At 42.3% G+C, this 144,179-nt stretch overlaps 1 protein-coding gene and 2 long non-coding RNA genes across 4 annotated transcripts; 2 read left to right on the plus strand and 1 right to left on the minus strand.

Annotated features, from left to right (window-relative positions):
- Nucleotides 1-35,863: 35,863 nt before the first annotated feature.
- Nucleotides 35,864-114,391, minus strand: LOC128076027 (uncharacterized). 2 transcript variants are annotated; one of them, XR_008204220.1, is made up of 4 exons: nucleotides 113,904-114,391; nucleotides 90,437-90,575; nucleotides 37,740-37,885; nucleotides 35,864-36,865 (listed from the first exon to the last, which is right to left on the minus strand). It is a non-coding gene; the product is annotated as an uncharacterized LOC128076027 (long non-coding RNA). The 2 variants fall into 2 exon arrangements; XR_008204221.1 differs by lacking the exons at nucleotides 35,864-36,865; nucleotides 37,740-37,885 and adding an exon at nucleotides 88,330-90,060.
- A 364-nt stretch (nucleotides 114,392-114,755) lies between these two features.
- POU3F4 (POU class 3 homeobox 4) lies at nucleotides 114,756-115,956 on the plus strand. Its single transcript, XM_052672966.1, has one exon. The coding sequence runs from the start codon at nucleotides 114,796-114,798 to the stop codon at nucleotides 115,885-115,887; it is 1,092 nt and encodes a 363-aa protein (XP_052528926.1). The 5' UTR covers nucleotides 114,756-114,795; the 3' UTR covers nucleotides 115,888-115,956.
- A 12-nt stretch (nucleotides 115,957-115,968) lies between these two features.
- LOC128075854 (uncharacterized) lies at nucleotides 115,969-117,571 on the plus strand. The gene is made up of 2 exons (XR_008204132.1): nucleotides 115,969-116,215; nucleotides 117,062-117,571. It is a non-coding gene; the product is annotated as an uncharacterized LOC128075854 (long non-coding RNA).
- Nucleotides 117,572-144,179: the final 26,608 nt, after the last annotated feature.

Consider the following 144,179-nt stretch of genomic DNA (forward strand, 5'->3'; position numbering starts at 1 on the left):
AAAAATTAAAAAAGATCTGATTCTGATTCATTAAGAGCAGAGGCTAAAGCAGCAGATGGACTGTGGCTGCACTACTTCAATATATTCATTATTTAGGCCATTAATTTCCTTTTCACTGAAAACATCTGGCATCTGATGCTCAGGGGGAAAAACAACTTGAGCCAAAACCAGTTTTAACTACAGGTTCATCTTCTGTGAGCACAGGTTAAATTCACAGACGAGCAGAAAGAAGGGCAGAAGTTTACTTACTGCTATAGCGGATAAAATGAGATTACACTAAAATACATACGAGCTCTTTTTCTTCCCCCTCCCCCCCATCCTGTAGCAAGAACAGAGCTATCCGTGTATTTTTGGGAACCCCAAGCACAGGCTCAGAGCATCACTGGGCCCAGTGAACCTTCCCCACAGGCTGCAGCCCTGACAGAGATCTCCAAAGGCCCCTGCTTTCCTCGTGCTGCTCTCCACAACGCCAAATGTGTTTCTTGTTAAAGTACTGCTGCCTGCTCAAACATAGGCTTTGAAAAACAAACTTCCATAAAGATTACAGCTAAGAGGATGGTGGCAGGAAGAGGTATTTCACACATCAGGGGAGACAAATCCCACCTAATGAGACAGTGAGGTACAGCACAATAGCCTGGAAATTATACGTATTTTCCCAATAACTAATCTCAAATGGAATGCCATTAGAAGTCAGTAAAACCCGCTCTGACACAAGGTCCTTATAAGCAACTAGCTTATGGAAGTGAACCATCCCATGTAACAGGGAATTAAAGTTTTAATTGTTAAAAATGCCAGCAGCCCCAGGATTTTGCCCTGACAAGATTTCTAAGGTTAGATTTTTCTCTTCATAAGAAAATCTTACAGCAAAGCTGTTCCACAGCTGCAGCACTGCCCCCACCAGCACTGGCCTAACCAAGAACCAACATCTCTGTTAGCTTCCTGCCCAGATGTATTTTGCCTTTAAGTAAATAGCAATTAAATTGTTAACAGAAAGAACATGAAGCAGCTCATGGTGTCCTTCTGATAGAAAAAAATTGATGAGAGAGGACTTTAAGAGTATGTTACTTCAGAAGTGGCAGCCTGAAAATCCCTCAGAAAGATTTGTAATACAAGAGTTACCAGCTGCCAGCTACCAAAACCGGATGTAATCAGAATTCCACAGTAATTGGGACAAAGACAACTTTCCAACCCAATACTATACAGCAGTAAAATGGACAACAATGCTGTGCTAATAAAACTGGGAAGCAGCACTCATTAGATGATTATCTCTTCATGAATAATACCTATTCACAAGTTTAGGTTTAATTAAATGTAATAAATAAAATTTTCTTGTAACAAATATGTATCCATATGCCTCTATTCATATTTTTTTTCACATCCACTTATTTGGATTATTTATTATATTGGCAGATTACCAACAAAAGTCATCTATGGAGAAAGTTTTTGATGGTAATTTGCAGGCTGACTAGGATTATACTGCTGCCACCATCGATACTCACTGCTTTGGTGAACTGGTATCAAATGCAGCAGTTCTGAATGGACAGCCACACCGAGAAAGACAAAAGACATCGTGTCATGATGGAAGGACTGTAAGGTTCTTTAGCCTGGAATTCTCTTATTTCTTATATCATTCAGATCACACTGCTTAACCAAAAGGCTACCACTTTTCTTCCACCTTTCCTCCAGAAATGTTTTGTTCCTTCTATTTATATTTGCGGTGCACAGCCCATGTTGATTCATTCCACACATTTTCTGTCTCTGGGCATTTTGGAGACAGATGCCCATGGGGTTGGAAAATCATTTGGAAACTTGAGCCTGAACTCCCCAAATGAGTATTTTTTGTTCATTTGTTGGTGGTTTTTCTTTTTTTATTATTTTTTTTTATTGTCATTGTTTCTTGGGGGTTTGTTTTCAGGAGGGTTGAGTGTTGTTTTTTGTATGTTGTTGATTTTTTTTGTTGTTGTTGTTTTCTGCTGCTGTTGATATTTTGCTTTTACTTATACTCCTGTCCTCATCACATTCTGTAACTCACTCACCTCCTTGTTCCATCATTCCCCTGCAGAAATCAGCCCAACCCACCGCACCCGCTCACCCGACCGGCCTGCTGCAAACCAGAACCTCGCTTTTGTACTCCTGCACCTCATGGCAGCATTTGCAGACCTGCTTTCTCTCTGTAAATAAATTATATCCAATATTTATAAAAAGATTAAGCTAATCTGACATTTAATTAATGGAAACAGCAATGTTTGACTTTTTATTTTAATAAGCAACACTCTTTGTACCCACAGAAGTAGTGGTATGGTAAAAATAAAAGAGAGAGAGAGGGAGAGAGAAAAGCCAGAAAGACTTAACAAAAGGTTCCGTTAAATTAGAGAGCAATAAACAAACACAGGCAATTTATGCATCAGAGTCATTAAGTGTGTATTCTCTCCAACACTTTCTTCACAGATAGCACTTAGGTCTGATCCAATTGATCTGCCGGGAGCAGTTACCTTAATTATAAAATGAAACACCTCTGCTCAAGCCGTCTTGGAGCCTTGTTAGTTTACACCCCAGACATGTGGCTCCGAATGGGCTCCAAATGCTAATGCCAGCAAAGGCGTTGGCGGTCTCTGCTGTGCCGTGCTTGGCAGCCCATGACTGCGCCAGGCAGCCCTGCTCCTTTCTCCCTCTTGCCCTTGGGGTGGAGATAAAATGCAACAACCCTTTGGTCCAGCTCAGCGTGTACTTCTGAATAGTCCATTCATGGGCAGCCATTTGTACAAGGAGTCTTTTTATCTGATGATCTGCCCTCATTGTTGGGGCTTGTGCCTAGATGTGATGAGCCTTGCAGGAAAAATTAAAGAAGATGTAAACAGTAAATGCAGACATTTTGCAACATAGCTAAAAATAAATTGCACTACAGGCAATTATGCAAGTTTTACTGGATACATTAAAAAGACATTAAATGCACAGCTGTTTTAAGTGTCTTTTAAGCTGATAAATTAACTGTCTAATAAATTGTAAGATTTGTCAGCTAATAATGCTATTTTATCTGCTTTAACATATGCCTTCCTAGTTCATGAAGCATTATTGTAAGTGCCAAAAGGAGATAATGTGCATTTTACAGTGTTATGTCTTAAGTGGAATGGATCATTGGCCATGAAGAAGTGTGTTAATAAATCTCCTAGGCTTTGTTAATTGCACTCAATGAAGTGTCACTGTTAAAACACAAAAGATGTGATAGAGAAAGCTGAACATAATGTCTTTCAGTTTTACAATTAACAGTTCACTAGGCAAATCGACCAAAAAGACCATAATTTGTTGAAGCCTTATTAACTTACATTTTCCTAGTCAAGGTCATAATTGTGAATGGCTTAAAGCTATCTTTTAATGCTCATCAAGAAGAGTAACCTTGCTGGAGAGAATGAACTTTCCAGTCTCTCAGTAGCAGTCATCACTTGCTTTGCAGGTAGAAGATAAATAAAGCTGAACTTTGTTACACAGAGGTCTCTTACAGTTTCTTATCACCAGTAAACCTTAATCCAAAGGTGGGAGAAAAGACTTTCAACACCCTTTCTCAATAGTAAATAAGTGCAAAAAATAGAAACAAAATTTTGGAAGAACTGTCTCAGCCTACCATCACTAAGATAGCACAGATAGACAACCATGTTGATTTGATGAGAGTATATTCAGTCAGGCTGGAAGTTCTGATTTCCTTCACTGTCCCTAGAAACTGAACTCCATGCAGAAGAGAAAATATAATCCATCAGACTCAGTAAACAATTATCAAAATCAAATACAGTCACTAAATACTCATCCTGAAGAATAGCTATTTCCATAATTCTTATTAAATATTGATTATTGACTATATTAGCACTTCACAACATCTCATCAGATTAGCACCACTGTGCTTTGTTGCAAAACATTTCCACTTAAGACCATTTTTTGATAATGTAAAGTATTTTCTTCAGCAGAGTAATCAGAGTAAATACCAATAATGTTGGATTGGCACACATGAATACAGATACGTGATCGCCATCTCACTAATCCTCATGAAGTAATGAGAGCACATGATAGGAGAATAATGAACAACTGTTATTTTAAGTCTGCAATTTCTTCCTAAAAAAGCTTCAAAGTGCAGAACACAATGATTTCTTAGAAACTGTCATATATTTAACTCTCTCAGACTACAAATGCTACCGCTCGTCATTAATGTGACCAACGCATCGTGCTGTACTACTTTAAATGCTCTCAGCACTTACTGCTTGATTTGCCTGATAACAGTTGAAATACTGTTGATTCACATGATTCACAGGAGTCAGAATACCTATTAATAAACAATTCCACAAGCATTAAAAAAAATAATAAAATGAACTCAGCTTTTTTGTCTCTAGGTTGTGGAATGCTACCCACAAACAACAAACACATCAGAGCATGTTTCATGAAGACTGAGAGAGCTGACTGTTCCACCCGTGGCTGCATAGGGGAGGCTCCCAGCACCAGGACAGCATTTGCCTAGAGATGTAGGAAAAAGGTAGAAGCCAGAGGAATGTGATGGGTGACACTGGAGACCAGAGCATGAGGAAAATGGTGAGTGCTGGCTGTTGCTTCCCCATTTCCACCAGCATCCACAGAGCAGGAGGTGCCCCAAGACGGTCTGTAGGGATTGAGAAGATGTGTGAGGGGCTCAGGGCTTGTTTTCCATTCAGCCTGACATGCTGCTGAATATCACACCTATGTGTGTTATGCCTCTACCTGACCAGTTCAAATCTAAACACAGTATTATTATTTACCTTTTATGCTGAGACACAATGAAGTTTTGCATTACTATCTTGCAGCAACTCTGAGATTCCTGGGTACCAGATACTATCCAAAACACAAAGCTTTAGTGCTAACAGACAGAAGCATTCAGTAACACCTGCCATCAGCCAGCCAATATTTCTTCACATATCTAATGTAGCTGCTTCTCTTTATTCAAGCTCTTAAACTCTTTTGTTAATTCAGAACCGGAAGGGTCACTGTTCTCAGGTCTAGTCCACAGGTGTGATGGACTAAAGGAAAACAAAGATTATGTGGAATAATTGTGAAAGAATGCACACAGCAAAAACTTTACAGGAAAACAAGTTACTATGAAAAAGTGAAAAGGAAAACTTCATTTCCAGCGAGGCTGCCTATTAGCCACCAGACTGCTTCAGCAACCAGAAGAGTTCAGGTGCAAATTGCAGAATAGCTACAGAAAATGACTATTTCCAACTAATATCTGTGAATACATACACTATAAACTTCTCTGAAGGGATAAACTCAACTGCACAGAGAAGGGAAAATGAATATGTCATTCATGCTCAAGAAAAGCAACCCTTGCTTTACCTTATATAGCTGAAATACTTAAAAAGTGTGCCACTGATAATTATAATATTTATGTGCATGTGTCTGTGTGCATGCATGTGTAAAGTGAAATATAAAGGTGTAGATACAAAATAGGCATACATTTCCCCAGCAGCGTTACTCCATAGCTGACAAAAGCAATTTCAAGAGATCATATTGAAACCACTGACACCACAATAACACAAAATAGCTGAAACACCGTGTTTTCTAAATAAAAAGATTTATGTTTGCACTGGAATAATTCAGCTATATAAAGAGTAACAGGTGAAGAGAGCTATCCTGGGAAGCCCTCACAACCTTGCACATCACACCATTGCAGCTGCTTCACTTCCTTCTTCATGCATTCAAGGGCTGCTCAAGCACACAGCCTGCAAAAGAAGAGATGTATGCATCCATATGCCTCCCCTCATACAGGACATGATGTCCAGGCTCCATCTTGCTGCGAGGGTTCCTGGCTGTTTGCTGCCCAGCTGTAGCTTGTGTTTGACCAAGCAGGGACAACCAGCGAGCTGCTGTCCTACCAGCTGGGTTCACATCATTCCCACAGCTCTTACAAATTCCTTCCTCATGATTGTAAAGGTCATAAGGTAAAGTCTGGCATTTGTGTGCTATTTCTAGACCCAGAGACCCAGAGTATTAAGTCATCTGTATTTCACGCATACACGTATCTATCATACAGAGCCCAAGGAAATGCAAACATTGCTCGATCTGAGATTTCCCGCTCTCTTTGTTTTAAGCAATCTAATTGGGCTGCACAGGCAGATTAAATATCTTCAGAGTGAAATTGAGTCTTGTTTTGAGATAACGTATTTATACTTTATGATGATTCAATTCAATGAAGAAGAGTTCATTACTATTCATAGACTGTTAGCATGACACTCAATGAATGCAGCTGCTTCTTGCACTGGTAAATTGAGACTCCTTGAAACCTCAAATACAAACGAAAGCTTTGAGCATTGCAACTAGAAGTCCTCATCCCCCTTATATTGATCCAAGCCCCACAAATGGGCTTTCAAAAGAGGTACAGCACAAGTTTTGCAGAATTCAGCTAGGACATTCGTAATAATTCACTCCTCTTACCCTCAAACATCTATCTTAAGTAACATGATTTCCTGGGTTCATAATAAATTACTATTCTTTAGGTCAAAAGAAGATCGCATGAGTAGAAATGCTTTCTGGTAGCACAGTGCAGTGATGAAGATGTTGAATGGGAATTTGGATGGGATACATCCAATACATTTGGATGGGAACATCCCTGTGAATACCCAGGAGGAAGCTTCTAACCTTCAGAGACACCTGGACAGGAGCACACAGCAAGCTGCAAGGTGCTCTGCATAGATTTTTATTTTTTCTTTAAGTTGGTTTCAAAAGTTCTTCAGTAGCTCTTAAATCACCTTGGATTTAATTTCTCCAAGCCACGTTTAAAGAGAATTACCGTTTGTCACAGTTGGTTAATCAGAAACAGTGTACTACAACTCATTCTGTTTTCATTAAAGAAAATAACCCTTCAGTTACTAAATTCTCTGGGATCCCTCCAGTGAAGGCACAATCCACGCTTACCCTGCACCGCTCAAAGTTAACTGACCTATAAACAAGCACGTGGATGTGGGTTTATGTTATATTGCCACCACTATCTCTCATCAATTTTATTACTGTGCACCTATACTTGTGGTTAGGCTTTTATTTATTTGGTCTTTTGAAAGGCTCAGAAAACATTAACATGCTATTCTGGTAAACGTACCCCCAAGAAGGACAGGGAACTTTTAGAATGGAGCTACCATACAAATATTGACTGGAAAAATAAATGCTGTGATAGCATCGGATCAAAAAACAAAAGATTCAGAAAAATCAGTAAAAAGAAAAAAAAAATTGCATTCTACTGATGCACAGGAATCCAGAGAAACCTGAGTGCTGACTTAACCAAGCATGGCTAAACCTGGAACAGTAGCAAGAAAAGAGATGGCAATTTTCTCCAAACTGTGAACAAAAGGTCTGAATGCCAGCAAAAAGCAATGAATCCTCGCCATTCACCGAAACCAACTAAGTGGTAACAAATTGTGAGTTTCCACTTGGAGACAATTGGCCAGGAATAATTATGCAAGATGCTAAAGGCTGATTTAACTCTTTCTTCCACCCATTTTGCAAGGTGTCAGAAGGGAGAGCTGTAATAAGCGTTGCATGCTGGGACCTACGCCGCATTACAACCAATTTACTTTCTCGCAGAGAAGTTCATCCTGCTGAGAGAGCAGGTTTCCTTAGATAAAAGATGAGATCTCAAAACAAATTAAGGCTATGTGAAGCATGCCTGCATTTCACTGCAGTAAATTCTGCAGAGCTTGCCTGTTGGCAGGGGTAAGATGTTATGACTTAACCAGATACCAATCTGAGATATATTAAATAAATGAAAAAGCTGAAGTTACTTAACCAAGCTCAGTATATTGGAAGTAACAATAGCAGATGTAGCCTTTTCTCTCTCTAACATTTCAATCCTTCATTATTTAATTTAATAACAGCTTTGCAGACGATTTAGTCTTGGGTAGAAGAATGGATAAGAAAAAAAAGAAAAACGCTATTTTTCTTTTCCATGACAAAAAGTTGTTTCTAAAACGCTTTGTTACAGATCATTATATGAGAGCACTGGGGGGTATTCTACAAGTGTTTTGAAATACTACTGGATTTCACATTTAAAAGGTAACGTTATCAGTTTCTAATAAACATTGCAAAAGGAGAACAGATAAGAATTTTGTAAAGCAGCGTATTTTCTGAGCCACTTTATTTGGGAGCAGATTGTTTCGCATGCAGCAGTTTGAAAGCAATTTTTGTTTTGATCCATCCTACCCAGCCTTGCCGATAGGGAGAAATGCTGAAATTATTCGCAAATGAGAATCATCTCCTCCACACACACATAGACCACAGAGCAGGCAGAAAGAAATTGCTAATTCTGACAGAAATTGCTCAACACAGTCATGTAATTAAATTTCTCACTGAAAGGAAAAGTATTATATTACTATTTGAAACATGATGTACCTGAAGTTAAAACTTAGGCCAAAAGCTACATTAAATCAGACCTCTAAATTAATTTCTGTTTCATAGCATTAACATGAATTTAGGACTGCAATATTTCTAAAGACATTGATTTATCTTTTCTTTCTTTCTCTTCCAGGAGAGCAGTCATTGCCCTCAACACGAGCTAAGATGTCTGGATGGACAAAACCACTGAAGCATCAGCCTGCAGCCCCCACAACTGAAAGCCCTCATCCCCCAAACCACACTTCTCAAAACATTACTTTCTTATCACACCGTAGCACATAAGCAGGTTTTGTTCACACCTTCAATTCATGCAGGTGATTTATAAGGAGATATCCTGAAAGGTACTTGCCAAGGGAGGCCAGTGAGTAGACTTTTTCCTGATTGTGTCCCATTCTTCAACAGCTCAGTAAAGATTTTCCTCATTCCTTTAATACACATTTGAAGGATAAACAACCCAAAGGAGAGAAATCAGTAAGATGAAAAAGGGCCATGCAGGTTTCCATCAGATTAAGCGTAAATTTTTGTAGCAAATAAAACAGACTGCAAGAATCACCCAAAGAAGAATGCACGTATTTTGGGGGAGATTTGGTTATTGATCAGCTCACAGCACAGGGCAAGTGATCAGGAGGCAGCCTCCTCAGTTCGCTCTGGAATGTGCAGTTTCACATTCTGCACCATTATAAAAAAAATAATGGATTTGATATTATTTTAGGTAAAATAAAGTGGAACCAATCCAAGGTATTTATATAGTCTCATGGCAGGTTAGCCCTTAACATCTTTTTTCTGAGTACTGCTGTAAATCACAGTTTCATCACACCACTCAAGCTTTCTGTATTTCAGGAATGTTATTAATGGACATTAGAAAAAGTAAAGAAAGTTCTAGGCTCAACCATTGGATGGGCTCATACATAGACCCATCCTATGATTGAGCCTAACCAGGCCTGACTACTTCCTCCAAATTGATTTTCCCCACACCTCCAACCACAAAAGCCAAACTTGCTTGAAGAAGGCTACCCCAACTGGATCTGCTCACCTATCCTAAGCGTGCATCCTGGTATAATGCCTTTTGAAACCAACAGCATTTTGATCTAGGAAGTGAAGAACTGTGAATATTAGCATCATCTTTCCTTTTTTACTAATTAAACATAATAACCAAGTGGTACCTGCACACAGACTGCTCAAAAACTGCAAAGAGGGTTTCGTGGGGGACTTTTGATGCCTTTTTCACTCCATCAAAGGCAGAAGATTTCTGGTACAACTCCAGAAGCAAAGATCTGTGCCAAATCATCTACTTAATTGCAACCTCCATCAAAACTTTATGGTCTCAGTGTAAAAGCATTTTTATAACATCACAAAGCCTCACGTATGTACGCTAGGTCTTAGCACAGCCCTGGCAAACTTGCATCAAGCTCCACAAGTAGTGGCAGAATGCTTAAAAATGAGAGCTCAGATGTAAGCCAGCTCCATCCACCCCTTTCCTCCACCTGCCTGAGATAATTCCCCTTAAGCAGCCCATGATGGGGAGCTAACATTGCTCTTGTTACCTTCTGCAGGAATTTCAGCCCCAAAATGCTTATAAGCTTAAAAAACAGAAGGCAAACAAGCCCAACATTCAGAGCAGAGCTTGCAGCAGAGAATAAGATGTACTATGGGCACTGAGAAGCTCCTGCCATTGTCACATCATGGAACGAGTGCAGTGCTTCTGGAAATGTCTCCATTTTTTCCCCTTTGCAAGTGTTGTAATTTAGTTTTAATAAACAAGCAAAAAAAAAAAAAAAAAAAAAGCATTTTTGCAGATTATGCAAAACTGTCAGTGCTTAGCTTCAGAGGAATGTCACAGCTCACCCTGGTACCCTGTCACCCCAATCTCAAACACACAACAGGAAGGGCCTGAACTGCTCCAGTAGTGTTTTGTAGGCACACAGCACAAGACAACACAAAGATGAAGAAGGTTTAACAGCAACCCACTGAGATCAATCCCAGCTCTACCAGCCATCAGTGATTCACCAGAAGCTTCTAGAGGGGCAGCTAGCACACAAAACTCATCTTGGCTGTTATATTAAGTGCTCACACCAGATTTTCTTCTTGATGAACTATATAAAAAACACCAGTATAAATGCCAAGCAGGTTTACTTAATTCACATGTGCAAAGCAACATGCAAAAGACCAAGGAGTCTTTTGACCACCAATCCATGGAAAAGACTAGTAGGAGGGAAAACACAGAAAAGCACATTTTAAGTGATATTTTGATATTAAAAGAGGTGGAAACACTGCATTTCATAATGCACAAAGTATTGTAATGCTCCAGTCATCCACAGCCTGGGAAATCTTTACTTCATCCCATACAAAGCCTACAGGCCCTCCCAGGTAGAGAGTGAAAAGAGTCCAAGTGCAATACTGAAAGAAGAAATTCATATAGAACTTATAGATAGAATTCAAGTCATAGGCTCAGTTTGTTAAATCATTGCCATTATCAGTTCACATAAATTGACACTCAGGTCTCAAGAGGCATAGCAAGAAAAGATGCTTTTTCCTGACACAAGTGTGATACCTTGGTTTATCTTTTTCCTGAAATAGGGGATCTAAAGAAAGCTATGGTACTTGTCTATCATAGGTAGACATGGAAATCGTATTGCAAATTTTGTGGCACTGAATTTTCCATCACAAAATTGTAATTAACCTGATTTATATTTTTGGTTATCTGCATTAGATCATGTATTAGTACCATGCCTAAGGTTCACTTAGCAATACAAGTGATAGAGCTCTATCTATTCACACATTTCATTGCGTGACAAATTATCAAAACCCATTCAGCAGAGTTTGCATTGGCTACAAACATCACAAATGTAATGGGGAAGTTAAACTGCAGCTCTCCGGAGGTGCTCAAAGAGTGCAGACGCTGCAGCTGCAAAAGGAAGGAATGCACAGGAGGAAGGGGGGGAGTCAGCACAAATTTCACAGGATTACTGATGTTCACATCTTGTGTACCCAAGGCAGAGTGTTGCCAACAGCTGTATTGGATGGGCAAGGGAAATAATGAATTTTCTGTCACAGAAAGACATTACTTCTTAGATCTAATCTTCACTGATATTGGCAAAGAATTTTCATGGCCTCTATTCATGTTGAAGTCAGAGTTTTAAAATAATAAAGAAAGATTTATTTTATTAGAAGCTGCAAGGCAGGTTGTTGGCTCCAGTTGGCCCAGTGACAGACACCAGGGAAGGCGGAGCAACCACGCTCCATCCAGTCAGCAGCCAACACCTCCAGTGAGGCAGGGAAATGCACAAGACAAGAATCTTGCACTAGGCAAACTTGTCATCTCAACAGCACTGAGCCTGAGGGATGACAAACAGCAAGGTGTGGAAGAGGCCTTGGTACAGCAATTTTCAAAGCACTGCATAGAGCTGATAGCAAGTGTGACAGAATGAAAAAAATATCTTTGTTTTGGTCCAAAACATAACCTGGATTGAACCTCCCTGCATGAGAACAGAAAGGGTTAAATACTGGCTTCTGCTCAAATGTGTTACAAAAGCATCTGAAGCAACTGTTGCATGAAAGGAATTGAGGTGGTCTTTTTTTTTTTTTATTTTATTGAGAGTTGTTAAAACTAAAAATTCCCATATACTCTCACTTCCCTTTAGAGGTCTGCTGGGGTTGGCTTGTTCCTCTGCTTTGATATGCAGATGGGCAGCTCGCTTTCCTGCGGGGGACACTGGCGGGCGGCCAAGGGACACAGCGGAGATGTCCCGTCAGGGGCTGCCTCCGCTCTTCGGCAGCGCTGGGAGCCAACTTTGTGCGTTGGCTTCAAAATAAAATACCTTTGTTAATAGTTTTTCCTTCCAATATAAATGTTTATATATTTACCCTGCTAGTCATCTCTGCTAGCCAATAGCAGGAAAACAACAGTTTGTCTGTTCCTTTTTGGGCAGCGCGTTACTAAACTTATATTCCTCTTCTGAGGATACTATTTACGCTGCCCTCAATTTGTTTCATAGAACATCAGTTTTGCAGCATTTAAACTTACTCAGCTGCAATGGAACCCACATATTTAAGAAATGATACATCTCTAATGTGTAGTTCTAATGAATTTTGTATCTTCCCCTCATAATGGGCCAGGTACAAACCAAAGAACATGTGGGTTTTCATTTCCTTGTCCCTTTCAGCTCCACTCTTTCTTACTTTGTTTTTTTTCTGCCTTTTCTTTTCATTGACATAATGAAGTACCCATAAAAAAAGATTAAATGGTGCCATAAAGTTTTATTAATGCCTTACATCATTGATATCTTCTCTGTATTGATAGTTCCACTTCCATTATTGCTACTTAGGCATTTAATTAGTGATTCATACAGTATGTTGTAAACTACAGTATTAGCGTTAACCATCTATATAAAAGCCCCCATTATGTAAAAACTCTTCCCAATATCATAATTGGAGTATAGTTATCCACTTTAACTGACTTGAATTAGATTATTATAGATTCATTTATAAAAAGTTACTTGTAAAGGACATTGAAGATCATGGAATATTAAGAGTGGAACTTCATTACAATAAAATGGACTTCAAGAACAATGCCACAGTCTGAGTTTTATATAAATCCATTACAATCTTTTCGTAATATGAACAATAACTGTTTTATCTGCCAATTCAGAGATACTTAAGGAAGGAAAGACAGAGTTGGAAGGGTACAGAATTCAAGGAAGAATGCACTCTTAAATCTTACATTAAGTAACGGCGAGAAAATTCACTTTTAGAAGGGGGAGCTTGGATAAGAGCATAAATATAACAGGTGTCCAAAGACAAAGAAGTGCACAGAAAGCCCTATTATTCAGAGGATGAAGTCAAAATGTAACAATCACTTAAGATTAATGCTTATTGTCCAAGGAAACCACCAACCCCAAGAAGAGCTGTTCCATATTTTTACCACTGTGAAGGACAGAATTTAGGGCAGCTCCTCAAAAAGCTGTTTTATCTTTCTCTCCTATACCATGCTCAAGCTCTGTACTCTGCAGTCCTTTGCATCCTACCAAACCACCCTTTGCCCCAGCCAAAAGGAGGTGCACAGTTCATCTTGCAGCCAGGAGACACAGAAGTCACTTCTTGGAGTCTATCAAACAGACTCCCCCGCTCTGCTACCACCTGCCAGGTGCTATTTCAGAGCTGATGTCACTAGGAATAGCACAATAGCAGCAAGGCTAATGGTGGTTAGAAACAGCACAAGGCTGGAAAATATCCGAGCTGGAGGGTGATGAACTGCTCAGCTTTGGGAGCCTCTCATATTTCTTAGAATTTTACATGTGCATACATATTCCTTCAGGATTTTTGGGTTCTTTATCCACTACTTGCTTCAGATATTTTAGATTCTCTCTGAAGAGTCCAACCCAGACCATTTGAATTAAACCCTCTACATCTTTTTTGCTTTCTGATCACCATCCTGTACAGCCAGGGTGAAGCTGTGGGTCAGTACAAAAGGTGTACAGTACAGCACACCACTTGCCCCAAATGCACTATGAGGCCTCTGCATTCTGCCTCCCCTCTTCTCCCATGTAATACTCCATGACACTGCTGTTTTTAACCTGGTGTTGGACCACCATACCTTTCAGAAGATTAACACAGAAAGGATGCACAGTGATGACTCCATTCCCTGGCATGGAGAGACTATCCATTTTAAGGCAAAGTCTCTATGGGAACAACAACTTTGGAAGCCACTTGAGGATGGTGGGTCATAGACAAAAGCAACAAAAACCAAAATACAGAACCCAACACTTTGTAGTGAAGTACCAGATACATTTCTTTTTCAGCATGAACCTGTATCACCCTTAGAGCTGGAATGGGACCAAACAGTGCTAAAAAGGACAGCAAAGGGAAGGCACTGATTGGGCTGAGGCAGTCCTTTCATGCTACTCCAGAGCCAGGCACTAGTGTTTGTTGATCCATCACTCATGCCCAACAGCCTGCTCTCCCTTCCTACCTGGGCTAGCTGAAGGTGCTTTCATGGTATCTCACTGTTAAGACCACTTACCTTAAGCTGTTTCAAGCCACATTTATTTTTCTAACAAAGTTCAGAAAACCAAAGTTTCATTTTTATGAAATCAATCTCAAATCTGTTTTCATTTCCATTTCCCTCTTTGCTCTGCATATCCCTTTGACTGTTTTGAAATAGACTTAAAAAATATCTGTATAGTACACAGATTACAGAGAATACAAACCAGCTTTGCCCACACTGGTTCTACGGTTTCTCCCTGGCCATAAATTTTATGGGAAAGCAATAGAATGCAAAACACATTAGCAGTAATGTTCCAAAATCCCTGTGCTACAGGGTAAATAGGAAACAACAGCACATTTACAATTTTGGCCAGCAAAGTACCAGCACTATTCATTGATCTCATTAAAGACCAATCTACATTCAGGGAAGAGCGAGATTGATGAGATTTTAGACTCTTCAAGCACAAAAATGTTGCCAACTACACTACACATGTTTGAACAGCCCAAAGACAACTCTGAGAGTTCCTCTGTTCCTTTAACCCAACACTAATAATTACTGCATAATGCAGCCACAGCCTCCTCCCATTGCAAAAACTGGATACAAATCTGCCCTGTTATTCAAAATAACCGGAGCACGTACACCAGCAATATTCTTAAATTTGATTTACCCTAGAAAAGGAGGGGCTGGCATGAAGAAGAAAAGCAGTCAGAAGGAAGCAGAAAGCTCATTCAATTCTTACTTTACCAGAAAATGAAAAGTAGGAAAAATACTTTTGCTCAGTTTACTTTCTCTTTCAATAAGCTTAAGCTATATAGGCCTGAATTACAGCATTTTCACCCCCAGAGATTCCCAGTATTAAGGATCTGAACTTGTGTCCTGGACCTGTCACAGCTGCCACCTCCTTTGGAAAGTGGCTTTATTTCTCTATTTTTGAGTTTCTATACCTGAAAAATGGGAGTAGGAATACTTGCACAGCTTTGGAGAGCAGAAATGTAATGCACTCCATTGGTGCAAGGTATTACTGTGTTGATGATGATGAAATAAGCTTTCATACATTGCTAAATTATTCAAGAACATCTACTATGGTTTCACCTCTGGCAATCCCAGAATGCATCTCATTGCCATTACTCTGCAGGGAACAGAAGTGTTGAGTAAATGGCTATGAAACTCATATATTAACTTCACTTGGTGGCTGGAATATTCATTTTTTTTGAGTCGTTTTGAGCCAGAAAAGAAAATCTTCAATATTTGAAATCATCTTTAGCTGACACATTAAGGAGCAGAGCTGAACAAATAATTTCCAGTGAATAACGTGATGAATTTATTTTCCTTTTCTCTGTCCCCAAGCAGACTGGGGTTTCCTCAAATGTATTTGTCATTCAAATATATTCAACAACTATCTTTCCCAGTGTTTTTCTTTTGTGTTTGCTGTGCCTGAACGTGCACAATATCCTTCCCTCTGGCTTTCCATTGTGGTGTTTGGTTTGGGGTCTTTTGGGGGCAGAGGTCTGGGGATTTCTTTTCTTACTCATCCGGATGTACTTAAGGGATGAGAAAATATCAGCTTTGCAACGTCTTTATAACAGATACAGTCACGATGCATGATGGATACGTGTGCAAGCACCCTGCCCAGACCTAACTGCTGCATCAGCACTAGTGTGTCCCACGATTGTGCAGTGCCCTCAGAGGCTGGCACATAAACAAGCAGGTAGAAGCAACACAGGCTACATACTACCCCTTATCTGTAACTCCAGCATGACCTAACAGGCTGCATTCAGCTGAATCTGCAGCTCCAGCCACCAAAGCACAAACTGTGACAGAAGGAGAGGAACTGCTGAGCAGTTTTTTGCAGATTGGACAGCCTCTCGATGTGTTAAAAGAGATGTCTTGTCAAGGATATTTTCAGTTTTCTCCTTTCCTTCATTCCAAGCTATGGGGTTGGCACACTGTGGAGCCATCCTCTGCTATTAGAAAAACATGGCCTTGGCTGTTGTTCTTAAGTGCTGCAAGCCTGGCACTGGCTGCTTCCTAAGTTTGCCTTGATACAAAGTGGATTGCATCACTGTAAGAGATCTGACAAGACCCACACAACCCTGGAACCACAGTCATCGCTAGAAACAAACCTGTCTGAAGGAGAGCCTGGAAATGCATTCCTTTAGGTCAGAGTTAATCAAAGCTGTACGCTTATGCTTAAAACAAAGTCTAAGCATGCACTGTGCACTTCAGCCTATTTTGTACCATGTGGCTACTCCCACAGTGTTTCTCTTATCAAGAGATCTGTAGCGGTTTTATGCCTTATTATTTCATTATTTTACTGTGGGCCTGCTACTGCAGAAACAGCCTATACAAAGAAATCCAACAGCTAATGAACTGGGATTGTCAACAATCTGTAGTATATTAGCAGGCATCTTCACTCACTACCAGAAATTCACCCATTATCAAATTAATAAGCAACTGGAAAAAATACACTGCTTGACAGGCAGTGCTTTTTTCCTACAGTCTCATTCAAAATAAGGCAGTCAATTTCAGCACAAACTCAGAAAGTTGCTTCTGTATTAATTAAGCCAGCAGAGCAGATCCAGGCCGGTGTCCTCCAGCCTCTGCCCAGGGTTGAGCAACACAGACCCCCAGGAAAGGACTCTGCAGTGCCAGAACCACGCCTGGGCAATCAAAACTGAGAGATTTCCATTATTTGAATGCAGTAACAAAACGATATTTCAAGTGGATGCTGGCCTGCTCTCCAGAGCTGCAAGGAAGGCCAACACAAGGACACACAACAGCCACGATGGGTGCCAGGTCTAGGTCTGAACATGCATTTCAAAAAGGCTGTTTATGTCAGCACTTTGTCTTTCTAACCCTTTCATTTCTTTAAACTTGCTTACCATCGGTCACATTTGCCCGCACAGCTTTGGCTTCAATCAGCCTCTTTGTACTGGAGAAGCCATCCAGAAATACCTGGGGGTCAGAAATAATGTGGCCATCATGCCCATCCTTCACCTACACACGTGAGTAGCATTATCAAACAGTTTCCACATTAACTTCTCACAGACTTTTCCCTGCTGAAATACGCAGCCACACGAAGCAGAGCCTTCCCACCCCTTCCCAGCCTCCACATCCCAAGGCCCGGGGAGGAAGCGGGGCTTTCAGTGAGATCCTTGTGTTTCCCTTTGCCTTTCAGTTTTTAAAAGGGGAATATTGTTTCATTTTCCCCCAGATCTGCACTCCATCCCCTGCTCTCACCTTACCTTCTCTTCCTCCCTTCTCTTGATGACTATTTTCTTTCTTCCTCACTGTTTTTCTTTCTTTCTCCTCACTCTGCTCCTCTTGTTTCACCATCTGGTTCTGTTCTCCTTATCAGCCCCGTTCCCTTTACTGCAATCTCTCATTTTCCCCCGCTCATGCCTTCCCCCTCTTTGTTTCCCCTTTGCCTCTCCCCTCACTCCTTTCCTGTCCCATTTCCCCCATGGGTTTCAAAGAGAAACACAGCCGGGGCCGACGCTCCCCTCCTGCTGCCGTTCACTCCGGAGCTCCCTGCCTATCCAGCCTGCTGATCCACAAGTGGCACAACTAGGAAACCAACCTCTCCAGCCAGAAAACTGTCCCTCAGGATGAAAGTTGCAGATTGCACTGGATTATTATTATCATTTTTGGAATTTTAGATCTTTTTCTTTTTTTTTTTAATTCCTCTACAGTTTTCCATCCCTTAGGTTGGACGTCAATATAGTTTAAAAAAGTCTTATCGTGAACCTTCATGCAGACTCAATGCTGAAGCAACAAGTAACTCAATTGGTAGCCTTTTTGTGTTCCTATCGTGTGAATCTGTTGCTGAATGCTGACGGGCTTTATAAGCTCCGTCCACTTGATAATAGACTAATAATCTTATCATGATGTATCCTTGAACTTGAACTAAGTGTACAAACTTAAGGATGGAAATATGGGAAACTGCTAAATTATATAACATTGCAGAGATATTGCATGGAATTTCTTATATTTTGCAGCGAAATATTGCCAATTATTGTAGCTGTCAATTTAACAATAGGCTTATTCACTATGGTGTTTGATTAATGTGAAATTATTCAGTTGGCTACCTTGTAGTTGGCCTATTTTTGTGTCCAATTAGTATGCTAATAATGGTAATTATGTTCTATACTGCATGTCTCATCACCTAGAGGGTTTTTAAAATGATAAAATAATGAGAATAAACAAGCTGATGCTGACATTCACTGGGCCATTCTAATTACTTACTGAGAGCACACTGGGGAATCAACACTCAACCAAAGAAAATGATTCTTGCTTACTTTGTTAAAACTACTCTTTTCAAAGAGCATTAATAGTTTGCTGCTGTTTTCTTTATTACAAGGGACCACGCTATTTTCCCTTTTATTTGCCCTGTTAATATACAGCACCAGGAAAATGATAATCAAATTACGTTTGACTGAAGCGATAACTGTTTGCAGGAGGTGTCAGAAAAACAAATATCTGTAATTGCTGAATTATACACCTTTGTAATGGCTACCATTTATTTCTTCCCCATGTGATAAACATGCCATCACCTTTCTCACTAAGGCAGCATGGCACTGGCTCAGTGCAGCAGTGCTGCCCTGCAAAGGAGAGCTGCCAGCAGCATGCTATACAGTGGGCTTCCCCAAAATCCCAATACCCCCAGGTTTGGTCCTCCCTACCCATCAGCATTCTCCTGCACTCACAAACTGTGCTGGTTTGGTTTTTTCTAAGTGCTGTATGTTCACCGAGGACAGGGTTCAGGAGGGACATCTGTTGCAGCAACACCAAAACAGGGAGCCAGAACTTTGTGGTTTCAGCATAAAGGAAAAGAGTTTGATATAGAGGGTAAAACTGAGTTGAGAATCTGGGAATTTAAAATCTTTACAGAGCAATTAAAGACTTATCTGCAGCCTTTTTTTTTTTTTTGGTTTTTTTTTTTTTTTTTAAGACAAAGAAATTGTGTGCAAGTAGCACGTAGCAAAATACCTTTATTTGAAGAAAACTTTATTTGAAAAGTTACTACCGTAAGTACAAAGGAAGCTGCATGAAAACTGAGGATAGAGAAACATAAGAAGTTGCACACCTGATGCAGACAGACAGACGTCAGTTTGACAGTGTGCCCCAGCTCCCAGTAAATTACCAGTGTGCAGAAGCTGAAATACCTTCTAGGTTTGGAAGCCAGGCTGCACTAGGAATGTTGGTTAAAGCTATGAGCCATGATCAAAAAGATTGTTTGAACATAAATCCCCTCTAAGACAATATAAAGAAAGATAATATAAACAACATTGTATGTTTATATTGATGCTGATATTTTACTACACCTACTAGTGAGCTTTAAGACAATCCATCATAAAGAGAGCAGAAGGTGCTGTTATAAGCAGTGTTTGCCAATACAGAGCAGGGGCTGTTTTTAATAAAGGATGTAATATGTGACATGTTAACAGGGAGTCATTTGTGCACCGCATATTGGTTACTCCTTTCCTGTCATTTTGAATCATGTCTCAATATATCTTACTTGCTAAAGCAACTAACTACTGGCAAACAAAAAGTTACTATAATCAGGGAGGAATAAAAACATAGAGATAGGGAACTCAAATGTATTTTCTTTGCACGGTGCCACATATACGCTCAACTCAGAGAAGAAGCTGCAGTACAAACCAGAATCTTTGCGTTCTCCTTTCCCACCTCCTCTCACTCGGGCAGGAAAGCCATACCCTCACCTCACCAGAGCTCTCAAGTTCGGGTGTGCGATCTCCGGTGTTTGCTTCCCACCGTGCAGTGCTATGCAGGCAGGAGGGCTGCGTGCAGCCAGGCGGGCTCAGAGCCACCGGAGCACTGAAAAGGGTTGGAAATGGATTCTAACAACTACGTGAAATCTTCCTGACAATCACTAACTATGTCGGACAAAATTTTTATTTCTGAATGGCAAGCTAATAAAGAAAAAGAGAAACTTGGAAATGTATTTGAACTCAGCGGTTATTTGCGCCTTTCATCCATTAGAGATTACTGGCAGTATTTATGCCACAAGTACTGAAGAGTTATCACTTTAATCAGTTCTTGAGAGAGAGGGATTGAGAACGACAGCTTCGCTGTGTGCTGGGAGCGCTCTGTGCACTGTGTTGACAAACATCCCATAACCTGAAACTGCCGTTAAAAGCAACACTGGCTGAGCGAGAAGGTGATTTTAAAGGGAAAGCCGGGAGCCAATAATTAACTCCTGTTGTACAAAGGTGGTCTGGATGAACTCGTCTGGAAATCCTGCAACTTCCAGCAGCAGCTCAGGTTTTCTTGCTGCCTACAAATTATGCTGAACTGCACACATCTGCTTTGTAACTTCTGCAATTAATATTTCTTAGTAAATTCCAGGCTGACATCTTCGGCTTAGCGTGCAATTTAATGCAGTATTATCAGTAGCTCTGTGAGCTTCTGTCAAATGAATTAGCCGTCATGAAGAGCAAATAGGGGCATCTAAAGTATAATAAATATAAATATGAGCATTTGTATAGATGCTTATATATACACACCTATGCATTTATACAGCACTTACATCTGCAGCACTGGGGGGGGGGGGGGGGAGGGGGAGATGGGGGGGGGGGGGGAGAGAAGAGAAATAAAAAAATCTCTGCACTTCACTGAAAAGCTCAACTGCAATTGATTATCGAGTTACTGGGTTATACTCCTTGTGTCATTGGAAGCCAGCTTGAGAAAGCAGACTGCTTTTGTAGATACAGTTAGGTTGGAATAAACTGCAGAAAATGCGAATTTAGTCATCCCAGTACTGCAGATCTTAGCAGCTACAAACCCTGAAACTGATTTGCAGAGCACAGATTGCCGCCTTGGCACCAGCTGCCTCCGTAAGGTGAGGGCTTTCTGACACCAGCCAGCAAAAACAACGGGTATTCCTCACAGTTGCATTACTGATCACTATTTGTTGATTTTTTAGGGTTTTTTTTACAGGGGGAAAGGAAAACAGCTTGTTTTTCTTTCCTCATATCATAAGAGTTAGGAAAATGTTCCCGAGCGCTGCTCTGCCCGAGGAGTTATCCAGGATGGCATCGGTGTGTTCCATTTGCTCCCCAAGGGTGAGGAGGGATTTGTCCTTGTTTACTGCAGGGTTTTTTTGTTTTGTTGTTAAGATCCACTGCTGTTATCAGGGGATCTTCTGAGCACATTTGCAAGGAAAATGAGCACCCAACATAACCTCCTAAAAATTTGCTCCCTGTTATCAATTTCCCTTAAGTAAAAATTCAGCAAATTCTGAGAAAAAGAAAAAAATAAATAATTCAGAAAACAACAGGAAACTCAGGCAGACTTTTCCAGCAGGTCAGTCAGCAGCTGACAGTGTTAACGCTGAAAGACTGTAGCCAGTGCTTACAGCAATAAGGTATGCACCACTAGCCCAAAGGTTAGGGAAGCTGACTTGCATGGTCACCCAAGCAATATGGGGATCTTTTACTGCCTTCTTGCTCAAGTCCCATTACCACGTGCCAATAAATCAAGTCTCTTTGAGAGCTGTACTAGGTTAACATTTCTTTCTGTTAGTGGACATCTTTACTAATGACAGGGGTAGCATCCAGATCTGGATCCTACCAACTTCCCTAAACTGAATGAAGTTATTACAACAGAGTTCTACAAGAGACAAAATTTTACCAGACACTTCTACTCACTCTGCACAGACAAAGACTAAAATCATAGGCTCAGAAGTGTTTTTTTCTTTATTTCTAACTCAGAGCTTGAATAGAGCAGGCCAGCAAAGCACAGACGCGCAGTGACCTCCAACCCCCTCAGCCACCGTCCCAGCCTGCCAGCAGTCAATCACTCAGCCATTTACATTTTATGGGATAGCAATGCTGGCCTCTCACATATATTTGTACTGTAACATCTGATTTCCCAGCACATGACATCAGCAAGAAGTGGAATAGATAAGCATCTTCCACCAAAACATAGTTCAGTGACCTAAATTACATATTCAGCAGTGGGAACGTTGCAAGCCCTAAATCTCACCAGCATCTCTCCAGGATCAAAGGCTGCTCCTGCTGCAGCAGCTCCTTCTGGATGAGGAGCAATTTCTTCCTGAATTCAGTCTCTTCCCCCCCACTTCCTGAGATCAGCTACAGCAAACCAAGAAGGCAGTCCAGAAACAAATTATAGAGAAGTCATTAATTAATGTAGGTTATGAGGCACTGTCAGATGTTTCTTTGTGTAAGAGTAATGCAAATACCAGAGAAATATATTCCTTCTCCAAGTTGCTGCTTTTAGAATGGTAATTAAATCATAAAATATACTTCTGCATGCATGTTTGGAAAACACTTTTGCAGCCTGCATGGCAAGCATACATTCATTCCCAGTTTGCCTGCACCCATTACTGTGTGCACTTTCAGCTGCATAAGCGCACTCGACAGCAGCAGGGACACAGGCAGAGGTTGAGGCACTTTTCCCATTTTCCTCACATGACATAAGTGGTGATGAGCACCAAAGACCTCGTGCAGGTTCAGGGCAGAAGTCTGACAACAAGACTAGATTGACCAACTTTTTATTATTTTCTGAACCATTTGTTTTTAAGACCCTTCTGTTTCTAAGCATTCTTTTGTTTTAGGCATGCAGGGAAGGTTCCCCTCCACTAGGAAACCTCCCCTACTTCTAATTTGAGATCATGAGGATGCCCAATTTCTTCTCTTCCCTCCGTGGAAATACAACCGACCATAGATTTCCACACCCTACAGTTTTATAAGGGGGATAATTTGTATCCTTCAACTTGGCAGTGAGATAAAGACCTTTCTTGTTTTGGGAGAATCCTTATCCCAAATATCTGGCCTTAATTAATCTAGCTGTGTATCCACAGCAGAGTAGCACTGGGTGGTGCTTCACATAGAACTACTGCAACAAAGCCATACTCAGACCTCTGCCAAAGCTCACATGCTTTGTCTTGCTATTGCTGCACTCCAGCACCTGATGGTGATGGAATCACTAATGGATCCCCTGGGATAGCTGCTCTGCATCTTTGTGCTATATCCAGCATGCATGGTACAGAGCAATGGCCATTTAAGAACCACACCAACATTCCCATCAGCCACATTTTTGCCATCTCCTAACCTTTGTTCTCAAGACACAGCTCCACCAGTTCAAACATGAGCGATGCCTTCATAAATCCTGTACTCACAGCTGGCCAAATCAGCATGCACATCTGAAGGGCGCGTGTATACAGACATATTGATCTGTGCATACTGCACTGGTAATAAACCCCCATCACAGGGTAGTTGAAAAATCCCAATCACACATCTCTGTGAAGGCTCAAGGACAAGGTCTGGTTGCCCCTGCATATGCAAGATCTCCTCATGGGCATCTTAAGGGGGTACACAGAGCTCAATGCATGCTTCCCCTCTAGGCAGGTCAATGAGGCACAGAAGGAACTATTGTATGGTGAATCCTCAAAATTTTGAAGTGGATACACTAATAAATTAATTTTAAATTAATCACTAAGAATGTTTGAAGAACTAACTAAAGAAAAAAATCAGAAGTTTGTATGAAAGGCTACCAAGAAGAGAAATACCAAGCATTTTTGTTTGCACATTTAGGAAGATATCACCCAAACACATACTGATGCACAGGAAGGCTAAAGAAAAAAATCAGTCTTTTATATCAGTTATGCCTCTATAGTTCTGAAGTTACTGTATAACTAACTCTTCCCAACTGTCATTTCTTTGCCCTGTGAAGCAGTACAAATAAATGACAAGAACAGGATTGACCAACTTCAATCTCTTATCAAAGGATAATGGATGTGGTGCCTCAGGTGTCACTTTGATGCCATTTTTCATCAAAAATAGTAAATTATGCAAAATCCTGTAAATGCACTTCTTACTGCAGGGGGTTTTCTACCTGAAAAGGTTGAAGATCCTGAAATCTTGAGAGCCCTTGCAAGCAAATTAAGACATTTGTTTCCATCCTGACAAACTCCAAGCATATAATTTACATACTTCTAGTAATAGGAAGGAAAAAGCTTTTCTTCTTTTCCAGTCACCTCTGCAGCATCAAGTGGGTTTTTTCAGCCTGTGTACCAGCTGCATATCCACAAAATAATACAAAGAAAGACCCCAGGAGAGTGGCTAGCTAGAAAAACAATGGGATTTCTTGAACTACTTTTTTCTCTTCAGGTCTCACAGGAAGCAACACAGAACTTACCAAAAATATGCATAAAGAAAAGGGACTCTTGTTAACTTGCATTCCAATTCATAAACTACCAACTGTTTCATTACTACTGAATTATCATTCAGTTGCCACTAAATTAGTTGAAATTTCAGTTTCCCAAATGCAGTACATCCAACCCTTTTCATTAAAACGACAGCACAATATCCCCTTTCCTATAACAGCAGGGACTGGCTGGCTACTCCCAGGCTTCTGGTCAGAATAGCTTTGCCCAGGAAATACAAAAATAAAAGTACAAAATTATCACAAGTAGCTATATAGAACAAGAAAAACAAAAAGCACATAAATCAAAACACAACAATTATACTTAAGTAAACTGATGAAATGAATATGGGCAAAATATAAAGAGCAAACCCAATATCCAGCTCTTAATAGAGCCAACGTTATTTCTAAGATTAACATTTCTCACACTGCTGCCCAGAATAGTCCACCACCAGCACTATGCAGACGCTGGAAATATGCACTATGTACATGAACTTAAGTAACATGAAGAGAAAGAAAAAAGGAGCAGAAAAAACTAAAGCAGAAGAGCACTTTGATGTTCAGCATTCAGCTGCATTGAGCGATGGGTAGATAGAGCAAGGAACTAGACATCCAGTTCTGTTTCATTAATATTAAACTTGTTCTACTAGAGAAAACAGAACATGAAAACCCTTCATTTTAATTAGCTTTGATGTCATTGCAAAAGGTTTAAACTTCAACAATGCTTTGGTCCCTTATCCTTTGAGGGGCAATTCTGGGAAGACCCATTCCCTAGGAAACCGGGATAGCAGCATCGCTCCCCAGCCCTGCCATGCAGACATATCTCAGCGCCCTCGGCCCTCCTTCTTGGCTTTCTGCTGTTTGGTCAGCCAGAGAATGGGGGAAACCATGAACTTGGCACAGCTGCAGCAGGGTTTGGTTTTTGAAGCAGAACATCAAAAACACAGCTTGATAGGGAACAGAATCAGCTCTGGTGAGGGTATAAGAAACTTACTACTGAGTAACACCCTCCTGCATTTTCTGAGAAACCATGAAAAAAATGAAAAAAAAAAATGGTGGGAAGAGCATACAGAAAAACAGGATGCCTAATCCTTCCATTAAACCACTGTGTTTAGGTTCAGGTCAGCCTCCCGTGGCAGTACACAATGATGGAACAAGTTGACCTTCTCTGGCATAGACATGATTTCTCAAGCAAATTAACCTTTTTCTCACCTACAGACAGAACAACAAAAACAAAACAAACAACCCATAAATCAACCAGTAAACCTGTTATTTTAGAAAAGACAGAGTACTGGAGTAAATTCTTCCAATATGCCCTTACATCATTCATAGAGACAGAAAAACAATTACAAAGCAAATCAGATCTTTTCTTTAATTGATTGCACTCAGAAGTTCTTTACTCAAGAAGAGAAGTTGCCAAAAATAAAAATCGATGTGTATTTCAATTCTAAGCAGTGGAAATATAACTGTCTTTGGATTCTTAGTTTTCTTTCCAGCAGTCTCTATGCTAAAGAAAGATACTAAAATCTTCTTTGTAATTCCTTCAAAGATTGAACTTCTACATACTGAGCCTTATTACACATAAGAAATTATTGAAAGACGGTAAACCAGGGTGGAGGGAAAAGGGTTATTTGTGTGGGTTGTCTTAAAATAGCAGGTTTTTTTTTTTTTTTTTTAGCAGAGAGAGGAAGATGGGTAATATTTGCCTTTCTTGCCAAGAAGGGAATCTAGAGCCATGCCAGAGCCCCCATCGCAGTTAATTGCTTTTCCCTCTTTCCAAAGAGGGCAGTAAGACCCAAAGCCTACTGTTCTCTCTATCATCGGTGTTAGCCAGGTCCCAGTAAGCAGCTCTGAGTCTCAGCAGAAGCTAGAGAGCACCAACTACAACTCTAAAACTCAACTGGACATAGGCCAACTGAAGCAAAGCCCAATTAAAGCCATGGGAAACCTGTTCAAATTTCAGCCTCCTCAAATTTAACACAAAAAGCACAGCTAGCCACATTATACTTCTTTAGCTCGAGCATTACATTAATTCAAATCTCCTGCCCCAGACCTAACTCCGGTGGGCTCAGGCCCAGCTTTCTGCATAGTCTTTCTCACCAAGCAGGTATCAGCCACTGCCCCAGCATTTCAGCTCTAACACCACTGATAAATTCCATCACACATGCTAGCAAAACAGGCTTTGATAAATGCATGAACCTAGACAGGACTCCTTTCAGCAGGCTTTTCTGAAAGAAACCCTCTCCCCTTCATGCAAACTCCAGCTGGCACAACTTCCACACTATCACATGCATGATCAGCTCCAAGATGAACTGCCTTGGTTGCAGGGCGTGAAACATCACAGTACCACAAATGTGACTTCTCAAGGCTAGCAAAAATTTCAACTAAACTGGAAATATTTTTACCCCATCAAATAACTGACTTGTAGATCACAGCATCCCTTCACTAAGAGGGCTGTTGAAATAATGAAGTAACCAGTATGTGCTAGTTGCACTAGAGAAAGTTTATCACAGTGAGATTAGTCATGACAGAGATGTAGTTTGAAAAAAAAAAACAAAAAAAAAACAAACAAACAAAAAAACATGAGACTAATCTAAAAGACTTCCCATTGGGTTACAATCATTTGGACTAAAAGCTTTACTGCTCCTTATAGCTAATGGCAAATTAAAGATGGCCATGTAAGTAAGATGTGGGTTGATCTGGTCTTTGCACTTTCCTGAAATAAGTGACGTATCAGCCAATTCAAAGACTACAAATATTTAGTGTGAGAACCAATATTTACAATTAAAGCTTTCACTGTTCTCCCCCAAAGTACTAATCTGCAAAGAACACTTCTACAACTTGTGCTGGAGACACATTCTGACAGCATGCTCACATGAGATGTAATTCCAAAAGGGGAAAGTTAAGAAAAGCTGGTTTCATTTTGCACAAGAAATTTCCATTCCTGTTTTTAGCCTGCTGCCTTTCTGCATAGAAATGCAGAATATGGGAGATAGAAAAGGAAGAGCAAGGAAGGTACAGACGTGTTTTCAAGACTCTTTAGCAGGGTCTGTGATAAGTGATGTTTCAAACTAAAATAGGGGAGATTTACATTAGACGTAAGGGAGGGTGGTTTTGTACAATCAGGGTGGTGATGCACTGGCACAGGTTGCCCAGAGGTGGTGGTGCCCCATCCTTGGAGACACTCAAGGTCAGGCTGGATGGGGCTCTGAGCACCTGATGGAGCTGTAGGCTTCCCTGTGCATTGCAGGGAAGTTGGAATGATGGCCTTCAAGGGTCTTTTCCAACTCAAAAAAATTTATAATTCTTTGAAGAAAGGCAGACAGCGCTTTAAATACCAAGCAGGGTTGAAACAATCACAACAAAGTTGAGAGCATAGAAAGTGAAGGGAAACACAACAGGAAAAAATGGAAGGAAACCTTAGAGGTAAGATAAAGTTAGGGCAGCTTTCAGGTAGTGTGCAGAAGCAGGGGGCTGCAACAGAGCAGGCTGCTGAACTAAGGCAGAGCAAGGCAGTATCCCAAAAAAAGACCATGAAAATTAATTATTGCCTTATGTTTCAGAAAGTACCTAAGATTTGTGGTTGTTAGACACATAGAACACAGAACACCTAACTCACCAGCATTTGTTGCCTCAGTTTACTGGGAGTGTAATAATCATTGTAAAAATTAGCAAGGCACTCTTGTTTTGAAATGTTGGCTTTACAAGTATTCCAGAAGTATCTCAGTGACCAAGGAGAACCATAAAGTTAAATATTCTTGCCATCGAAATCTCTGGCATTGAAAACAAACGGGGGAAAAAAAAAAAAAGCACATGTAAAAGATTTGCCTTTTGATTGTTATTATCACCTTGTAAGTGAAGCCCTCCATCAGCTCCGTATCTTCCTCTCTGCTGCCACTAGAGGGAGAAGCATATTCCTGGGATCTCACGGCTCCTAGGCTATTTCAGATTCAGAAATATTTGTTGTATGGAAAAACGTTTGTCCTTGTGTGATAAGCATGGATAACGCAATAGAGAGCCTCTAAAAATAAAGTGGGACAAACATTGCAGCCTCTTCCCTCAAATAAACTCCAATTACAATCCTTAAACCTTTCAAATTTAAACACAGATGTAATTGTTCTTCTTTGCTGGTAACACAAATCGTGCTACTGTGTTTACTCCCATTTCATCCAGGGCAGGGGAGGCCAAACAGGAAGAAAGCAGAATACTGCATTTCTATCAATATAGGAACAAAGAATGTTTTCTAGTGGCTTAATCCACTGCTGATTAAAGAAATCTGCTAGCTGTATGGAGCGCTGGAAATACATTCTGGGCTGAAAATAAATCCTAAAGTAACATCTAAATAAACCAGAAATCCTGGATTTACATACTCCATTTTTCCCATCCTAACTCAACTGAAAAACCAGCATTGAAGAATATGCTGTGTTAATGCATTTTAAACACTGAGACTAGTAATGATTGCTTTTGGTGTTTATAGCAGTGGCAAGGCAGTTCCACTGGTATGGAAGTGTCTTTGTAAAACATTTTTAACCATAGGTGCCAAACCTGCATCCAATGAAACCCACCCCCCGATGCCTATGTACAAAATCTCAGCCATGCTGAATAATTGAAATGAGCTTTCAAACACAGGCTGCTGGTAGACATCAATGGTAAACAGGCCTGGCTTCCTAACACAGAACAAGAGAATCTCAGAGGAAAAAGGGCCATTCCCCCAAACAACAGGGCATTTTGCAGGCTCAGAGCATGACCACATTTTCTTGGATACTCACTGTCCACTACCCCTGCCATAAAGAACAGCAACGCTGACCACTCAGGTCATGTGGAATGAAATGTGGCATATCTTAGAGTTAATTGAGCCACAGGTGCAAATAAAACTACCTAAAGAAAAACCTTGCCCTTAGATTATTCTTTTCTTTCTTTTGAAGGCAGTTGCAAAGCAGCTCTGTTAACTACTCATAGGACAGGTCCATTTGGAGTGGGTCTCCAGAGGCTAGGTTTGTCCCCTTGTTGATAAAAGAGCCAGCTTCAAAGACAGGACCACTTCCACCTTTTGTCAATTCCTTCTTCACAGGGATGCAATGCTGCATCCAATCCTCTAGGACACCTACATATTCTTTCCTGCAGAGCTCCTCCCTGATGATCTGCAGCCTGTATGGCCCATGGAGCTACCCCAAACCAGGTGCAGGATCTGTCTGCAATGATTTTCAGTCATCAGCTCCTGCCTCCATCCTGTCAAGGTTGCATTGCAGGGCAGTTCTACCCTTCAGCTTTATTACTGCTTCCTTAGTTTGCTTTCATCCCCACAGCCATCTAATCCCAGGGTGCTGTACCAGGGTCAGAAAATTGGCTAAGCCTCCACCTCTGAAGAAAACAATGTCTTTCCCCAATTCCTCTATCCTAACCTACAGCTGCAGTCCACTATAGCACCTAATCCCTACTGCACCCACTGAGTTTCATTCTGAAGAAGTGGAAGGTTTTACCTACACCATTTAGACTGGAAGGTGACCGGTCTCCATTTGCTGTTCTGGCACTGTCCCACAGCTCAGGGCTGATGTATTGCTCCCCCATCCACACTCGCCTAAGCCCTGCCTCTCACCACCATGTGTTACAGTAGGACAACCTTGTTATTTCAATGTCACACAGATAACAAAAAGTGAGAGAAGAGCAAGCAAACCACAGGCTTCCACATGCAAGGGCTGGCAATGAAGCACAGAGGGGAACCACCTTCCCAGCTATACACCTGGGGAGGCAAGGCACCAAGCAAAACAAGATTTTCTTTCCCCACTACTTTACTTGTGCTTTTTCAGAGCAGCTGCAATACCTCCCTCACTGAACGTGAGGTCACTTGTGCACTGTTGCTGTAGAGAGGCTGGAAAATAGAAGAGTTTTTAAAAGTTTTAACTTATGACCAATCGTGGCTGCAGTATTTTTGTTGTTTTCATCAACATGAGGATGAGGTTCATCATTCCTGGATTTAAAAACAGCAGTTACCTTTGTTCCAGCCAGATGATTTTTGTCTCCTGCAATTATTTCATATAAAAGCTTAAGACAACATCCCAGATTCTTTCCCCTTTTGCATTCGTACGCATGTATACACACACATATATATGAAAACAACATTTCACAGTAAATTTTCCTTTCTGAAAGGATTTCCAGCATCTGCCTGACAATATAACAGCATATGCAGTACCTCTGCCACTCAAACAGGTCCTTTAAATTCAAATTTTGTGTCAAAATCCGCTCTGAAACAACTCTATGATATGTACTGCACATAACCCCTGGATTGCAGGTTAGGGTACATTTTAAGTATGAAATATTAAATGAGATCATAACCGTTAAATCACTGTGCTGTCACTCCAACACTAACTCAGGTTGGCAGAGCTCACGCTCAATGATGTCACCAACACCACCTTGCTGCTGTTGTGAACCCAGCCCAGCTCGCATCAATTTTTTCTGATCGATGCTACGTATTAACATCTATTTTTACCTTGGCTTGCACTTCAAGTCATCAGTTCCTTCCTAGTGCTTTAATGGGTGAGGTAAAGGATAGTTAAAACATTGCAGTGACAGTGGCAGGAGTGTGCTCAGCACATAGGACAACACAGGAACTGGAAACCAAGTACCATCCATTCTGCAGGTTGGGGAGATGACATATAACTCTAGCCCTGAAACGCAAGGACAGCTGTAAGGTGGAGTTCACCCACCTTTCCGCACATTAAACACTGTCCTACTTTGCATCAGCTCCTACTGATGTAAACAACTCATGGACTATGCAACAAAAATAACAGAACAGTTAGGAAAAAAATTATCTCAACCTGCTAAGAATAACTTCCCTTGGCTTAGTTGTTCCTTTACGGCTTTCCTTCAAGCACTGATGAGCAGAATACTGATTGGGAATTGCTATGAGTATTGTTGGAAGGCATGGTTCCCCACGGTTTTCTGCTTTGCAGAAGGTGAAATGTTTTCTACATCCTTCTCTCAAGGCTAGAGATACCGTGCTGCCCACACCATGCTCCTCTCCACCCACTCAGTTTCCAAGACCTGTGTCTGTGCATACAAGACCTCCAGTCAGGATATTGCTGAGGAACATCCACCCTGGACCTGCCCCACGTGCAGAACATAGCTTAGGGAATGGAGTGGTCTCCTCACACCAACACCTTGTGGCAGCCGTAGCCACACTGAGTTCATGCAAATAAGGTCTACACCACAGCTCTGAGACATTTCTTTGGCTTGCCCCCAAAGCAGGAGAGACTTGAAAGAAAAAAAAAAAAGGCATTTGGAGTGGGACAATACTATCCCATGGACTGAAGTCACTGAGATTTGCTGTGAAGACTTCAGCCACAGGCACATGCGGTTCGCTGTTCCATCCGACATTCTAATACACTCTGGAGAAAGAGATCAGGGCACCAGAAGATCCTACTGTCCCACATAGCAATGCTTCATAAATTCCCCAAACTATCCTGATAAGAAAAAAATAGCATCTGCACAAGAGGTACTTGAGATATATGGGACATTAGGGAAGGGACTGACAGGAGTCAATCGCTGTGCTAAGCGTACACTTATAGCCAAATGAATGGACAAAAGGTCAAATCAAAGACTATCTGCAATTGGTTTATTTTAGGACCCCTTCTTCTATCACTACTGGGGAGCCATGGCCCTTTCAGAATCAAGCTGTTCCTGCTATTGCTGGCTTGGGACAAAAAGCACACTGCTGCTAACCTCTTACATAAAGTGAACAGACAAACAGCTGAATTGCTGACCCCTAATGGCCTTTTCCCTAGGATTTGAGAGTTTGCACAAAGAAGCCAACATTTTACATGCAGTCCTTGATGGAGTTTGGAATTGTGCAGCAAGGCTGTTTAGAGTGCACACTCTTAACCCAATTGTTTGTGTACAATGTTTCTCCTTACTAATGCCAAACACTGTAGGTCTCCAGGTTATTTTTTAAGCTGCTTGGTCATAGTTTTAAACCCTGCATATACCTCCATTGTCACCAACAGCAATACAAGCATGAGCTCCAGCCAGGGCAGCTTCTGTTCTGCTCCATCCTTTTTCAGCTGAGCCACACAGATCAGAGCTCCCCAATTATTGGGCACTTGGCTAGAAGTGCAGAAGTTCTCCCAGCGCCTCTTCTATTTGCACACAGAAACATGTCTCGGGATTATTTTAAGTGGGATGTGTTCAGCAAGATCAACCTGAGTTCTGAATGATGATTTATCTTCCTCATTCCTTCCGAACTGATCAGATGATGACCACAGATCTTCACAATCGTTATCAGTTAATAGGAGTCTATAAGAAATACCTAAACAAGTTCCATTTTCCTTTGCAAATGGATAACCAAGTGCACAACGTGCCAGCCTGCGGCAAAGCAGCACATGCTCATACTGAGTAATCTGTAAGAAACCTCCACCTCTGCCCACACCCCACGGCCCCACCAAGTCCATTCCACCACCCACATCTGATGGTGGAAGTACGCAACACTGGGGGGGAAGTACGCAACGATCACAAGCTACCTGCTACCAGTGCACAGACTGCACAGCCTGGAGAAGAGCAGGCTCCAGGGAGACCTGAGAGCAGCCTGTCAGTAACTAAAGGGGGGCTTAAGAAAGAAGGGGGCAGACATTTCAGCAGGATCTATAGTGAAAGGGCAAGGAGAAATGATTTCAAACTGTAAGAGTAGAGATTTTGACTGAATATAAGGAAGAAGTTTTTTTTTACAATCAAGGTGGTAAGGCACTGGTGCAGGTTGCCCAGAGGAGGTGGTGGCCCATTCCTGGAGACACTCAAGGTCAGGCTGCATGGGGCTCTGAGCACCCGATGCAGCTGTAGGTGTCTCTGCTTACTGCAGGAGGGGTTGGACTGATGGCTTTTAGGGGTTCCTTCCAAGTCAAAGGGTTCTATAACTATGGCAAATATCCAAACCCCACACCTCAGAGAACACCTAAGTGCAGGCAGTCCAGTAGTTACACTGATGCATTTACACAAATACAAAGCAAGCTGAGGATAAAAGCACAAAGCACAACAATACACAATTCAACAATAACAAAACAGCATTCAGGCATAACAGCAGGCACAAAAATCACCATTGTCTGTTAGCTTTCCACTCATTCTGGCACTGAGCTACTGAGAACCACACTACATATTATTCTGCACTGTCCAACCACACCAAATTCTACTTTTGCATTTTTGTTTTAATGCAGAGATGCACTAATTGTTGTGAACACACAAAGTGCTACCTGGGATAACACTTCCCATGCAAATTGAGGGCTCTAAAATTATTGTAATGCAAGAGTACCATGGTTTATTAACAGCAGATTTGCAAGGTTAATTTTCAATTATATATTTCTTATTAGTTTCCTAGCTGTCTTGCTATTATTAAATTTAAAGAGGAAGATACTTTCAATGTGTCCGGCTTCTGTGGCATTATTACTGATAATTATTCCTATTTTCCAATTTGTGTTACTCTCGTGTCTTGCAAAATTTGTAATTAATGAGCAAATAATTATAGCAGCACTTACTTGAGCTGCTTTAGTTAAAGCTGTGTCAGCTTTTGCATTAGGATCCCCATTTTTCAAGGGTTTATAACTGAAGCATAAAAATTCACTCTGGGCAGAGCCTTATAGTAAGAGCTGTGTGCTGAGCATGATATGTTGTTTTTAAATGTCTTTAAGCAGCATTATCCAGTCCCTTAACTGACTCAAATTTAAACAAAACCCTAAGCTTCAAAAGGCATGAAGTTTACAACTCCTCATTTATCTGTGTGCCACTGTCCCTAAAATAAAAGCATGATATCTTTAGGTGGAGGCATTCACTTTTAAATACATTGAATAAAATGCCTCAGCATTTCCAAAGAACAGAAGCAGGTCTGTTACACCTGGTGGTGGTCATTAGCCTCACAGACAGACACAGAGCTTGACACCCAGAGACGCCTGTGCTGATCACAACCAGCCTTCACGCTTAGCTCTACTAAGGCACGTGAGCAGACCTTAGAGTCAACAGGGCCTCCAGAGAGGCACACGCATTCACTGCCCAGATTCAGCAAAACAGAGCACTGAGTTTGTGGAAAGCTTTGGCTGCCCCTGTTTGCTGCATGCTCTGGTCCCCAGCAAACATCACAAGGCACTGTTCCTCGAGATGCCAACAGCCCAGAGGCCCTTGGGACATTCTCTCCTTGCACCTTCTGAGGTGCATTCATCTCCTTTTCATTCATCTCCTGAGCACCTTCCTCCTGCCCAGCCCTGGAGCAGCCACCCAGCTCCGGCACAAGGAAGCTGCTTGACCCGAATGCTGAGCTTAATTAACTCAACACCGCTGTAATTCAGCAAATTGGGAACAGCAACAAGTCAGCAGCACATGTATACCAGATTCAATTGGGTGTGTTTTAGCGCTGAAGAGCTGAGTGGACTGAGGTGGTTCTAGCAGAAAAGCAGCAGCAAAAAAACACACCACAAAAGCAGCATTTCTATGACATGCACCCCAAGACAAGACAAAAGCAGAACAAGGAGGCCTACCTGCTCCAGCTGGTCATGGGAAGCAGGACTTCTTCTCCCGTAGCTCCACGCAACCAGCCCTGACCCTTCTCACTAAAGGAGCAGCCCCTGCCCTCAGGGCACCTTTTATTCATTTTCTTTTAGCTGGTGTCAGCTGGGGCTCTCCACACCCTCCTTCTCTGTAATTATCTCCTCATCTTTGAGTTAATTGCTGCTTGGGGGAGCCCATCTCCTGCTTACTGTGTGAGTCAGCCTTGCACGAGGGCGCTGGGGTTACCATTCTGACCCAGGGGCTGCAAATTCACCTCCCTGGGACCATCCCCATACCACTGGTGGCACATCCACCAGTAATTCACTGATATCTTTATTTCTGCAAAGCATGTACACGGAGCATGGCCCAACTATGATATTTTTATTCTGCAATAAAACCTTGCTATATAAACCAGCTGTTTCTCCTATTAGGTGTCTGTCTATCCTTTGGGTAAATATTTTCTCTTGCTAACCTGGTGTCATGAGCTTCCCCAGTTAAGATTGGTTTGAGGAATCTATATGCATTGATGTCCCCTAGTTGCTGATGGCCTCACATTTTGACTGTAACCATGGTGCTGCTGGATTTATCATGGCTGCATGGCACAGTGTGTATCTCATTATTCTTTCCTGGCAGCTTTGTATAGCTTTTATTTAGCTGTAAAAATAATTTACATTTCTTGAGCATCTGAATTAAAGATAAAATAGGACTATGACATCAAGGGCTGGAGATTTTATGCAAATTTATTTATAAAAATAAATCACATTTAGAATACAAAATTACACAAATGCCTTCTACAAATCACCCATCCCTTTAAAAAAGTTAAATCTTTCCTTTTTTAAGAACAACGCCTTAACACGTTATCCACAGAGCTGCAACATGAACGGAAACACAGCAGAAAATCCAGAGTGAAATCAGGGAACCTTAGGCTGATGACGTCAATTATGTGACAAGGAAATTTTTACTCCTTCATCACCTGAGATTGCTCCAGGTCACCAGCCCATGGCACTCAACTTCAGTTGTCTCTGTTCTGGGATGGAATACTGGCTCCATTAAGTCAATGGCAAATTCTTGGTTGACTTCACCAGGGCTGTGATGCTCAGCTGGAGGAGGTGAAGCTCAGGAAGGGCAGCAGCATCACAAGTCCATCTCAGCACAGCCAGGAACCCGTATCACACAAATCACCCAACTACATGGATTGATCCAAAAGTTGTAGTGTTCAAATGTTCTGAAATAGTGTTTCCAGGAACACCCCACAACTTGCACCTAATCCCAACACACTCAAACATCAGAAAGCCCACAATTTTTTATTGTCTTCTGGGATTTCAGAATGGTGTAGAATACATCTTTATAAGTGGGATCTAAGTGACGGTGGTTTTCCTGACTATGTAGCTAACTGAAGTAAATAGTTGAACCACAGTTTTTATTATTTCAAAACGGCTATATAGATTGAATATGAATATTTCTTTCTGCTCTAACCTCAGGCTTTTCCCTTAGCCCCTTCCGGTGCTTGGTTTTTTTAACGTTGTCTTCTCTACTCAAGATCTCTGCTTTATATTCATGAAAGAGAAATCAATAGCTGTTTTCTCGACTTTCCATTGAAATAATCCATACGGGGGTTCAGCTGTGATCCACACTTTCAGAATGAGATCTCCTCTGCGTGGCGGCAGCAGTATGCAAACCTCAGCAGACATCTCTGCATTTCCATCATTCAGGACTCCTCTCTGCGCAGTGCTATCGCCATTGCACTTCACACAAAAGAGGTCAGAGAATTGTTTCCTAAAAAGAAAACAAAAAAGGATTAAAATGTGAACTATTAATAGGCATACAACAAACCCCACAGGTTTCCATTGCACAGATGTGCTCCTGCAAAGATGGGAGAATGGCGCTGCTGGCTGACACACTGCAGGCAGGAGGCACAGCAGCACTGCTCTGTGCAGCCTTTCTGCCTGCTTTGCTGTGCATCTCCTTTCAGCACAGGCATGAAAGCATGGCTGCTGGCTTGGGGACCTCCTGTCACAGCCCTATCAGCACAGATGTGCAGGAGTTGCCTCGTGCAGGGCTCTGCTGAAGGCCGAATGCTGCAGGCAGTGCCGTGCTTCTCCTTTAGCTCTGCTCCCATGCAGAGGCCAAATACAGCTCCTGAATCAAAAGCGACACAGGAGATGACTTCTCCTGCAGTCAGAAAGCAGCTCTGTGGGGGGTTGGCCATGCTGAACCCTTGTCATCCATGCCACCCAAATAGCTGAGCCTCTGCCCGTTGTGTGAGGTCTGAAAGCATCACGCTGCACTGTGATCTTGCAGAGTACCTGCAGCTATCTGTCCTCTCAGAAACATTACAATGGCTATTTAAGTATTTCACGCTGTCATGCAGCTTAACTGGACCAGTGAAATTGGTTACATCAAGCTGAAATCAACAAACAGCATTACCTGTCTTCACTTACCCATGCAATGAGTTTGGATGCTGTGCTCCCCACAAGAAGACTTTTATCATTGTTAGAGGGAGACTTTGGTTCCATATGAAAAACCCAGCTCACCCCACAACTGTTATCACACTGCTGTTCTTAGTGAGAGCTCTTCACTTGCTTCTAGAAAAGGGGACCTCAGGAGCACAGCTGTTGGTAGACAGGAGCAAAGGAATACACTTTGTCACCTGGGTAAGACCTTTCCTGGTCAGTTCTTGTCTCATCAGCATACGTGAGAGTGCTCTGGGCAGAATTTTGTGTCTCATCGTTGTCGGCATCTGCACTGTGATGTGCACAGGGCAGGAGAGTGATGCTCAGCTCCACATGTAGGCTGCTGCCGGACCAAATGCGTTCATTCATTAGGGCATCCAAACCATGGAGAAGAGATGAAGAAATGGAGAGGGGAAAGAAAGGAAGATGTATGAATTAGAAATGTCATAATTAAGAAGAGCTAAGTTAACTGGAGACTGATTTAACGAACACAGAGTAGTTTGACATTTCAGGAGGGAGTAATACCACGACAACCTCAGGCAGGGCTTCAGGCCTCAGCCAGCACGGAGCTGATGTGCTGAATCCCACTGCAGACAATTGGATTTCAGCACATGTTTAAGTAGGGGGCCAGGGAGGGATGGTTTGTGAGAGCTCTGTAAAAGCCCAACCTTCCATTCTCCCAAACCATATGGGTTTGACTTCCCATATGGAGTGACAAAATAAAAATATATTCTAAAAATAGCTTTCAAAAATGCACTGGCTGAAGGCTGCTTCCTGTGCTACAATTTGATTAGTCTTGTGTTTTATTTCTACAGCAGTGATTCCAATTTATCTCTGATTTGGAGCTTGAAAAGCTGCTTTTATAGTTATAGGCAGAGGAGAAAAAGGCATCCGGGAAGCAAATATAGAGAGCTCTTCTGGCTTTATAGGAGCTGCAGGAACAAGCAAAATGATTTTAGAGCAGCAAAAAAACAAAGTGATACTGGGAGATGATCTATCTTTGCAGTCTGTATTTAACTTCCCTGTCAGCCTCTCTGCTAGTGTGGAACATTATATATTCTGTGCAGCTACAAAGCAACCTGAAGGAGCCAAAAATTGTCAGGGAAGAAATCCCCCGGGTGGGAAGGAGCAGTGTCAGCACTGCCTGGCAGCAAACCTGGCTGCCATGGCCACTGCACCCTGTGCTGCCTGGTGGCATCCAGTGCAGAGAAGCTGGCAGTGCAGGCAGAAAGTGGCTAAAGGTACAAGCAGCCCCATGGGGGCTCTACTGTAATGAGCCCTCTTAAAAATCATACCCTTTAAAAAAAAAAAAAAAAGGAAATGTGAAATTAGATGCCAGAAAGCTTTAATCCTCTTCACCTAAGTCTGAAGCAAACCACCCATGCACTCCTTTGGGTCCACTACTCTCCAATTCTCACCCGAAGACTCAAAACACAAGTTCCACTGCTGGGCTTAACAAGGTGTGAGAGGAAATCTGGCCTAGCATTACTAGGTCTTGCTTTTCCAGCAAGACGTGTCCTCTTCCTCTCTTCCTCCTCCTCCTCCTCCTCCTCCTTATCCATGTCCCACCACAGCTCCTATGGCCGCTGTCCCCACGTGCCAGCTCTGTCCCCATCTGCAGCACCAGCAGCAGTGGCAGTTCCAAACAGTCTGTTGTTTTTTTTTTTTCCTCACTCCAGATTATTAAAGCTCTTAGAATGCTTTTTTGTAATCCTTGCAAAAGCTCTACATTTACCCTTAAAGGAGATGTTTATAACATTTAAGCAATATTAAAGCCCAAAGAAGGAAAATAAAAGAATATCAAGAATGGGAAGGAGCTGAGCTGGAAAAGGATTAGAAACCAGTTTTCTCTAAACATTTTGTAGGAAAAAAAAAAACAAACAAAAAACAACCACAAAACACACCACTTTAGAAACAATTATTTATAAGGTTTGAAGTATTTGACACTGTTTGCTTTGGTATGATAAGGGGCAACAGTAACATCCCTAATCACAGGGGCTTACCCAAACTACTTCTGACAGCAAAAGTAATTTCACCAGAAGTACATTTCTTCTAGGAAGGATACTTTGCTCCCTTAAAAATCATTCTTACATTGCTAATAAGTCTCTTACCAGTAGATTATAAGTACTTCTTAAGTCAGGAATATGTTCCATGCCCTGAGAGCAGCCAGCAGCCCTTCTTGGAATAAATGCTATTGAAGTTGGTGCAATTTTTGCCAGAGGAGGTTCACTGCAGGTGTTTGGTTCTATGTGCATAACGTGCTTCAATACAGAAACTCCTACCCACTATTGTACAGTGCCAGTCTTCAGAAATATGACGCAGTGCTATTCTGATCCTTTCACCTTCCTTGCATGTAGAAATGAGGGGACACTCAAGGCAAAGGCTGGTTGGGCTCCGACCACCTGATGGAACTGCAGGTGTCCCTGCTCACTGCAGGGCAGTTGGAGTGATGGCTTCAAGGGTCCCTTCCAACTCTATGATTCTATGATTTTCAGTACTTCATGACCAGGGAGCAGAGGTCCACGCCACACAGGCTGGGTAACGACACTGACCTGAGTTCTTGGGACTGCAGAGGACACATTTCTATTAGAAACATCCTAAACCTGCTGAGCCAGGGAATTATTTAGGACAATAGGAGGATGGAAGAATTTAACTTCAGTAAAGAAATGATGGAATGGCAGTCCAGCATGGCCTGATGGTACTGGGAAGGGTGAGGGGAGAGAAAATAATGTGAGAGCCCATGAAAAATACAGCCTGTGTGGAACAAGAAGATGTGTGCAAAGAGACTGGTGCCAGTAGACCTAAGCAGATGTGGATTTAGCAGAAAAAGTGTGTGTGTGGGGGGGGGGAGCCTGGGCCAGCCTTCAGCATGCCCCCACGAGATGCAGCTGAGATGCACAGTCTTTATTCCAACACCTGGATCAAAGCCAGGGCACTCCTGGGAGCAGCTTCTGCCATTCACCGGAGGCAAACACGGCTGCTCTGTGCTGCAGGGTGCATCAGAGACAGCGTGTCTCAGAACACTTCCTGGAAACCAGCAGCGTGTCTTATTTCTAACACAGAGATGCTCACTTGTGCATAATAATAGCAATACTAATACTAATAATGAAAGAGGACCAGCATCTAGACGTTGTTGTTCTGCACAACTCAGGATGAGAGGTATGGTAGAATGAGAGGCAATGGCCTCAAGTTGCACCAGGAGAGGTGCAGGTTGGATATTAGGAAAAATTTCTTCTCTGAAGGAGTGGTGAGGCACTGGAATGGGCTGCTCGGGGAGGTGGAGGAGTCACAGTTCCTGGAGGTGAAAATGGAGATTTGGCACTGAGGAACATGGTTATGGGCACGGTGGGGATGGGCTGACAGCTGCACTCAATGAGCTTAGAGGTCTTTTCTAACCTTAATGATTCTATGAATCCGATTTGTGCTTGGGCGGGTCACAGAAGAACGGAGATTGGAGGTGCATACAGCCAGTCAGGCTGTTGTGAAGCTTCTGACAAATGTTCAGATCTAATTCCTGCGCCTAGAACAGAGCTTAAGGAAGTTCTTAAATCAAATCACCTATTTTACTTCCTCACTTTCCTCAGTATTTTGTTGCAAAGGTTTTGTGGCAACTCATATGAAAGAGCCAAGTAAATGTTTTCTTGAGCTGTGTAGAAGATGATGTCAGGCAATGATGGAAGTGAAATACTGACTTTGTACAACTGTTTGTACCTCAGATAGAATTGACTCATTTTGTGAGATTAAGAAAATGTATTCCATGATTATATATGCCCCTAGAGGCCTTGTGGAGGTGAGATTATGCATCTCACAGTGTTATTCTATCAGGAAAAAAAATGGACTAAGTAAATAAAAAAAATCTGCAGGGTGTGACTTCATCATGCACTGTTGACATCTGCTTATATGATTTAAAGGATGTTACTATGAATATAATAGTCACTAATGTAAATGATGAAGAAATCATAGGTCAATCATATAATAATAAATATTAGCATAGGTTTCCCAAGGCCAGAAATGGATGAAATGGTAATTGGAACTATGATTTTACTCTTGAATTATGTGATACTGAAAACGCTTTGGTCGCTGCCGCTTTCCTGGAACCTTTTCCATTAAAGCCAGACAGATGCACTGTCCAACCTTTCTTATTCCAAGAAATAAAGTCACCTTCCCATAGAGATGATTTTCCTTTCACCATCCCACCCTGCATGAAGCTGTGATGTTGGGGATGCAGTGCTGCACGCCCCAGTTCCTGTCCTGGGCTCAAGGCTGTCCTGTTGCTGTCCTGGGCTCAAGGCAGGCATCCAACCCTGTCCTCAACAGCGAGCTCTTCCCATTTAAACACTCAAATAAAGTGCCCTCAAAGTGCATTAATGCAATAGCCACTGTATTAACTTTGATGAAAGACTGGTCTGAGCAGTACAGTTTAAATTGGCAAAACACCTGAAACTCACAGCGCTGTTTATGGCACTGCTGAATTAGCATGGATATACAGCTGACAGAAAACCCCATGGCTGCAGCTTTAGCGTAATTCATTTAGAAGTCGTCTGGAAACACCTTGAGTTGCAGAGCATGGCCCGCTGAGGTGTTCTTGCTCCCCAAAACCCAAAGTAAAGCCAAAGTCTCAGCCACAGGCTGGGAGCAACTGGGTGGAAGCGATGCTGCCCGGACCCTGTGGGTAGATGGGGACTTTCCCTCTGCTACCAAAAATCAGTGGCTGACAACATTTGGCTGTTCGGTGGGCGAGAACACAGGGTTGAAGCCCTCCCCATCCTCTTTCTCCTTCCCACCATCCCCAGCTCTCCCCACCTGGGGCCCTGTGAATTTGTCCCAGAGAGGCCTGAAAGCCAGAAGCTGCTATAAGATAATATTTTAAGTAATAGCAGTTGTTGGGCGATTACTGTATTACCTGGGGATTCCTGCCAGGCACTGCACATGGTGAGATGTGGAAATGATGCTAAATCATATTTTACGGGGGAAAAATAAAAATACAACACAATCCTGTAATGCTATCTGAGTGTTACTGTGCTGTGTTCCTCTAATGCCTGCAACTCCTTAATGACAGTTCTCATAGCAGTCGTGTTCTAGCTGTTGTCTGATCCCAAAACTCCGTAGAAAGAAATTCAGATACTGTGTATTTGAGAGCAGTTACACGAAAGTCTAAAATTAGGTCATAAATTATATAACCTTGCAAGGAAACAAGAAATTTAATGACTATGCCGAACCAGAGATAAAAGCCAAGGAAGGAAATAGCATCTTCCTCATTAAATATTAAGGATCAGATCCTTCAAACATTTTCCAGTGATGAACTCTGTGGGAGTTTGGCATCTGTATTTCTGTGTATTCTATAGAAGATGCTTATACATCATATACAAGTGCTAAATGTGATTTATGGGGCATACTCACAGGAAGTGTATTTATAATGCATAAATATATTCCATCAAGAGAAGAGAAGGTGATCAGTGACAGTTCTTTAAGAGGTTCAATCAGATACCGCGGTGGCTTATTTCTAGAGCTGCTCCAAAGGGGTTTTTAATTACGAGGAGCAGGTAGGGGCATTCCTTTCTGGCGCTGACGGAGGCAGCAGATAGCACAGATGCAGAGATGAGCCCGGTGCCTTCTCAGTGGGATTCAAGAAGTGCTGTACAAGAAGAAAGATTACTGGCTTCTAACAGAGGATTTGAGAATTCCCTGCAATGCTTGAATCCCTCCCTCATTTTCGACAGTGCCATTAGTCCTTTTTCTAACCTCACACAAGATTTCATGTATTTAAAATGACGCGAGGGTGAGACCTGGCACATATTCCCCTAGAAGTCCTACATGATGCCCCCGGACCAGCAGCACATGCTGATGCCCTGAGTGCGTTCACGAGACGCGGTGAGGATGTCTGATACAAAACGCACTCCCGACCTCGCCGTTGTCAGAGTGCCTCTGATAACCCAGTCCATTTTTTCAGGTTTGAGTCATTTGTGGTTTGACTCTATAATCCTCGTTCTGAAGCCTGGGAAAACTGCTGTTGATGCCCTTGGCAAATTCTTATCCTGAAAAAGCATGAAAAAGAGTACCAAGTAATTTCAATTCCATAAAATATATTAAGTGCATCACACAGGTATGTAAATGGGAAACTCCATAACTGTAATTTGCCCATTTAGAGCCTGATCTAAAGGCTATAAAAGTTAATTTGAAATTTTTTCATTGATTTTAATGGGCTTTAGATCGGGCCCGTATTATTCACCATGTATCATGTTTGTTTCAGTGCGAGACTGCACCTGTCTAAAACATGAATGTGGATTACAGATCATGCCCATTCTCCAAACACAAACCTTGAGAAATTTATTGAGTTGGTTACACACATAAAATCTAAAATGCAAAGAAAAGTCCCAAATAATGATTACGCTTTTTAAAAGTGAGATAAAAAATGAGGAGGTCTTCTTTTCATTATGTACTAATGCAATATAAATGTATTTTAAGCATCATGAAATCCAAATGGAATTTCTCACAATTTCTCTTTCCCAACTGCAGTAGTTCAACAAAAAAATTACATGTAAATGATTCAAAACCTCTCGAAGAAACAGCTTTTTTTTTTTCTAATTTGAGCAGGAGAAAAAAGTGTTTCAACCCAAGCTCAGCAAGGGATAACAGCATTACAGTCACTGCAAGAAGAATTTAGGCACTCATAATTCTAAATCCTTCTGAAACGCTTTATTGCTATAAGGTGGCTAATACCAGCCTCTACACAACAGGGCTCCCACAGCATTAACCATGAGAGATAGGCTTCCAGAAAGAAACTATAGCAAAGTAATTGTAAATCTCTAATGATGCATAAAACCAAGCTGAATTGGTCCTGAATTCTCAGCATAAAAGAAATGAACCATCAGAAGAACCAATTCTGGTGGCAGTATAACATACCCCAGTGTGGAAACTGTTTATGGTGTTTGCTGCAGTGGAAATATTCCTACTAATATGCAAGCAATACGAATTCATTAAAAAAGCCCGAATGATGCAAGTTCTCACAATACCATGTGCGACATTAAAAACAAATCATTAGCCAAAAGAAAACCTCATCTGTACCAAAACAATTCACTGTCTTCTTTTTCAGTCACAGACACTATTCTGTGCAATGAATTCCATGAGTTTTGGATGTTTTAAAACCAACGTTGCAAGACTTTCAGTATGATATGTACTTTGTGGCAGGCACTGCTCTGCAAAGCTGTGCCAGTTGTGCTGGGGTATTCAGGATTGGCCTCCTTTTGCGTGGTGCCATGGACATGTGTTGGTGGGACCTAGGGAAGACCAGAACCACACATTTCCTTAGCTGGTTTAAGCAATGCCCACTGGATAAGCATCCAATAAAATATTTAAATCCATAATTAATTATACCATTTAATCAATTAATGATGCATCTGCAAACTATAACAATCGACCCAGCTTATATCAGAAACCTCAGTGCACCAATCTGGACCTTCACCCATTAATCTATCACTGTCGAGGCACCGTGCTCCAGAAGCAGACCAGACTGATTATCTGAGAGACCAGAAATCACATAGTGGTGCACAAATCAGGTACAGCACACATAGAGGTTATGCACATCTAACTTGCAGAAGCTTCAGCATGGCAGAAAAAAGACTTCTCAAGATGAGGAGCCAACTTTACTTTGGTGTCTAGGAAATCTCAGGCTTTTTTTGGAGGCTGCCAAGAGGTATTGCATGGGATGATGCTTTTCTAGTGCCAGGGCATCTGTCCACTGAAAACTAGATTGACGAGGCTGGAACTGTTGTTTTCATTTGTTATATCATTTCACAACTCGAAGAGCCAGACATCTGAAAGCTAGGAGACATCATCGCACCGTGTCAAAATCGGCAAAGGCACAGATTTGAAATCTGCATGCGTGGACAAAAATAGGGCATATCTGAAATTAATTAAAATTTCTAGGCACTACCCAGAGAACAGTATTTATCCCTAATAAGCGTGCATCAATGTATATCATATTTAGTGCATGCTTTTTAGTGAAGCTGCAATTTTCAAGTCTTGCATGTATGACTCTAAGGCTTAGCAATGAATTTTTGTTTAAAAAAAAAAAAAAAAAAAGCATTTCAAAGAATTTTCTTATTAAAAAATAAGAAGCAAATGTTTTAAGTGATTTAAAGTCACACTGACATGAAATGAATTGCAAATGGCCCACTGGGGCTTTCTACTGCTGTTGCAATTCCCTGTATCACATACTATACTAGCACACTATAAGGCATACCATAACTAGATACATGGATTACTGCCTTATCCATAATCCTTGTGGAAATTATGGGAAGAAAAAGTAAACAAATCTCTGAGAGAGTTAAGAAAATAGCATTGGTCTAACTCTTGTCCTAGTTAAAATTTCAGCATGGATAGTAGTAGAAAAAGTCAGGATAAGTGCAAAACCTGAAGAAATTAAGTTTCTCTAATTAACATCATCCTTATATATAGGGGAGATTCAGGCTGGACATCAGGAAGTATTACTTTTCAGAAAGGGTGGTCAGGCACTGGAATGGATGCCCAGGGAGGTGGTGGAGTCACCGACCCTGGGGGTGTTCAAGGAAAGACTGGATGTTGTGTTGAGGGACATGGTTTAGTGGGAGCTATTGGGAATAGGTGAACGGTTGGACTGGGTGATCTTTTAGGTCTTTTCCAACCTTGGTGATTCTATGATTCTATGATTCTATACACAAAAATAAAGGAATGGGAAAAAAGACTGCTGAGAGAGAAGAAAAAGCCTGCAGGCACAAGACGGAACTGAATTGGTTCACGATGTTGCAGACACCATTCACACCAGCAATGTGCTGGCACCTGGTGAGTTCTTGTTTTCTGCTTGTAAGTGAAGGGTCTCCCTGTAAGGAGTTTTTATGGCTGTTTACTTTGGAGAAAAATGTCCAAACAATGTGGGTTATGGCCATAAAACTTCACACGATTGGTGCTATCCCAGATAGTCTGTTTTACACTTCTATGTTCAAAAGTACCTCCACTTTTTCTAGTGAAATCAGACCAACACTAGTTAAATTTAAACAAGAAGCTAAAGTGAGATGAATGGTTTATAGGTGCTTCATGCTTCTCTACATTGATTAATAGATAAAGAATTCATACCTCTGCCAAATTGGCAAACCCTACAGTAATTTATTCCTTGTACATGATGATCTGTAAGCACAGTGCCTTCCAGTAGGCTCTCTCCAAATACATTTTGTGCTGGTTGGCTGCACCCAGGTATTTACATTCCACACACCTTGTGCTTGTAGTCAAAGTTCTTCAATAAGGTTTTCACTTTAAATCAAAGCAGCAGTGATTATTCTTGCACAAAATGCCATTATTTGTCAAAGTGGGCAGTTGTATTAGATTGTGTTGTTTCTTGGTGACCAAAGAATGGCTCTGTTTTCCCTTTTGCTTTCCCTTGCGGTATCTTGCATATTACTCTGCTCTATATATGAAAGAAATCTCATTTGCTGCTCACTTATGGTGTTATTTTGCCAGAAGCATACATTTTTCACTTAAAAATTGTGCTCTTTAATCCCCAAACTAATCCACAACATGCCTACCTCCTTCTAAAGCACAGCATTACAAGGAGAAAGAGCCCCACGGCCGTGGATCAGCCAAAATTTTCTCCCAGGTTGAAGCCACCCAGAGATGGACTTGAACTTTTGCAGCTGGGACTGACATTATTTTTATGCAGATTGTATTTAGAGCAACATAGTCAGGTTAGGGGGTGAACCAGGATCTGGTAAGAGATGTAAATCGTTTGATCTGACTCAGCAATTACTTCACAGATCAGATTTTCCAAGGGTAACACAGACCTGGAGATGGATATCCCTGCGTTAGTTAAATGGAAATTGATAAATTCATTCAGAAAAACATAATTTCATTTTGCTTCTAAACCAGAAATTGAGATACATGCATTTCTTCCCTATCACTCCTCCCAGACTTAAATATATCCTGTGTTATATAAGTAATCGTTTTGAACCTACTCTAGGACACAGCCAGAGACATGACTCCAATAACACATTATCAGTAAAACAAAGCAAAACAGTTTTACGTCCCTGCTGAGTTTGTGTATACGCTCTTAAATGAGCAGATTCTCTCATTATTCACTCTGATCTGGTCATCGTGTGCTCAGTCACAGCTGTCACAACAGGTGCCCAAGTGTTCCCCCTCTTCATGGCACTGTGTTTTCTTCCCAGAGTTCATTGTCACATTCCTCTGCTGTCTTTCTTCAGCGGCTTTGCTGTTCCCTCCAAGGCTACTCCTGTATTCAGCTTTATAATTACTTTGAAAAGCATCAGGTCTGGCTGTGTCTGAATATGAAAATACATCACCTTAAGCATCAGTTCTTCTTTGCTATTTGATGATCTTTGTTTCATATCATGAAACCAGTTTCTCCACCAGTTTTGGCCATTCTCAATTTGCCTCGACCTTTCTCCATCTCTCTTGAAATCTCTGATCATTTCCCCTAACTACAACATACAACAGTGTACTGCAGAGCATACCTGAGGACTGTGCAGCAGTTAGAGGCTGAGATCCCACTACATCAGGTTATTTCCCTTATGCCAAACAAAAGCAGAAATCTCCAGTGACCCAAGGGTTTGTCCAACGTTACATTTAACATGGACACTCTTTGAAACTAACAATTATGACCCAAAATATCAGCTCATCACTGTTGTTTCTATCTAACATCCTTGGCAGCAGGTTGGGATTCCCAGAATCTGTAGATTCTGTGCCTGCACACTGACACACTGCTCACTGGGGGTCTTCCACTGCCGAAAACCCTATGAGCTCCAAAATTACCAGCAATGTGCTGCTGTGCACTAACATCTAATACAACAAACACAACAAACATTTTTAGTTCAGTAACAAGTGTTTGCTTAGCTTGAAGGAAGTCTCTTTTGATACTAAAGTACCTTCAAATAAAGAGACAATTTCATGTATGGGTTTTTTTCGTTTTGTTTTGATCTGGGTTTTTGTTGTTTTTTTTTTGGTTTTTTTTTGGTTTTTTTGTGATTATTTTCAAGCTGTATGTTGTAGGTTGACAGCAAAATAAACACAATTCAACCAATTTAGGATCTGATTTCTAAAGAGTTATGATCCATCAGTCCCATTGAATTGCAAGGGCTAGTGAGGGAGAGACTAGCCTGGAAGCCAACCATGTAACCTATATCAATCCCTTGAAGCACTGAAAAGACCAGTACAAAATGCTAAGGCAAAAGCTTTCTACAATTTCTCTTCAATAAAATTACACAGGAGCAAGGAAAATATCCAGCTTTTGATCCACAGAACAAATAGATTCAATGCAGTACTAATACCATTCAGTTTGTTTTCTCCCTGAAAATCCACAGTACGGGGTTGAGACATGCATTTCTATCTCAGGTTTCATCCATCTGGGACTGAAATCTTTTTTTCCAGCACACCCTCACAGTACTGCTTTCCGTGCCCTACAGCACAGCATAACCTCCCTACAGCAATTACAACTGCTTACAGTTGAGAACAAAGTATTGCAGAAATCCTTCATGCGTCTGCACCACTTTTAATGCAATTTATCAGCTGACAAGCAAAAGCAGAGGCAGTATCATATATCCATTCACATTTCTGTTGGTTACCTACAGTTTGAAGAATTTATCCTCCACATTATCTTTACAGCTCTTTGGGAATATTAATTAACATGTTGCACTGAAATTACTTAAATTCTTGCTGCTTTAAAACTGAGCAGAGAATTCATTCCTCTCTTTCTTATTCCCTCATTTTTTCCCAGATTACTTTAAAAGCAAAGTAATTATAGCTGATGTGTACTTCAGGGAGGTGGAGGGTTATTCCCTTCTCTTTGCAGCAGTACCAGTTCCACTGTCAGCATGTTTTGGGACTGCTCACAGCTCCTTTCAGGACAGCATCCCACTCTGCGCTTTCCCAGGATGGGAAATATTCCCCTACTCTCATGGGATCACTCACTCAGCTGGAAGGAGAGCAGCAAATCTGTTTTGTGGTGGTGCAAGTCTGGCTGGCTGCAGTTATATATTGATCTCAAAGAAAGGGAACCGAGTGAAATCACTGCTATGTGCCAGAAAGCAGCAGTTCTGAATGGCCTCCTAGTTTTACACTGTGTTTCTATAACCGTAGAAGCTCCCTGGTCCATATTATTAACCTCTTTCTATTCAAGGATCCAGAAAAGGTGGCTGTGTCAGCTGCTCAGTCTGAAGTTCAAGACCTTTATGGGTGAGGCAACATTTTAGAGCATAATAACTACACAAAATCCTTATCAAAGACTGTCACAGAGTCGGAATTACCAGTGGTTATCAGTCAATAATTGTTAGAGTAACTGATGGGTAAGCAGTAACCCTTCACATACAATTCTTCTCTGGGAATGAGAAAAGCAGCTGGAAAGAATTCATAACAAGAACCTTGCAGAGCTCAGAGAAATGTGATGTATAAACAGATTATTATTTCCTGTGGATATTGATGATAAATGAACTGGATTCAGTGTGTCTAGGAAATATCACCACACTCTAAGCCAGCTGAACTCCCTGTGGCTCAAGGTAAAAACCTCTCCTGTAGCTTACAAGAACTCAGCATAAAGAAAGCATTAAATATCTAGGTCACTAGAAATACAAAAGTTGAGCATTCCTCTTATATACTTCTCATTCAATTAATCTTTCCTGCGGGTTTTCAGTGTAATGAGTCATTGATTATTGCAAGGGGTGCTTTATTAAGTAAATTAGTTCATATAAGAGAAGCAGTAAGAGTGGCCAAGTAGTCACGTAAACAAACAAATGCAGTGCGTTGGTCACCAGGCTGCAAGTCAGCCTCAGGGAACTCCCAAAGATTTCCACTGTAATTCCTCATGACCTCACACACAGACAGTCACGTTGTGAATCAGTACAGACCACAAGTTTCGCACCCATAAAAATTGCTCTCTGCAAGGAGACTGGGGCAAGGTGGGGTCAGCCTCTTCTGCCAGGTAACAGTGATAAGATGAGAGCCTGATGGCCTCAAGGCACACCAGGTTCAGGTTGGGTACAGTGGTGATACATTGGCGCAGGCTGCCCAGGGAGGTGATGGGGTCACCATCCCTGGAAGTATTCAAGAAACAGGGAGATGGAGCATCGAAGGACACAATTTAGTGGGTGGTAGGTGGTCAGTTGGACTAGATGATTTTTCCAGTTTAATGATTCTGTGGTTCTATAAGATTTATAGTTTATGAAGATCCTGAACTCTTTGCAGTGTTGAACTGCAGAAATCCAACGTAAATGTTGCCTGGTATTTTGATCACACATGGAGTTACAGCATGCATGCATGCATATCTTAGCTCTTTTGATGGCTTTCAACATTGAGAAGTGTTCCTATCATTGCGAGGATGTTCACCAGCCACAGCAGTCTCTGTTAACATGCCCTTTGCTGTCCACAGCCTTGGAAACTGAATTTTAGGTGTGTGCCAGGAATATGCCACGAGCATCTTAGCAAGGAACAGTGGCAAACACTTCATTTGGAAGATTCATACTGCAGAGAAAAAGAATACCTATTTTACAGTGAAATATTCATAGAAATCATTATACCTCTAAGCAGGAAAAATGCTAAGTTCAAGCAATAAATTAGTCATTTACAACATGCATTTAGATCCTTCCCAAAATGTACTATTAAGTCATTTTGCACTGCAGCCCCCATGGGAGCAAGAGCCATGTCTTCCACTATAGGACTGGTATAGCCAAATTTAAAGCACATTGATAGTACTCACCGAGCACTAATAATACATAATGGCCTCTCTGAGCTAACCCTGAGCCCATGGTATTGATGGCTTTGGACAGAATAACTACCACAGCAATGAACATCTATCTGGCTATATAAAATGGAACTAGAAACAATAATGTAAGCATGGTATTTAAAAAGTAATGTGGAGTCCTTTCACTCCACGGAGTTCTCTGGCTTTCCAAACAAATGATGGATTATAACAAGCCATTGTGTATTCTTTTCTGTTTGTCAGTGACCTAGTTCCAGTGCTGTCTGTGATACTTCAATGAGAAACTAAGGCTTGGGGGTAGATCTTCAGCAGGAGTAACTCACCCTGCTCGCTGTACAACGCACTGCGGGCAGAAAGCGTCTTCCAGGGAATACGCAGCACTCAGAAGGGTTCATTTCAAAGCTTGAACAAAGTGAGGAAGAAAGATGCCTTTGCAACATCAGCAAACAGGTGAGTACAAACATACTTACAAATGCCAGTTTAGGAATGACTTCAGTGACAGAAATTCGGCTGTTTGATGATTCACAAAGATCTTGAGGTGCATAGCTGTGATTAATTTTATTACCCAGGAAGTTCAGAGAGCTGATGGCATTGGACTATTTTCTTTGTCTGATTATTACAATTAATGTGAGTGTGCAGTGGGAGTATTCACTGGAAAAACTGCATTCTGCCTTATTATCGCCTTGATAGTTGTATTTTTATTTTCTAGAATCACAAACATTGCACACTGATGATCCTTGCAGTGATTTACAGATAAGGCATTTATACATCATTTAAGTCATACTTTATAATTTATAGGTTAGTTATTTTATTTTAGTGTCAATCAAAATCAGAAGCTGTATGAAAGCTCAGAACAGGAGAAAGATATTTTATGAAAAGCCTTAATAATCTAATGATGATATCTGAAGAGTCAGCACAGATGAACCTGCCATCGAACACCACAGTTGTTTGTTTAAATAGCCCATTTCATGCTTGTTCATAAAAAGTTAATAATTACAGTGTAGCTAAACTTACATAAATAAATGTGTCTGCACTGGATGAAAGCTGAAATAGAGCTGGAGCTCTCCTTGAACAGTAAAGAGTGAATATTGAGATTTCAAACTTTCTTACTGCAGTTCACATCATCCTTGTGAAGGTGCATTTGAGCTTTTGGTCAGATAATTCCCCTGAGACTGTTGAGGAAGGCAGCATCCCCATCCGCATCCCATCCCAGCAGCAGAAATGCCTTTGCAGAGCACTTCAGTACTGATGCTGCTGGTTTAGCCCAGACAACAGCATGCACAGCATCTGCACAGGAAGGCAGAAAATGAATGTAAAGTGATCCCTTTTTGGGTGTCTCTCCCTGTCCCTCCCGGGCCTGGAGGCTCCCAATGGTCCCCACAGCACAGACATGGAATGGTGGCAGCCCTGCTAGGCAGCCACGTGCCTTCTTGTCTTCTGGAAGCTGGAATACATATACACCTTTCTAATTACACATTTTTATTTACACTTACTTTCCTGTATTTGTCACTGAGATCTTATCAAAATGCTAACAAAGTTATCCTTCCTTTCGTGGCTTGCAGCACACACTGGACAGAGTTGGCCAGCAGCCCACTGGCACTGGTTTGCCTGTCAAGCAGCAATATTGTCCCCATACGAAGGTTAATCTAGGAGAAACATTTGTAACATCCCACAGCCCAGCACAGACCGCTGCTTTTGACAGGCTGTGAGCAGAGTCTGGGACAAAGCAGGGCACCCTGACTCCTGGGGATGGCAGAAACCGAGCATTGTTCTGTATCTCACCCAAGGCCATGGTGGTTGAATACCAACCGCTTACTGCCTCCTTCATACCTGGGAGACCTCTGCCAGCTGTTGAAAAATGCATTTTCATGGTACAGGGATGCTGTCAGAACAACACAGGGCGCCAGGTCGGATGATCTCAGACCCTCAGAGGAAGTGTAGGAGAATGAGTCATCCTGTACGGAGAAACCCAGGCTCTCTGAAAGAAAATATCCCTCTTACAAGGAGAGAAAACACCTCTCACACCTGACCCTTCCAGCTTCTGTACAGCCTAGAACACACTGTTGTTGCTTTCCTACAGTAAGGAGCATTCTGTCCCATGTGATTTGGAAATATCATTTGCCTTCTTCCCTACAGATGGCAAACTCTGGTTTCTGCCACCGCTAAATATACAAATAAATCATCAAGATATGATCTGCTAACATATTCAAAATGATGTTTGGTCTCATTCTTTTTTTTCTACCATCAAACATCAATTTCATTTCGTAATGAACACATTTCATCTCATAACATTTCATTTTTCATACATTTAGCAAAATTGCTTAATATGTTTTTTTTTTTTTTTTTGGTTTTTTTGTTTTTTTTTTCTTTCAAAAAACAGCTTCATTTCTACCCTAAAAACATGCAAATCTAGGACTCATACACTTATATAGCATGCAGAATTCCCTACTGTCAGTTCACTGCCTCAATCATAAAATATTCATCATCTCTATGTTTTTGTTTGTTGTCGTTGTTTTTGTTTTTTAACAAAATGAATTTGGTATTGCAACTCTTTAACGTAAGTCCTGTAAAGGTACATGGACAAAATGTTGCTGACCTCTCCATGCAGCTGTTTCTGCTTCCATGTGCCCACTTCCAACTCCCACTTGCTGCAGCCGTACCGGCACTGGTGAGACACATCCCATGCTCACTGCACAGCTTAATGCCCTCTGCAATTCCTATCTGAGCAGTTGTTAGCTGGAGTCAAGAAGACTTATTTCTATTCATTCCCCGCATAATCCACCTTATGAATTCACACCTCACCTATCTATGCATTCAAGGACCCAGAAATACAAAATATTTCCTACTGTGTTTTAAACCCACATCCTCCTGGATACAAGATAAGAGCTTAATAGCTTTGACACCGCACTGTTTTCATATTCATGCATAAGTTATGGATATAGCAACAGATCAGCACTTCTTTGTGCTTCTCATTGGCTCTGGTTCGCTGCCTTAAACTGTCTGAGTCAAGGCCACGTTTTAATGCCATAGACGTTCTATTCAAATACCAGTATGACCACATTTTAAAAGCCACCCTGTACCACTTCATTGCCGCAGATGTCCTTTACATCTGGCAAGGGCCGTTTCTCTGCATGTCAACAGTAATTCAGTTTAACAGCTGTCTCTTTTGACAAGCTTAGTGTCAGACTCTGAAATGACAGGGTGACAGTTTTCCTTTTCTTTAACAGAACATAGTGCAAATTAACCATTTGAATGCAGGATCGCTGAACGCCCCCAGAATACAGTTTTCAGAGCAAACTGAATAGGATTTAGGAATTGGTGGTATCAGAACCAAAGCTGAAAATCAATAGGGTTTGCAAAACTGAGGCACTTCTCCCACCACTGAGACTTGTACCTGAAAACTAAGCGTTCAAAGCCCAGAAAACGTTAAACTGAGGTGAGATAGACGTTGGAGATAAACACTGGGAATTTGCAAACTGGTTTGATAAGCACTTTTCCTGCATTGCATAAATGCACAGGAGAATTTGCTGTATATTTAGTTAAAGTGGTTGTTAATAGAGCAGCTAATGGTGTCGTATCAGCTTTCAAATGGCACTCGGCACACACATCGTTCTCCACAAATGCCACGTGTACAAAGCACCTCTCAGCATCGTTTCCCCAAAACTAAAACTATGCCCCAAAAAAATTCTGCACATATGAATTACCAAAATCTTCAGCACAAAATCCAACTCTTGGGCAGGAACAAAGTGCCACCACTATTTCTGCATAACTAACAAGTGCTACATAGGCCTTGCAGTAATCTGGTGCACGAGTGAACTTTATGGGTCTGGCTACATTAGGCTAACATAAAAAAATATGCAACAATGATGCTACACTTAAACTGCAGATCAACGCAAGTTGTATGGCAAAGCCACTTTGCTGTGCTGATGTTCTACCCCAGCTGCCATGCTGACAATAAACAAACATCCCTGACTGAGCAAAATGCATGCCCTGTTCCCATCCTTGAAACCAATGGCAAATCTCAAGGTGATTTCAATGGGACCTGACTCTGGCTCGTACAGTTTATGCTATTTTAAATAACTATAAAGAAATTTCTGCTGTTTGTTCCTAGGTAAGCTCATACATTAAAGCACTATAAAAACTCTGGGATGGAAAGGTGATATGGAGATCTTAGCATTTAAACACCTTTAATAAATCTGTTTGTTTTCTTATTTTGATGTGGCAGTAAGTACTTCTATGTGTCACCCATTGCCATAACATCTGGACATCTCATAACATTCAGCAAGAATCACATTCAGATGCCTGCTACCATCTTTATGAAGCAGGCAAATTTGTATGAGCTGAAATGAGAACTTTTCCTGAACTGTTTAGTCACATAGTACAGCCAAGCTCTTTCTCATTATCCTGCTCTTTTTACACATAAATGGTCAAAACCTGCAAAATAAATAACTTCTTCTCAGTCATTCTGTAAGTCCTCTCTTATAGGTATGCGCTCCAGTTCAGTACTTCCTTGAGCCATTGGGAAGGAGACAAATTTTGATCCCAAGGCTGCAGGAAGAGTTCTCCACTGACTGAATAAGATCTGGTAAAATTAGCAGCTGTCCTCAGCCGAACCTGAGGTCCCCACTCTGCAGGAGCTAGCACAGACCTGATGATGGAGCTCAGCTCCCCGGTGCCTCATTTCTCACCCAACATCCTCCGGCTTTTTCTTGCTGTGGCCCAGAAATTCGTGCATTCATAGCCAGAGGTGAGCCCCTCCAAAGAGAATACGTTGCATTTTATTAATATACCATGAAGCTAAATCAGCTCCAAACAAACATTTTCAGCTCAACATCAGCTCCATGGGTGTGAGCAGGACACTGGGTTTGGAGGGGTAAGTTGTTATTAGTATTGCACACACATCTCAGCTGTACAAAGCACACAGAATTATTTATAACACTTAACCTCTCTAGAATCTATCACGTGCCTGAAAAACTAATAATTCTATAACTTAAGCTAAACAGAGCACTATTCAGTTGTAAATTTTATGGCTACTATCTCCACCTCTTATGAAGTGTGAAAAGAGGCTTCGTATCTGTCAGTCTTTTCTCAGAAATGACTTTCGCTGATTACTTAAACTTTCGTTAAATAAGCTTTCCACAAGCTGTAAAAACAGAACACAGTGGGGAAAAAATTGGCTCTCTTTTAAAAGTGCTGTAAAGTCTCTTTTTGAATGAGTAATTAGAAATGTGTAAACTCTTTTATGGATATGTGAGAAGCACACACAAAAAATGTGACATTCCATGCAAGTATTTCTGTGTGCTATCAAATTTCATTGTATTTCACAGAGACCAAAACTATACAGACCCAAAATACACATACATTAGTGGACATGGGTTATTTGCCAAGAATGAATTTACATACAGTACAAGTAAAACATCCTAATTTAAATCTACGACAATGGATACTCACATTCTTAAAGAGAAATCAGAGTTGTTTGTCTTTCCACTCATATTTATACAGATTGCAAAGCTGTTGACAGAGCATGATTTGAGCTGGGCCTTTCCAAATGCTTACTGTTATTTTTATTGCCATTGTCAGCTATCTTTTTCATATCAAGAATGGAGCTTGGATGAAGATGCTCTGATTTTTCAAAGCCATAAACAAATAAAAGGAGACGTCACGTCACACAAGATCTGGGCACCGAGCGGGCAGTGGGGAACTTACTGCTGGCCATCATCCCCCAAAAGCCTCCCTAAAAGGCCTCAATTAAACCAATACACTTTTTTGTCTTCATTTCCTTTCAAGCCATGGCTGTTCTGCCTCTTTAGAGGGACGCTTTGTAAGACAGAGGCATGGTCACTGAGTGGGACTTTGCCCTCAGCTGGGGCTCCTCAGGCTGTAAGAATACCTTTCAGAGCCTTCCTGCATAAAATCCCTGCAGTACTAGAAATATTAGATAATAAATAGGAAAGCAGCAGTCTTTGTGCTCTTTTGAAGTGGGATGCACAGATAGGACTGCATGGTGAGTCACACATCGCCTAGAAATACAAAGCTCCAGGGGTGCACATTTGGGTATGTCTGCGGCTGCCAGCCCAGATGAGCGCTCTGACCCCAAAATAGACTCTGCAAATGCACCATAACTCTTTTGTACCATCAGTGCTTTATGGCAACCCCTCTTCCTCACCTTAAAACTCTGATGTTATTCATGCTAAGAACATAACTTTGCCTTTGGACATGGAGGCAAGTCTTCCAGTGTAAAAATAAGTAAAAGAAACCCATATCTTTGCAAGGGCAGATGGGTGCTATGCACCCCAAAACACCTGCCTCCCACATGCAGGGCAGATCGGGGCCCCATCCCCCAGGACAGCTGAGCACGACCCCCTCAGGCTGGTGGGATGCTCTCTTGAAAAGCTGGTGGACATCATGCTGTGTACACGCACTGTGCACTATAAATAGTAATGTCTTCTGTGCTGCTCTCCATGGAAAAGCCGGCAGGAGGGGAAATAGTCTCAAATCTGTGTCGTTTTCAAGCTAAAGAGAGCCAGACTCATTCTCTCCTCAGTGGGGAAGCTGTAGGTGGGGGGTATGCCCCTGTAACCCCGTGGAGGCTGAGCAGCCAGAGGAGGAAGCAGGTTCCAGCTAATAAACCAGAGGGGGGAGGGGAGTGGGGGGGGCGAAGAGCTCCCCAGCACCAAACCCACCCCTCCAAGCAAGCATCATAATGCAGGCTGCACTGAGTGCCCAGGCTCCTCGTTCCCAAAAAATGGCTCAGGACATGGGGTGCCCGCCCCATAGAGCAGCTGTTTCCTAATTCTCCTTCATCTAGAAGATATCAGCACCCTCATTTTATTTTCTCATGCCCAGGAGCATAACTAAGTCCCCATCTGCAAAGTCCAGCAGTGATGCTGGCAGAGCGCGTTGCCCCCACTCCTGCTCTGAGCACACTGCTGGCACAGCACACACTGCAGTGCTACACAGCCACCCACAGCACGGCTGCTAGGACAAAAGCAGGCGAAAGGAAAAGGCTGCACACATCTTTAGTGTGGAGAATGTATTTAGTGCTCCCAGAAGCTATTAGATGGGGTGATACGGGCAATTTATTGTTTTGTCAATATCTTTTATTTTGATTTAATAACTTACAAAAACTAGAGTCTATCTGCAGCGCAGCCACAACTTTTGCTATACAACCCCACTTAACTTTCAAACACTTTAACTTTCAGGTCAAATCTCTGTCACGTTGATAAATGGATCTATTTAAATTTTTATCACCAGAGAATTCTCTCTGGTGTCTTATTCACTATCAGATTTCATGCACAAAATAACAGGATACTTATTATTTTTTGTTATCCACCACATACAAAAAAAAAAAAGAAAAAAAAAAAGAAAAAAGCACAGATGTCATTGTGAAATGTCTGTAATTTGTCTGGGGAGACACATGTGAAGATCTTGCATTTATACAGGGAGCATATCATTTATACTGATTATTAGCTTGAAACAGAGGTGTACCGAGCCTCACTTGAAGCATGCCATGTTGTTCCTCTTGTACACTTCAGCATTGCCAGTATGGATGCCCTGCAAAGCTGCAAATGTTCCACAGAAACATTCCCAATGTTTCTGAGAATAATATGCAAAAACGTTGGGCAGAAAAGTGTACTATAGGATATACACACTAACCACAAGCTATTCACAGAATCACAGAATTGTAGGGGTTAGAAGGGGCTTCTAGAGATCATCAAGTCCAACCCCAAATCCCTAAGTTAAGAAGGAAACATCAAAGAGTTCTATGCTCACCCTCACGAGGCATTGCGCTACAGTGCTTGGAAGGGTGTTTAATCTGATTTGGCTCTCTGGCTATTGCTTCATTAAGCAAACTAAGAGAAACGGCTGCAAGGTCAACACATTTTTAGATATTATTGCAAACAATCACCTGGTTTTCCTGCCAATAATCAAGACCAAAAATATAATCTCTATAGCACTAACTATGCTATCTATGTTTAACCTTTACTTTAAAATGGCATTAAACACTGAACACTGTGGCTACTGTAAAGATAGTAAAAACAGATATTGGAGGAATATAACAGTGTTTAGTGACAAGTTACAAAGAGTTCTACTGAGAGAAAAGCAAGAGCGAGAGAGGTTAAATAAACAGAAACCACAGTGCTCCAATCTCACATTAACTTTCAATAACTGGAAAATAAAATCTATAGTATATATGATTTGATTTCTCTGATTTGTGCGTTAAATATTTACTTCTAACCATAAACTTATGTGAGACCCAAACAAAAACTAATTTGCATTATTAATGATGCAAGAAATGTGATGCTTAGTCTCTTAAGATTTGTAATAAAGAAGGAAATATGATAGAGATTTACTTTCTCTTTTTCATTTTACAAGGCAAGTTAAAACGATAAAACTTATTTAATTAACAGAGACTCTTTTTATGAATTAGTTGTTCCTGCCAGAAAGAATGTTTAAAAAAAAAAAAACTGTCTGAAATGAGGCTGAGACTACAAAGAGTCCATTTTCAGCTTCAGAGTCTCATGGGAAAAATCAAAGGGTTTCTTTCTTTCAACAGTTTGGGTGAGATGATATTTTGAGATGTTGACAGCTGCCAAACTGCAAAACCAGTGAAGAACTACCAAACTGAAATCGTTTTTATCTTTCTGAATTTCCTCAGCATTCAACTCAACTTCATTTAACATCTCATGACTGAAATTTCAACGCCAGTGAAAGGTTTTTTTCCTGCTTCGATGCTTGCGACTCCCACCGTGATCCAAAGATGAACTCCCTCTCTTTTTAAGTTAACCATAAATAATACAGTACCACTATTACTGACTATTAGCAGTCTTTCTATTATTATTGTTATTTTCAAGGGTGACGTTGCAGCCCCTGATCTATGATCAAGGTGCCACAGGGAAGGCAGCCTGCACATATAACAGATGAGGTAGTACCTGAGCCAGGGAGCACTACTTAGAGCCACAACCCCAATGTGCACGGCTGCAGGGGGAGCCCAGGCCCCTTGGGGAGCCCGGTGGGCCTCTTATTCCTCTGCCATGTGCCAAGCGGCGTAAGATCAAGACCTAAAATCATATACTTTCAAGTGGAAAATAAAGTAATGCTTTAATTGACAATTACGTGCTCAGTGTGGAACCATGCTTCAATGGTTAATCATTTTCATCATCTATCTCTATGACACGGGATGCTTTCATTGCATTTGCTTACGAGATATTAATAAGACAGAAGATTTTTCTCTAAAAAATAAAGCAGAAGTTAAAGCCTGCATTTCTAGCTTGTCTTCTTTGTGACAGAAGCTGCTTAGAAGATACAAAACAAACTGTCCCTAAGTAAATAAATAATTATTAATAATAATGCTTTCAACACAGCTCATACTATTTCCTTTCCGTTTTCTTGCTAAATCCTGCTTCCGCTAATAAAATCATCCTTTTTTTCCTAACCCTTTCGTCTCTGTTAGTCCCATCACCAGCCCAGTGCTGGCTTCTCAACTTCAGACATCTGCCCTAGCTTCTGCTTTCCTCATCACATACTCATTAACCAAATCATCTCTTTCCTCCGATTCATTGTTTGAGCCATCAGCTGAGAAGCAACTTCTCTTCAGCCCCTTTCCCACCAATACCAGGTCCCACAGCACTGAACTGAAGACACTCAGGTGAATGTGCAAACTGCCAAGTGGCCTCGTGCTGCTCAGGAACAGCAGGATGTGACCCATCTGTACCCCATCCCACTTCAAGTTTGTTTGCTGAGGAAAGTCCAGAAACATCCAGGTGATTTGTGTTGTATTTTGCCATCACAGTAATGAGTGTCTTTGCAGAGAACATTCTGAAGTTGTGCCACAAGGCAGCACCATGCTCCACTTATACTCACGGATCACTTAGCAGAACATATCCATAAACTACGTCACAGTTACATGTTGAATTAAATCTGGTTTCTATGATAAATATATCTATAAATATAGATATAGGTTTGTAAGCACAGAAAGCAGTACAAAATCATACATAACTTCTGTGGGAGTCCTAAAAGAGCTGAATTCGCCTCTTGTTATTCTCATATTCCCTAGCTCCAGACCCTCACATTGGAGAACAGAACAGTACTTGTGTTGCCCATAAATCAGCATTTGGTTGTGGGGCTGATTTTCTTTTTTTTTTCTCCCCTGAACCTGAAGAGACCAAATTGAATGTAAATGAAAAAAAATGCAAATCCCCGGATGTCTGGCATCAAAGTGTAGTAGGAGGAAACTATTGGGATGGTGTTCTGGCATTAACGCGACAGTAAAAGGAAAAGTATATGGGCAGTGAGTAAGCAAATCCTGCTGAAATACGATTGACAAGATAAGAAAAGCCATGAAAACTAAAGGGTAGGTTAAAGGATGTTAAGTGCAATATAAAAGGGGATTTGTGGCACATGTAATTCCTCCTTTAAATGTTGATTAAACTTAGATTTGCCTCTCAATTACAGACCATTGTGTTTCTGTCTACACTCTCTACAGGTACCTGTACAACCTGCAGGAGCGTGGCACATTCTTATCTACTGTATGTTTGTATTTTATTCTTGCTCACTAAGAACATATACAACTTCAGATGATAACAGGAGTATGTGCCAAAAAGTATTTCCAGCTTCCTGAGAAAGCATGTTGATGTTACTGTGGAAGATGATGGCTTTGATGCAGCCGTGACTCAAATTGAGTTTTATCAATTGCCATTTATGACTAAACTTCAGAACACAACGTTAACTCTGTAACATTTGCCAGAATAGGAAGTTTATTGTAATGGGATGGAGAAGCTGTATTTTTATTTTGCAAAATTCTTTGTGTCGATGCAATCAGCTGCAGATTTCAATAAGTTACTAATTGAGAGTGAATCATCACTCTTACAGAAAGGGTTTATTCTCCTGTTTCTTTAGATGCTCACCTTTGGAAAAGACAGGTTTGTGCCAGCAGCACTGCCTGCCCCAGCACTCACCATCCAGCCTGCAAAACTAGCATTACACTGAAATAAAGAGGTACCATTCTCCTGTTATCAAATCTGCCTACTTTTTCATTGCATGGGAAATCCTGAGTCATGCTGATGGCTGAGACTGAGCACACGTGACGTGTGCTAGTATTTCTTGTGGCCAGTTTAAAAAAAAAAATCATATAATACACTGCAGGTTTAAAACAGAATTTAAACCTGTCAGGTCTCATAACTTCCAAGAAGGCAAATTTACCATAAAAATAATAGTTTCCACTCACTAGATTTTATATTCAGATCTCTGGCACAGAAGCTCACCACCAAAAAAATCTTTTATGCAAGCACATAATCAGCGGAAGACTTCATTTTCGTTGCGGTTAGATTTAATGTGATAATGAATATTCCAGTGTCAGCTCTGGGTAAACTGATGGGATTTCACCTCAGATACCCTCCTCCAAATACCACATGCTTACTAAGTGGTAAATAATTTAGCAGCAACAGTGCAAGGACACCTGAGACGTATTCATAACACGGATGTACCTTGCTTGTATACTGGCCTGGTTCTGTCTTGTAAACAGCATCCGTAGCACAGCAAAGAGAGTAAAGGGTTGTTACCTATTGATGCCCACCCCTTACAGCTAAGAGCAATCAGAAAAAAACCCTGCATATATGGCCCTGTTAGGCACACGGTGTCACCATATTTTACTCTCATGACCTAATCAAGGCTGCCTACATTAAGAGGGCTTTCCAACATATTTTTTAAAGAGTTGTTATTTCCTTGGGTTTTTCACCTATTTTGCAGTTATTTGGCTGACAGTTTTCCTCCCATTCTTTTTCTTTCAAGTTTCAAGTTTCCAGTCCAACACCAAATACCACCTCTTTCTCTACTGCTGTTAACACTATGCAGATCAAACAAACACAAAAGTGTTTTCTCAAAAAATAATCATTAAGCATATCATGTGGTTTTGTTCCAGCGACAGCTGAATATTTGTTTCATTAATAAGTAATTTGCAATTAATTCATGGAGTCATTTCTAAAAGAACATTGTGATGTTTCCATGGATTTAAGTGGCAAAACACTAGTCATTTTTTGACAAAATTTCAGCACGAATTGCTCACATGCATCTACTGGTAAAAATCCAACCTCTGCTGAGGTTGATCTGGGAGCACTGCTGGTGGGGAGGCATAGTATGCAAATAATTGCTGTGTTTAGGATTTGTATTACAGCTGCATGGTTGCTCCCACTGCATCGCTCAAATTATTATTAATGAAATTACTAAGCTTAAGGTTTTTGTTTTCATGTAACATTCATAAACAACTCTTCTCCAAAGAATAACACAAAATATCCACTGCAAATTGCTATATCAACCTGTTTGCAGCCAAAAGACTGGACATACAAGGGCCAAATCCTCAAGTCTAGTAGGATCAACTTCAGTCCAGAATGTGATGGGCACCATTCACTTTGACTTTTTGCTTTCAAGTACTGAATAGCAGCTTACTGCCTCTCACAGTGTTCTTTCCAACCTTAGACTGGCACATTTTTTGAATAAATAACATACAAAAATGTTTTCAGTCCTGGATACCAGCACCACTTTCACTCTGAACTCCAGGATCTGATCACAGTATCATTTAGGTTGCAAAAGACCTTTCCGTACCTGGCCCACAAAGACTAATTTCTAAGCCACAGAAACAACTACAGTTGTTGCTGTATCACCTTCTCAATAACCTTTCCCCAAAACTGTAGATTAGAGAGTTGTCTGCAATCATTAATTGCCTGAAGGAGAGAGACACAGCACCAAGCAACAAACCTTTAATCAACAGAGAGCTCCGCAGAAAAGAAAAATAACTCCTTAGCAAGCAAGTTGCAGTGTTGCTTTTTGTTTTTGTTTTAATACATGTACAAATACATGACTTGGCATATATAATAAGCATTCTGCAGTTGTGAAATAAAACTTTCAGAGAAAAGTGACCATTGTAAGTTTTTTACTGTTTAGGAGCAGTTTGCTATAATGGTGGCTATGGATTGATGTGTGCCCAGGTTTTCTTATTCAGCAACAGAAGAATCAGCTATATTAATGGACTAATACAGCCCTGATGGGACATAAGAGGGAGCTGATTAGTATTAATAATAATAATAATAATATTTGTTTTTCAATTAAAAATGGAAAATATATTTTTACATTATTTTTAATAAAGTGAAGATTGAATGGGGTATGTAGCTGACAATGTCTGGAAAGCAAAGTTCTTTTGAAAACGATCTTTGAAAAGGTTTTTAACTTATCAAGAAGATCATACTAAATGTATTTTAAAAATTGGTGGAACGCTATAAATTATGAGCTAAAAAGTAATAAATTTGAATAAGACAATCTCCAAAATATCTGGCAAGAAAATACATAAATGATCAACTGCTTTACATCTTCTGTCGATATACAATGCTTTGTTACACAATGATTTCAGCGATAAGATGTGGCTTTGCCTTGAATGCAATTTGCAGCCGATTAGCTTGATCCAGTTTCCACTGAAGTAAATGAGAAGATTACCACTGACTTCAATGAAAGCTGGATTAGACTGTTCACATTCACAGCAGAGAAAAAGAAATCTTAATGATTGTTTATGCCAGAAATTCCAGCGAAAAAAGCAAAACGGGTGCAACTGTGCTGAAGAATATGAAGAGAAAAATGAGAGCAGTGGATATAAAATATGATTCCAATAAAAATTATAAGATTACTAATTACTCTGGATAAGCTTATAGAAATGCTATAGATGTAATTCAATTGCACAAATATACTTCCAAATCCAATTACGGCAATGGAGCAATGATTATACAGTTGCATTAAGAGTTAAAATAAAATATGATACCAGATAAATGGGTATATTAGAAAGACATTATTAGATTTTCTTGCATTTAGCCACCATAGAGTGCCACCAACCCTTGAAGCTAGAAACAGATAGAAAATAACAGACAGAGGAGAAAGATTGCATTTGCTTGCTAAATGTAGCCAATGACAGCAGAGGTATTTCTACTAGAAAAGATAAATGGAGAGATACCAGATGCCGACACATGATCTGCACAACAAATTACAGCACTGACTCAGGCTCACAGTCCTACAGTCCCACCAGAATTAGCAACTTCTGCAAGTACCCAAACATAAAAGAAATAAAACTGAAAAGATTTTTCTGCTGAAAGCTGAAACATCCCAGAGAAAACCCAATGTACCAATAAAGAGCCAATTACTACAACCATCAATATTCAGCAGTGGACTATCAGAGACAAAGATATGTAGATTTGATTAGGAGAAAAATATTCACGCCTATCGCTTGGCAGAAGAGCATTACTTATAGATGGGAAAAGGGGCACTCGCTTTGTTTGTAGGCTTAAATAATAATTTGAAACTTCAGCCATTATGACAAATTAAACTTTAGATTAGAGGACACAAACGCATGCGCTGTGTCACAGCGAGTGCCTTTCTGATTTCAAACTAAATTGTGATCCCTTGCTTTGCTCTCTCCACTCCTTGAATTTAATATTGACTTTAAAAGTACAGTATGCATCAGGTTTGCCAACTTCTCTAGCCCAAAGGAAATATTCACCAGTTGCCAGAAGCTCATAGATCACACTTAAGTCAGTTACAACCTTACCTGTATTTGAAAACCAAACATAAAACAGGGAAAACTTGCATGGATTTTTTGTGAGAATTTCTCTCTAGTGGATTGATAAATGCTTCTTTGGGAAGCTTCCCATTAATAACCACCTATAGCTTATTCATATTTTGCAGCCACAGGGAGAGGGCTGTTACAGAGGTTAGTGTACAGTGTTACATGGACTGCAGCTGCTCCTGCTGGTAAGTGTTGAGAACCAGTGTGACCATTAGCACTGTTAAAAAAGACCCTTTATCCCACTTTTGCTGTAAGACCATAAAGACAAACAGAAACATCTACACACTTGGCTACAATTTGACAGATGTCTACATTTCCCAATATGACCGTGATTGAGAGAAAGAAAAAGAGAGAGAAAGAAATCTTTACCTCTCTCAAAACTGATGGGAGTCTCCCTCCTCCCTTCAGAGGCCAGAATATGGAAGTAGACAACTCTGAAGGTTGCATTTTATAATAGTGATGAGATGCCTTTGATTTAGGAGTTTGCACGAAGGAAGAAAAAAGTCCTTGTGGTTTGGCAGCTCATCTAACCTAACTTTAATCACTTATTCTGTAGACAGCTATATCAGAGCTAGTCATCTAAAATCCCTTTAAAGTCAATGGTGAGAAATAGATGATTTTAGGATGCAATTAATTGATTGGAAGGAAGGGGATCTATCACATACAGAGAAGAACTGTGGCCCAGAGAGTTCTACTTTTCTCCATTTACTTCACAGGAAGTTTGAACGTTTCAGCGTGGTTATCCAAAAAGAGATGAGAAGAATGTCACAAATCCCTATATATACATTTTTTTAATTCATTATTCCTCTTCCCTTCTGCACCTACTCTCTCCTGGGACATCAGTTCAGGTTTTTTACATTATATGTCCATTAGCCTATCAAGAAAATGAGTTCATTCATCTAATGGTAATAAAAAGTTTTGGGTCATACATCACCACTCAATTGGGCCAGAAGAACAGATCTTTCACATTTAAAAAATACATTAATGGATAGCTTTATGCCAATTGCCACAGAAATATTCAGAACTGGTCAAAAAAAAAAAAGTAAGAGTAAACTTCCACCCTTTTACCACTCTAAGACCCCATTAGTCCTTCATCCCCCAGAGCACCAGGTCATATCACAAAAGTACAAGAAAATTCTGGTGATAACAAACAACCTAAGGAGCTGGGTTCCATGGTTTTCACGAAGACAGAGAAAAGTATTTCCCCTCAAGAGAACATGGCACATCTTTCAACTTGTTCTACAGACACCTAGAGAAACCATACAACTTTGCTTGATTTGCCCTTTGCCCTGTGCTTGATTTAACCACAGACATCTCTGCGGCACACATCTGACAGAGGTGGTTCAAATGCACTGCCAGTAGCAAGCATGAGAGAATTATGAGGAAAGGGAATTATCCAAATTCTCAAACACTTCCCCGGTATCCTATCATGTAGAGGCAGGAGTTGTTGTTAGGTCACTGCAAAACATAGCAAACTTCAGGGGGAAGAAAACAACAACAACAAAAAAACAGTTTTCATTAAATTTTTTAAAGTTTTCATTCCAATGAAGTTCTCTTGAATGAAGTTTTGCCAAACCTGGATATTGTGGAGACCCCCCAAAAACATTTCTACTGCCACATGTACAACCCAATGGATAGCTCAGTGAAAATTTGCTCTTCTGCTTTGACAAGCTAGTGAACCAGCCCATTTCCTCTCACCCACCAAAGAGCAGCCATTGTGCTGAAGATCTTTTGAGAAATCTGCAGCATACTCTGACATAAGGGAGTAAGTTTTGTTTCATGTTTTCCTTATGCTGGGGCATTCATCTTCAAAGTGCCTCGCACACAACCAGGGAGCCTTAGAAGCGTATCAGGGGCAATTCAAAGAGCTTTGCATGGAGCAGGAGGGGGCTCCTGTTCAAAGCTGCAGCCTTGCATCTGCCAGGGAAGAGCAGATTCAAATCCGACGAGGTCACTTCACCTACCTGTAGTGGGATCTCATATTCAGAAGACTCCAACTAAAAATAAGGGATATTTAGACAGTGTGATAGCTGAAACCCTCTAGGCAATGCTCTTTCTCTCTTCCCCTCACACACAGAGCAATGCCTTCTTTAGAAAAAAAACTGAAAACCACTGGAGACATAACGGTTTCCAGAAAACTTACTCACAGATTAGCTCTATCTATAGCATCCTCCTGGTTTAAACATTGAAATTTCCTATAAACTGGACCACCACAAACCACTGTTCAAACCACCAGAAACAAGGAAATGAAAATAATCAGTTGTTCAATATATGGTAGAAAGGTGAAAAAATAATGACATTAGATTGGATAATTAGAAGAAATCATATAGAAGAAATACTCCATTCATTTAACAAATGGCAGCAATTACCCATTCTGTGTTCAGACCTGGAAAACCCAGCATAAGACAAAAGCTGTGCCATGATGGCAGCTGCCTAAGCACAGAGTCCTACAGAGCTGCTTTTGGCAGAGTTCATCTTCTACACAAAGTATAGAGGCGTAGTTCTCATTATACACACGGAAAACTGAAACAAGGAGAGATGCAGTGTCTCAAGCAGATCAACAGATGTTTAATGTCACTGATGATGTCAACGAAATCAAAGTGGATTTTTAAGTGAAGCAGAAGTATAACAATCTAGTAGATCTCTAAGGAGCCTTTGCATCCAACACTTGACTTCATATTTAAAATATTTCAGCTTAATTCTGTGTAATTCAAGGGGTTTTTGTTTGTTTGTTGCTTTTTTTTTTTTTTTTATTTTAAGATGTAGGTAGCTCTGCATCTGCCAAACTCATAATTTCTACTGAGAAGGCATTTATTGGATTTAATCACACTGTCCCAAGTCAGTGCCTGTTTCTATCACCCATAATAGTTCCTCAGTATATAAGGTCTTCAAGGGTTTATCCTTCCTGATTTTTAAATACTAGGTTAAAGCATGTAGCACCCTACACTCATCTCTACCCTCCTCTCTTAGACTCATCATGTTTACATTAAAATCAGCAAAGTCTTTTGGACAGTCTTTGAACGTCACATTTTTATTAGAAGTATGTTTGCGGGGTTTTGTTTCTGTAAACTCATCTTAAACACTGCCTCATTGCCACACACTTCATTTTGCTGCAGTGCTGAATGCAACATTCCAAACTCAGTGCCTTACTGCAAGTTCAGTCTATAAGAGCAGGCAAAAATGGATCAAAGACTTTATGTCTGATTCTGCTTCTTAGGTAATATTTTTTTGCTTCTTAAATTCTCATTCTTAGCACTGCAAGTGTATTATTTTTTTAATGCTCCCGATCAAATATATTAGGAGCTGGGAGATAATTCCAAGAACTTTATTAACTGCATTGTACACAGACAGCACATACTCTGTCATCACCCATAGCTGATGTGAGGCAGATCTCAAGAAGAACGGAGCACGCTGAGGCCCTCTCATATACAAAGGCAGTAGCACATGCTCTATACACACAATGTGCTTTCAGAAGGTTTCACTGGCCTGCATTTGCATTGTGGGTTTTTCCTCAGATTTTATGCTCCTTTTTGTTGTTCCTGCAGTGACCTCACCTGGAGCAACAAGGCTGCAAGCCCTCCATAACCCTTTGCAGAAAGAGCAATTGTTTTACATTCCATATATTTCTCAGGCTCTGAAACAGTGTAAGAGTACACTTGTAGAGCCTCATATTATTTTTCTTCCTGCTGCGTGCTCTCAAACCAGCAAATACCCCTTACTGGGAAGGATTGGTGTACCTGACCCACAGCAGCAACGCAGTGCTGTGCCCATTCCCTCTCGCTCACATCTCTGCTGCAGTGCTGGTTCTGCTCCTGCTGAGCTCCTCAGGCAGCTCCGCAGCGCTGCTGCTCTGCACAGTGCCTGGTTGGAAGGAAAAACCCCGACTGTGAATGGAACACCCACCTTTGCCATAGAAATACATGAATTATTTTTAAAGAACTTTACATCATTTTGCGTATTGCAGAAGTGACCCCATATATCTGGGATGTCTGAAACTGAGCAAGATTTAATACAGCTAAGAAATAATCACGGGAAAGTGTTTTGTATTCAGCCAAGTATGAAGTAAGGCAGTCTATTTTCTTCAAAGAAAGCTGAGGCTACCTTTCATTACATCAATTATACAGAGCTTTACTGGAAAAGGATTAAAAAGCACAAGGGCAAAACAAACAGCATTACTGCAATGCCCAGTGGGACGACACTGCTTCCTCACACAGTGGGTACAATTGCAAAATTACTGCAGAAAGGTAGGAGAAAGGAACGGAAGGAGGGATTTCATGAGGATCTGCACCTCAGTTGGACCCACTGTGACAGTGACACAAACCCAAGGTATGCAGCACACATATTTGGGGAATTAACCCCACATCCACATGCTCTGCTCCCTGACAGAGCTCACATCTCAACTCAATTTTGGTATTTCAAATTTACTTCTTAGCAAAAAAAAAAAAAAAGTACATTATTACATAAGTGCAAAGTGTTACATAATGTTGCTCTACTCTAAGTCTCTATGAACTGTTTCTGTGCTGTCCCAGATCACTTCAAGCTATTTACTTCATTCTATTTTCGGCCGCATTTCCTTCTGCAGGATGGGAGCTGGTCAACTCCGTATTCCTAAGAAGTTTTGAGATCAGGTTCTTCACGTGCCTAATTTGGACTTAATTTGAGGCTGGGATAAATCATTACAACTCAGAAGAACTCAATAAGTGCACAGTGACTTACATCAGCTCTGTGTCAGTAAATACTGACAAAATTGATCTCAAACTTTTTCAGAACAAAAGATTTTTGAAGATGGATTAAACAACATAAATGCTGAGCTGTTTTGCTAGACTGCAAATGGCATAACACATGCTTTGTGTGACATCTCTGAATTATCCCTTCGTGGCAATGTTGACATTATATGATATTGACTCATGGAAGAAGCTTAAATACCCTTTTAAGTTTTCAAGACTCTTTGACAAAGCACTATTTCATTAACAAAATGTTAATGGAATCTATGAAGCCTGAATATACAGCATAGCCTGCTGGTTTCAAGAAGCTGTATTCACTGACCTAGTGGAGTGACTGCCACAGAGAACCTTTATTTTTAGAAGCACCTTTTGCAGGACACCCACAGGCTGAGTAAGGAGGACATGAACCTCCCTTACTTTCCCCATAAAACAGGATTATCACACCTGCTGGAGAAGGTCAAAACAGCACTGACATGGGAAATGGATAATGCAAGGTAAAGCAGGAGAGGCAGCAGGGTTGGCATTGACTTGAAGCTAAGGTTTCTTGCCTGGGACAAGGAGGAAGGCCTAGAGAGCACCGCTTTGCATAATGCGTGCTCTGAAGTCATCCTTGGGAAAGGAGCAGTGATGTGCCTATAAGCTGAAGCTGTTGGCCCTAATTACTCTGCTGATCCTCAAACAAGTACAGGTTTTTCTATTTGACATGCCTGTTGCTCAAAATAGATCCCAGTTTCCACATTCTTGACCCAACCCAGAGCAAGAACCCAAGAGTGAGACCAGGGCAAACCAAGGCAGCGCACAAACACTGCACTGCTGCATGTTTGAAGGAGGTTGGCCCCTCCTTGGTTTTCTATGAGAAGGCAATAAATGTTTTTCATTTTTTCAACCCTGGAAAAACAGCAGTTTTTTTCAGACATGTTTTCCAATGGAGGAACAGATATTTTTTTTAAACCAATAAACTTGTAACTATTTATAAAACATGCTGCTGGTGACTGTAACATGCTCACAATGCATATTCAGCTTTTATCTCTGTGAATACATCACTTATAAGTTCTTTGCATGAACAATGACACAGCTTTACAATGGCAAAATTTACCCACGCTGAAAAGTCAACTTCTAAAAGCCAAGCATGTCTGCTTTATGTAACACATTGTTATGAACAGATGAGATCAGAATGGAGGGACAGGGAAATACAGAACTTCCGTCTCACTGTCTTCTACATTGGGTGGCATTTGGTGTGCCATCAGATTCTACATTTCCTCCTGAACATTCCATTTCATTTTTCACATGGATTTGCATAAGGTAACAAGGGGAAGAAAATCACATAAATTAGAAACTTAATGAGAAAAGCAACACACAAACACAAAAATTGACTGATGTACCCAAGGGACACCTTGCAACCTGAAACTGTGTGCTTGCACACAACTTGTTTTTCCAATTGCCTTGCTCACAGGCACAGAGCAGAGGAAGGCTGCACCACCTGGAGCATGCTCAGCTGCATTGCACTGACCCAAGGGAGCACTGCCAATCCCTGAAAGCAGGATTCATTCAAGCACAAGGCAATGCCAACTTTTCAGTTCATCACCACTAAACAGAAGACAAACTTGCCCGCAGCACAGCAACATAGGCAAAAAGCACTGCAGACAGTCCTGCAAACGCAGCCATTAGAGGACAATCAGCTGGAAGACATTCCTCGAGATTTCAGTGCAACTGTGTTAGAAATAAAAGACAAAGCTCTTCAAAAATAAGCAACCATTCAGGACTTTATTTGCTAAGGTAATGATGGGCATGCCAGAATCAGCCGAGTTTAATCTCTGCAAAGAATGAATGTGGCACATAAGCAGAGAATCCAGGTGAGCTTTCAGGGCTCGGTATTCCTACATGTACGGAAATACAATAACCTAATAAAAGCAAAAGAAAGATCACAGAGACCATCTCTCAAAGGTTGCGTGAAGAATATTGTAACTTTTGGTATGTAACAGAGTAAAGGACATACAGGAGAATCAAAATTCAAGGGAATTACCGAAAGAAAGAATTTTCCATCTTTACAGCAAAGTATTGCACTCAGTCAAGAACAAAGTTCTCTGGGACCACAAGTGTTCCAGATGAATTAACAGAAGTCCATTGATCTGCAGGACCAAGAAGGATGTATACTGGCTGAAAATTTGCCCCATGATGCTCACATCCCATTGCCAGGAACACATCTCCCACCCTCCAGATAGCATTGGTCAACACTCACTGTGAATAACCACTTTATAATGCAAGACACTTACTATGCAGTGGGTCACTGGTAGCAGAGTTGAAAAAGGGACATTCAGATCTGCAATCACAAGCCTCTATAGTCAGCTGAAAAAACTAGCTCTGTCTCAAAGGCTCTTGTAGACCCAGTAGGATTGACACCAGTATTCAAAGAACAGAATGCTGTGATATGCTAGCAAGGGTTAAGGAAAACCAAAAACCTTGACATCTTGCAAATTTATCTGTGTACTGCAAAAAAAAGGTTTTCTTCTTTCATTCTCAAGATTGGGTTTGTCACACCTTTAGAAAAACCTTCAATGGAAGTCACAGATATGCCCTAATAAAGCCATAAATAGAAACAATAAGCATTGGGAAAACATGCATCCCATACTGACCATCATTCTCCATTTTCCTGCTTTTGAGCAAGACTGCACCAGTGTGAAGATCCAAAAACAACTGGAAGGAAGAAGTTCACCAGAACAGGCGCTTTTCTTTTAGATCTCCACTTCTTTGCAGTTGCGTGGGTTTCTAGTGCTCTGACAATTCAGTATAGTTACAGCCACATTTTAACTCAGCTGCCATACTCTCACCAACACCAAACACACCTCCCACCAGCTGCTCTTCAATGAGGACACTTATCACTCCAGGAGAAAATCACCTGTGTAGTATCAGATTGCTGATTTTCTTGAGGTAAGAGGTTATTCACACACCTGCAATAAAGTTACAGGAACCAACTTTCTTCTTTTTAGTTTCTGAATAGGTCTTTTAGTAAAAAAAAAATTAAAGAACCAAGAAAAGTTGAATGAGGATTTTGAGAGGAACAGGATAAAATTTTAGAGGAAGGATGGAGCTGTGAGATATTTGATATCAGCAAAAGACTTTTGGGCAGCAGTCAGCAGACAAACCCCAGCACATGGATCCCAAAAATAATTTCAGCTGTATTCCTCTTCTCAACCTGGGAAAAGTGACTCTACCAAGGCTATTGTGGAGCTCTCCTGAGGGTGCTTTACACAGTGAATGGAACATGGTTGTGGACTTGTGCGTCAGGAGGCACAAGGGAGATGTGCAGGAGCCAGCCGTGATTACTGTAGTGATGGTGCCCAGTGTAGTAAGATATCCAATCTCTTTAATGAGGCTTTCAGTAGCACATTGCTTTGAAGTCCTTCAGACCATGAAAGCAATTAACTGAAGACCTATCTTCCCTCATGTTATTATATCTACTCTCACTTGAGATCAACACCTCTGATGACAGTGCAAATTCACACCCCCCAGCTACAGGGAGCTGGCAAAACGACCCAGTTACAATTACAGTCACAATGTGCAGTTGCTTCAGTATTTTGGAGCTCATTCTGATTGTTTCTCATGGCCTCCATTTTGCAGATGTAAGACTGTAGGGCAATCCACCACTGAGTGCATCCAGCTGTATAACCTGGTGTGCCTACAGATGGGGTGGGCAAGAGTGGCCTCACACAACAATGCACACAGTTGTGTTGATTAACTGTACCTCCTCTTCATAAAACTGTTTCCAAACCCATCTCACTTCTACATGGCACAGTCCTCCACACTCTAACACCTTCATCCAAATGTGTGCAATGTGTATTATTTGTATTGAAGATTATTTATAGCAATGAGCAGAGGAAAGCAAGTATGACATCATGTGGAGTATAAACAAAAGAGATTTTTAAAAGCCAAAAAATCTAGCTGGAATAGGATTTTCTCCACTTAGTGAGAAATAAGTAGACAGCAAGCAGCGGATAGGCAACAGGGAAGCATTAATCCAAAAGTGCCCTTGGAAGAAAGTTTTTCAAGGTTTTCTGCTTACTTGTTCCTGTTTTTTTGGTTTATTTTGGGTATTGTTTTGGAAGTGAGCAAAGGATGGGGATAAAAGGGAACTAATTCCCCACTAAAGGGCCTCCTACAGCCCGAGCACGGCGGCCTGCTGGCTGCGGCACAGCGCCGTAACCTCTGCACACAGCCACTTGAACAGGGTTCAAGGCAATGACTTCACATGGAGGCAGAGCGCGAATGGCTTTAAACCACCACAGCAGTGATATAAAATTGCAGCGAGGCAGCAGGGGGGGCCCTGCAGCCTCACAGCGGGGAGAAGGGGTCTGGGAACAGCCCTCTGCCAGGGCAGGCAGATGTCAGAGGGAAAACAAAGGAGGATCCGAAGGCTTCTCCTCTGAGCATCACCTGCATCCACACATCGCTCTGTTGGCCACCTCCAGAGCCCTGAGGGCACAGCAGTTCACCCTTCTGAAGTGAAAAGGAAGGGATAAATAGGCACAATCCGGAATTTCTGTTCTGTGAGAAATTCCTGTATTCCAGCAGTCCCTTTGTGCAGGAGGGAAATGGGATCTTAAAAGATTCTTGTAAAATTGGTGAGGACACGTTATCAAAATGTTCCGTTTTAATGACAGGCTGTGTTGTAGTCAGAGAGTGTTAGAACAATCCAAACGTAACAAAACATAAAGCAAAGCATGTAAAAAACGTGAGAACCACACCACAAATGCAAAGTGGGAGCCTGAGCAAATTAAAACATATCAGCATCCTCACAACGAAACAGTTCAACATTACACCAGCACAGATGAAAGTCAAATGAGTCGCTGGAACACGTTTGGTCTCAAAGCAGAGTGATCAACAATATTTCTACGGAAAACTCCATTTTCACTCAAACTGCATTGAGCTGTTTGAACATGTTGTGACTGCCAGCACTCAGGATATTGCTGCCACCACGACCTCCCCTGCCAAGGTGATGCAGAGAGCAGCACAGCACTACTCCTGACTGAAGGAAACCCTAAGATCTATATTTTCTATAAAATCGGCTTATTTCTCAGCCAAGATACTATAAGCAGAGGTAAAGCGAAGCTATTGCTACTGAGACCTCCTTACTGTAAGAAAACATACCACAGTGCATTTACTGATATGCTATGAAATCACATAAATCATTCTGACAACATGATACTTGTCAAAATATAGGCATTAAATACGGTTTGAAATAAAATATCTTCGGTCTTGTTTATTCGTTTGCTTACTCATACCATTTGGCTTTTCTCAATGGGTTTCCCAATCGTTAGGCTGAATTAGTGAGGTTCTGCTGGAAATACCTCACCACGTGCATATTCACAGACTTATACACACTGAATATCTGCATGTAGCTCTGTACAGTCATTCAACTGAACTGAAAATAAAGCTTTCAAAGGACACTTTTCCCGTAATATTTTTCTCTCTTCCAGTATTTTTCCCCTCCCCCCTCAATATTTCACTAGTGCTTAACGGTAGCATGGTTTAAGGGAGTCCTGCATGGAAAGCTCCTTCAGCTGCTTAGCCCAACAGCATAAATTTGATCTCGTAATTAGTATTCAGCTCAGCATCTTGGATAGAAACCAATGTTACAGCCAAGAGGTGGTTTAAATCACATAAATCATAGATCAATGACAGAACTCTAAGCACTGGATAGATTACAAAAGTAAGCTTTAGTTAAAAATAGATTAACCATTTCCCTGCAGGAATTCCTTCAAAAAAGCCCTGAATATAAAACAAATAAAATTAAATCTGATAATTTTTTTCTAATGTATGCATATACTAGATGAATTGTTCTTTCCCTTGACAGTTACACACTGATTAAAGAAATGTGTTAACATGCTATTTCAATGGAAAATATTGTAAGTTGTGGAGACTTTAATTTTTTTAATGAGGTTTTAATAGCCAGAAAGAACATACCAGAAATATTGTGCACAGCTAGGTTGATAGCAAACATCACAGCAGCTAGCAGATACTTCTTCAGCTGCTGTTTTTATAGAAAAGGGTAAAAATCCTTCTTACGCCAAGAAAAATGTTTCTGAGAAGTGTTTTTAAGGGATTTTATGTTTTTAATTTTAGCTAATGAAATGTCCAGTTCCAAGAAGTATCACAAGCTATCTGCTGCCAATGTAAGCACCCACAGGGGTACTCAGCACCCTGAAGGGTTGCACCCAAGGTCCCCAAATTGATATAAGTTCAGTGGGACAGAAGATGAGGGGTTAAAACTCTTCCCCTTGACTGAGGATGGAAGGAGGTGCTGATACTGGAATCAAATTCTCACCTGATGTATACCATTACTACAACAAATTGGAGTGAACAAATTAAAAGCATTTTCTAGCTCCTATGTATTTTACTGTGTTTTCTTATTGAGAGGTCAGACATCACCCTATTGTTCAAAAGAAAATTAAAAACAAAAAATCTTAACACTATCAAGGCAAATTTGCACGTCTATTTTGTTAGTTGCAGAATTGAAGCTGAAAACTGTATTAACAGCACCTCAGCCACTCCTCAGGGAGGAGAACTGCACAATTCTGAGCCACCGCAGCTGGAATAATGTACTTGAATTCCTCCCATTGACTGGCAGGCACACAGAAGGCAGAGAGCCCTTTAAACACACACACACACACACACACACACACACACGCTCACAATTCGAGGCAGTTCAAGCAACATCAAACAGATGAAAGCAGCCTGAACATCAGGCCTCCAATCCTGCCACCTCACACGCTCTGCTTACACTATTTAAATGCAGCTTAACATTAGCTAGAAAATGATCAAACAAGCTGATTGAAACTCAAAATTTCCTAGCCCTGGATTAACAAATTTAGATCAGATGGAGAACTGGAAATACTGGAATTCACCCTGATAAATAGTTGCTTACTTTGAACTGATAGCCGTTATAGCATACCATGATTAATAAAAAATATTCTTTAACATTAATACTTGCTTCCAACTTCCTACAAAACACAAAAATGTGAATATAATTGTTAGTCATATCTAGAATTCTTAAAATAAATAATAGTGCTTTCATATGGCTTACATTTGTTTTCAAATAGTCAGATCCACCAAGAAGAGCGTTTTTAAACTTTTAGTGCCTTATGGAAATTACAGCTTTCAATTTCCTGAGGCTTGTTTCGCCATAAGAAGAAATAAAAAAGCAAGCTGCTTGATGGCTATTTGAGGAACAGCGTTCAAAACTGGCACCCTGTGTGATAGAAGACTGCAATATATGCAATCAAGAGATAGATTCAAACAATAATAACTAGCTCAGGCTCCAGGGCATAGGAGAATGTGTCATTTACTACAGACCTGAGCCTTTAAACATCAGTCCTGTGAACAGTCCGGTGGAAAATAGATGGCACTGCTCACATAAGTACAGACTACTCATACAGGGAAGTTTTCAAAGGCTCTTCATTTTCTAAGGGGCTGAAAAATGCATATCGAGTTTAGTAAAACTACAGAAAAAAAGATCTCTTGTAACTAGCCAAATTGTCAGTGAGATGTCAGGGTTAATTTTTAAAGGCACATTTCCCTCCAGCAACAATTCTCTTTAATTATTTCAATGTGAAACACATTATCAGACATGTTTGTTCCCTGTTCTCAGCTCTCAGTAGCTGACACGAGGCACACACAAGATGTTGAGTCTCTTCCCTGATGCTCTCACACATTTAGGTAATGAACCCTTGCGCTGCACCTCCTGCACTGAGCTTCTGGGGCTGCCACTTCATTGCCACAACCTCGAAATGCAGAACGCCCATGGAAGAAGGTACTCACTCATCACAGGACCCACAGGCTGCTTTGTGGAGCACCAGGTAACCCTGGCCAGCATGGTGAGGCTATAGTACATCTAACAGCCTTCCAGCATGGGTATTTCTCCAGATTTTTTCTTCTTTGTGGATTAATAGTCATGCTGAGTAGTTAGCATTAGCAGGGAAGACCAACAAGCATGCTGCTAGCACACCACCATGCATGGAGTCTGTAGGACACAGCCACACAGTATGAACAGTACTTTTATGTTCCTCCCAGTGGACAAAGAACCAAATAAAACATCAGCTCAAAAGCGTGAGTGACAGTAGGAAAAGTCCAACAGTAGCTTCAAATTAGGTATGTAAAAGAAACTTTAATCTCATGGATCACTTCAGTTGCAGCACATTTGGTATCTCAGATGTGGAAGCTGGGTTTTCCATTTTCTAAGATAATTTCCAACTTGAGAGAGGTGAATTTTAACTCACATTAATCTGTTCAGCTCTCTCACCTTGGTGCTAGGGAAGTCCAACCCTTTTCTTGAGAGTGAGAAGGGAACAGGTTTCAGTTTCGGACAAACTCCACCAGATCAGTGGCAATCTAACGGTCTTTTTTATACCACCTACAGTAAAACTCTCTATATAGCTAGTCATAAGATTAAAAGCTTTTCAAGTTGCTATCTTGGGAAATTTCTTTCAAGGAAATTACTACAAAGCCTTGTTTTAGTGTGTTCCCCTACTGTGCGTCCTACTGTGTTTTTTTAATAAGGAAAGCTATCCATCCATAGAGGTGTATCCTGTTCTCCATGCTTGAGTGTCTAACAGCAGGCACATACAGTAGACACTCTGATGTTTTGCCTCTTTAATTTTCACTCCATAACATCGATGCCTGGTTCTCCTGACTGCACCTTCACAGTGGTTTAATTATGGGCGTGCGCAGAATTTTGAGAGGGGATTTTCAGCAACAAAATTCAGATGTCACGAATATGTATGATGCTGAAAGATGTTCAGAAGTTTTTTACCATCAAATGAAATCCTACTGTGCAGTTATCACAGGATGTAAGGTACGGTAAAACTGCCAAGAGAAAACATTCAAACACTTCATGACTAAACCAGAAGAGGACAGATAAAGAAATGCTTCATTTCAGGTTTTAGAAAGGCAGTGGCTGTTAAATAAAAGAGTAAGCACCCTTTCAAGTAAACAGGATGAAGCCATAGGGTTCTATACTCAAACTCCTAACTAAATGAAAACAGCTTATGACACCAAATTTATTAGCCCAAAGATTTTACTGGCGATTATGATGAAATTTTTAGGAAACAAGTCAAGCAGCTCTGCAATAAAAGGTTACTGTACCACTCAAATACCAAGCTTGAAACGTCTTTTTGTAATAATGGGCCAGGTACCGAGTTATAAATGAGCACTGCTCCATTGACTTCAGACGGGGTATGAAAATTGATTCAATGGAGCACCATCAGTTCTCACCAGCTGAGTATCTGTCCCTGTAATCACAACTAAAAAGATTTCCTTAGTCAATTAAAGGCTTGAAGCCTTTACTCGCTCACACAAAATCCCTGCTGAAGTTGGTGCTAACAATGCATTCATTTAAATCTTAACAAAGTGCAGTACATGCACTGCCTGGTGGCACTGTTAGTGTTTTATATTGAAACACGCGCTGCCGCGATCCTGAGGCACTGAGGAAGCACTACGTACCGTTCCATATTGCCTCACGTGGTCCAGGATAATACCTAACTGTCCTCCAATTCTGACGCGTTTCTTTAGTAACTGACAAAAAAATTAGCACATTCATTATTTTTGCTAACAGGAGTGTGAGCTGTTCGGAGAAAACATGTACCTATGCTGACAGAATGGGAGTACTTTAATTTCCAAATTACACACATAAATAAATCAAGCCACATAACCTGATAAATGAAAGATTATGAAAATAGTAATATCCTGCAAAATCTTGAAAGGCATCATAATTCCTCAAACAATTATCTTCTGTCATATTTGTGAGTAGCCCATGTAGTTCAAGAACAGAAAATACAAATGTGCTCCTTTAAAATTCATGAAACCACTCATTCTGTCATAAAAGCAGGCATCTTTCATGGCTACTTATTTCACACGGTCTCATAACTAATACTGACAGATACTTGGAATGCAAAAAAATGAGCACTGGACAAAGAACCTGAGCTGCTCAATCCTTACATTTTAATGCTGAAACTAAAAATAAAACCATATATTATGTATAGTTAAAGAATTTCTGGTGTAATTAAATTAAAATTTGTAGATAAAAATGAGATTGTACAAGGACTGGTGGTGGTGTACCGCTACCAGGATTGGGCTGTGCTGCATCCATGACAACAGGCTGGAAGGTTGCTTTTAATACTATTATCTTACATACCCACAGCTGAATGCTAATGCAGCTATACTGAGGAAATCAAGTTTCAGATCTGTATCCACTGAACTTACATCCACTAGGCAGAGAGTTTAAAAGCCAAGCTAGCATACAAAGACTAATATTATAGCTCTGTCAGCTCCCCAAAGGTCAGATATTTCAAAAGGTACACACAAGTATTAATTGTCAGATAGTTCTGTATGAAGATCGGAATTGAGGCAAAAATCAGGTTTTGCAACCATAATTTTCTTCCAATTCTATTTTATAAAATGGAGGTGCAGAAGAAAACAGAGGAGATAAACTCAGTTTATGCACTGTACATTAACACATGATGGCTTTGTTTCATATAAACATTGCCTCAGAAAGGATTTTACCTGTTTTTCCCAGTGAAGAAAAGAGACAGAAAATGTGTGGGAAAGCAGCTGGACAGCCTCATCTGCCAGCGGATCCCAGCAGCTCAATGGGCCCAGCCTTGTTCTGACTGGGGAATTCAGATGCTGAATTCAGCCTGCCAGGTGCCTTCACAAGGAGTATGTGAAACAAAGTGCCTGCCCAAGTCCCTTCCACAGACATTGCTCCTCATTCTCAGTTCACCTTCTTCAGGATTTAAAAAGAGTTTGCTATAAAATAGTATTTTTTCTTTCAAGGTGAGCAGTTAGTTTACTGTTTCCCGAATCTAAGATCTTTGTACAGATCTTTGTGAGCTGTCTTGTAAAATCAATGTGTCTCTTCCTTGTTGGTGCCAACAAAATCAAAATGGCTCAGTGAGTCCCCAGGCTAAGAAGCCCTCTAAAGCCTTGTTCTATCAGAAGTGATATTGTGTGACTGGCAACACTGATCCATCTTACAGAGGTGACGATAACCTCACAAATACTTCAGGCTGTCCTTAGCACAGAGGTAATTTTCAGACATCTTCGTGCTACCTATTTTTTATTCTCCAACTGACTACACTTCTGAATGGAGAACTACAAACTATTCAAGCTCCTGTTCACCTTCCTGCAACAGTCTGTAACCCATTGCTACCCAGCTCTACATCCAACTTATTTATATAGTTATAGTCTGTACACTTCAGGTTTACATGCAGTGTGGGTTTTGGCTTGCTCTATCTTGCTGTTGTTCCTTCCAGCTATAGTCAGGTGTGTTCAGCAGGTAAAAACGCTCTTATGTTTTGTTTTGTTTTGTTTTGTTTGTCTTTTTTTTCCATGGATGTATCCATAGAGTTACTATATGGGAAATAAGTATGAAACAAATCAACTAAAATAAGGCATTTCACACAAAGTCTCTAGTGCATAAGATGCACTTGCAGGAGACTAAGCCAGCTATCATGAAGATGAGAATTCGCAAATAAATCCCTGCAGAAGTGTAGTTCCAAAGATCTTTTTCCACCTGTATCCACAACAGGGTTCACAATATCCTCTCTGCTTAAAAACGTGGCTTCAGTTGGGCCACAAAAAGATGCTTCATTTAAGGAAGAGTACAACGGAGTAACAATGTTCACAATGCTGAAATCGCTGGCTTCAAAGGGAGAGAAAGACAGAAAAGTTGAGTGTTTTATACTGTAATTGGAAAAAGTATTGAGTTGTTAGTGGAAGTGTATTTAAGAAAAGCACCACACGTGTATGTAATGGAAAATTAATCCTCAGAGCACTGAAAGTCCCTGAGGATGGAGAACACATCACAAAGTTACCTACTGCCCCAGATTTTCTTGCTTCTTGCTTCTGCTGACAACAGTTGTCTTTTCATTAGGGTATTGATATCAATTTACTCAGACACCGGGGACAAAAAAGGATTCTACTTTCCTCATCAGAAAGACACCGATCCACAGAATTAGTACTTTGAACAGATGCCAAAGTAAAATAGTGACACGTTTTCTAACTAATAACCATAGGTGGCCACAGCAAATTGTCCAAAGCCTCTCAAGGCTGCCCGACAGGAGCTACCACATTGCTTGAGAGCAGTTTCACAGGAACACTTCTTTCCAGGGCAGGTGCACAGTTAGTCTGCTACAGGAGGCAAAAAGCAGTCTGTAGAAATGAAATACTAAACAAATTTAGCCACTTTTAAAAATAAACCTTTGAAGAAAGTTACTAATACTGGGAGACAGTCTGAATGGCTGGAATAAAATTGCTCAGACCTATCTAATACATCCCCTATTTGAACAGTTTGAGTGTGCAGGCATATAATAGTTCCAATGTTTTTACTAGGTGTTTTAAGAGTAGGTATATGATTTGGTGTGGTTCTTTAGTATTCACTTCTGAAAAAAATCTGAGGTCATATTGTTTATGAAAAAAATCCTATTTTCTCAGTTCAACAGTTTTCCACTTGTCGGCAGTTAATGCTGTCTTCAACTCAAGTATTCAGGTTTCATTTATAATTGTCTCTCATGTTCCTTAAGCTGATCCCCCTGTTTTGCCAAATACTCACCAAGAATTATTTATATTTCTATTACTAATACGTAATTTTTACAAGACAGGCAAGTTATGAGTGAGATAGTCTGCAGCTCAAGCTGACACCGAGAACCTTTGAAAAACTCGGTCTATAAACACAGCATTGGTATTGTTACAGCATCGTAAAGTCACAGTCATGCCCTGTAAACATGGAGATACCCAGCTCACTATCTCTCACTATCTATCTATGCCTGGTTGCTGGCTGGTGTCAGCGCAGCTAGTGCACAGCTCAGCCTTTGCAGCTGAGGTTCCTTATCCTTCCCTGTATATCTGTAGGTGATTGGGTTCTGCAGTCCCCAAAATGAAAGGTAGGCTGGATTTGACTACCATCCAATGAGTTCAGATACATTTTTCCCACTTTCATCTGATTCTGTTTTCCAATAACTGCTGGACGTGCTTTTTCCAGCATTGTTTGTGCTGTGCAGGGGGCCTTTCCCTCCTTGATCCGCTCTATGGCAAAGATCCCATATGGCACCCATGTGGCAGTATTCGCTTTGTGGGATCGGGCAGAAAAGTGCCACATTACCAGTAGCAATCACAGCAATAAACAGCGCAACGACACTCAAAGAAATGAGTTCCAGATTTTTTTTCCTGCAATGTTGAGGAAGCATACCTATAAAAAACAACACTTTTTTACTGCAACTCACAGTGGTGATAACACAAGATGGGTTTGCAGTACTATGTTTTCTTTAAGGCATCCTCAGAAGGTTTAACAGGGTGAGGTCTTGGCTGCAGGTAGCCTACACATGATACTTCGTAGCATTAGATCTAAAGAGCAGGAAAAATATATTTGCTACAGCCAACTTACCACAATTTAGAGCTGTTTGAGTTTAATATACGCTCTTTAGGATTCTCTGCATTACAGGGAAGGGAGCTATATAAACATACTCGAAAAAAAATGCATTGCTCACATTTTTTAAAAGCTGCCTCAGGCAGTTATAAGTTACATAAAGTTGCTCCTGTTCCTGTTGCAGTTATGCCAAAGTTACCTAAGGTGAATAGCACAAAATGACAACTCCGAACTCTGAAAACAAGGGTTTCTAAATGGGGCCTTTTCACAGATGTAAAATCAGAATATAACTGACAGCCCACAAACTTGGGCATGATTTCAAAGTTTCATTGTAATTATGAGAGTTATTCTAAGAACTTTCCAAAAAAATACACAAAACATCTACGCTTAAAAACAGTGCAATTACCTGTAGATTAGCAGAGCCTGAAAGAAACTATTCTTGTTTTCAGTAGTTACTTTCATGGACTTCATTTAGCCTGACATTTGTGTGAAAATGAATATTTGGCTTTACTGAGTATTTATTCCCTGCACTCATGACTTCTGGAATTGTTTCAAAAAATATCACATTAGAAAGAGGAGAGATATTCTGGGGAAAATTACTCGCTTTCTCTTAACATTCTCCTTCCCCCACACACATTCTCCATTTCCCACACACAAATTCAAGGCACTGAGATACAACATTTCAGGAGCCAAATCTACGGGAGAAATCTAAAAGTAATACTTTAAAGTATTTTAAACTAAACAACACAAAAATAAAAATCTCCCCCAACTAAGTGTAACAATAAAAAGTTGTCCATCCTGCGTGTCTTTCACGAGAGAGAGAGAAATGATTAAAAATGTACCAGGAGCCACAAATGCCATTTTGCTGTCATTTCCTTTGATTAACCTTCACCTGACCTCAATCCCTAAGGCAATTTCAGTTTCTTTTTGTTCTTCCATTTAAATTCTTCAGTGCACCAGGTGAGCACCTCTCCGTCACTAAGCACACTCACAGAGAGAAGATTGTTTCTGGAGAGGATTTCATAGAAAACATTTGCTCTGGAGAATCATTTCCAAACCCTCGTAAGAGACAATAACAAGTCACATTTACTCCAAAAACAGGATTTTAAAATCCCTGTGGAATGATGTAATTACATTTCCCAGGTATTAGTTATAAGGCTGCTAGTTAATCGGAGCGGGCAGGGCTCTCAGTGCTGCTGGCTGGCACGGACTCACCCACGTGCTGGTGCTGGCAGCTCTTGGAACACCCCTCTGCAGCTGCAATGGTGTCAGCTTCCACGGGAGGCACAAAATGTAAGCAACTCACCCGCTAGAATGGCGAAAAAAAAGAGCTAGCATAAATAAAACCTTAAAAATAGATTATAAACCTCCTGCAGTACAATCCTTCAAGATTTGAGCGGAAAACCTTAAATGTTTGATACTTAAACTCTGTTTATCCAACTTCAAACTGTATGTTAAAAAAAGAACTGAAAAGGGGAAGAAAATATCTACAAATATTGTATAACATCTGTAAAATACTCTTGATGATGAAACACCAAGGAAGTCTGACCTATTTAGTTCATCAAAGACTGAGCTAAGAGATGAGTTGATCATCATCCCTAGGAATTGATACAATGCTGAATAGCACATCTTTAATCTATCAGCAAATGATATCAAGTCAAGTTAAGCTTAGAATCGAGATGCATAGTTTTAGCTGCTAGGAGTAAGTAGGAGTCACTGGACAGTTTACTTTGGGATGCAGAAATACATCATCAAACATGGCCTTTAATATCATTCCAAAAGGCATTCCCTAATATAAAAGAAGGATTCAGTGTAGGCTTTGTTCTTCATTGCTGTCAGCCAAATGTGTGATCAGACTGGATTCGTAATATCTGTTTCATATTATTCACCCTAGATGAGTTTCCAGGACTTAAAAATAGGAATTGTACCGAATTGTGACACAGTGTCAACATTCCTTCAAAATGCCATCCAAAAAAACTCAGGCTGGGCTGATTGAAACTTATGAGCACAGGTCACTTAGAAATGTTGTCTTTCTTCTGGACTTTTTATTATCTCACTACCTGTAAAGAAGGACTGGGGACCGAATACCAACCTGAGTGTTTCAAAGTGCTCGAATGGACTACCTAGGCAGCTGCCAGACTCTGCTGTGGTGAAGGAGGTAATTCCTTAACTCTGATCCTCCCTGTTGGTAATTTTATCCTCCCCAAACTGGCACTTCCTGATAACATGAAGGAGTTGCAGCAGAACAGTCCTGTTTATCATAGTCATGATCCTCTTCTGACCTTAAGTATTTAATATTCATAAAATAATTAACCCAGACTCTTAGAATTCAGCTACCTTCAACTGATTCGCACAAACTCTGCTTCTCTGTCTCTTGGAAAAGATAAATCTGCACATTCAACCACGTTGTCTGATCTGTGACAAATTCTGCACAGTTTTCCATCGCGTCTCTGCTGAGTTCCAGTAAAATGGCCCGTGCCTTAACGACAGATGTACTCACCTGATAGAGTGCAATTCTTAAATGGAGGAACAAAAGGATTTGAAACTGCCTTAGGGAGTGAGGTCAGGTGAAGGTTAATCAAAGGAAATGACAGTTAGATGGTATGCACAGCCCTGGAGATTGCATATATGTGTTTTGTTGGGAAATATTTAACTGCTTTTGCTCTATTTAGAAGAAACCAAAATGAAGTGCATATACAAAAAATAAAAAAATAAAAAAATCCATACCTGCCTCTTAGCCCAGTAGGGCTTGTGTTGGTGGGATCTGGACTTGCCCATTGAGAGGCAGAGAAAGCCAAAAGATGGCAGCTGTTCAAATGGTTTCACTACCATAAAATATTTCACTATTGTAAAATGCAATACAATAGCTAGGGAGCTAGGGAAATTCCATGCTGCTGCTAATGAAGACTGCCTATTACTTCAGCTCTTACTTACCTTGCTCCCACATTTTTCTTCAATATTTAGTTGGCTTCTCTCAAACAGGAACTTGAACTAGCAAGGAAAAACTACAGCTGGAAATTCTGTAGAAGTCTACAAAAACTCATTTGTGCCCTGTAATGAATCTGATTTGGCCGTATTCCTGCCTCATTTGCATTTCCTTTCAACAATTTTCATACATTTGGATTTTCACTTCCAATGATACTTGCAAAAACTGCATGCATGTGGCAAAGGATTTTAAAATACGCTATCTTCAAACATTTAATCATAAAATTATTCTAGAATTTGTCCTCAATTAATTAGGGAGTTAAACCAATGCCACGTGACTTATCAATCACAAATAAGTAACACACCTTGGATTCTGAGTTCCAGTTTTGATTAGAAAACCAGCTACTCAATAGAAATCATGAAAAAAATTAACAACTAATTTTTTTATTCTTCCCATAGAATAAAAGGTAAAATTCACTGAATGAATTATTAATTGTGAGTTATTCATCCAGCTCTACTAAAAAGTAATCTGTTTCTTTTTTTAAGCATCAAAAAGGTCTTTCAAATATAAGTTGCAATAATGAAAAATGGCAGCAGATCTAGAAATGTCCCCTTACCCGGTCTGTAGATATGTAAAAGGTTACAGAACCAGAGTTATTAAACCCCCATCACTCTGACAATTGATTTTGAACACAGTCTGTTGCAGTCTTTATAAAGCAAGATCATAAATGTTCAAAACTAATTTATTGCTCTTTGTTCCACCTGGCAAAAATATACTGTCAAATTGAGTTGTGCTGTAGCAAAGATGCAGATTAGCATTTGAATCTTATTTTTATTCTCATTTGTACATTTCTTTGCAGTTCTGTGTGTGGTTAGAAACATTCACAAAGGAGCAAAGAAGAGGAAAGGATCATGCTGCTTTTAATAAACACCATGATCCTTTCCTCTTCTTTGCTCCTTTGCATATGTTTGTATAAACAGGAAGAGGTATTTCGTTTAAAATTAATGGGAAAAGTCAGAATGGATATTTACTGGTTTAGATTTGCCAATATTGGTATTTCTTGTTTGCACTCTGTTAGCTGGTATCTTCCAGATTTTTAGACACACATAAATAAAAACACTTGCTCTATATGTATGTCTGTGTGTGCACCAGATGAGGATTCCCCCACAAACCAATGAGGAAAATGCAGAAGATATCATCCTGCATGTTTTTCCTAAAATTAGTGATTTCTAAGCCAGAACCAATTCCACGCCTAACTTGTATTTCCTCTGTGTTGCAGCTGTCACCTCATACCTACGCCAGGGAATTACACATTTCCAAAGAGGCAAATCCAAAGAGGAGAAAGAAATTGAACACTGTGGAGCAGCCAAGAGAAGTGTGATGAGGCAGACATCCTTCTGAGAACAAGGAGAGGAAAGCCAGCCTGTGCCCGACCTCTGAGGGATGCTCCTGCCTGTACCTACAAACTGCACACCCCGATGAAAAGCTTAAGATCTGCCACTGCATATCTTGGTTATTTCTGAAGCGCATATTTTCCTGCAAATGCAGTTGTTTTTAATCAATAACTATGCGAATAACTGGGATCTCACAAGGCTGTATGACAATAAAACATGTTTCCAAACTAAATTTCTGCTTCATTCTTAGATCATACACTGCTTTTCTTGTTCACTTTCTTACATTTTATACACATTGCTCACTGGATTTTCTGTTCACTTGTGCTACATGGTCCACTTTACACTGATGTAACAATACAATCATTCATAAAGATGAAGGGTTTTTTTTTAATGATCAGAAAGAACATATTAGAAGTAAATTTATTTTCAGAATAAAATCCTGTCCCATAGAGCAAGCACAATGAATGAATTACAAGTTTCATAAAGCCAGCTGCTGAAGCACAGAAAAGAAACACATACACAAAACCAACAGAAAACAGCAGAGCATTTCAGCATCACAAATACACCCATCCCAAAGTCTCTGTATCTCACAGTAATTCTTCTCAGTAGAAAGATGAGCCTGTAAAATTACAGTTCTTTTCTAAACAACCACATAATACTATTTTAAATGACACTTTTTAATCTTACTCATTTTATAGTCCATTCTTTAAAACTTCCTCTTTCCATTATCTACATCAGAATCATTTAATTGTGCTGGCAAGTTTACTTCTTTTAAATTATTATTTTTACCATCATTATGAAGAGAAAGCTATCTGACTGTATGCTGGAGCTGCTGCATTCATGGCTTGTAGACATCTGCCTGATATTGAAATTAATTTCCAGTATAAAACAGTTAACAGAATAACCCTAGATAAAGGCAAGAGTAATATTAATTTCAGTCTTTTTGTTGGCAATGTTGTAAAGTCCATTGCTCAAGTAAAGAGCACATTCCTGAGCCAGATACAAATTAATTTCACCATTCTTTTTCAAATAAGAGTTTTAAAAGTCAACTAAAGGCTACAACAGCTTTGAAACATGTCGGTGATTGTTTTAATTACCTATCATACAGCTGTGAGATATTGAAAAAGAGAGGGGTTGGGAGAGCAACACCTGGTGTATGAACAGTTCCTTTCCTGACATAAAGAAAAAAAAAATAGTTTCCAAGCATTTAGACCAACAAAAGCTCAGCAAAGTCACCACAGATTCTTTTATCAGTAAGTTAATGTGGTATTTTTATGCCATCATACATGGTCTTTTTCTATCAACAGCTACTTTGACTTTTAGATAAAATTATTGAATCTCCAAATATTAAACATGTGAATCCTGGAAGATCTTAAATCTTGCTCTTCAGCCTGAAGTTGGTCCACAAGCTAAAATAAGTTGCTAAAGGCACACATGGGGCTTCTTCTTAGGGTTCCTTTCTATTGCAAAAAGCTGACAGCACTTTTACGTGCAACTACACAAAAATATTTTTGTCAGTTCAACCCTTAACAGAAAGGGGACCTAGAGGCTGCTAGGACATCTGATGGCCTTTGACATTCTGGCTTCCAGCCTCTCAGCCATCAGTCAGTGCTGAGGTAACAAAAGACCACTAAAACGTACAGTTGTCATCTCCACGCTACATCTGTTGGCCACGCTGCTAGGAAGTGTTGACCCCATCATTTCATGGTAAACACTGCTGAAATCAACAACAACAAAAACAGAAATGAAAAAGGAAACTGGATGTCAAAAGTCAGGTCAGAGCTTTTTATTTGCACATGTGTCAGTAAAGATAGAAGGAATCGCTGAATTAAATTAAATCAAAGCAAACCTGCTAATTAAAACAGCTAAAATTATGTTTGTGAAGATGTGTGACTGGTTTCCTGCTTATCTGCAAATAAGCCTCCCCATAATATAAACATGTTTCCATCTCCACTTCATTTATAATAAGTCTTTAGGCAGATTGTAATTAGTATTTTGAGTTTCTATTAGAAGAGCTATTGTGTTACGGGAGAAATATTTTTCCTGACCATCAGAACATTTATTATTTCAGCTCTGCTCTCAAGGGTTCTCACCTGTTCTCTTCTCATGCTGGTCAAAGTCTCGTATCCAATTTGTCTGAATCAAATTGTTTGGGTGTGTGTCTGAATAACATCATCTTCATAATGTATTGCTTGGAGTTAGCCACAAATGCAGGCATTGTATTCAGCTCACCTACAAGCCAAACCAGAAATTATTATCAGTTTTTCTTGGATTTATTCTGTAGTTTGCCTTTCATTCAACACTGAAAGAATGATCACAACGATCACATTGCGGAGTAGAAAAAACGTGTGAAAAAGAAACTTTTACACAAAAATGATAGTACCAAAAAATCAACTTTTTTTTTGTTTGTTTTACTTATTCCCAAGTTCACAGTGCATAATTTTATACAAACCCAATTACATAGCTCAGTGATTTACTGGCAAAGCTGGCCAGAAGAAATTATCTGGCTCTAGCTAATGTGTATGCCTATTTACAATCAAAACAAATCCACTGAAAATTGCAAAATGGCCACAAAGAAAGAAAAAGTCAAGTTAAAAATGTATCAGAAATGATGGAGTATGCAAGCTGAATAAAAGTTCCACACATACTGTTTTCATTGGTAACGAGTAAACCATGTTTACACGTATGGATTCAGTCCTTCAGATCATGCACCAATCCACCCAGTATCTCACATTAAGCAGTATGGAGTTTCACTGGCTTGGAAAAACTGGTGTTTTCTTTTTGCCTTTTTCATAATTATTTTTTAAGGATTAGTCTGCACTGTTAACAGATGCATGGACTGACTTCAGCAGCATTGCTCAGATGTTTACCATTTACTCATGGGTTCAAGCCCTTTTTTTCAAATTCCAGGGTATAAGGCATCAGACTGCATGTGTATCACATTAACAAATAGCTTCACAAATGTACTGCAACCTGATGTGAGTATCTTGAACACAAGGATTGCCACCAGTAATGTTGCAATAATGTCTGCATGTTACCTACGCTGAAAAATATCTATATTTTGTTGTTAAACGTTTCTAAAGCAATAAAAAAAAGCCGTGGAAGCACACAGGCTCTTTTTGACAATAGTTGGTATAAAGTGACATTTCTACACTAGAAATATTTAAAAAGTCTAATTAATTTTTAATTGCATAACATATAATGTCAGACTCCTACACATATTTTCCTTGAAATGACCATCGGGCACAGTTCTTAAAGAGATTTTGTTGGACATGGCCCAGAGTTCATTTACTTGCTTACCTCAAAGCAACAGCCTCCTAAAAATACATCAAATTGCAAATATGCTAAAACCCCAATTTTGCTGTAACTGCATGTGCCAGCACTAAGTCCTACATCAATAAGAAACCCCACTGATGTCAGCATGACTTGTGACAACACAAGATTTCCCTCCCCCCAGCACAGCTATAAAACTGGATCCTTGGTGAGGATGTTTGAATTATGTGGATTATATACGATTAAACAGATTTGGATTAAATCATGGCAATAGGATGGCTTATCAAGAACATACTGACGGAACCACACTGATATACAGCAATCGAGGTGACCCCATAGACTTATTACAGCCCATAGTGAACTCTGATCAACTTCCATGGATGAGGATTTTTTTACTCAGCGTAGATCAGGCTGCAAGATGGAAGGAGTTAAAATGCTGCTTTCCTGATGAATAGTTTTCATGCCTTAAAATTATGATCCAGGCAACAAAGAGCAATCTTTCTTGCAGGGGAAGCCAATCTCAGCTAAACTCTTTGAGCTTCATTTTATTCACCAGGCTGGAAAATATATCTGACTGTGCCTTGTCCTAACGTGCAAGAAAACACAAACACAAGAGAACAACTTCTGAGTTAAGAAATCTGCCAAAATCCCTCCCAATCCAAGTTCACCCTCTTATGTTATTACATCATTGCATTATCTCACCTAACAAAAAGAAAAAAAATAGCCTCTGAGTATTGCTATTTTTTATCACCATATCATCAGTGAAGCTTTGAAAGTTGTGTTGTCTGAAATGGTGGTCTTCATTACCAACAAAGATAGCCAATAATTTCTTGTGTAGACTTACAGTAGGGTTAATCAGAAATTACAGGAATGCATTTCTTCCTCAGCAGAGTAGCAAAGATGTAGTCACAATAACTTCCAGCTAACTAGAGCTATTAACTCCAAAAGCTCCAGGCTTTGGGGTGTTCAGGCTGCTGCCTAAACAAGCTGCAGCTACAGTGTGAGGACTTTAACAGCCTGGGAGTGTGTGCCTCGTGGATGCTATACACATACTCATATTTAATATGGGTAACATTTGGGAACCATAGCTACAGAGGTCATGTTGAGGGCAGGGAGTAAAAAACACCTTACAGATATAAAAATGCAAAAGGACCTAGGCAGCCAAAGTCTGGGGGTTGGCAGCATAACAGAGATAAAGGAATCATCAGCACAGCTTTCCTGAACCCAGGCATTCTGATTTCCGTGCTGAATCCCACGCCTCTCTCCTTTGGTTTAAGAGGTCCAGAAGTTCCTGAATGCATGCATGACTTTGAAGAGAAAGAGGCAGAAAAGAGGGATTTAATGGCAACAATAATGCTTTCCTGAAGTTTACTTCGAGTTATACATCAGATGAAAAAGACCTTTAAACCAAGACACTACATAAAAATTTCAAATGTCTTCTTGGGGGTGGAGAGCTGTTATCTAATCCATTAATGCTGCAAACAGTTTGTTCTGTATTGTATGTCATATGAACACAGGGCTAATAAATGCCCTGCATCCCTAGGTCTGCCACATCTGCCTCCAAGGACTTGCCTCATGCAGCTGGGCTGTGCTGAAGCCACAGCTCTGGAAACGTACCCCTTTAGCACTCATGTGTCCAAACCAGGCCCCCACCCTGGCCTCTCCTCCACCAAATACATTTTTAGTAAGATTTCTATGCAGCTAATTACATTGCCATAGCATCCAAGTACCACACAGTCACGAGAGCTAATTCTCATAACAACCCTTGGTTTTGTATAGAGAAGGTAATTGGGAAACACTCTCACATTTGGAGAACTCAGGCACAAGGACAAGGAATACATCCAGCATCTCTGCAGAAGGTCACCAAACAACTGAGTGTTCCAGCACTGCATGGCCACACACAGACTATCATCCCCAAAGCCCCTTTCAGGAGGCAGAGATGGGACTGTGAACCTTGAGCAAACCTTGAGTCAGGCACTTGCTTATTTTCCCTCTCGCCCCCAGCAATGTCAGTGGCCTGCCTGGTGACTCCTGATCAAACTGAGCAGGCCTCTGCCCAGTCTGGGACTGGCTGTTACACACTTGGCATTTCCACACTATGAGCTTCCCACATACCTATGCTTGAAATGAGCTCTCACTGGCCTGTATGTCCTGTGCCCTAACTGGTGTGACATTGCCTGCAACTCGACTTGTCTGAGACAGCTTCTTCTTCCTTTTAGCTCCTCAAGAGCAGAGCACAAACCTGAAGAGCTATTTTCTCCATGAAATTCCTCCATGCAGAACATAATTATTCTTTAGTTCTAATACCTCTCATTGAGTACTCTCATCTATTTCCATTTCTTCTCCTAGCAGACTCTTTAGTCATATCGGTGCTCCTTGATGATCTCAGCCATGACTTACAGCACTGTGTTGTTGAGAGGCCCACTACTTCTCTTAGGTCACTTCCAACTTTGTGCTCAGTTCTTTGGCATTGCTCTGTCGTTGCTCTGTTTCATTCTATGAAAGCGTACGGCATTTTCACCAGTTAATTATTAAAAAACAACTACAACAAAATCAGCAAATTGAACCCGAGTAGAAAGTCTGAGCCACACTTGTGTAAGGAGCATCCAGCTCCATCCCACCTCGCACCAGCTTGGTGGCAGGAGCAGACTCCACCATAGCAGTTGAACAGGCTCTTAATTTATCCAATTAATTTAAACTCAAGGAACTGCTTCCTGAACCTGTCAGCCAGCTGAACTGAACTGAAATAAGACAACCAGCTGAATTTTGTTCTGTATTCTGCCAGCTATCGTACTGCACAGAGCTGGTGCCTGCTGAAATTGAGAGCAGACTTCAACAGCCAGGATGGAAAACCTTTGGCCAAAGGTGCTACTCGCTGGAGAGCTCACTTCAGCAACAAAGGTTGCTCAGATCGTCACCAAAAATGCACAGATGTCATGCGGTCAGCCTGCTCTAGGTGTCCGTGGGCAGTAGCAGACATTAACTAATATCAATAACATAAACAGTAGCATATAATCATAAAGGAGAGAGCTAAAACCACAAAAATATGTTTTTTTCATAGCACAGTGATGGCATTTTTAAGTTTCCAGTCCCTCTTCAGCTGCATTTTTAGAGGAATAGCAGTAAGCCAGATCGAGCTGTGAATAGCCTCTGATGGACAGTGAGAGGAAAGAAACCTCTGCCCTTGGCAATTGCACTGACACTTCCAGCTGTAGAGGAATAGCTGCCTCACTACTCATTAGAGATGGAATTTGCCATACACACTCTGTGATGTTCTGTTATGCAAGGTAATGCTGTGTGTATTCTCTTCTTCCACAGAATTGTAAAGGCATTCCTATTTAGCTCTCCCATCCCCCTAAATCTCTTCCACAAAGAACACTGTCACAACCAAAGCTCTGCAACAAGGAGCGTTTATATATCTGACAACCTTTAAACCCCCAAAGAAAGGAGAAAGGAAGCAGAAAAGCTCTCTGAAGAGCTCTTTGGTGGAACAAGCAGAATTATGAGCAGCAGGAGAAATATGAGTAATTAAGACAACAGTATATCTATATCTTACAGCTGACAGAGTGAAGCTGCAAGTTAGCTCTGGGCAAGGTGTTAGCAGAGGAAAGAACTGAGCAGAACGTTTCTAATGTTATTGTTGAAAAGGCAATGCAAGAAAAAGGCTAAAGGGACAATTTCATTAAAAAGAAGGAAGCAGGTCAGCTTAAGAGAGCAGTGGGATGCAGACCTGTAACATTAAAGGAACAGGTCAACAGCTATCTGTAAGGAGACAAGTAATCATTCTGGGAGTTAGCTAACGTGGTGCTCTCACTGTTCTTGAAAGAAACCATTCTTAAATTATCTATTGGCAGGTTGTGCAGAAAGCTAAAGCTACACGCTAGCACAGCGGTCCCAAACAAAACATGAGGGCAGATCAAAGCTGCAGGAGAGCAAAAGGGAAAAAATACACCTTTTTTCAATGAGAAGCACAAAGCTGATTTGGGGCAGCCAACACCTGCACTGAGCCAGTGACAGCCGGGATGCAGTACTGGCCTTTGGGGTGCGTCACTGCATCACCATTGGTGCAGGAGCTGAACCGAGCTGCCAGCTGTGCTGTGCAGGGCTCTAAGCACAGGGATGGGGATGGATCTGCTCCTGTGCCACAGCCTTTTTGACAAGTGCATAAACTCCATTCCCCTTCTTGCTGCAGCCCCGCGCAGGGCACGCTCCAGCGATCCCCAGCTGGCAGAGCGCTCTCTGTGGCTCCAGCAGCATGCTTTATAGCAGCCCTCAGGCTGTGTTTTCCATCTAGTATATATAAGTGAATTAGTGCAAAATTTGAGCTTGCACAAATCACAGAGCCAGCATGCAGTTTGTCACAGTCAGGCAGTCTTACTCATGACTGCGGTAGCAGTAATGAGGTACACGAAAGGAACTGTGGGCTGCACCCTTGGTTCCTGTAGAAAGCTGGGGTTAGAGCTGGGAAGTGCTTTTAGTCTAGAGGGAATAAAAAAAAAAAAAAAAGACAAACATCAGCTCCCATATCTACACAGATCGAATATATGGGCTGCTCAGTCACCTGGGGCCCACAGCCAGAAGATCAATGCAAAGATATCAGAGGGAGGAGGCTTCCTCCATGCCTCCAGACCCATCTGCGTGCAGGAGGAGGTGGGAATCACACAGAGGGCAATATTTATGCTGGAGAAATGGCAGAAAGGTTGTTCCAAATTTACATTACTGTAAACAAGAGCAGCATTTGTCCAAATGATAAGAGCTGTAGCAGAGGAAGAGCCAGAGGGCACCAAACGAGGGTCACCAGCTGCAGCTGCTGCTGCCACCCAAGAAGAGGAGCGGTTGGAAGGATGGGGGACAGTGGGGCTGGGAGGTGCTGAAACCTCCTGCTGCAGCTCTCAACGGAGTGCCCTAGGACACCTCTCACAGCACTCAGCATGGCCAAGTGTCTATCCCTGCTACAGCTGATTGCCCCAGCATCCTTATCACCCACCTCTTTATGTGCACCACACAGGTACCTGGAAATCCCAGCCCTACTCAAGCCCCCACCAACAGCTACAGATTACTGAGCAGAACCAAAAAACACATGGAATACACACTCTGTACTGAAGAACAGCATAGGTGCTCCCTCTTCTTTTTCCATTCATTCTCAGGAAGCACAGCAGCGAGAGACATGAATCTTGGCCACTCCACTCCTTATGTGGCATACAGACTGAAACTAAGGGTTTTCTCCCTACAGAATGTTCTCTGCCATTTCCCTTGCTACATTGTATGCTACACAGAGCTGAGGGAAAGGCTGCACTCTGCATGTTTCAAATCACAAACTAATGGCTCCTTAAAATACACACTTCTATTCAGCCCATAAATCAAAACAGAAAGTCAAATCCAGCTTATAGATTTAAATCCTTTTTACACTCCTGTGTAGCTCCATTATGTACCAACGGTGTCACATCGTCTGTATATTTCTGCCTCCAGCCTAACCCACAGCCTAGCACTGATTGAGAGCACCAGAGTGTGGAGCTCTAAAAAACCCCAAAATCAGCACTACTATTTCTCACTTTCCTGAGTACTAAAATGCATCTAAAATTAGGAAAAATGACCTCCTGTCAGTTTGTTGACTTGCCAATGAGTTTATTTACTCAGTCATCCCACACAGCAATTGTTTCATGGAAATACAGAAACATTTATTACTCCACAGCAGCACAAGACCAAGGTACCCGAGTATCACCCCTGTGCCCAGCAAAGACAGGGCTGAAATCCCTCCTGAGCTGCATTTTGCAGAAAGGTGAGGATCATTACAATTCTTTGGGATATACGCTGTTAGAAAGTGAGCACAGAATTTCATATTATTATCATATTACAGACGACATTCCTTTGACAAAGGGTCAAAGTTCAGGAAGACATGAAAAATAAGGAAATAGAACCCAGAAACAGTTAGATCTCTAGCTGGCATAATTGGACACTGAAGTCCATGGAACTGTGTCCATTATAAGGAGTGGATGATCTGACCCATATGCTTACTACTTTCAAGTGTAAAGATTAAAACTACATGCCTAACAGCAGAAATGGGGTATATTGCATTTCAGAGACCCTTGGATTTCCTAAAATTCCAGGGAAATTTTCAACCTTCCATCATAAAAACTTCAATGCTGTTTACACAAACTTTTCAATCGCTACATCTAAAAAAAGGTGATGAGTAACTATGTTCAGTACCACAGATTTTAATGTAATCTGTTGATAGTTTCAGAACAATTTCCAGAATAGAACATTTTTAAATGTCCTGAACCTTTAGCATTCTCACTTTGATCATCTCCCATCACGTTATAGTTCAGAACATAATGTGATGGAGCCGGGCTAACGAATCTGCCAGCAATGACATCAGAAAGCCAAGTGACCTGAAAAAAAAGTGTTTTATTTGAGCACCACAGTCTTCTTGAACATTTTCCTTTCTATTTTTTTATACATTTTAATTAATGTTTTACTTACACTGCATTTATTTTGCTTACATAAAAGCTCAGAGCTAGCTCTCAGAAAAAAAATAAAAATAAAAGACTCCTATTGAAAACAAAAGGAGCCTTATTTGACCTAGGAAAGACTGTAGGAGGTCCTTAGATAACAACAGCTAACAATTCTTTTTGGGTTTGAACAGTTTAAATAACAAATGAATTTCTTAGGAGGTTAACTCTAAATAATAATTGTAGATTTTGTATAGTGTGGAAGGGAGAGATTGGTCTTTAACAGAGTTTGTATTACTAACCTGATGCGTGCAGGCAGCTGCAAAAATGAAGTGCTACCAGTGATAAAAATACTCTTTCTGTCATTAGGCATAGTAAGAAAAGGCAAATCCTGCTGCATGCATCTCCTCATACATGAAGATAGTGACTGAACAAAACAGCACAAATGAGCAGAGTGCTTACCTGTGTATTGTGTTTGCTTCAAATATTTTTGAGTGTCTCACATTAAATTGCATATATATATCTTGTATTCCATCAAAACAAAACAAAACAAAAACTTAGCTACACCACAGCATTTATTGCTCTGTAACTATAAACCATCTTAGAAATGGCAAATTAGTTGACAAAAAAATGTGGCAACAATAGCTCCCCTTCCTTTTTCTCTAGTGTAGGAATAGATAATTTCTAGTACTAAAAGTGATTAAATTTGGTGGATTTCCAACTTGTATTTTAACAATGCATTACCTCCTGAATTGCTGCATAAATATTAATAGACAGACTGATATGGAACTTTTGCCCGTAACACCCTTGGAGAACCATAATTACAGCAAGTGGAGCAAAAGAGATGAGAGAGTGTGCTGAGGTGGTGGCACATCCCCGAGCTCCACAGAGCTGCCCTCAGTCCAGCACTTCCCATGCAGTGTCACAGATGAGAAGCATCTCAAAGCCTGGGCTTTGCTCAGTAGGAGATGACACTTGCCTAAAATACAACAGAAAAATGTTTCATTGATACCAAGAGGTGCTGCGCTGTTTTTTATCCAAATTAGCCACGCTTGATGTTTGACGTTGTATACTTTAAAATTTCATCTGCAGATGTTTGTTAGTTAGATCATCTCCAGGATTATTGCACAATGCTTATCTCTTTAACATCCCACTGAAACAATCTCATTGAAAGCCGTGGTTGTGTTGGCTACCATTTAAAAGAGGTGCTGCTGACCCAGTGAAGCCATATTCAGCTTTCTTGAGCTGGACTTCATGGGCTGACACATGGCACAGCACTGGGAAAACCTTTTTGGGTAGCCATCCAAGTGCACTGTAAACACATTTGCATTTTCTGAGAAGACAACACCACCGATTTTTGTCACTGCTAAGTGAGAACCTTACTAGAAACCTTAGAATTTGGCAGCACGAAGTGCAAGGAGAAAGCTTCCTTTTTGCCAACACCTATTCCATAGCTATATTTTGGACATTGGTGGACTATGCCAAGGGTTAATTTAATTTAAATTTCACCAAGTTAGAAAGCTATGAAAGTTTAATCACAAATGAACTCCAGTGGGCCATTTGGTAGCTCACAGACAAATGTTCTCATTTCTATTCTTTATAGGCAGTGCTCAAATCATCATAAACCATATTTAAGGAGGAAGAAATTTCATGAGGGGTGGGAGCTGTTTTATAAGGTAGAATAAGAGAAAAAGGCAACTTACTGTTTTAAAATTTAAATTGAACAAAATTACCAGAAATACTGCTGGAAAATAGAACACTGAGAATTCATTATTTTGTTTCAAAGTTAGTTTATCATAAATCTGCCCTCTGACACGTAATAACTAGTAACGTTTCGGAGGTTATTTGATAGTAAGTTCAACAGTGTAGGTGACTGAACATGTGAGCTGCATGATAATGAGTCCCAGGGGAAATCAGGCTTTAGGATGCAGGGTGAAGCATCCCTAGGCTTGTATTCAAATGGAAAAAACATATTCAAAAGTTTATTGTTTATCTCATAAGAACATCAAATAATACACAGTCCTTCAAATCAAATGTAGAAGGCACACAAGAGAACTTATTTGCTGGGGGAAAAATGCCTGATTTGATCCAAATTCAAAAAATCCTAATAGCTTGAACACTGAAATGCACTGGATGATTTTGATATGAAAAGTGAAGGGGAGTATTTGGGTTTGTTTTTTTACAGAACTAACAGGCACAGCGAGTCAATTTGTTCTTGCACCAGAATCTAGAATGAGGAGCTAGAGAGCATTAAAGCCAGTTGTTTTCAAATCTTCTGCGTTTCAGTACAATAGAGTTCTTTAAGTGTGACAAATATAAATTGCACTACTCGTCCTGAATTTAATTTCAAAAGTATGTTGGCCGTAATTGATTAATTCATAGTGTACAAACTAATTTAAAGCCAATAATGAGAGCAAAAGATTTTATTTTTCAGCGGGGAGGCGTGGTATATACATCACACTCCAGCAGTATAATAGATCCCCACCTCTCAGCTAGTTAAGCTCTTAAATACTGAATCTGATGCTGCCCTTACCGAAGTCAATGGTAGTTTTGTCACTGCCAATAATAGAAGCAGAATTGGGCCCATTAGCTGTGCCGGAAAAGCATGTAAGACAGAACTTTTTTTTATATAAACTCCCTGTATCACAAATGCCAAGGGCAGCCAGCATTCCAAGCCCCTAACTACCCCTCTGCTGGCAGCCTGCCACCTGGGCTGCATAGCGATGCACCGCCCCGCAGCACCCACCTCCCTCCTGCCCCAGTGCCGCAGGGCTGCGCTCCACAACTCCTGCTTGTGCCCAGAAAACTCTGTCTGCAATGTATTGTGCTGCTGGTGACTTTGGATACATCACGTACTATTCCAGTACCAAATTTCTATCTTAAAAGAAACGTTGAAGAGTTTAAGAGTAAGCCAGCGTGACTCACGATATTTTAGGCGTACAGCCACACCTGCCTTCTTTTAACACAGTTTTGTATTCCTCTCTGTAACCAGAGGCTGCAATTTTATCACGCATTTTAGGCATTGAAAACAAAACCAGACTGTACTTCTGTACGTTTCAATAATCAAAACCCATTTTCTGTACATCTTTTTAAGCTATTCTCCCTTTTTTATTCATTATTTAAGTTGTTACATACCCTATTCTTAAGTGGTGAAAAGTTAAGCGGCATATATCTTACTCAACATCACTCTATCAATCCGAACCCTTAATATTATGATGGCTTTTTCACAAATGTAACTGGCAGCAGTTTACTGACACATGGTAGATTCTAATTATCTCTAAATCTCTCAATTCCATATTGACAAAAATCAAAGATTGAAATGTACTTGACAAGCTCTGAAATATTGAATGAATGCTTGTTTATCTGCTTCCAGCACGGCTATTTTCCACACCTTAGCTCTGGGAAAACAACAGTATTTAAAAAGGCACCCAAGGCAAGGATAAATAAAAGCAAGCAATGCTTTTTACTCTTCTTAGTGAGGACGAATACTCTTCTTACAGGGAGGACAAACGAAACCAAAAGCTAACATGATCTCGAAGGTTACCAAAAAATACCCTCAGAACAGATGGATAACTTTCCAGATTCCTTCAATAAATTACCATTATGTTCTACCCGACCTTTTTTTTAATGTTTACACTTGTAAGATGTACAGAGAAAATTAGAGCCACATTAAAATACGGAGGACATGAAGAACGGCCAAGGAGACGTTCATACAAATATTAAATAAAACTCATATAAAACAAGCCGGCCAGATCGGCAGTGAACTTTTATTATCGTTGCAGAAAACAGCTCGGGCTGTGTGCTGCTCAATGAAGTTAGTTCTGCAATATTAAAAGGTGCATAAATCAGCCCGCTCGTTTTCCTATCAAGCATAAAGCTTCTGTCTGCTAGTTATCAGAGGTATTCGCAGATACACACAGAGCAAGTCTATTCGGGGTCCTTCCTCTGTGTGGTCTTTCAGAACTGTCGTTATCAGCTTTCTGTTTATTATTGTGCTCAGTTTAAAGGGAATTTGCCAAGTGATCCCTGGACTCCAATCTTTAGGCCTGTTGTCAGGACAAATTAATTTCTGTGGAAACCCACTGTGCCTCAGATACCATCTAGGAAATGTAGGATTAATGGAGTCCCTGTACAACAAGCTTTGTAGTGTGGCTGCTGGGGGAGGGGAGCGAGTATTGTGAGGAGGTGAGGAATAACAAAAATAAAGCCACTACACTCTGAGTTACTTTGGGGGGACTTTACGCTTTTTCTTACACAAACTAACATGAGGAGTACTGAAAATATAGCGCAGCAAATGAATACAAGCACAGAACTTTTTTTAACAAAACAAAATGCGTATCGGTAAAGATGACGGAATTGAGATCTAGTTATCAATATTTAGAACCTTACATGGCCACGCCAATCTCTCTGGTAGGTGAAAACGGGCTACTATAAGAAACAACATCCTGTGAATCTGAGCAGAAAATAATGAAAGTCAATACATGATCTTTTGGAAAAGGAGTATTACAGCAGGGTTTGCTGCAGGGCCAGGTCACAGCTATGTTAGCTGACATTTGAGACTCTTTTTTAAAATTGTATATTACTTCATTTTTTTAGATGTTCAGCTGTCACTGTTCTTCTAGTAAGTACTTAAAAAGAGACTTTCCCACCTAGGAAAAAAAGTAGTTATTTTCTTGGGGATGCTAAACTAGAACTAAATTTAGAGCAGTAACAAGTAAAACCCGATCTGCCTTCATGTTTCTCCTTTGTCCACAGTATAGCAAGGAAAAGAGGAGAGGAGAGGAGAGGAGAGGAGAGGAGAGGAGAGGAGAGGAGAGGAGAGGAGAGGAGAGGAGAGGAGAGGAGAGGAGAGGAGAGGAGAGGAGAGGAGAGGAGAGGAGAGGAGAGGAGAGGAGAGGAGAGGAGAGGAGAGGAGAGGAGAGGAGAGGAGAGGAGAGGAGAGGAGAGAGGACTTGAATATGATTTTATTGATCCTTTTCTCATCTTTCAATTTTTCATGCCTGTCCATGGTTAGATATACAGCTTTAATATCTTACAAATTTGGAATTCTTACCCGTATTCTTTTCCCTTACAAAATAAATTGCCTGAAAAGCTCTGGGACAAAGATACCAGGCACACAGGGCCACATTCTGTATTGTTGCCTCTTGTGTAAATCAGCCCCGAAGTTACCCTAAAGTAGCACTGAAACACCTAATGGATTACAAAAGAAACGAAAGATACCACTTCCCTAAGGTCAAATGCCATACACAAAATTTGACTTCCTAGCATGCTGCTGTTACGACATTAGTGTTGAGAGCAGTGCTAATTGTGCTGCATAGAACAGTGCATTTCCAGTGCACTTCTCAAATCTTACAAAACTGACAGATGTGAGTGACAAAGCTGCAGCAGAAGGCTCCTTTAACATTTCCTTCCCATCTGCAAATACCTCAGTGTACTCTGCTTCTCCTTCAGAAAAACAGGCACAGTAAGAGAAAGTATGGCATTTGTGTGGTGCCACACTGTGTTTGGAGCAGCATTTAGGGAAAAGATCAATTTGGGGAAGGAATTTTATTAGTCTCAAACTTTCGTGCATCTGAGACTACTTTCCTTATATTAAATATTCCAACTGAGTATATTCTTACCTAACTAAAGCATTTAATCTTGAGAGACTTTATGTGCCAGTTTTTACTATTACAGAAATTGAATTAACTCCGTAATTATGAACACAATTACCATTGAATGTTACATGCAATTTGGTGGTAGTAGCTACACAGCACACACATATACATTGTTTTTTCATTAAAGACTTACGCTATACAAGTGTTTAATTGCAGTAAGTGCGTTACTTGCAACCAGCGGGCTGGATTCCCAGCTGATGGAGAGTCACCCAAACTGTGACAGTTTGCCATAACTGCCATCCCACCACCACTAATTCATTCTTCTACACACTCAAATCCATAGCAAAGGCAGTGAAAGGATGCCCAGAGATTTATGAATGGAGGGGGAAAAAAAAGTGGAAGGGGAAAGAAAAGAAACTGAGGGAGGAAGGGAAGCTCTATAATGTCTTTAAAAACTTTATGTACGGGCACTGCCAAAAAAAAAAAAAGAAAAAGAGCTGCTAGTCAGAGGAAAGACTACACATGATTGCCACAGCTCTGCTCTTAAGAGCCCTCTGCAACAGGCATGATGAATGGGTGCTTCGGGGTGGGGCCGGGGGGTCAGAAGGCACGACCTGTGCGTCTGTGCAGACACGCCGCCTGGCAGCACCGCCACGCTGAGCCAGATGCAGGTTGTGCTCGGAGCAAGCAGGGTGGCTGCACGCTGGAGCACCGCCAGGCAGTTCCTGGGAGCACTTCACTGCTTCTTTAGAAATGAAAGTGCATCAGTTCTTCTGCCACGTAAGGAAGCAGCAGCCTGTGGTCAGCCAGGGGCCCAAGGACAAACGCTTGTTTTTTCAGGCCAAGATGGCTAAAAGCAAAGTTTGGGAGCACGGTCATGGTGTGGTCTCACTCGGGAATGGGAAGATCAGAGTGGCACATAGGTGTCTCTGCAGCATCTGCAGAAATACGCTGGGCAGTGGTCACCACGCATTCACTTGCTGCTGTCACACTGTTCAAACGTATGTGACATCTCCCGTGTCACAGCAGTCATTGGCCTCTTACTGATGGTCTCTGTTCATGCATTCATTCCATTCCATTGATACTCTGCATCTCCTTGCACACTGGAGCTCGGGTTGTGTCACTACCACACTACTCCATAAAGAAGGCAAACTATTTCATATGGGCTAAGATTATTTCAGAAATTATGCAGAATAATTCTGATATCACTCATGCAATCTTTTGCTCAGTCCAAGAAAATCTGCAGTTCATGTAACCCAGACTACCTTCCTGAATACCAATAGTGCTTCACCAGTTTATGTCAGCTGAAGGTCTGGCCCCACATACTCTCCTCAACCTACTAAGAACCCATTTCTGCTGACACAATAATTACTACAGTGATCTCCAGCTTCACCTGCCCTTCTTCCTATACAAGTCTTTCCTACCTACAAGTGCACACACAGGCAAGAATTCTGCAACTCTGCAACCAGAGCTTTAGCAAGAAGTATCCACAGACAACACAAGAAATCAACAGCGGCTTAAGATAATCATCATTCAAGTAATTTAGAATCAGTTAGCCATGTGATTTATCTAAATACAAAGTGATCTGAAACTTACAAATCTGAATTCAAAACATGGTCATGTGAAACACCAAAACAGAATGCAGTTACAGCTCAGTCCTTGGTGGGTGCCAGTCACTACTATAAAACTATTGCATAGATCATTTATTCAGAGGAGAAGAGTATAGCAAGAACAGAGGTTGAAGCACTTCCAGATTTGCAAAGGAGCTGGTCTTACCAATGAGGTAAAACATTTAAGCTTTAATGGAAAAAATATAAATGCAAATATATATAAAACGAACCATGAAATAAGCTTCTTATGGAAATCTGTGCCTCATAACAAGAATGGTACATCATTTCGTGACATGCCAAGCCCCCTGGATGTGTACTTTCATTCCTTCCTCACTCCTGCACAGTAACCACAACAAGAGTTATTTAATGGCACTGGTAGAAGTTTTCCAATTTGGGGATATACAATCAGTATCTCAAGAACCTGGACAAACAAATCTAATGAAAACAGACAGAAGGAGAAAAGATTTCACTGGGAGAAAAATGTGCCTGATGGGAAGGAAACCAACTGCTGTATTTTGCTGCAGCTAAGTTTGCACAGTCTGGAGAAAGCACACACTAAGATCCCCATGCACTGCAACGTAGAAGTAGTGCAGTTCTAGCCACATAAAGCAAGTCCTGTGTAAGCCAGAGCCACGAGATCCCCAGCTCCCAGTTCAAAAGGAAGCCCCTGTCTGACCCTGGGCACCGCCAAGCGCAGCACCGCATCCTGCGGCCACGCGATGGGACAGAAGCACTCCTCGCATCCGCAGGCACTGCAGGGGCCTCGGAGCAGCAGGACCACACCCAGAAACCCTCGTTCAAAGAGTAGGAAATATTCCCGACCCCAGGCTGGACACATCAGCAAGTGGAGCTGCCATGAGATTTGCTTTCCCAAACAACATCCTGCTCTGCTCTGCCGTGGAAGAAATTTAGTCCTTTTTCCTCTTTAATATTCATAGAGTACTGAGCTACATTAAGAGCGAAGTTTGAATTTCAGAAATGTTCTGACAGTTACAAAGCACAGATTCCAGCCCCGGTTTCACACTAGGTTTTTTTTTCATTACGGCTGTTATTACTAGTATTAGTATCACTGGAGAAGTGATTAAAAGGTCCTGGACATGTTATTAAAATAGTCTAGATCCTCGCTTCAACATCAAGATGACGTCTGTTATTTTATAAACAAGAATAATGGAATTTGAAGTGCTGCCTATTCTTGTCTTCATTCTGAAATAGAGCTACTTTCGCTATTAAAATCATCTGAGAATAATTCCAAATATTTGAAGCAGAGGCAAAAATATTTACTATATAACACTGAACGCTATCCAGATCAGCTCAGAAAATGTGAATAGAATAAAAGGCCAGGAGCTGCCAAATCCTGCACATTGCCAGGGAAATTGGGGAGTGAGATACCTGACGGACACCTACAGCATTGGTCCTGACATTTATTTTCAGGTACTCAGTTGCTGAAGCACAGGCATTCCAGGCTTACGATTATACAGAAAGGGTAGTTTGAGCTGCAATTTTGAACAGCACATTTTTGCTCATGGAGGGAACCCAGCAATTTAACTACATGTGTTTGTGCATCAGCCCTCTTTTCCATAGCGTTCACTACATAGAAATTCAGAAGTCTTAGGCATAGATTAAATGCTTTCAAAAATCAATTGTAGGCTGGCATATAAGTTAACCAGTCTGACCCTGTGATTTACAGAATAAACACTTCTTTAGGAAACAAAGTGTAGGAATATTTTATGTTTCTATAATTATTTGAGATAGAACCACACATAAAAATAAGAAAACATGACAATATTTAAGGACATTTATCTGCGGATAATTGCTTGAGGTATTAAAACAGGGCTCATTCTGAGGTTTGGGATATTGTAATATTAAAATACGCTAACAAAGGCAATATCCAGTACACAGCTCAGCCAAACTGTAACAAATGTTTTGAATTCCACGTGGCGTTGTGAAGATAATCACGTAACCTGGTTCCTACTTGATGACTCCAAGTGTTTAACTGGGAGAGCTTAATATCAACACATAGAATGTGATCATGGAAGCAGCAGTTTGATCCGCAGTTATTCTGCTGGCTAACGAGCATCTTCCAAGCTACTGTAGGAGCCATGCAAAGCAGTCATAAAATACACTTCTTCAGTTACATGTTCCTGAGGATGGAGCGCGTAGGTAACGCCCAAGTACTGATGTGCCTCACAACAGCATTTTTTTCATTCTTACTAGTGTCAACAGCAGTGTAACCCCAGAGCTTTCGAATAAACGTTTGCCTTAGTTTGATCATAGAAGTGTGCTACCCAGTAATTAAATCCAGTTTGTATTTGTAAAGTGCACACTGAGCAACACTGCGCACAGAGCTGAACCGCGCCGTGTTGGTATCCACAGCTCTCAGTTCTGGGAAATCCATAAATTCATCTGTCAGAGGTAGAAATACTTACACCAAATTCCTGCTAAATCTTTTGAAACGGTTTGCTCAAACTCCTGACATAGCGTTTTGCTCTAAACAAATTTCTAGACAACCCTGTGATTTTCCATCTCTGAAAATATACTGTTTCCCCTCCACGAAACTAGAACAGAGGGTCTGAGAGAAAGGAAATTATTAAGCATTCTAGTGGGTTTTTTCCAACAAAAACTAAGATAGAGGTCAATGAATAAGTATGTGCAGGCTGGAACTTAAATCCTCTGGGGTGACTGTAGGCTAATTAATAATTAATGCCAGAGACATGGTGTTTGAAATGCAGATGTGATAACTGGAGGCCTGGCAAAGCTGTTCAGAGGAAGCAGATTTGGATGCTATAGGGAATAGGCACTCCCTTGCCGGCTGGCTCTGAAAGCAGACCTGGGTGCAAAGCAGGGCCTATGGTTTAGATTATATTCCCCTCAGCTGTTAATTACCTGAACCTACTTTGAAGTTTTTCTCTTTTTATCCTCTGCATGAAAAGAGATTGGTTCAGCCAAGGGACTTGAAAAAATGATCAAATACATGGAGTAGAGGAGGGGAATAGAACTTCAGATATAAAGAAGATAAGGAAGAAAAACACTCAGGGAAACATATAAGAACACATTAGGAAGTGCACGAGTGTGGCTGGCTGTCGGAGCACGGCGCGCTGCTCTCGGTTATTCCAGCCATTAAGTAAACCCCTGCGCATTTTACGAACAGATTTGTTAAAAGGAACCTCTCTCTATATGTATACGGTTTACATTAATTATTTGATGAAAGTACCGTAGGTGATTTTCTATGCTATTTTTAATTCAATAAAGTCATTTAAACCTCCTTATGTTTGGGGCTATTTAATGAGGTGTGCAACATTAGCAGAATCACCAATGAGCTGTTACTACAAGGATTCAGATTTTGCAGAAACCGCTCCTTCTCGCAAAGGAGAGAGCAGCACCGGGATCTGCCCTGCGAGCAGAGGGACAGGTGTCGGAGGTCCCTCAGCCCCACGGGTTATTTCCACAGCGGGCACGGAGAGCGGGCAGCTGGGACCCGGGCACCCAGGCTTCTGGCCTCGCCGAGGGGAGGGAGAGCCCTCGAAGACGCGTGGAGGGCGGGGAGCCCTTCCCGCAGTGCCAACCGGCCGCTGAGCACCGCGGCCGCGGTCGGGTCGCGCCGAAAGGCTCCGGGCGAAGTGCTGGCGGCGGGGCTCCGTGCCGGCCGTGCCGGCCCTGGCAGCGCGGAGCCGGGCGGGCTGGCTGCTCCTCGGCCGTTCTCGCTTGGCGAGGGCACATCGCTCCCTGTTCAAAGTGTCTTTTTGTGATGCTCTTCCCCACTCGTTAGAGCTCGTCGTTTCAAAGGCTTCCACCACGAAACTTCCCAGCAACTTCACTAAAACCCCGTGAACAAAACGGGCAGGGGGGTCTTCTCTTTTTTTTTTTTTTTTTTTTTTTTTTTTCCCTCTTTTTCTTTTTTTTTTTTTTTTTTTCTTTTTTCTTTTTTTTTCCTGGAGCACGGCAGGACGAGGCTCTCTGCCTTACGTCACGTAGCCCAGCCCGCTCGCACACACCTGCACGGCGCTCCCGCTGCGGGCGGAGCGGGGCATCCCCAGCCCTGCCGCCCCAGGGCGCTCCGACGGCTTCGTAACGGCATCGGGGTGTTGAGACAGTTTGATATTAAATCCCGCTCATTTCCTAGGTGAGGGCTGCGAAGTGAATGTGAGGCAGCATTAAAAGGGAATTGAATTTGCATTCCTTCTGCTACAGGCACATGTTTACATGACCTTTAAAACAGAATTAAAGCTGTATCATCAGCAGCTGTAGGCAATTCACATTACTAAGGCAATCAAATCAGAAGGCTAAACTAACTATAAAACATAAATTAAACTGATAGAGAATCAACCTAATTCACTCGGTTTACTCGCAGCTTACTTATCCCCTACTAGTAATTTCGGAGCGGTTCGCAGAACGGGGAGCACTCGGAGGTGGCACTCAGAGCCGCCGGCCGGCGGAGGGGCGGCCCCGAAGCACAACAAAGGCACAGCCGATACCGGCGGAAAGTTTGCGGATGGTGTTTCCCGGCCCCCCCTCACCCCTCGACTTTGATTTATTTCTATTTATTCCTAGCGGGCAGCGGAGCGCTGGCACGCCGAGGGGTTGCGGCTCCCCTTTAATGGCTCTTCTCCCGTGCGCGCTTCGATTTGTCCTCGGGACTGCTCTGATTTATGGCTCTCCCGGCTCCGCACGCGTGCGGCCCCGCCGCCCCTCCACCACCACGGGGAAAGGGCCGCCGTGGCCTCGGGCGGCTTTAAGCAGGAGAAAAAGGTGCAGGGAGAGAGCACGGCCGCGTGCTGCGCAGTGCCGGCCGCTCTCTTCACGCAGGCCGGGGCTCGGGCCCTGGGGCTGTCCCGAGGGCAGCGGGGGAGGGTCGGGCAGGGGCCGGGCCCAGCCTTTGTGCGCTGCGCTGGGGGCCGTCACCGCGCATCCACCTGCGCGGCACCGTCCCGTATGGCGACGCGAATCGCAGAACCCCGAGCCTCCTGTCCCTGAGCGCTCCCTGCCATCGCCCGAGTGCGATTCGCGAAGGAAACGTCTTTCAGCGGCACAGCCCGGCCTGAAAGTTCCTATTTTATAACGGCTTTGATTGGCGCGACGTGGATGAGACGGGGAGTAAACTTGCCACCAAAGTGTAAACATTTCATCTGAGCGAAAACAAAGAATTAACGGTGCCACAGAGGTATTTCTAAGCGTAAGCCGAGGAGTGACGCGGCACCTCGGGCTGCAGGAGGCGTTAAGATCCCTCTGCAGGACCGCGAGCATCACAGAGCGATTTGCGGGCTGAATGAGAAAGGTGGGAAAACGTATAGTTAAAAATAAAAACACACACTGAAATTCTTCGGTAAACCAAGAAGCAACGACGCAGGGATCTGTCATCCTCGGAACAGAGCTATTTGTCTTCGATGTCTCATTAGTCAACAGAGGTTCAATAGCACTCGGGTTGGTGCTTTTTTCAAATCCAAGCCACTCTCCTTTCAATATGCCCGAGCAGGACTCTGCGTTCGGGAATTGTATTTTAACTAAATAATGAAAATGGGAGGTGGGCCCTTGGGCTGCGAGGCGGCCCTCGGCTCCCCGTGCCCGGCGGAGGGGGAGAACGGTGGGCAGAACTGCGGTGCTCCGGTCCGGGAGAGCCGGGCACAGCGCGGGGACCACGCGAGTCTCAACCGCACGGTGAGGAAAGCGCCTATGTAAAGGGAAGCGATCCGCATTGTCGTGCGGATCTATTAACTCCTCCCGTGACCTTACAGCCATACACGGCACGAAGCGAGCCCCTCCGCCTGTTCTGAGCACAACAAACCCGACCTTTCCCTCCGTGGATTTAATCCGGGGTGCGCATAACCCACGGCGAGAGCGGTGCCACGCTGCAAATGGGCGTTTTGCAGAGACTTCCCGGACTATTTTTGCTCTCAGCTGCAAACCAACCAAATGTTCGATGCAGTACCTGCCACACAGCCGCCGAACTGGCGGAGAACATGACGTGCTCGTGCACAAATGAACGACATTTTTTTTTTTCTCCAGCAAGTACATTTCTCAAACATTAACAACGTGGAAAAAAATATATATATATACATAGAGAGAGATAATAAATGGCGATCGGAGCAGAGCAGCGAGGAGCCGCACAGAACGATTTGGAAAGCTCAGCGGTTAGAAGACAAATGCCATTTACCTTGCGGTTCTCTGCCCGTGCCTCGCCCATTGTCCCTGCCTACCCTGCTCCGTGCGCTGCCCCGCCGCTGCGGGGGGGTCGGTGCTAACGGGGGCAGTGGGGGCTGCGGCCGCTCTGACACTGGGACAGCGTTCATTTGCGATCTGTCCGTCCGCCACAGCTGCGGCTCTGCGATGGCACTGCGCTGCTGCGGCTCTCCCTCCTCTCTCCCTGCACAGCGTTTACTCACGTTCGAGAGCAGCCAACAGAGACCAAAAAAAAAAAAAAAAAAAAAAAAAAAAGAACTAATTGAGCTTGTGTCGGTATTGGCTAATTTCTGCTAATACTCCGTAAATTCCTCTTTTCCTCCCAACCTTCTCCCGCGCAGGTTAGCTTTGCACAAAGCACCTCCGGAACCCGGCGGTTCTCGTACCAGCGCCTTGAAGTACACAATGAGAACCTCAACTCCTGGCTCCGGGAGCGCCGAATGCCCTCCCCGGCCCCCCCTCCCCGCTCTGATTGACTCTGTTTGGAAATTTGCACTTGTTCCCACCGAGCGCAGCCCGACTCGTCCTGGCTCCGGAGTGAACTTGTGTTGAAGGTGAAGTTTTCAATCTAGAGGTCATGACACCGAGCCGCCGCTTACCGCTCCGAGCTTCATGCCGTATTAAACACAATCAAAACGAACCCCTTTTAGACCTCTTTCCCCCTCTCCCCCTTCCTCCCCCCCCCCCCCTCCTTCTGCGGATGAACAATGAGAAAAAAAAATATCTAAAATATAATAAACGCGTGATAACAGCACCGTTCCTCGCGCTTCTCGGGGAGCTCCCCGCCGCACGGAACCGCACCACCGCACCGCTCACACCCGCACACCCGGAGGAGCTCCGGCAGCCCCACACAGGACACAGCAGCCCCGTCCCCCCACGGAGCACGGCCGCGGTGACGGCTCTGCCTCCGCCGGGCTCTGCCGCTCCGCGCCCGCCCCGATCCCACGCCGGGAAGGGCGATCCGAGCCGGGGGGCTCCGAGCAGTTGCCCCCCGACAGCGGCCGTCCCGGCCGAGCCTGCGCCAGGCGCGGGGACTCCGCCACAATGACAGCTCCTCCACTTCAAAGCCGGCCTTTCTCTATAGCGACTTCTAGCTGCCCCGAGACGGTAGGCTTCCTTCGGCTATTGTGCGAGCTTTTTCGTGCCAAAGATTTAGCAGGAAAGAAAGGAAAAAAAAAAAAAAAAGAAGAAGAAGAAGAAGAAGAAAAAAAGGAAAAAAAAAAAATTAACGCCAGGGGTTCGCTGGGGAACGGGAAGCGCGGAGGCACCGGAGCCGGAGGACCGCAGAGCTCGGTCCGAACCGAGAAACTTTTTTTTACTTTAATGGGTCCCAGTCTATGAAAAATAAGTTACAAATTCTTGCAACAGTAGCTTTGCATGTACTTATTTTTCTCCCATGTCCAGACGGGGTCGGCTATTGAATAAGGCTCTTTTATTCTGCATGGGGCAGGGGATTTGTGGCCATGGTCCCCCTTTTATTCCTCTCTCTATGGAAACCCAGATCATGGGGAGAAATATGCGAGGCTGAATAAAGAAAAGCAGCAGAAAGGACCGCTTGAGAGCGGCATCTGTTACACTTGGGAAGTTAGACTGACAGGAAAGAGCTAAAGAAACCCTCTCCAGCAGATTAGTTAGAACAGCGCCGAGATTTAACTATATGCAGATAAAAACACTTTAAAATACCCCAAACGCGCCCAGAGGAGGCACGGAACCTCCTCCTACGGCAGCGCTGTCCCCGGCCGCAGCACATCGGCGACAAATCCGAGGATGGGACGGTCGGGTTTATCTCCCTGCCGCGCTCTGCCTTCATTAAGCGGCGGAGCTCCGCGTCTGTTTGCACGGGCGGATGGGATTTGAAAAATTGTTTCGGAAGTTCAAGCGCAAATTAATTTTAAATAATTTAGTTGCGTTTTTATACAGCGTGGAGATATGCATGAATATATATACATCGTCTTCCGCGTGCTCCGGTGATATTTATTTTGAGAAGCTCGTGAAGGCGGAGAGAGGAGGGAAGGGAAAAAAAAAAAAAAAAAAGGAAAGGAAAAAAAAAAAAAACGGGCGCTGCGGTCCCTCTTTATCCGCCCTCCGCGGTGATGCATGCGGCGCTCCGCCGCTGCCCTCCGCCGCAGCCGCGCCTCTCCCAGGGACATTTGTCATCCCCTGACCTCCGCGCTGACCCCTCCTCTCGCTCCCGGCCGCTTCCCGAGGAGCCGCAAACTTTCGGCCGTGTTGTCCCCGGGTCGCGTTGCCCGACGCGACCCGCACCCGAGGACCGGGACCGAACCCAGGGAGCGGAACCGGGGGGCGGCAGAGCGGGATCCCGCGGTGCCCCCGGGCGGCCCCGGCCGAGCCCCATTGCGGGCAGCGCCGTGCCGGAGCCCCGGCGAGAAATTCCCGGGGCTTTTATAGTGGTAAAGTAGGAAAGCGGGGCTGGAAGGGGGGCCGGGGGGAGCTCACCTTCTTTCTATCAATTTTCTCATTTTCTTGAATTTTCTTCAGATCTGTCTTCTCAGGGAAACTAATGCCTTAATGACTTTCTGGTAGCTGCAAGCCTTCTTTTATTTCTGCTAAATATATGAAAATGTATGCAAATTTAAATCAAGCTTAACCTAGGCGCTCTTGCAATATATTTAATGGAATTTCAAACCAATAAGGGCACCGCGCCGCGGCCGCCCGTCAGCGGCACCGCCAGTGCGCAGCGCGGAGCCCCGCACGGAGCGGGACGGCGCGGGGAGGGGGAACCGCGGGGCGACGGCCGCGCTGGGCGCCGTGGGGGTTTCTCCACGGCTTTTAGTGGGTTTTATTGTTCGCTTGTTTGTTTGTTATTTTCTCTCCTCGGGAGCGCACAGCCTGGGGCAGGCGCTGGGCGCTCGGTGTGACGCGGCCACGCGCGGCACCTCGGGGAGCAGCGGGGCGGAACGGAGCAGAGGGACGCAGGGCCGCGCTCGCCGGGGTGGTCCCGCGGCCGCCGTTCCCCCGCCCGGTACAGCCGCCTGCCCGCCCGCCGCTCGTCATTTAAGCGGTGCCCCGCGGCCCCCCCCAGCCCCGCCCGGCGCGGAAGGAGTTAAGCGGCGGGGCCGCGTCGCGCCCGGCCCCCGGAGCAGCGGCGGAGTGATTCACTTCCTGCCTCGGGCCCGCGCGGAGCCCGGCTCCCCGCGCCCCGCCCCCCCGCCGGCCTCCTCGTCCCCCATTGGCCCGCGCAGCGCGGCCCCGCCGGCGGCGCGCCCCCATTGGGCACCGCGGCTGCCAGTCGGCGGGCGGCCGCTGCCCGGGCCGCCGTGCCGGTGGATGTCAAAGGCTGAGGCGGCGGCGGCGCCTCAGTATAACTCGTGGGGGCTGCGCGGCGGCCATGGCCACAGCCGCCTCCAACCCCTACGGCCTGCTCGGCTCCGGCTCGCTCGCCCATGCGGACGGCGCGGGCATGCAGCAGGGGAGCCCGTTCCGCAACCCGCAGAAACTGCTGCAGAGCGAGTACCTGCAGGGCGTCCCCGGCAATGGGCACCCGTTGGGCCACCACTGGGTGACGAGCCTGAGCGACGCCGCGCCCTGGCCCTCGGCGCTGGCGGGCGGCCCGCTGGAGCAGCCCGACGTGAAGCCGGGCCGCGAGGACCTGCAGCTGGGCGCGCTGCTGCACCACCGCTCGCCCCACGTCTCGCACCACTCGCCCCACGCCAACCACCCCGGCGCCTGGGGGGCCAGCCCGGCGCACGGCGGCTCGCTGGGCCCCGCCGGGCAGCCCCCCCCGCTCGGCGTGTACCCGCAGGCCGGCTTCGCGGTGGGCGGCGTGCTGGAGCACGGGGGGCTGACGCCGCCGCCCGCCGCCGCCGCGCAGCAGCCGCCGCCGCCGCAGGGGCTGCACCCCGGGGAGCACGGCGAGCTGGGCGGCCACCACTGCCAGGACCACTCGGACGAGGAGACGCCGACCTCGGACGAGCTGGAGCAGTTCGCCAAGCAGTTCAAGCAGCGTCGCATCAAGCTGGGCTTCACCCAGGCCGACGTGGGCTTGGCGCTGGGGACGCTCTACGGCAACGTCTTCTCACAGACCACCATCTGCCGCTTCGAGGCCCTGCAGCTCAGCTTCAAGAACATGTGCAAGCTGAAGCCGCTGCTGAACAAGTGGCTGGAGGAGGCCGACTCCTCCACCGGCAGCCCCACCAGCATCGACAAGATCGCGGCGCAGGGCAGGAAGAGGAAGAAGCGCACCTCCATCGAGGTGAGTGTCAAAGGCGTGCTGGAGACGCACTTCCTCAAGTGCCCCAAGCCGGCCGCGCAGGAGATCTCCTCGCTGGCGGACAGCCTGCAGCTGGAGAAGGAGGTGGTGCGGGTCTGGTTCTGCAACCGGCGGCAGAAGGAGAAGCGCATGACGCCGCCGGGCGAGCAGCAGCAGCACGAGGTGTACGCGCACGGCGTCAAAACGGACTCGGCCTGCCACGACCTCTGACCGGGGCTGCCGCCGGCTCGGACCTGCCCGCGGCCGCCCGACTCCCCCCCGCTGCCGCGCCGCCGCCGCCGCCGCCCGACCCCGCGGAGGGGCGGCCCGGGCTGAGCGCCGCCTGCGAATGGCCGGGGGTGCCCGCCGCCCGGCCCTGGATGGGCGCTGCTCGCGGACACGGGCGGGCTTCGGACGGAGGAAAACAAAACAAACAAACAAAAAACGCGAAAAAAAAAAAGAAAAACGCGGAAAAAAAAAATACAACAGAAAGGAAAAAAGACAGACGTGTGCCTATGAATAACCTTCCAGCGCCTTGGTTATATCAGCTGTATTTCAGGTGAATCTGTTTTACAATAGACTAGTTTTGCATTTTTAAAGACTTCTATAGCGTTTTTAAATGGCTGAGGTGTTTTACTACAAACTGTACACAATATTTGTGAGCTAATTTGTACCGAATCGAGCAGTCCCGCGTCCTTCCCTCCCCGCCTGGCACCGAGCGGGGACGGGGCAGGGCGGCCGCCACCCTTCGTCCCACCCCCGTCCCCTTCTCCGTTCCCATCCCTTTCCCCGTCCCCCTCCCCTTTCCTCTCCTTTTCCCGTTCCCTTTCCCATCGCCGTTCCCGGGGCTCCTTACCACCAACCAGCTCTTTTCTCACCGCTTCCCCCTTCCGTCCCAACAACTCCCCCCGATCAACCGGTCAAGTTTCAATCGCTGACCTCCCCCCTCCAATGAAAAAAAAAACAAATAAAAATTAAAAATAATAATTTCCGAGCGATCCGAAATGAGGCATCACCCCAAGCCCGCGGCGTTTCGTACCGCCCGGCGTTCGGGGCTTTTCGGTCAGCGCCAGACGGAGAGGTCTGTAGTAAAACACCTTCGTAATTCTGCGCTTTGGCTTCGGAAATCAGTTTCTCTGTGTTTTGTTTCAATAGCGAAAAGAGGGGTGGGAGTGGGGGGGGTCGTGATTTAGGGGGAGGGGGAGGGGGGCAGCATTTGGTTCACGCTGAGCTTATTTCCGCGTCACAGGGATGCTGGATTAGCGGAAAAAATATATATATAAAATTATACCTATATAATATTATATATATATATATATCGGACCGGGAGGGGAAAAAAAAAAAAAAAAAAAAAAGGAGGAGAACAAAGTCAATACAACGCTAATGCCATACCCCATTCTTTCAGCATAGGGAAGTGCCGAGCCGTGCCGCCCCCTGGACGTTGTGCACAAGGACGGGGCCCCGAGCGGTGCGGGCCGGGCTGGGGCCGTGCCCCGCTCCCCCTCCCCCGGCCTTCAGATTTTTTCCTTTCGACATTTCTATTTTTCAAGTATTTTTCAGTAAGCGCTATAAAAAAAAAAAAAAAAAAAAAAAAAAATTAAAAAAAATTAAAAAAATCTCGACACTGAGGACCTGCCTATTTCTGCCAACTTTATAACTGTACAGTTTTGTATATTAAACGTTTTTTGGAAGTTATTAATTTAAAGAAAGATCATTTAGTTTATTCATTTAGTAACTGATGTATAATAAACGCTATTTTCATTAAAGGTTGCTTTTTTCAACTATTTTATCCAAAATTGCCTATTGCAGTTGCCAACAATTATTTATTTTCAATAAATTCCGCATTATGTTTAAAGAAAAAAAAAAAGTTTCAGAAAGAAAAACAAAAAAAAAAAAAAAAAAAAAAAAAAAAGAACCCAAAGCCGAAGGAAGCAGAGGGCCCAGCGGTGCGGGGCCGCACACGGGGCAGTCGCTGTACGGGTGGTGCTCGGCCGGGCTCGGGCGGAGGGGTTTCTACCGACGCAATATTTTGTTGTTGTAAAAGGAAAAATTAAAAAAAAATCAACATTAAAAAAAAAAAAGTTTAAATAAACGTTTTTACAAAAAGCACGGACGCGTGGTGCGGTGCGTGCTTTGTGCGCGGACCCCGGCCTCGCCGCCTCCCTTCCCGCTGCCGGCCGCTCCCGCTCCGGGCTGCGGGGTCGCGGCGCTGCCGCCGGGCGGTCACACCGAATGCCGGCCGCGCGGTGAGCGGTGCCCGCGGGAAGGGGTGCGGGCACGGAGCGAGAGCGGCCGGCACTCCGCCCCGCCGCCGCCGAGGAAACTGCGGTGCGCGGCCGTGAGCGGCGGGGGCCGAACGCTGCGCGCCGGGCCCGGCCGGGCCGGGGGGTCGCGGCCTCGCGGGTGTCGCCCCGCGGCCCGCGGGAGCGAGGCGAGAGAAAAGGACGGCGGGAGAAGGAAGCGGCCCCGGCCCCCCGCGTATCAATCGACGCAACGAGACGGCCGCGTCGAGCCGCGAGCTGACGGCAGCGGGTCGCGAACGGCCCCGGCTGTGGCCGCACGCCGCTCAGCTCTGGAGGGAAGCGGGGCCGAAGGCCGGAGGGGTCCCGCCGCAACGAAGTCCCTCCGAGCCGCGGGGCTGCTCCGCGCCCGGCACGGGGAGCGCTGCGTTCCGGTCGTCTTCCAGCCATGTGCCCGCAGCCAAAAAAGAGGCGATGAAAGAAGTAAAGTTCATCAGCAAAAGAACTTCAAGGACTACTTGAAAGCCGGAGAAGGAAAAAAAAACAACAACCCAACATCAAAATCAAGGAAGGAGAAATTCATTTTAAAAAGACAATTTTCGTCTCACTGTTCCCTGTGCATCAGCGTTCCGGCGAGCAGAAGGAAACTCGTTTGTGCCACCTAATGTCAAGCACCGAGCACTGTGCCGTGCCCCACGCGGCCGGCACCCCGAGCACAAAGCGGCACCAGAGGGGGGAGGGAGGGAATTTGGACGCTCACGGGTCAGGGCTTCCTCTGAATTTAGGAGATTATTTAAAAAGCACAATAACAACAATCATCACCGAGGCCTGGCACGGCCATGAGGAGGACTGGTGTTGCACACCCACAGCCACTCGCAGTGATGGAGATGCTGATTTAGTGCTGGGATGTCACACCCGCTCCTGCAATAAGGGGCTGGAAGAAGCGTTGCTGGTAGCAATGAATTCTACTGCTTTGAGATTCTGATGAACCGTTCAGTACGTTTAACAATTTTTGAGGCTGAAGCACCTTTGCTGGGTAGGGTATTAGAAAAGAAGAGGATGTGAGGCTTACTCCATATGCAGTGTCAAAATGCAGCCAAAAGCTGTGCTCTCCTGCAGCAGAACAGGGCCACAGAAGGGTGTACTCATGGAAGCAAAGTTACGGAACCGCACAGCACCACAGTCTCATATGGCCCAGCATAGGGATGGTGGTCCCACAACCAGCTGCCTCTGACCAAGGCTTAAATTCTTTCCTTTGAAGGGTTTTTAAAGCTTGTCTCTCTTTGCTTTTAAGAGTGGCTTTACAGCATGGAGCCAAGCGGCCCCCAGCATGCAGCCACATGGGTCCTTCAGCACTGGGTCTGATCCCACGGGCACAACTCATCCCCTCACACACCAGGGCAGCTTCCACTTAATGCAGGGAGATGGCTGTGCACGTAAGTCCTTCGTTGTGCCTTCGTACATCCCAGAACATGCAGCCTCAGGCACGGCCCTGCTGCACGTCCCCAAACCCAGGGTCAACCCCATGCTGCACCGCTTTCCCCTTTCCTTACACCGTGGCCTGCAACCAGCAGACCAGAAAGGCTCCACAGCAATTACAGAGTTAGGAGACGTGAGAGCTGCAGTTAAGATCTTGAGGGCTGATTGCAGGATAAAATTTACTTCCAATGTGCAAGAGCCCATTTTTAAACCACAGCCTTTCAGCTGGTTTCCATTACATATATTCTGAAGTATCAAAAGCAATTAGGGTAGACAAAGTCTAAATGGTAAATAATTTCCAAATCGGACTGTTGTTAGAGCAAGCAGCATCTATTTTTGTTAGCAGTAATATACGGAGGGGGCCAAACTAAATAACTTTTGCTTTCATATCATGAAAAAAAAGCAAGGCTTCTGCTTCCACCCTGAGAGCAGAGATACAGGATTTCAAGCAAGAAAAGAAGAGCTTCAAAAGCCCAAATATAGTGGTGAGCTGTAGTGCTGTGCTCCCACCTGACCCCAAGCTCTGCAGGTCTGCCCTGCTCAGCGCTGTGCCACAAAGCAGCACTGCAAATGCTCTGCCAAGCACAGTTTGTCAGAACACCCGTCTTGCAGCAGCAGTGAGAAGCAGGCAGCAGTCTCTGGCCACTGCTGGGCACTGCTGAGGAACCCAACGTGACCCCACGTTCCTGCCCCTGGATTTTTTTCTTCAGTTGTGCCATTCCTCAGCATCTGCAGCTCAAGTACAAATAATATTTACCCGGACTCCAAACACCATTTTTGCACGGATGTTGTTTTCTTTTTTGGCTGAGGCGTGAAATTCTGTTTTGCATCTCTATCTTTGGGAAGGAAAATAATAATAATAATAATTAACAAAACAGCCTGCAGATCTCATTAACCAGAACGTGGCTATGGCTAATGGCAGTGCCTGAGCTCCTCTGGCCATGGCTCTGCCTGAAGGATGGGATCTGTGTCACACCGCTGCTCTCAGGACCCTGCGATCCGCCTGAACCAGACTGAGCACTGCCCGCTGGTGCTGGGAGCTCTGTGCAAAGGCTGTGCTGGAGGGGGGGAATGAAGTCAAAATCCAGACAAAAACACAATTGCAGGAGGGACAAAGTCAGCCACAGCTTTTTCCAACTCCTGCAAATGGAGTTGCTAACACAGAATTACAAACACTGTTGAGATGTTGTGCTTTGCGCTGGGCTTCACACGCATTGTATGGACACAGCGGGTCCTTCCGACCTAAGAAATGCTAATTCAGGGCTAGAACGTGGAGTTTGCAGAAACCATCCTGCGAGTGTCACGGGGGGATTACCGACCCGACAGGAAGATTACAGCTCTGCATACGTTTAGACTCCATTGATTTAAAACTTTATTACCTTTGATGTAGGGAAGCAGCCCAGCAGCGGGAGCTCAGCCTAAGGACGGGGACTGCAGGCTGATCCTCCCCGTGGGCAATGCTGCACCGTGTGTGTGCAGCTCCCACTCCCTGCCCTGCACATAGCCACGGCAGAGAGAACGTGGTGCACCCCAAATTATACAGCCATGATACATTTTAACAAAAAAAATCACGGAGTAAGTGATACTGTCGTATAGCACCCATGCTGTAGTAGAGCTGTAGTAGAAAACTGCCTGGGCTCTTTCTTCTTGGCAGACTACTACTGGGCTGCTCCAAATGCTGTGCCAGGGACAGAAGGGGAGAACAGAGCAATTTAATCTCAGCTCGGCAAAGCAGTGCCTGTTGCATCCATCCTAAATCGAGATTAAAAAGTAAAGCCTGCCTTGCCTGATATATTAAGGCCACTCGCTGTGCTGCACACAAATTTCAGCTGATTTCCAACAGTACCACATTTGTGGCACCCCTGCGTACAAACTCTGTAGCGTTCTTCACCCTTGATGACAAAAACACTTCTTGTTATTTCATGCCAAATATCCTGGGCATTTTCCCAGCCCAAGTCCCAGCACGGCGGTAGCACATTGTGTCCCCCCCCCCCCCCCCCCAGGGAGGTGGCAGCTGGCTGCAATGCTCCAACCTTTTGGACGGTGGTGCTGGTGGGTGCCCTTTGCTGTGGCCATGCCACTTGCTGGCAACAGTACCCTGGGGGACATGGTGTGGTGAGGGCCCGTCAGGTGCCAAATATTGAAAAGGTTAAAGCCTGTGTTTATGGGTCTATTAAACGTTTACAGTCTTTCACAGACTATACTGGGCATTAAAATTACCGTATCCCATTCTTGTAACAAACACTGTAAAGAGAACAGAAAATGGCAAAGCATGAAGCTTGACAAAATTTGCAAAGGGAATGCAATGACAGCATAGTATTAATTCTCCCCTTTGAAACAGCCAGAACAGATGATGCCAGCAACCCAACCACACAGCTCGGCAAGGAGTCAGTGTAGAACTCACCAACATCACACCTCTGGCACACACATGCAGCAGCTGCCCACAGGGAAATTAGGAGACCTGTGCAGAGACTGGAGCTTTCCTTCAGTCTTCAGAGTTAGTAAGCTAAAATGTAGAAAATAAAACTTTTGGGAGACCCCTGACACACAGCAGGGACAATGCTCCCGGTCCCACAGTCTCAGCCCGCTTGGACCACTACAGACTATCCATCCCACTTGTACATGACAGTGGGGTTTATAAGCCGATTAAACACTGTGCATGTATATATATATTTTCTTTTTTTCTAAATATTCTTCACAAGTCAGCTACAGTACATTAACAAGTGCCCGTGGAGATGGACAGTGTGTACTCAAGCTGCCAAAGCATCGGTCTTTTCTGGACCTGGTTGTATGAATCCACAGGAAGAACCCTTCCATGAAGGAAGAGACCCTACCACGAGCACTGTTTTGGCAACCCAAGATGAAGCAGGTGCTCCTGGGTCTTTGTTTTTCCTGAGGGATTTTAGCTGGGGAGTGATGGACCATGGCCATTTTGGATCAGTTTTCCAGTCCTACAGTGTATAGAGTCTTGGCTAGGGCAATGGCTAGGTGATGGGCACCAGCTACAACATCCCACCAGTTTAATCCTGAACAATTTTATCCAGAAACCACAAAGGTGAATTTTAAGGCAAAATTTGAAGATGCTGCTAAAGATGAAGATTTCCTCAGTATGAGGAGCAATACAGAAGGAAGTAATGGAGAGGGATTTGTTCTTTGAACTGCCAAGGGTGGTGATATCAAAACATACATAGATGGATTTAAACACAGAGAGAATCAAAGGAGCTAACAGGGTGCAGAGGCTGTGCCAGGTCTGGAAAAGGTCCCTAAAAGTGAGAGACCAGCAGACACCCCATACATCATCAGAGTTTGATGACCAGGGAGTGGCCAGAAACTGTAATGGAGGAAGAAGAAAAATCCCTCTGTCCTGGTAGAGGGTTGTATGTTTCAATGTTTCTATCAGCAACAGGAGGGCTCAAAGGGAAACTGCAATGGGTATTATTGTATAATCCACAAAATCACAGAGAGCTGCGGGTTTGGTGTTACTGTGGCTGTCTTCCCTTCTCCAAAAGTTCTGTGTTATGAAACAATCAGCTATGAATGTGAAAACCAAACATCTTCAACAGCCTGTAACTTATGTACACCTGTGGTAACACCTCTAATGCCCTCAAACACCATCACAATGCAACTGGTTCCCTGCTGCTGCCAATACGCATTTTGGAACAAATGTAAGATGAGGGTTAAAACATAGAGAAGTCAAGGTACCTGGATGATCCTGGTATTTGCGTGGCTGAGGTTGCACCAAGAAATCAGAGCGCTGGCCACAACTCTGCAAACTTCCCAATGGCTGCTGGTACTTGCAGTGGTGATGGAGAGTTGGCAAAGGTGCTGTCAGAATAGGGGTGAGCTAGCACAAAGCATAGTGAACTCTGAAATAGCCAAGCTGGAAAGAAAGGAAGAGAACTGGCAGTAGGTAAGGGGAAGGTGGGTGCACACAAGGATGGCAGTGCAGCGGGCAAGAGGGATTAATAGGGGTTTGTCACACAAGAGCACTGGCCAGTAACAGCATCAGCATTTTAAGGATAGTCTCCAAAAGGGAAAGAAGCATTCTGCCAAAGGATCCCCTCAGAAGTAGAATGATGTGCTTAGTAGTTGAGAAAACAGGGGAAGATCCCTTGCTGTCACTGCTCACCAAGAACTGGATGTGTTACAGAACAAAGAGCAACCATGCCATCAACCCATCAATATGAACCAAATCATGTTGCTTTGGAGCAGCTCTCCATGTATCAAAACAATGTATAGATAAAATTATAGGAACAAGAGTAATTTTCTCCAAAATCCAACTTTTTACTTGCTTTATGTGTGTCAATAGCCCTCTTACTAGCATCCAGCTTCAAGGCAGTGATCCCAGTAACTTCTGTAGGGAAGGAAGCACATAATAAAAGTTTTGAGTGCATTCAGAAATGGAAGAACCTTTAAAAGTAGTATTTCACAGTGCAGGAACCAGTCCCAACAACTTTTCCCTAAAGATGAACAGCACAGCAGGATCTTGCTGCCCAATGACCTGGGGATCCTGTACCCTGTAAAATCTTTGTCACTGCAAGTTGCTGCATTTATACATAAATTCTCCTGGCAAAATAATAAACTTAATGTTCTTTTTAGTCTGTTGTAAGTGACAGAGATATCATGCAGGAAGCAAAAAATTCCCAGTGAAAAAAATATCTTGTGTTCTGCTGAGCTCCTCTGAAACAATGAACTTCCCTGGAGGAGCTTCTGCCTAAAAGGAACCATGAAAAATAAAACATGCAAAATAAGCAGATAAACTATTTCCTAGTATTAACTCAAAAAATTGCTCAGGAAAAATCAAACTATTTTTTCTTCTTTAAAATCACTTTTGATTCTCATAACTGGTAATGAAAACTACAGGTCCTTCAAGCAGCAATCATTACAAGCGCACAAAAGAGGCTAAAATGACATTAAGTGTAATGATGTCACTGGCATTTGTTTCATCGTCAGCAATAGCACTAATGTGATCTTATTTGTTTTACAATCGAGGATTAAAAACCTGTATGTGTAAAATACCATATGTGGTAAAGGATTAAAAATGCAGTGTGGGCACAGTAGGATTAGCATTACTTAAATAGAGTTGCCTGACCTAAGTTAACTAACACACCATACCCAGCAGGGACTGAGGTACTGACATGGGAGCATAGGATGAAGAACTAGGGTTACATGAGGAAATTCACTGAAATGGGCTACTGTGAGCCTGATGTCATGAGCCTTGATGAAAACCAGACAAATTAAGGGATCCCACAAGGTTTCGCAGCCATTTAAGCTCAGTTGCAGGAATTCAACGTTATTTCTTGGCCTGCCTCTGTTACTTGCACGTTGAGCAGAAATTTTGCAAGATCCCCAATCAGGGCTGGGCTCCCGGCATCCCAGCCCTGTGATGACAAGCCCTGATTGACCTCTGAGAGGAGGAAAAGGGGATGGGACAGAGAAAATGAGCCCTAAAGGCTGCAAGATGGGAGGTTTCCTGCAGGACAGCCTCACTGCGGGGAGTAAAAAGGAGGAAAATCCATAACTGGGGCATGGGATGCTGCACATGGGAAGTAGGAATTCATAGAGGAAAATAAAATCCCCAAGTTGGATTTTTTTCCAAAGGGTTTGTTGGAAACAAGCAAAGCTGTTCCTTCCCATGCTCAGAGCAGAGAGCATTTGGGCTCAGTTTGAGAGTATCATTTTCTTTTTCTGGAAAAAAAAAGAAAGCATTGAGGACTCAGAGCTCTTTCACAGAGAAGCGCACGCTGACCATTCATTTTTGCCTGCTTGCCTGTGAAAACATTCATGTGACATATTCCCATAGCAAATCTGCAAATATACTGGAGTGAATCAAAGCAACAACGAGAATACAGCAGGGTCCCGAAAACGAAGGGCTGCCGAGCTGAGCCGCCAAGCCCACGACTAGACAGAAATTGCACTTCGTAGCGGTGCTCGACTCTGCACAACGCATCTGAGCACTGCATTGTGCAAACACCTGGCGCTCAGCAGCACGACGGTGGCGGGGACGCGTGATCAAACGGCGCGTCCTGCGGCCCTGCACGCATCGCTCCTCGCCGCCCATCCGCCGGGCTGGGGCTGCTCCGGTCCCCCCGCGTGCGGCTGCGGCAGAGATGAAGCAACTGGGAAATCAGCAAAGCAGCAAGCTGAGCGATACAAATTGGTAAAAATTATTTAATGCTGGGAGGCTGAGCTAGACACCCCCTGGTAATACTGTCAATTAAGAGTACAAAATTAATATTAATTATCAATAATGAATTGTTTGCAAGTGTAATAATGAATAGAGAAAATACGAAGGAACGCAGCGCATTTCAGATGCAGAACTGTTGGCTGTCTGTGAATATTTCCTCTGAAATCTGTTTTGATTCCATTAAGAAATACATTCATAATTATATTTTCTTAGCATTTGAGTTGCAAATCAGCCTAGACAGATCAGCAAGTGCCATAACGCAAATACATACACTGAAATTCTGTCTGATCCACAAAGTTATATTCATTAAAATTTAAAAAAAAAGTAAATCGGAAAAAAGCCCACAGAGATGCTCAGCAAGAGCAGTCATCTTTGGAGAGGAGGAAGTCAGCAGCACTTGGCAAATATTTTAACAAGAGAAGCACGTGCTGGAATATCGCTCACAGCTCATGCTGATGTGCTGGTGCCTATCAACAGATTGCAATAAATTCCTTCTCAAGCCAAGTTAAAAAGGAAAAAAAGCCAAAAGGAAAAGGTAGACACACCTATAAAGAAAGAAATCCTAGAATCATTTGAGTTGGAAGGGACACTGAAAGGTCACCTAGCACAACTCCCCTGCAGTGAGCAGGGACACCTCGATCAGGTGCACATCCACCACCTCTCTGAGCAACCCGTTCCAGTGCCTCACCACCTTCACTGTCAAAAACTATTTCCTTACATACATTCATCTCTAGGCCTGCTTCCTTCCACCCTCACCACTCAGAAGCTTCAGACAAAAATCAGTTTACATTAAAAGTAGCCAAAATCCTTTTAGATGTATGGACTGCAAGAAAATAATTCCAAATAATACAAGTCCTTTGACATTCATCTCATTCTTTTTTTTTTTTTTTTTCTTAATAAATTGGTTGTAGTTTTATTCTAAGCCCAAACCTTCTGCAGCTCACACCACTGCCCAAGGGAGAAGAAAGGAAACCTTCAGCTGGTGTAAATGTGGTACACTGGAACGTAAAGGAATTGGGAGCATTTATGCCTAATAAAGGCCCGCTCCAGAGTGCTGCTCCAGATCCTCTGAATCCCTTCTCTTTCAGCAGAGGGGCTGCCTGAACGTCATTCACATTGCCCTTTATTTTTATCCATTAGACAAACAAAATGAATGATCACATTTCTGCTGCGGACAGAAAGCAGACCCCACAGGCTATGTGTGGTTAAAAGAGCTCTTTCTACAGAGCAAGATAATACTTGAAAAGGTGACTGAAAAGACTTCAGCAAGGAGGAAAATGTCCCTGTAGGACCCTTCCTCATTCTGAGCTCTTCAGTAACGTCAGCCTCACTAATCCATACCTAGCTGCGAGTTCAAATGAAAAATTCATTAACTTTGTGTCCTTTAATTTATTAGGTGTAGCAACACTCCTCATCAGTGGAAGGGCTGCAAGGAGGAGGCAATCAGTGCTCTTTTATTCTTTCTGCAGATCTATGGGCTCACAAAGGGGAAGGGCTGGTTCGCAAGGAATTACGCTTGCCTAATTAGAACGGCTGCTGGTTGCTCCGGCAGGCCTGCTGAAGGAAATGCAAAAGCTGCACCAAAGACCCAAAATGGCCACGGGAAAAACCATGCCAGGACCAGCTGGCAGCAGCACCACAGTGAACATTTTACTGCACAGTGGTACGTGCAAAGAGAATACATTAGGAACAAGAATAACAAGTTTTTTTACATAGCAAATCGGAACTGAAACCTGGACAGTCTGCACTGCAGCAGGACTAGATGCTGAGTTACGCCTGCTGGACAAAGCTGCCAGATACCTCTTGCACTCATCCTATGGCACCACAGAACTACAAACTGCTCCCATCCTACCACAGTGCTGATGTGACAGTGTGGTTCTTTTCACATATGTCGTCCTTAGGTGACCTGCACCGGTGTCCTTTCCCTCCCTCTTTGGAAAGGGATAAACAATTATCCCCACTTTGTGCCAGGAAACGCAGATAGTGAGCGGGGTGACATGGACTGCAGCCAGGGCAGAGCCCCAAGCACAGCCCTGCCTCCCGCCTGCCAGAACCGGGACCTATTAATGCCTAATTAGTGTTTACATTTTCAAAGCAAAATGTAAACACATATCTGCACCAGCCAATGCCAGCTGGGACAGGATAGCGATGTTATCCAAAAGCAATTTCCTCTCTTTTCACAGGGGCATCTCCAGGAGGTAGGAGCACAAAGCGGGATCCGGACCGCGACACCGCGCACAGTGCATGCTCAAAGCAGCGGTGCCAGATCTCCAGTTATGAAACGAGACCAGCAACTGCTCAGGCTGACAAATATAAGCTAAGTAAAGCAGTAGGAAAAAGTACCCACAAACCAAAAAAAATACCGAGGGTTCAACAACAGTCAAATACGATTTCAATTATGGAAATATAAACTGTCTTGATAACCATCTGGATAAACTCTTTGAAGAAACAAATTATTGATACCAGAGTTAATTGTTCTTTGGAATACCAGAGAACTCTGAACAGCTGTAAAAAATGTTCACAATGAAATCTGGGTCTGCTTGAGGTTAATCTGGGTTTAAGTTTCTTTACAGATATTAAAGTGGAGTTCAGCTGGACTAGAATTCCATGAGATCAGCCTGTTTCTCATGCCCATATCTTGCTCACAACAGCAGTACAAAGTCTATGGCTTTCAGCCCTCCACTCTCCAAACTCATGCCCTGTTGACCAAAATGCCAAGGATTTCCCTCTCTTACCATTAGTACCTCTTGTAGGCTAGCAGCCAACTTTCCTCATTCCCTGCAGCCAGAGTTCTCCCACTGCAAGGACCATGTAGATAAACAGAGGAGAAATTCACATTACTGAGGATTTTCTGCTGCAATGGCTGATAAAGTAGATCTGCAAATATTCTGTCACTGATATTCCTAAAACCTCTGTCACATGGATGCTCGTTCAGCAACTGCTCACAGTTTGACAGGGGATGGATATGATTGGAAAAGGCCAGCTTATATTTATCTATGTCTATTCAATGCCTTTGAGGCTTTTTTAAAAAAATATTGGAAGTTAGGGAATTGTAACATCACCAAAAGATGGAAAAAGAAGCAGTCTTCCTTCTCTCAGGGTCGCTCTTGGAAGGAAATATTCCAGACCACAGAAGAACACAACCATATGCAACATGGGAAATCAAACATACATGTTATTTTGTGCCATAAGCAGAATCCTTTTGGGGTGGTGTAAAATGGCTATTGAGAAGAGCAGAATCAACGCAGAATATAGCCAACACATATACAGCCATCAGTGCTTGTCTACAAAATCTGTGCAGTGGTGGGCTGCTTACAAGGTACAGTTTCTTCAAGGACGGAGATTTAAACACATCTGACATAGTATCTCTGAAGCTGAAGACAGCTCTCCTATATTTCCCTAAATGGTGCATATCCTAACACTATAAAAACTAATCTGGTTTCTTGACAAGAAGAAGAGATCATTCAGGCTCAAGTGAGCATTGCAGGAAGAAAGCTGGCAAGAGACTATGAGCTATATCAAGAACAGTAAATAACAGTAAAAAAAAATAACAGTAATATCCTTACTGCTTCTCATTGTATGATGGTGTTGAGGTCTCGGTACTGTGACAACAAAACTTCTGAAAGCAAAGGTACTGGGGACAATACAATACAACACAATACAGGTGTTGTTGCCTTGGCTTTGGTACTAAGCTGTAGCGACTTCTTGAAATGCAGCCATAACCATATTACATTCTTATGCAATTAAGAACATATTAATGACTCAAATCTATGCTTAATCTTTCTTTGACATCTCCCTTAGTTTTAAACCCTGCTGACCTCTTGAAGCAAGGAGTTCCACACGTTATACAGAACATACACAATTACACTAGCCTCAAAAAACAACTTCTGATGTTTTCATGTTTATCGCCTCTCTCTTTCCTCGAGAGTTTTGACATTGCTAAACATGAAACTAACTGTATAAAATGATTTTAGAAATTCTCAGAAGTTACAAGCTTTCTCAGAGGTGAAAGGCTGGAGTTTAGCTGTAGATTTGCCTCCCAAAGACATGAAGGGCCACATGGCCCCCAAACTAGTCTGCGTCCCAAAAAGTGTAGCATTAACCCAGTATAGCCAGCATGGTCACCCTTATCACAAACACATGAGCAGGTGCATGACACTGTTCACATTGTTTACAATGCAACTATACTATGCATTTTAATCTGCACTTGTAGTTTTCTCTAAAATTTTCATTTGGAACTCACTTTTGTGGCTGTCCTCCATGCAGGGACAATGGCTGACAATGGAGCATGCTAGAATGACTGGACCAGCTAAAAATCACAAAGAAAGACTTTGCAAAGAATGCCTTAGTGAATGCCTTTGTTCTCTCAGGAGAACAAGACAACACACGGTTATCTTGCACCTGTGAGGAAGGCTTCTGAAAACCTTTGTAGCAGCAGCAATTCTTTTTGGAGATTTATTGCTGTTTGCAGATCTTGCCAGATTATTGAGGGTGCAGTGTCAGTCTTGCTTGCCTGTAGAATTAAATCTCCCAGGTGATCTTCTCAAATACAATTTATTTTGCAGTGTCCCGCAGTGCTGAGGTTGGCGATCAGTGCTTTTTGGAGTGTAGGTCCCATGTAGATAAGTTGCTGTGGGGAGATGATACACACAGAACAGCTCAACAGCACGAGATTCTGTCTCCACCATTGGCTCCATGCTTTGGAGCAAGGTGAAGCACTTATTTATTTGCATGCTGTATCAAGCACAGGAGGTAGATTGTGCATTTGTGAGGGCACAAAGGTGGTAAATTATTTATCAGGAAACAACTTTGCAAAGGCTTACCTAGACACCTCTGATGTTTTTGAAGAGCACCGCCTAAGCTTGTTTTTGGAATAAAGTAGCTAGCTCAATGATATCTTCATTTCTTGAAGACAGTTGTTCAGTCTCTTTTCTATACTGTATGTTCCACATTAAGTCATTATCTATGCTGTTCACTCCATTAATTCTGCTAGTTTTATTAGCAAAGTTCTGCTGCCTGGTCCTGTAGCAGTGACAAGCATTTCTAAAAGCTAATCTGACAGATAATGACTCCATTAAGTGTTGAATACTAATTGGTTTACATCAGGGGCCTGAAATTAATTGATGTAAATAAATTAGCACCTGAGCATGCATCACCCCAGCTTTGGATTTTCCTAAATACCAATGATTTTTAAAGCTTGTATCTTCAGCAAAACGCAATGGAATATAAACAGACAGGATGAGTAATTAAAATGTGGCAACAAAATAAGACTATCAAGATGAGCTTAACAAAGATTGTTTACCTATTGATGGAAAGGGTAGTGCCTGCCTGTACAGTGTGTTTACACTGTTCTGACTTGTACAAAAGATACTTTTCTGACAGCTTCCAAAAGATATAATTATCATTACTATTAATAACAGTGAAACTGACCTCCACACCATTACTAAGATTTAGCAAAGTTACGTGAAGCACAGTGAATGCATGCTATTAATCACAACAAACGCCTTCCCCTCCTTGAAAGTCAAGCCTTCGATTATTATTTCAAAGAATTAATAAAAGTTATTTTGTTTTAAAAGGATAAAACCTCATTACAGAGGAGATTTGTCATAGGAATGACACAAATAATGAATAATTTCTAAAGCTTAACCACGCAGAGCCATCTGGGAGCAGGGCTGTGTGCATTTGGGGCATTTCAAGAGCAGTCAATAGGTTAAAAGACACAACAAATACGGTCTATTTTTATAGAGATATTTACTATATTTTCACCTCTGTAAGGAAAAAATCAAATCCAATATAAAGCAATAAAAATCAGAGAGAATACGCACGACTTGGGAAAGCAGATATCATTTGGTGCAGTCAAGCATGTTCACCTCAGGGCGATGCATGGACAGTACCAGGCACCGTATGGGCACTGGGTCTGCCACCACCAGAGAGATGTCCCCTTCCTGTCTTCGTGGCAGACAGCCTGTGGAGAGCTGCTGAGGTTGGTCAGGAGACACCCAAGAGCCTCCACTTTGGATCGACTTTCTAATTACTCACACAAATCTCAGATTGAATATGCAGATCATTTCACACGCACCAAAGAGCACGTTGTTTCAACAGTTATCACCACTGTGAAGATATTAAGTGACTTAAGGCTATCTCATAAAGGATACAATCAGAGCTTCTGGAGGCTGGCATCACCTTCCTATCGGAATTAGAAAACACAAGACTATCAAGCACTGTTGAGAAAATAACACCAAAGCAGCAACCATCACCAACAAGCAATCTGAGCACCACCACAAGCTCAGCCTTCGCATCTTTTGCAGTCAGAGCCACAGGTGGCTTCGCCCCACATCCCTGGGAGCGATGCACCTGTGCAGTGCCACTGTCACCTACTCTGCTCCCATTCCAGCCTGGAGCACCATGCAGAGCTCAAGGAAATCCCTGCTGCTAAGCCTTTGCTCCTTGCCATCAGCTCCTCTCCCATCCAGAAAACCCTTCTTGGGTTTTCAAGATTTGCCATCAGGAGACTGAAGCTGAACTGCAAGAAACAGGGGTGAGATCATCTCTGGAAAGCAGCTGTAATAGAACCAGCCATTTCTCCACTGTGATGCCCCTAAAGATTCTTTATTTCAGAGCCATTAACCATTTTGAGTAATAAGGGTAAAAAATGGGAGTATTAATAACTGTGAGGAAATATAGGAATGAATATCTGTCTCCTTTGACAATTGCAATAATACAACTTAAATATAGCTGTGAGCGATTAGGCAGCTTTTAAACATTGCCTGAAGCTAAATAATACGTCAGAAACATTTAGCAATGCCGTGTTTTCTGGCACATGCCTCCCTCCAAAGCACTCACCCGAGTAGTGCAAAGCTACGCAGAGCATTGCACCTCCTGGATAGCTCCAGACAGCTTCTGTCATCATTCAGCCCTTCAGTTTACACCACTTATGTGCAGAATAAAGTTTCACATAACAGAGCAGCTCCAAGGCAGAACCCTTGTGCTGGGCACAAGAGGTGCAGTGGGGTCCATCCCTTTTCTCAGCACGTCACCAAGACAGCTTTAATCTCACTCGTGTAACAATTCTGATTCACTGCACCAGTGCAACATTGGAAAGCCATCAGGAATTAACCAGTGAAAATTAATTACTGGAATAAAACCTGCATAGGTTTCTCCTGTTATCAGCATTTAAGTGTAATGGACAACAGAGCTATTAGGCAGAGTAATAGACAACAGTGGAAAGTGTGCTGTTTTCTGGTAGTCACTGTACATATGCTTAATGAGAATTCAAAGAACATAATGAATTGGGATTCCCCTGTTGGGCACTGAGTATTTCTTCATTAAATTCTAATGAAGTAGGAAGAGCATCAGGTTTACTCACACAGTGTATTTTCCCCCTTTTCTGTGTTTGTGTTTAGATGCATTTAGTTGGCTCTCATCATCCTCCTGAAAAAGCAGCACTGAAAGAACATGTTTGCTAAGAAAAGAAGTATAAATACGTAAGGACAGAAAAGACAGCAGTACAAACTGTCTGAAATAATGGCTGAGGAATTTTTGCCGTGCCACACAGACCCCACATTGCCCCAAACAGCAGTTTGTTTTCTCTTCAGAAATTACAGGAAGAGGTGAAACGTCTAACAATATGATTATGACAAATCTCACTCAGTTACCATTTCTATCCAGTAAAACTCCTTTTCCCATTCATTTTGTGCACGTCACAAAGTAAGAAACACACTGTAGCTAAAGTGAAGAGTTGAGAGACTTCCCTCTGCTTCTTTCAGAATTCTATGACAAATCTGGAAATCAGCTGTTGCCACTCTACCTGCACATGGGTTGGAGCAAGACACATCACCGTGCCGCTGCCTGCAGAGCCGGCACCTCCCGCACTGCTGCCTCCCACGCCGAAGTAAAGGGGATTAAAGCACTTGATGTTCTTATTGGCTGCTGGCAAGACTAGCGAAGCAATTAGGCTGTTATGGCAATTTTATGGTGCTTATAAAATTCATTAGCAGCCAATTAATTACATTTTGTCATTAATAATATAATTATTATTATCATTTCTTTTAATGTTTTTTCTGCTCAGGCCTCTCTCTTTTTTTTTTTTTTTCCCCACCTCTTGCTTTACCTTTTTGCACTTGCTTCCTGGCCTGGCCCATTCCAAGCCAGATCAGCTCTTAGGGCTCAGCTACTGCACAGCAGCAGCAACAGCTAAGCTGCACAGAGGGTGCAGAGAACAGGGGCAGCCCAGCAGAGCCAGCAATGCATGGCAGCTCAGGATGCAGAGATTTGTGCCATCAAGAGGAAGGCCCTCCCAGAGATGCTCACCCCTTGCAGCATGGGCCCAAAGTCCTCCAAAAGCAGTTTCTGAGGATCTTTCAAGTGTCCAAATATCTCCAGCTGACCACTCTTGGCAACATACATTTGTCCAATTTCTGGAAGGAAAAATAAAGTTTTTAAACAAAGCCTCCCTTCCATGAAATGGTGTTCCAGGTCAAAGGAGGAATTCTTGTTGTTCTCAGATACCTGTAATGTTTCAAAGCAGCCCTATTTATTTTATTTTCTTTAAACAGACAATGCAGATAAAACCTGCAAAGTGAAATCTACCCAAAGAGTTGAGTTTTGCAGAATTATCATCGTTCAGGGGTTCAGAACCAGATCACTTGTTCTTTGTGGACACCAGCCAGCTTCCTTTTTGTTTGAATGTTTGTATTTTAACTCCACATTGGGAATAATCTCTGAGAGACAGTTCCCTAATATTTTACATTAATTTGAGACTGAAGTGTATTTTATTTGTACCGGAGCCAGGATTTTTAAGTCTCCCTCCCAGGCTCCTGTCCTCTTTTGAAACGTCTCCCGAGACTTCTTTGATGCTCCTAGCATGAGATCCCACACCCCACAACGCAAGAGATGGTCGGAGCTGGAAAGTTTCCCAGAACAAGTTTGCTGGTTAAAGGGCTCTGCTTGTGCTGAAATACCTCTCAGTCCACAGCTCTTACCTCCCATTGGTATTCCCAAACCATCATCTAAGACAACATTAACCGGTACCATGCTGGGTGCACTCCTATCTCCTGTATGAGAGGCCAAAAGGCTTTGCTATTTTCGTAAAAGTCTTGATTTTCTGGAGCTGGATCTGGGCACAGTCCTGGTGCAGCACCGCCACCTGCAGCACGGTCGGCAGCACTGCAAAGCAACAATAATAACGCAATGCAGATTTGTGGGTGATACACACGTTCCGTATCAGATGCACCTAAAAGTATACTGGTCAGGTTTGGGGTCTTATAACTCAACCCTTGCTCAAACATTCATCGAGCTATGAAATTTCGTTTAGGTTTTGTTTTTCCATAGTTCAGGCAGGCAGAGTCACTTGCTATAAATTCAGATCGTCTCCCTCAGCACTGATACTCACCAGCTGTATCGTGTGTTTTGTTTGCTGTGCACCAAAGCATTGTGTTTCAGTACAGTTTTCAGTACTATGCAGAAAGACAATGGAGAAAGGCAATGGAGAAAGCCAATGGGATTTCCACCAGGCTGCAGGAATCTCCAGCCTAACTGTCCTGAAGCTCCTACCAAATGAATCAGTTCTCAATTAGTTTTGGAATCACATTCCACGAGCTGAAGTTGCAGCTGTCGCATCACTGAAGCCAAAGAACTTGGAATGGTCTTATATGGTGGCAGGAAAAAAAAGCTGAAATCAAACTCAAATGTACTATTTGGCAAAATCATGTTTAAAAACAGCATTTGGATATGATAAGCCTGGCCTCACTCTTACACAAGTCATCGAGGTGTTTAACACTTAAATGTACAACTTCCCATGTCCTAGCTCCAACACACTAGCAATGCGTTTCTGGAAGAAAACACTTGGGCAGGATGTGTATATTGAAAAAAAAACCACAAAAACAAACAAACAAACAAACCCCTCACCTTGTAGATGTTCAGCTTTTATCAGCTGGCACAACTCATACAGACTCTCACCCACAGCAGCCTCCAGAGGAGTCTCCTCTCCACCATCAGTCCGGTGATTCAGGAGCCACAACACTGTTAAAGCACAGAACACGTAGCTGTTGCTCTTAGTAATAAAGTGATCTTTTTGACTGAAGTAATTTTAACAGAGCATGTTGTTAATTTCAGAAATCATTCCTCTTTGCAAGTGATAACCTTTTTGTCTGTTAAGTCTTCACTGTTTCTAACTTTCTTCAAGATGAAAACTTTGTTGTTGATGGAAACTGCCCAAAGATTATTACCTTCACCTTCGGCTCTTTCAGGTGACTGAAAACGATTTAACCTAACACTACACACAGACTTCATTGCCCTACATTACTTGCGAAATAAAATTTTTAGGAATCCAAATCAAGACGTGAGTGACCCAAGATCACTGATGGAAGATCTGGATGAGTGTTGGCAGCACCATTCCCAGCCATATTCACCGTAAGGGAACGCTGCAGCCACCTCCATCCTTCATTTTGCGATACCGAATTGCACCAAAGGTGGTAATGCAATAAGCCTTCACTGTTATAGGAGAAAAATTAAATTTGCCAATATAATGCATTCACACAAATCCTCGTGGAAAAGTTAGCTTCTATTTGCATTAAGCAACTATATTTCATATTGCATTGGTTAATGCCAATGTCTTTAGAGGTCATCAAACTCAACAGTTAAAAAAATTAATCTGAGAATTTACAGCGGTTAAATACAGCTAAATAATTAATGATGAGGAAATTGAACTTCCCATTGAGATTGGATTAGGAGCCAATGTGGGACACCACTGCTGTAGAGCCTCTTTCCCCAGGGAACCTCCCAGCAAAAATCAGCCTCTTTATTGCTTTCCATATCACTAATAAAATATGAAAGCAGAGAATACAATAAGATTTTCATATCATATTAATGACCTTCAGAATGCAATCAGACTAGCAGCTCTCGCTGAGCAATTTGCTAACATAATATAAAACTGTTAATATGATATGAAGGTCACTAAGACAGTACAAAAATTAGTGTAATGACACCAACTAACCCAGGCCTTTCAGCAAGGAGAACAATTAACTGGCAACTTCATTTTTGCAACCCATATCTCATATGCATGCGACAGACACAACAGCAGCACTAAGTAACATGGAGTTGTCTGGTCTGGGGGACTTCAGCTCTGCAAGCTTTAGCTTTGCTGGCTCCAATCCAGCGATGCAGGGGCACGTCATGATGGTCCTCTGCTGAGTGCCAGGGAGCAAATGCAGAAGATGAGATTGATTGTAGGTCTTGTCTCTCCTTCTGCAGAACAGAAAATACATTTCTCACAGGGCCTGTCATGCTGACCAGATGCCCTGAGGCCCTGGGAGAAGCAGTGCTTCAATAGTGTAGAAGAACTTTTGGAAGGAAAGCTTTGATATAAGGGGATTTACAGGAAATAAAAGAACAGTGGTGATGTTAATAGAAGGACACACTCGAAAATGAAAATATTTTAAAACTGTATAAATAATTTTCCTCCTGTATAAACCAATATTTAAACTCCATTTTTAATTAGGTTAAACTTAAGAACAGCCTGCAAAAAATGATCTGAAAATATTTTATAAAAAATCCTTGATTTTAATCTCTTCACTTTTAAGGCACTGCTCTGAAGTTGGGTAATTTTGCTTTCCACCATGTAAACACTGCTGAAGTACCACAGAGCATGGAGAGCAGCAGCACGCATCTTAAAATCAGTCATATTAAGTCCTCCTGAGAAGCAGACTAGGTCAGAATAGAAACTTCACCTTGACTCACGGCATAACTTAAAGAGCAGGAACTCCACATATCCTCTGAAATTCCAGCATTAACACCAGCTGTATCCCATGACAGAAGCTGCAAAGGGTCGGGCCAACATCCTACCGTGCTCTGAACATCCTCTATTCTACCAATAGCACCGTGACAAAATAATGGTGATGACCATCCCAGCGGCAGATGGAAAAGGGAAATCTCTAAGCAGCAAAGGGAAAGGATAAAGGAGAAATCTCTAAGCAGTAAGAACATCAGGTCAGAGTCCTGCTTCCACCAACTGTTTTTATACAGGTACTTCAGTATTTTGACCGCCAAATGCAGCGGGAAGTCATTTCTCAGTTGCTCAGTGTGGAAGAGGAGAATCTCCTCTTGGAAATTCATTTTATGTTCTGAGTCAAAGCCCTTTTATATGTATTTTATATAGAAATTGATTGGTATTTAATTAAACTACACTTTATGCCATAGTCAATCTTTAATTAAATGCATCCTTAAGCATAGAATTTAGAGCACTACCAGAATGACTTTAAGTGCACTAAGCATTTTTATGTTTTCCTCATAAACGAGAAACAAGGAAAGAAGCAAATAGCTGCTCAAACCAGGGAGTCTCTCCAGCCAAATGCAAAATGTTTGCAGGAAGCCATCCACCTACAGAAAGCAACTTCTGAATATTTCCTCTTGGGGATGTAGATTTACAGAAGGCAAACCTAAAACAGCAGCAATACTTTGAAAGAAGATCCTTTAGCTGCTACGATCTCTGTGAACATCAAAGGCTTGTGCAGCCTTTGAAGAAGGAATTTCATTAAAAAAAAAATTAAAAATAGGTATTACCAAAAACTTCCTAACAAAATATCATGATTAACTGTAATATCTTGAGTAGCTAAATACTGTCCAAATAATACCCAACTATGAAAAATCATCAGTATTTTATACTGTACAACTATATATGTATATTGTACAACTAAAGCCTCTCTCCATGCAAGCCTGAGCATGCTTTCTCTGAAAAATCCTGAGCCTTCTTATAGAAAAACACTGAACCTGACTAAATTTGGTGTCAACATCTTTTCCACTGTGTTACAGTAGGTGGCAAAGCCCTTGTGAATTTAAAGAATATCTACGGATCGACGACAGCTCTCTAAAACCCAGAAAAATTACATCCCTTGTCATAATACCAATGCTTTGTCATGTAATGATGCAATAATGCTGCATATCCAATCACAACTCTCTTGGCTTCAAGTCTGCAGGATAGAATTCTGTTGACTGAACAAAACGCTTACATGGTGGAGGATCTAAAAAAGTAAGTTACAACAAGAAATAACTTTCCTCACTCTGCTTATAGGTCTAAGTTTGCACCTAGGAAAATAAAAGGTAAGAAAACACGTCCATATGCTGTGATTATTTTTTCAAAAACTTTCAGGAAAGGTTAGGTAGGCATCCTCCCCTCTGAGCTGTGTGCATATCCCTTAGGACTCTGCTACTGTTTCAGTAATGAACTGAATCATGGAATCCCAGAGACGGCTTAGGTTGGAAAGGACTTAAAGACCACATTTGCTGTGGGCAGGGACATCTCCCACCAGACCAGGCTGCCCAAAGCCTCATACAATCGTGCCTTGAACGCATCCACAGATGGGGAATCCATAACTTCAGTCACAGTCTATGCTTCTTTCTGCACAGATTTGATGAGGAAATTTATGAAACTTTTCCAGAAGACATGATGCTGGATGAAGCAACAGAAAAAGACAAAAAAGCAGAGAAGGAACTTGACGACTTAGATGCTGGCAGTAATTCACCTTCTACAGGCAAGAGCAATTACATATTCTGGAGAGCAAACCATACAGCAGGAAACGGCAGAAAAAAAAAAGTCATGTAATGCACTATAACTAACATACTACAGCCTGACCTAAAATGCAAGAAATAGAATCTGGACTCTTTCAGAGATCAGATCAATTCTGTTGCAAAGCACTGAGAAAGCAGTATAGGTTTAGACCACGTGAGACAGAATACATTCTGCATACATATTTTATACAATTATCTGTATAAAATAACATCCTATTTTGTTAAATCTTCTGTTATTTATCAGAATTACCCAATATGCAATAAATCCTTGTAACTTCTCCCACTGGGCTGCCCCAGTATCTTGGGGTAACTGGCTCAAAACTCAACATGGGGAAATAAGAACCCAACGAATTTATCTTGGCAGTAACGCTGGTATTTTATATAAGCCACTTTTTCTACTTTAGTTTTGCTAATAACTGACTTTTTATCACCATTTTAATGATTTATAACCAGTGCAATTAGAACATATAACTCCAAGCACAGGGGCAGGTAAATTAATATAAATAAGGCAAAACCATTCTAGATTTCCCTGTCTCAGTTTTCTCCCTTTCCACAGCCTGAAGCAAAAGGCTCTTTCAGTTGAATTACTGGGAAAAATCTATGGTGAAGAAAAAATGAAAGAGGAGATGGACTGCAGAGATGCATTACAGAAAAGACCACAAATGAGTCTGGTTTTGCTCTTTGTTTGAAATGATTACTTTTGTCTCAGTTATAAATCTGAACTTCCAAGAGTGAGCGTTCAAATTCCAGCCCCAAAACCATCTCAGTACAGACTTAGGGCTGCTATGGGACAAATTCCCTCTGGATTTCTCTGGGGCTTTTAAATCCGTTCTCTGCAATGCAGCATGGAAATTTCTCTAATAATTAACACTTAATATAAGCCTCTCAAATTGAGATGTATTTTATAAAAAGGCAGTCAAGCATTGACAGCAAAACAAATGCAGACATTTTCTCTTTTCTAGACCTAGATTCAATTTTTGGGAAGTTGCCACCAAAGTCACTGATCAAGACTAAGCTCCTCTTCCCAAAGCCTCCTTGTCCCATGACATCGTACAAGGCATCAGGAAGACATCACCCCTGTTCTATTAACAAACAGGTAGGCATCCAACATAGCCCTGGCATAGTATGCAGAGGAATGCTATTTGGGTTTGCTTGTTTTATTTTCCTCTAAAGCTGATCTTGATGTGCAAATCAGCAGAAGGATTAAATAAAATACACGAGTAGTTTTAAAATCACTATCAAGCCTCTCCCTCTGCCATGGAGAAATACCTTCAGAAAAATCACCCTCATTTGCAGCTTTCAAATAAGCACTGAGGACAATCAAAAAAATCAATAATGGAAATCCAGGTCTCCTGCTATAACATAAGAAACACCAAAGATGCATTTTCAAGTATATAACACAATACCATAACTTTGACGTGAGAGAACATATCTCAGGGCAAATGGCTATTTGCATAGAAATAGCTATCCCCTTTTCCTGCAATAAATTTAACTGAACATGTACATTTTCCTAAACAGCAATGTCTTACCAAACAAAAAACTCTATTTGTTACTAAAAAAGTAAAATACAATCAAAATCGTGTGGACAAAATTGTACTGGAAAGTCTTGTAAAGACTGCTGCTCACCGAAGGCAGCAAAGAAAAGAGCAGCGAAGCTGTGAGAGGTATGGAGCACAAGTCTGATGAGGAGCAGCTGAGGGAACAAGGATTGTTTAGTCTGGAGAAGAGGAGGCTCAGGGAGAAGTCATCACTTTCTACAACTCCCTGAAAGGAGGTTGCAGTGAGCTGGGGGTCAGCCTCTTCTGCATAAGTAGCAACAGGACTAAAGGGAGCGGCCTCAAGTTACACCAGGAGAGGTTCAGGTTGGACATTAGGGTAAATCTGTTCTCTGAAAGGATGGTCAGGTGCTGGAACAGGCTGCCCAGGCAGGTGGTGGTCACTCTCCCTGGAGGTGTTCAAGAAACTTGTCGATGTTGTTCTGAGAGTCGTACTGGGGAAATATAGCTGGCAGAGGGACAGTTGGGCTGGAGGATTTTGGAGGCCTTTTACAACCTCGTTGATTCTATGAGAGGAGGCAATTGGGGGAACGGGGACAGCATAGGTAGCTGCCCGCAGACCCGTCTCCCACTGTTGAAGGACACGTTTCACTGTGCCCAACACATAAACTCCTTGTGCTGCTGGAATTCTTTCCCTAGCAACAGGCAACAGAGTTTTTGATCCATGAGTCTCATTAGGCTCATCGTTGTCTCAGACATGTTTAGAGCCTGTGCTTTTGTAGTTGCAGTAAACATTTTGCAACTGTCAGATACTTGATCACTAATGGTGAAAAGAGACTCATTAAACTGTCTTGAGGCACATATCCCAGCAGTCACCGTTCTCTTTAAGTGAAAATATTGTACTAGGAGCCTCCTGGATACTGCAGTGGTCCAATAATATGCATGCATTCTTATCTCTGCATTCGTATCTCTGCAATTTTCTTTGTATGGCAATAGAAAAGTAATCCTTCGAATTTTAAATTCATGACAGTACAAGTTTCAATATAACACTCATGATAGACCTGTATTTTCTGAAATTGAAGATTGTTGTGGCTGGTGAAAAGAGAGACCAGGATGTGACAGTGAGAGCCCTGAAATCTCCCAAGAAGAGCCATCTGGCACAGAAACACACAGTGAGTCACTGGAATGCTCCTTCCTCCAGCACCAGCTCAAGAGCTGCTCTTCACAACCACAAAATCATTTGTGATAGCACACAGGCTGAGCAACAATAGCCAGGAGGAGAACATTAACTGTATTGCACTGTTTCACTGCTGCAGACTTCCAGAAATACCACTTGCTGGGATACCCTGATGAGAATTCTACCAAAGTGTCTGAATAAAGGAAATAATCCTCCTTTGTGAATGATATTTTTGTGCTATGATGGCGAGTGTTAACCGCATGTGGCTTTATACAAGGTATATGAGATTTGCATACAATACCAATAAGCAGTGCCAGCAGTGTGCAGGTAATCTCTTCCAGCTTGATCCTTGCTGGGGAGAGATGATTGCTACCCACATGGATTACAGCTATTTGATGAATGGAAACTTCTATTTGTGTTCACTGAGTGGCCAGCAGTGGAGGAAGCAAGAAACACCTACTGTCAACATAAAATGGTTGGAACTATCTCAATCTGCCTGAACTCTGCATTTAAATGCAGGCAGCTTTCACCTTCTCTCTTCAGTGGATGAGGGAAGGAAACATGACTAAATAATATTCTACTCTACAAACCCAAATAAGGCACTTTCTAAGTAGGTCCAGTCATTTCTGGAAAAAAAAAAACAACACATTATCTCACACAGAAAAGAGCCTTCTATATAAAAGCAGTGTATTTCCTGCATTTTCATACACATTTTCTTGAAAAGCCATTTCTCAGACATCCCATGGGCAACTGTTCAACCCTTTCCCCAGCTGCAACCTCGCATACAAATCAGGGCAGCCTCAGTGTACAGGATGTTGTCAAAGAGGCTTGGCTGCCTGGCAGCAGCAGCATCTCAGCACCAGGCAATCCAACGTCCATCTCCCCTTCATTCATTTCTGTCAACAGAACGCAAACACAAATTCATTGGGAAAAAAATATAAAGTCCATCACTAAATTAAGATGAAGCAAAATACCCATTTTCTCACATTATCCATATCGATATAAGATAAATAAGTGAATATGTGTATATCAATCTCCCCATGCTGAATATTTCACCTGTTAACAAAATACTGTATTATGTTAACAAAATACTATACTATATTATGTATCCATAATACATATTATGGAAGAACCTATTTAAATGGTGGTTTGTCTTTAAATTGTTTCACATCCCCTAATAGGCAGCATTTAATAACTATGATGCCCAAGCACTCTGTTCTGCACGTATGTTCTCTTTATGATGTCACCTGCCATGACAACACTGTGACATCACAGGCACCTGCATGTTGAGAAGCAACGCTGAAAGTGTCCACAGAAGGAGAGTAAGTACTCATGAGCACTCAGTGGTGCCCTGCTTTAGGAGAAAAGGAGAAAGAAACAAGTTGGGGCAAAACAGTAATTACTGAATATTGCAAATGCCAACAGGAATCTTGTTGGCCAAAAATGCACTACTTACTAATCTTAGCACATAGTTCAGTCTATAAATATCATTTTTTTCCCCTTACTAAAACCCAGTTACCACAACTTACTTCTCTACCTTACTGCAAAAGGGAAGATAAATCTGTGTGTACCACAGATTTACCTCAGTAAACTAGCCTTGTCATGGCTCCATACTGAAGGCTTTCTCCTAGGAAAGCATCTCAAGTACAACCATTTCTTTTCAAAGCATTATCAAACATTTCTATCGCTCCTAACTTACAGTGGTAGAAGGTTATGGGCTCTGCTTTCTCTATTTGGGTTTCTTTACCACAGATGAAAGGTCTCATTGAAACCTCCTCAGCAAAGCTTAGGAACAGTGCTCCACGAAAAGAGTCATGGCTTTCCTGGAAAATAAAGTCTGTCTGAATCATTTGAGCAGGATAATGCTTCCCTCCTACATGGAAAAAGTGCATCTTTCATGGCATCTTTGTTATGAAAAAAAAACAAAACAAACCAGAAAAAAACGCCTTTTCATTTAGGCTGCAGTACAATGATCTCATCCTACCAGTACCAAACTTTTTCTCTCCCTGAACCCATGTTTCCTAGCATTGGATCTCCAACATGACCAATTGCTGTGCACAGACCTGGCATGGGCCGAGTGCAGGTTTTCTTGACATCTCTGCATGAAATATAAACTGCTTCTGATGAACTTAGAATTTTTCATGTTGTAGGAGGCAGAAGCCACATGGGTATTAAGTTAGCAGCAACTTCCTATTGGTAACACACAATCCTGCAGCAAATCTTACTGCCTCTGTCCTGTGGCAAAGCTCTGACAAGGGACTCAGCAACTGCCCAACATCTCAGCAACCTCCTGTCTATCTGACCTGCAGCCACTTTTATGTGCTGGAAAAAACTCAGATGCTGACACAGTGAATCCAGTTGTGTTCACCATCTCCATCCAA

This window comes from Tympanuchus pallidicinctus, unplaced genomic scaffold (assembly GCF_026119805.1).
Source record: "Tympanuchus pallidicinctus isolate F22 unplaced genomic scaffold, pur_lepc_1.0 scaffold13, whole genome shotgun sequence".
Classification (NCBI taxonomy): Eukaryota; Metazoa; Chordata; class Aves; order Galliformes; family Phasianidae; genus Tympanuchus; species Tympanuchus pallidicinctus.

What these genes read in the sequence shown, in the direction of transcription:
- POU3F4 (XM_052672966.1), top strand. Translation starts at nt 114,796, where the DNA reads ATGGCCACAGCCGCCTCCAACCCCTACGGCCTGCTCGGCTCCGGCTCG.